We start from the raw sequence: 144,179 nt of genomic DNA on the forward strand, positions 1-144,179 counted from the left end.
TCATCGAACATAGTGGTTATGATTTTGATGGAATTCTTAGAGACCAATAATGCCCAAGAAACTGAATCCACTCCATATTTTAACTTCGTTTTTACATGGACCTCCAAGCAATTTCTTGACTCGGTAATTTTGCTATATGTAATACTACTGGTTCATTTTATTCCGAAGGTTTATAACCTTTGTTTAACTTCATTCTAATTATATTTATCTTCTTTGCTTTGTGTTATTTCATTCATTCTTAGGATTATGATCGTTGTTAGCCATTACTGAACACTCAGCGTTGACATTCAAGGGAAGCAGTGACATGATGTATTCCTGTTTCCCGACAATGAGTGTTGTTGGCGACAAAAAAGTTTGTAAGAGTTGTCAACGGTAGTTGAAGAAGTGATTTTTTGTTTTAAATGTAGTGACTGTGGCTTAAAGTATCGAGATTTTTTTATACTCATTGAACAATAATACTCAATATGTGCAACATACCGCCGAAATTTTATGAACTTTGTCGTCTTTGTTTATCGTGTGATGGTGTGAAATCGTCTATTTTCGATGACGATGGAACTCGGCGCAACTTTCCACTTAAAATAATGACGTGTCTCTCTATACTGGTGCGTATCTTATTACGATTGATAATGATTTTGTATCTACATGTGTTTTGCCTTCCTATGATAAGTAGGTCTTCTGGAACCTGAGTAGATGATAAGATAAGGTTTGATTGTATTGATAGCGGTGTGTACCTGATCCGGATATATCTTTCATAATTGTTGATCACATTTTAATTATTCTTTTTTGTCACTAACTCTATGTTTTTATGTCACTTGTATATAGGCCTGGGTTTGTTTATTCACTTGACAGCTTATGATGTGTGTCTACTGCAGATACAAAATTAAAGGTATTAAGCTAATACTCTGCCTCTTGTTTGTTTGTTTATTTTTAAAAATTTCTCTAGGTATCTGAGGGAGATCTCCTGCCATCTTCAATATGCCATCGCTGTATTTATAAACTGGATGTTTTGTATGACTTCAGGGAAGTTTCAAGAAAGTCTGATTTAATTTTAAAGCAATATTTAAGCTATACAGAACATCTGGCTGAGGTTGTGAAGGTATGTATACAAATATGACAGTGACAAGTTCTGTATGCAATATATTGTGGTGTTGGAAAATTATGTCATTGAATTAAAATAAAACTGTTGTTATAGTCACTGTTTATTCCTCAGGATCAAGGAAAGAGGATTCACTCACCTGATTTAGCTGTTCTTAATAAACAAAGTGCCAAAAATGGGTCTTGTAATGAGCAAGATTCAGTACCATCCCCGTGTGAGAATCGACAATTTAAACAGGAGGAAACTCAAGAAATGACACCACTAGAACTGAGAATAAAGAATGAACATGAAGACGATGCAAGTAGTGATATTTCAAAACCTTCAAGGATAAATGGAGATCATTTTAAAGATAATGGTAATATTTCCTCTTGTGTTCTTAAAAAATAAGAAATGTACAGTCCACTACGACTGGAAGACTGGTGTGGGTTTTGACAACCAATTTCTGTTAAATCAAAAGGACATTTAGTTGTTATTAAATTCATATTCTATGCATGATGGGATCTTATGCTTAACTGATGCACATATTATCAGGCTCACTGGGTACGATGCGCATTGGTATCACCCAAATATCACTGTAAAATTTGTCACAAATGGAACATAATAATTGCTTTTACACATATCAAGTGAAAAATCCCTGGCAAATTAAGAAATACCGTCGTTATTTGAGAAATATGAAAACATACTTAAGGCTTGTACACAGGACTGGTTTATGACGTACTGCGCTGCTGGTGCCGTCTTTTGTTACTTTCTTCTGGTCCAGGGCTAGCACCGTGGAATGGGAGTGCTATGTCTGTAGAATCTCATTATCTTTGTCCATATGACTAGAGTGGCCAGTTCAAACAGCAAAATGGAGGTCAACAGAAAAATAGCATGATCCCTGGACCAATAAATATTTTTATTTCTGTTTGAACGAAAGTAGCTCGATCCCTGGACCAATAAATCACTAGTCCACTGAATTTTTCTTATGTACATTGGCCATACCATTTTGTCGCCTATTAAATATTGCATATCGCGATACAATTCATGAAATGATGATGTTTGACAAGTGAAGCAATGAAACGAAAGCAAAGAACTTCAGTGAACACAGATATCACACACGAAATCGTTGAAAGTGCAAGACAAAAGACATACGTGTGTCACTGTGAGCGCAACACCAAATGTACTTGTAAAGTGGTAAAGTACGTATACATAATATTCTCCAAACATCAAATATTTCTTAATTTGCCAGGGATTTTTCACTTGATATGTGTAAAAGCAATTATTATGTTCCATTTGTGACAAATTTTATAGTGATATTTGGGTGATACCAATGCGCACTATACCCGACTCACTTCATACTGAGTATATGAGGCTGTTGACCAATAAAGCAGTAACAACAGAAAACAAGTAATTGGGTCTTTGGTGTAAGAAAAAAAATGTTTGAACTAGTAACTAATACTGTTGTTCAGGAGTGTGCACTTCAGGCCTACACTGTTTATATTATTATTTTTGAATATGGTAGATCTGTAATCATACAGATTCTCAGGATATTACATCATTATTTTTACAGTTTCAGTTTCCTGGGTAATGTTTGCAAGCTTGTTCCACTCTGTCTTATTGAGATACATGCTTCCTCCAGTGTCCTTCCTCATTCTGCAATGTCCATCCATTTTCTTGGTCTTCCCACCATCAGTTTTCCTGCCACTTGCCTTTCCAAGTTAACGTAAGCTGTCCTTGTTCGCTCTATCATCATTACATGCCTGAACCACCTCAATCTGGTTATGCTGACATGATCTAACAAGTATGTTTCAATCCCAGCTTCCTTTCTAACCATGTCATTCCTTACCTTTTCCAGTTTGGTTTTTGAATTGTGGACCTCAGGAACTTCATCTTGGATGCCTGTAACCATGAGAGCCCTTCTTAGTGGCGTGCAGGTTTAGATACCATAGGTTAAGATTGGTATGAAGCACTGGTTGAACATCACCAGCTTTGATTTTGTTGGTACTTTAGGATCCCAGAGGAGTGTTAGTAATTTCAATGGTAAAAGTGAGAGCTCTTCTGGGCTGATGACCTAAATATTAGGCTCCTTTAAACAATCATTGTCATCATCGAGAGCTCTTCTGCACTCTCTTGCCATGTCCTTTGTGGCTAGTGTGTCTTGAGAAATTGCACTGCTGAGGTATGTAAAAAATTTAAAATTTTCCACACTTTCCAGTGGATGGTTTCCTAGCGTGATGTTCGCTGGTCATCCCTCTCTGTTTATTGCCATCACTACTGTTTTGGGTTCGCTTATCTTGAGATTGAATTCCCGAACTTAACTGTCCATTCATTGAGTCTTAACTAAACTTGTTCCTCAGATTTTTCTCAGATCATATCATCAGCAAAAGCCATTGCATTTAGTTGAACACAGGTTTGATGTTCTTCATTATCTCGTCCATGATGGTGATAATAATAGGGATAGTGCACCGCCTTGCTGGGCTCCACTTTTGGTCTGGAACCAGGATGATGTCAGTCACCCAATTGCGCATATCCTCTCTTGCAATGCTGTCATACGCCTTCTCAATGTCAAGGAAAACCACCAACAGATCTTTTGTCATTTTCCCAATATATTCTCCATTAACAACTTACCAACACTAAAGGTCTGTTTTGCACCTTTAATGCCTGAAGCCATACCATTCTTCTTCTAACTGTGGCTCTAGGGGCCGATGACCTTCGATGTTAGGCCCCTTAAAACAACAAGCATCATCATCATCAGCTAACTGTGGCTCTAAAATAACTCGGAAGATTTTCTGAAGAATCTTAACCCCATGAGAAAGGAGTATTATTCCCCGGTAGTTGGAGAATTTTTTGGGATTTCCTTTCTTAAACAAGGGGATAATGGCACCCTTGCTCCAGTCAGTAGGTATCATGTCATCTTTCCAAACTGCATTGAGTACCTTGTGTAGCCACTGTTAACCCTGGACTTTTACTGCTATAATCATGACCGTGCTGACTTCATTGATTCTTGGAGATTCCCCTTGCGGCATCTTCTTAAGGGCTCCTACTGTTTTTGCCCATGTAATGGGAGGTTCCTCTGTGTAGATTTGAAGAGCTGGTGGTTCTTTTGTTTTCTGATCTGCTTCTGTCCTGTTCGTTGGGTTATCAAAATGGTTCCTCAGAACCTCTCTTATGTCCTCTTCTTTGCTGGGCAGTGTCAGTTGGGATCCTCAATTGCTCCGATGGTTTCAAATTAATTGCTTTTGTTTTTGATCACTCTGAATAATGGTTTCATATTGCCTTTGTAGTCTCCCTCCAGTTTTTGAGAAACTTCTCCCAGCACTTTATCTGCTCTTCTACTACTCTCTCAACTCTGTTTCTTATCCTGGTAAACTTGCTCCCGGTGTCCAATCTTCCCCTCGTCCCTTACCTGTTCTGGCTTGGATTTCTCTCAGTCTAGTTCTTCTTGTGCTATGTTCCTTTCCTTGATTGAGGTTCTTAGGGCCGATTGCAGAAACTGTTTAGATGATGTCTACGGTTAAACAGTGTCAAGTATGGCTGCCGCATTGCAGACTGTGTTTATCACTTAGACACTGTCTAAAATCGATGTTCAACTGGCCATGTTTAAACACTGTTGAGAACACTGTTTAACCTCAAATGTGAGGAGTGAATCACAATCGGAGGTTATGTACCATGAAACATGTAATTTGTATTATCATGTTGAGACGATCCCGGGAAGAAAGGTTAGTCTTCTGCTGCAAAATCTCAGCAGTTCACTTGAAATGTACGGGGAGGTACAGATTAAAATATGATTTTGCTCTTCAAAAGACTTGTTTCTTGAAACTGACAAGTCCAGTAACTGTCAACTTGACTACAATTCTTGTTAACCGATATATTTTGTTATACATGGGATGGAATTATAGGTCACTTCGACTACATATATGTCAGAACTACTTGTCTCAATCGTCAGAGGGCTGTCACACATATCAACCGGGAGGGATTCACTTATATTTACTGCCAAGTAAGCACAGATAATAGCGACAACTAAAAAGTAGGTTGTATGTGTTTTTTTTAAATAGTCACGCCAATTCAGATAAGTTTTTGGCAACTATGAGACAGGAAAAGGCTAATTGTGGTGATGGTGGTGATTATTGTTTAAAGAGGAGGACTGGGGAAGAACAGCCGTGACCATAATAATAGCCCTAGTATTTTCCTGGTGTAAAAATAGGGAAATTATGGGAAACAATCTTCAGGGCTGCCAATGATGGGTTTCGAACCTATGATATCCAGAATGCAAGCTACATCTATATGGCCCATACAACTCATTCGGTTACACAGTAATACTATTGTTTCATCTTACCTTTGCCGAAGCTATTTACGAGTAGATTACACTCATCATAACACTATAATCAAAGCTGCCTTTCCTCGTGCGATAGCTTGTCGCTTTAGTGTCGATAATATTATGAGATTTAATTTCCACTGAAAGCGATATTCTTATCTGCGGGCTAGTCATGCTCATGCTTAACCATAACGTGTAGGAAGAAAACAGATGACTAACATTCAGCGCACACATCAACGAATTTCATTGGTTGTAACAAAGAGTTACGTGAAAAATACTTCTATCGCCATTTTCGAACCAATATTGAAACATTAAATGATGTCTAGTTTAACACCGGCTTAACATTGTTTATGCAATGGAAGACCGTGCCCAACTTAGACATTGTTTAGGTAGACGATGTCTAAGGCTTAAAACTAGTCATTGTTTCTGCAGTTGGCCCTTACTCTTTCGTTCCATCAGGGTGTCTCTTTTTTCCCTTATTCTCGCACTTTAATCGAGGTATTTTTAAATCTTTTCCACTCCACCTCACCATTCTCCACTTTTGTTGGCAGTTGTCCTCTTATATGGTCTCATACCTGCCAACTTTCCCGATTTTCGCTAGTTTTTCCCGCCTCCCGATTATACTATTATTTCTCCCGATTTTTGCTTATTTCTTGGTGAACTTCAGACATTTGTTTTCAAGTCCTGCCATTTCAGCTTTTTTACGCCAGTGGCCAGAAGTCCTTCGCTCATTGGCCGCTTTCAAATGAAGTATTGACATTTTTTAATGCAAGAAATATGTGCGAATGTGCTATGTTTATTGAAACCTGTATATCGACTGTTAATCTCTCGTTCTCGCATGTTATGTTCATGTTCACATACTTTTTTTTAAATTTTGCTTTACCTTGCACCGACACAGATTGGTCTTGTGGCGAATATGGGAAAGGAAAGGCCTAGGAGTGGGAAGGAAGCGTCCTGTCCTTAATTAAGGTACAACCCCAGCTTTTGCCCGGTGTGGAAATGGGAAACCATGGAGAACCATCTTCAGGGCTGCCGACAGTGGAATTTGAACCCACCATCTCCTGGATGAATACTCACAGCTGCGCGCCCCTAACCGCATGGCCAACTTGCCCGGTGATTCTAGAGATTAGTCGCTAGAAATGGAGTCTTTTTTAGTTATTTAGTGACAATTTCAATGATAACGACTAGTGACTTTTCTAGAGATTTTAGGAGCCATTTGGAGACAATTCTGACTAATTTTAAATTATCTCAATGTAAATAAAATAATATTGGTGGTCTGTACATTGCTCAGAATTTTAAAAGAACGATATTTCTGTACCGGTCGTGACCACAGTAACAAGGGGAAATGCAAGTTTTAATTTTTCGTAATTTTTGTATGTGTGTATGCGCATCAAAAGAAAACGGCTGAAGAGAATTTAATTACAATCAGTATATAAAGTCGGGGAATAAGTCCCTACAATCTAGGCCATAAACAATTTTATTCACGCTGAGTGAAATGGTAGTTTCAGGAAAGGCCTAAAATTTAATTCTCAAATATTTGTTATTATTGGCCCTATCGATAAATACTACATAACTAAATTTATATACTATTAAATTTCCTATCATTTATGTCTTATACATTTTTACCGTACCGGCTATGATAACAGAGATATTCATGAATTTAGATTTTTGTTGCTAACTCCATATCAGCGCCGGGTCATGAGAAAATGGGTGGACAGAATTTAATTAAAATCGGTATGTAAAGTCGGGGAATAAGGAACTATAGTCTACGCTATAAATAATTTTATTCACCCTGTTCAAAATAGTAGTTTAGGGGAAGGTGCAAAAATATGTTATTTGAATCACCTATCTTAGCCTATTGGTCATATCGAAGTACTACATAACAAACGTTATAGATAGTACAATTTCCGATTAGTTATATCTTATTCAGTTTTATCGTACCGACTACAATAATATTGGTGGTGATGGTAATTAAATTTTGAAGATGATTATAAGAACGAGAAAAGTCATGAAGGAACGATCGTTCGAATAACAACACAAGAGGGAGTCATGAAAGAAAGGACAACTCATTTTACATTGGATGCTCTAATATCACAGAGTCAGAAGAAAACTAAATGTGAAGGCTTGCAATATAGAAAGCTCATAAAATTGATCAACAATAACATTACATTAACCATTGTTTGTTGTGATGTGCTTTGTATATTCTGCTGCCATTTATCTCCGATAGATGGGATTACTGCTGCGTACTGAGTACGTGTGGCCAAGTTCAGTCCAGCCGCCAGGTTTTAGGCAGGTACTCAATCAGCTGATAGGTTATTATTTCTTTATTTTTATTTATCGTATGATGAAAGGAGAAATATCAGCTATTTACAAAATATGTACAAAAGTACACACATAAAAACACTCTCAAGTTCATAAAAATATTCACAATATTATGTCCAGATGGTTAATCCACTCGACGTCTTCTTGTGTTAGGTTGTGGAGATCTTTCATTGAGCCTCTAAATGCTCTGAGGGGACATTTGAGCACTATATGATCCATGGTTTGCTGTTCTTCACCGTAGTCGCAATGAGGAGAGGACTTCCATCCCCACTTGTCAGTATTGCTCCGCATCTTCCCGGGCCAGTCCTTATTCTATTCGGTACACACCATTGTCGTCAAGGTGAATGAAAACCGGCAGGCTGCTCCCAAGAATTTTTAATTAAGTAATGATGTGTTAAGGAGTTTTGGCTCTGCCACTGATTGTTCCATGCATCTAGTATTTTGAAGCACCGGGCGAGTTGGCCGTGCACGTAGAGGCGCGCGGCTGTGAGCTTGCATCCGGGAGATAGTAGGTTCGAATCCCACTATCGGCAGCCCTGAAAATGGTTTTCCGTGGTTTCCCATTTTCACACCAGGCAAATGCTGGGGCTGTACCTTACTTAAGGCCACGGTCGCTTCCTTCCAACTCCTAGGCCTTTCCTATCCCATCGTCGCCATAAGACCTATCTGTGTCGGTGTGACGTAAAGACCCTAGCAAAAAAAAAGTATTTTGAAGTGATTGTCTTGCAGATTGATTGCTGTTCGCCACGATGGTTGTCTGGACTTTAATCGGTACGGTAATAATATCGGACAGTCTGAATGTATTGGTAACAGTGGGTTGTTTTCAATATTCTTCCATGTGTTCAGCAATGACTGAGATCTTCTTAGGGGAAGGGGGTGGAATGTTACTTAGAACCGAAAGCCAGTGCATGTTAGTAGATCGAATACAGCCTGTGATGAGGTGCATTGCTTGATTGAGCTGTGTGTCAATTATTTTAGTGTGAGCACTGTTTAACCATGTAGAACAGCAGTATTCTGCAACAGAGTACGAAAGAGCCAGAGCTATGGATCTAAGGACTGATGCATTGGCACCGCAGGTGGTCCCTGTTAACTTCTGTAATATGTTGTTCCAGGTTTTAATTTTAGCTGCTACATTCTTGAGATGCATTTTGTATGTCAGTGATCTGTCCAGGGTCACCTCTAGGTATTTAGGGTTACTGCAGTATTGGAGAATCTTATCTCTGAAACTGACTGTAGGATTGTAATTTGCATGTTTGTTCCGTAGATAGAAAGTTGATACAGCAGTCTTTTGAGGATTTGGTCGAAGAGAATTATGTTTGAAGTATTCATCCAATATCTTCAGATCTGATGTTAATGTTGCTTCAGCTTCGGGAAAGCTTTGATCCTAGGCTGTCAAGGCAATATCAGCGAAAATGAATTTCTTGGACTTGGTATTTGGAAGATCGTATGTGTACAAATTAAAAAGGAGTGGAGCCAGCACAGATCCCTGTGGGGAGCCCGTCATTTATTTTGTGCACACTACTTGCAGAGTTTTCCGAAAACACTTGGAAATACCCATTGCTCAGCATATTGCCTATTAGAGTGGTTAGTTCCCGACAGGGGATGACACTAATGAATTTGAGCAGCAGTTTGTCATGCCAAACGGTATCATAAACAGCAGTTAGATTTAAGAAGACACCCATGCTTATCAACTTCTTCTCAAACCCATTTTCAATAGGAGTTGCTACTGCTAGCACCTGCTCCTCACATCCTCTTCCTGGTTTGAATCCAGCTTGTTCTATAGGGGCAACCGTGTTGATGCCTGAGGAGATTTTATTGTAGATCAGTCTCTCTAGCAGCTTGAATGTGACACTAAGGAGTGCAATGGGGCAGTAGTTTTCAACTTTTGAAGGTCTTTGTTTGGCTTTAGTATAGCAATGATCTTGCTTTTCTTGAATAGTGGGGGCAGATAACCTGTTTTTACCATGTTGGAAAAGGTGTTCAACCATCTGACAGTAGCTGGACCACAGTGTAACAGAAATTTGGGGTAAATGCCATCAACACCTGCTGCCTTTCCAGGTTTCTTGCACTTCATTGCTTCTATAGTCTCTTCTGGTTGAAGTGGGGCAGAGAACTCCGATGATTGTGGAGCTGACCTTTTCCTTTTATTCAATTGATGTCGGACTTCTCTTATGATATGTTTCTCCTTTCTTGACTTGGAGGTAGTGATCATGTGTTTGGCCATATCATCTAAGTTTGTTACATTTTTGCCTGATGGTATTTTTTGCTGTATCCAGTTTCTGGATTAAGGACTAGGCCTTTCTGCTGGAGTGAGTATGGTCCAAGGATTCTACAGTTTCTTGCCATTTATTTCGTCTTTCATTTAGTGATTGTAGAAGGCCAGATGCAGTTGCAGGATCACCATTGTCTTCATATTCCTTAAGAAGCTTTTCGCTGTCCTCATTCCAGCCAGGGATGTACTCTTTGCGGTAACCTCTTGGTATGCATAGTTTTGCTGCACCTTTTAGTATACCAATAAATCTGCTGTAGTTGTCGAAAGTGGGATTTATCCATCTTATTTTGGAGTCAGTCTGCTTTGAAAATTCTGTCCAATTTGCTTTGTTGAAGTTCCATCGTGGTCTCGGATAGGAGAGGATAATGGGTATGAACAAACCTGTCTGGAGAATTACTGGCCGGTGCTGGCTGTGAGGAACCTGGCTAGTACTGTGTGATGTACCTCATTGGGAATGTTTGGAGACTGCGTAATGAAGCACAGGTCAGGTGTATAGCCATGATTAAATCGTGCAGAGATAAAAGTTGCCTTATCTTTAGCATCATAAATGAGTTTGAGGTTTTCTGTATCCATCCAGTCCTCAAGTTTTTGTCCATTTTCATCACACTCCTGATATTTTTGCTGCCTGGGATATGAGTGTGATTCCTCAACAATTACTACATTGTCTTATTCTCTCCCTTCTTAACACATTGGTGACGGACTCCAAATGGAGGCTGCTATACCCTGTTGACAAGATTATTCTAGCCTGCAAGAATAAAATTACACTGCTGCACTCAAGCTACTGTAATTTGAAAAGTATTCTATAAGCAGAGCTGAAAGGTGAAGGAGAGTGATATTATTATTGTTTCAATAAAGAATAGACTAGGTCAATGTTTTAGGATTGTTATTTATTTTGCTTATGTTGTGTGTATATAGGTCTCAGCATTTGTTATATTCAAAGTCTGACTACTTGACGTAAGACTTCAAAATTTAGATTTATACGTGGTATAGGCCTACAAGTCGCAGTTATTGAAGAGGTTAGAAATTCTGTGTTGGTAGCTAGGCCTATAACAACATTTATATTATAATACATGTGGCATAAAATAGTATAGTCATTGTCTTGAATAATGTATGTGATGACTGAAAGTTAGCCTACATTTAAATTTAAAAAAATAACATCACCATATTCCAGGTTACATGGTTACACATCAGAATATACAACGGCAGTATCATAAAACTATACATAGAAATGTACTTTTTTATATTATGATATCCGGCTCCGTGGCTGAATGGTTAATGTGCTGGCCTTTGGTCACAGGGGTCCCAGGTTCGATTCCCGGCAAGGTCGGGAATTTGAACCATAATTGGTTCATTTCGCTGACACGGGGGCTGCGTGTATGTGTTGTCTTCATCATCATTTCATCCCATCACGACGCGCTGGTTGCCTACGAGCGTCAAATCAAAAGACCTGCATCTGGCGAGCCGAACTTGTCCTCGGACACTCCCAGCACTAAAAGCCATACGCCATTTTATACTATGACTTACCAGTATGTATATAATCTTAACACGCGCAGAAGATAGAATATGTTTAGTTAACTGACAGGTAGACAAAATTGTATTACCTAGCTTCATATTTATGTTAACATAATAGAAGTTAACATAATATACACCGAGCTCGATAGCTGCAGTCGCTTAAGTGAGTCCAGTATTTGGGAGATAGTAGGTTCGAATCCCACTGTCGGCAGCCCTGAAAATGGTTTTCCGTGGTTTCCCATTTTCACACCAGGCAAATGCTGGGGCTGTACCTTAATTAAGGCCACGGCCGCTTCCTTCCCACTCCTAGTCCTTCCCTGTCCCATCATCGCCATAAGACCTACCTGTGTCGGTGCGACGTAAAGCAACTAGCAACATAATATACTGTACCATTTTACTCGTGGTACTAACAGAAATAAAAACAAAAACCTGCTGCTCTTTAGTGCTGAAAACAAGCAACTGCCGTGGTCCCCAGGTTGTGTATAGCGCTCGTTTAATGATGGCTATGGTTTGATCCCTGCAGTGAGGAATTAAATATTAGTATCGCTATACAACAGGCCTATAGTTTGAGAAAATACTACTTGTTGCTCGGTGAAAACAAGCAGTTAATCTTGTCCCGGAGTACTTGTATTCAGGACTCAATGATCGACCAACCGCGGTTCGATCCCCATGATGTGCGACTAATTCTGTGCCCCAGTTCGGTTAGTTCTGATAGATATCCGCGGTATTTTAAATATTCTGTTTGCTACTATCGGTTTTGCTAATACATTGTTATTAACTGCCTCTTACTTAAAATGGGGTCTAGTGTTGATCATCCATTTCGAAAGCTATATTGCTCTTCATGTAATTGTCCTACCGCCTTTCATCTCGTTCTCTTTTTTAGTACCCTTTAAAATATTTTTGCTGCCTGGGATATGAGTGTGATTCCTCAACAATTACTACATGTCTTATTCTCTCCCTTCTTAACACATTGGTGACGGGCTTCAAATGGAGGCTGCTATACCCTGTGGACAAGATTATTCTAGCCTGCAAGAATAAAATTACTCGGCTGCTCTCAAGCTACTGTAATTTGAAAAGTATTCAAGATATTAAACTCAAACTTGGAACATGGTACTTACCATGTTGCTTAGTATTTCTGTACACTGTGATACCTTTGAAAGCGGTACCCTTCAGTAGCGGCGATTAGTGAGGACAGTTGCCCCCTGCCACTCTGTGGAGGAAAATTTAATTTTTATTCCATTTTAGCTGCCTGAAACAGGGAATCATTAAAAAAAAAAAAATTGTATAAACCCTGTTGCTTTTCAGCTAATTCTTTCCTTTAATTTCTTTAATTATTAAGAAAATTTCTTAGCGGAAGTACGCACAAAATGTTGTTTATCGTGGGTAACCGATTTGTATAGTGCTACAGCAAGTAGTGGAGACCCGGGGAGCAATGTGTAGGATATTCTGCGACGAAGGATAGCAGGGGAATATTTTTGCCAAGATCATCCACTTGTTGCACACATTCGTCAGTCTGGCAGTCTCACTCACTCATTGTGTGTGTTCAGCTCTATCTAGTGTCTGTTACTTTGCGAGTGTTCAGTCAAATACTAAATGACTTTTTAATTGTATACTAACGCCGTACTTCTATTTAATTGTAATACATGTTCCTTTGGTGAAAGTTTTATTGTATAGTATGATAATTCGCGCAGAGAACATCAGAAACTTACCGTTTTATACCTATTTTTTTCAGTTTGATGACTACCCTCCCTCCCCCATTATATCCCTTCGACCCAGGTACTTTTTGTTGTCTATACCTTTCTGCGTCCCCGTACTTCTAATTCCCAATTGCCGCTACCGGTACCATTTACCTCAAAGTATCAATTCTTACTATGTAACGTACGTTTATGTCTTCATCAGCTGTATCAGAGTCATTGCTGTATTCCAACATACAAGATTGTTGCCCATCATTTGACGTAGAAGGACCGAGATCACTTTCCAAATCACTGACATCATTAGAAATATCCAGTTATCCAATTCACTGTCGCTCGATACGTCTAATAATCGGTCTGCACATATTTCATCACAAATACCGGTATCCGTTAGCAACTCGTGTCCTGTGCCATGTTGATAGCTGCATGAAGCACTGAAGCTCTAAATATCCAGTATTATTTTGTTAACAATGTGAAGGATTAGAGAAAGAAAGAATCTTGCCACCGTATTAATTGGGATCAAGGATATATGAGGTGCATAAAAATGAGAATTCTTGCGGCCCGTCCCTTTTAGACGTTGTAGCCTTAAACAGCTATTTGATATTGAGGTTCGACACTGGTGATGTAGGCCCAAGAAGAGCTTGTAGACTCGTAGCATTGCGCTCTATAAACCTCATATGGTTAGAGTAGCAACAATGAACTACGTGCCAGTTTCACTTTGGCAGCAGGTAAGGAGTAGAATAGGTGAGCCAGAGGAGGCAGCTTCCCTGGCAGTAGAAGCCCTTACTGGAAGACAGAAGTGTTACCCGTGCCCAAAAAAGAAAATCGATACACAGTCACAAAGCGTAAGACTTGTAACTTGTCCAATTTGTAAGGAGCACACCCTACGACTTTGCTGCAACTGTGGCATCGAACAGGCCAGAGACGACGACAATGATTAATCATAATTTACATGTGGCATTTGTATTCACGATTTGTGTAATGCATTTTTATCTTTTAAATGAATTAATTTGGAAGTGAAAGAATATTGTCACATAGTGTGTTTGTCCAACCCTTGTCCCGTTGTTCTACAGGGTCAGGTATGAGATGAGTCTGCCGTGGTGGGTTTTTATGACCGGATGCCCTTCCTGATGTAAACCTCATCAGAGGAGTTAATGAGATGAAATGAATGACGTGATATATGATAGTAGGAAGGGAGAGGGTGAAATCCGGTGCTGGCACATAGCCTACTCCTCTCGAATAACACCAAGGGGTCTGCTCAAGGCTTAACGTCCGATGGACGAATCACCATCACCAATGTCATATGCCCTCACTCCATATGTGTACTGCGGAGAGGTTTGGAATTTAATCCAGGCTTTTGGCACGCAATCTAGTGATTAGGAATTGTATACCACCACCTCCCGTACCCTGCCGGCCAACATTCTGATGGTGAATTTTTTGACCAACGGTACTCGAACTGGCTAACCTCAGTGTCAGACCGTTTAAACTTCAACGCTTTAACGATCATGGCCACTAGGCGGGCTGATATTGTCACGTAGTAGTGTTGTATATTATTCAGTAAAACTTTACTGACAGGGGTGCAAAAGAGAGGTTAGGAATGCAACATGGCACAACTTGCATAACATAATAATACACCACACAAGGCTGCCAACTTAGATTTGGCTAGTGACAAGACCATTGATCTGGTTTGGTTAGATTAATGGCTAGTGACAAGACCATTGTTCCGTATTGGTTAAACCATTGGTTAGTGACAAGACTATTAGTCTGGGGACAAGCAAAGGGGATCTGGGGCCGTAAGCTCATATGCCTCTGGTATCTCTTGCGACAGTATTGGCTAGTGACAGCACCCTTGGTCTGGGTTGGTTAGACCATTGGCTAGTGACAAGGCCCTTGTTCTGGCTTAATATAGTCATATTTCATATACATCCAGCACATGCCACAACACTTTCAAACTTTTTATGACCAAAAGGTTTCTATAGAGGGAACTTTATTCATTATACTTCCACCTATTCAATATTCTGTTACAATAAATAGTTATTTAACGTAAATTAGTACCCACACGCACATTAATGGTGTCCCGACATAAACAATCAACACTGCCCCACTCCAGTACTGAAAAGAAGCGGAGAGAGTGAAGGGGTAGTGTTGAAGGCCAATCCAGTACAAAACATGGGGGTAGGGAGTGAAGGGGTAGTGTCGAAGGCACAATGACTCACCTTCTCGCTTAATGCATAGCTGCATGGACTGCATGCAGACAGCCCGCTACAAGACTTCGTTGTGATCGAAATGGGCACAGTGGCGGATGTATTGAAGTACAGCGTTATATTACCTACTCGTCCGGCCCAGCGGTGTACGGGGCAATGCGTCCGGCCGCCCCGGGTCCGATTCCCAGCCGAGTCAGGGGGTTTTAATTGTAAATGATTATATCCCTGGCCTGAGGACTGCGTATTCGTGTCGTCCTTAATGTTTCTCACATTCAACACTCAACACTTCCGCAATTCCAATTACATGCAGTATTAAGAGGTAAAGGAGGTTCTTTACTGAAAAGTATTTTATACTAGTTAGAAATATTTTGTAGCTGCGTTATATTGGGTCTACCAATCCTTCTTCACCTCGTTCTTGCCATATTTCTATCCATCTCCAAACTGTCTTAAGACTGCTTGTGCTATTGCTTGGGGGACCATGTGAGTCTCCCACATGCCAATAATTCGGCCTCGATTCACCTGTGCTAGGATAGGAGCCATCTTATTACAATGTTATAGTATAACGCCGGAATACACACACTGTGTATTCAGCACTACCTCTTCACTCCCTTCCCCTCCTTTTCAGTACTGGAGTGGCCTTCAACACTATCCCTTTACTCTCTCCCCTCCTTTTCAGTACTGGAGTGGGACAGTGTTGATTGTTTATGTCGGGACACCATTAATGTGCGTGCGTGTACATGTTTCAATCCTTGTGTGGATCATTTCAATTAACGTTGTCATCAAGAATAAAAGTTAAAATTAAATAGGTACAAAGACATAAATATATTTAACACGGACCTTGTAAAAAATCTTGCTGTTTCTGTGTCTACAATGATGATAAAATTCATTTGTTGTAACTTTCCAAGTTAGTTGTTATTTTCACAGAATATGGCAGCCTTGTGGCGACACATGATGTCAGCTCAATGGGAGACAATATCTGACTGCTCCGGCCATTAGCAACACAGAAAATGGTCTAATTTCCCAGATTGGCGTCGTTTCCATTTTAATTTTTTCTGTATAAGTAAAAATACTTCTGGGGGTGGGATGGATCACTGGTAAGCCTAAAGGAAAGGTCTCTCATCTCTGCTACTTAAGGCATCATTTCACATCTTTTTGCACAATCTTCTCCTTCCTAAACATGCACCCACACCAGGAAAGTGTAACCTGTGTTTCTATGTAATATAAATTTGCGAAATAAATTAAACGTCCTTTTCAAGGCGAATAAAAATGAAACCATACAAAGGGAAAACAGAACAAACAGCAACCAAAACTGATATATATATATATTTTTTTTGCTAGTTGCTTTACGTCGCAAAACTGATATTAGCATTGGTTTTGGGTAGAGCGAAATGCATACCACACGACCATTAACATAACTGAAAAAGTGTGCGAAGTTATGATGCAAGCTCTTTTGTACCAGAATAGAACATAATAATTCTCAAAGTTGATTTATGCTGGGAAATAATGCTGTAATAATTGGTGCACTATTAGCGTTTATATTATGTGGTAAGGAACATCCACGAATACTTCCATATCATTAAAGTTTGTATTTGGGTAAACTACTTCTTACAAAAAGACAAAACTATCGAGTGAAGGGGAATTCCTCTGACACAACCATTTATATGCCAACAACCTTGTGAACATTGCTGGGTTAATTTCAAATGTACCGAGCTCGATAGCTGCAGTCGCTTAAGTGCGGCCAGTATCCAGTAATCGGGAGATAATGGCTTCGAGCCCCCTGTCGGCAGCCCTGAAGATGGTTTTCCGTAGTTTCCCATTTTCACACCAGGCAAATTAAGGCCACGGCCGCTTCCTTCCAACTCCTAGGCCTTTCCTATCCCATCGTCGCCATAAGACATATGTAATTAGAAATAGGAAAGAATTTCCACCTATCAGTACTTGTTTATTGCACTTATTATGCTACAGGACTGGTTTCAACCCCTTACATACGGTCATCTTCAGCTGAACCATGCATACATATCTATGTGATGAAGCTATGATTAAGATTGCATTGTCAAAGGAATGCCATACGATAATAAACATTCGGTCACAATACAATTGTGTTAATACAGTTATCCCCGCCCTAAAAAACTCTTACCTTAAGATAATCGATAAACAGAACGCGACACGCGACAGAAAAACATCAAACAACACACCCAGCACCACCCCCACAACAGCAACTCTCCCTACCCCTCCTTCCCTTCCCCTCACAGCAGCTAGTATGAGCCCAAGAAGAACATGAAGTAGTACACAACAAGCTCGCATATCAAACACATCTCAGCCACACCAACAACAGTAAGTACATATTCAATTTAGCACACACAACCCTTAGACATTCCTCCAACATAAATGTCACTCATAGCTCAATCTTATCTTCCACAGATAAATATAACATCACTGCACAGCTACAAACGGGAAAGGAGCCACTACTTTGAACCCAATGTCACTCAAATTTTATGGACGTCACAGGACAACATGATTTGATTTTAACATAAGGCAACACACACAGCAGAGCTGAACATATTTTAGCCTAATTTTATCCATACATCTGGCACCTTTTTAAATTTGGAAAGTGTTTTATTCTATGTATATACATGAAGACAAAATCTTTTACTTATACAATTTTACAAGCAAACCATATCATTTAAACTCCAGGAACAGCAGCTGAGTGTACAAGTGTTTAAATAAGACTTGAACACGGGAGTCAGCCGATGAATTGAACAACAAGCAAGACACGAACGTTCATGTGCATGAAGTGCTCCTATATATTGTATTCATCTTGTACATATATATATATGTTAGTTTTAAGTAGAGATGTGTTTTTTCAACTAATTTTAAGACCTTAAACATACTATTTTAGGCATACAGTTGCATTGTTGCACAGTGACATATACGCCAGTTCACATTACGACATGCCCCATTTGGATGTGACCGAATGTTTATTATCGTATGGCATTCCTTTGACAATACAATCTTAATCATAGGTTCATCACATAGATATGTATGCATGGTTCAGCTGAAGATGACCTTATGTAAGGGGTCGAAACCAGTCCTGTAGCATAATAAGTGCTATAAACAAGTAATGATAGGTGGAAATCCTTTCCTATTTCTAATTGTGTAATTCGTCAATACGGAAATGAAGATTATAGATTACGATAAGACATGTGTCGGTGCGACATAAAGCAACTGGCAAAAGAAAAAATGGATCTGCAGAGTGAAAATGAAAATCCACAGCCTGTTTCCAGTCATGTGACTGGGTCAGAAATGGAATGTATGAAGCCCCCATCTAGCGGCAAGGATAGGAATTGGAGAGTGTTGCTGGAATGAATGACAGGGAAAAACTTGTCCTGCCTCCGCTTTGTCCAGCACAAATCTCACATGGAATGACTGTCATTTGAACCACGGAACCCAGCGGTGCGGCGTGCTGCCACCTGTGCCACGGAGGCTCTAATGGAGCTACAGAGTACTGAACAAAATTTGGAAAGAGAATGTAATACCCAATGGCTGCAAGCAGGGAGTCGTCATACCGTTGCTGGAACTCTTGTCACATGGCCTCAACATCTATGAAGCCATCCTTGAGAACAGAATTAGAAAATATATTTAACCTACACATCAATATACTATAGTTTACTATGGTTTAGACCTCATTTTTGCCACCAGAGTGCTCCATGAGAAGTATTGGAAAAAGTAAAACACTTAAAACTGCTTTTCTTGACATCAAGAAAGCATATGACAATGTACCACTCAGGTATATATGGAATAAGAAAATGCCTGATGACATAAATACAATAATTATATGATGAAACCAAGAGTTGTGTCCAGGTCCAGGATGGAAGGTCGGGTTGGTTTGAAACGAAGAGCGGAGTCTAGCAAGGAAGTTGTTTTTCACCACTCTTCATAATAATAATAATAATGGATGAAGTTTTAAGAGCAGTTAAAAGAAAGGATCTAACAACTAATGCCCTGGTTTTTGCTGATGATGTAATGGTATGGGTTGTGATGGAAGCGGAAGTACAAGCTAGACTAGATCTTTGGCTTGAAGCTTTTACAACCTTATATCTTAAAATCAGCAAAATCAAGACAGTTGGCTTGGTGATGAGTAGAAACTCTCCAACTGTTCATCTAAGATTTGGAGATTAGGAGATGAATATTGTAGACAACTTCCAGTACTTAAGTAGTATTCTGTCTTCAGACAATACCATACATCAAGATATTAGCAACAGAATACAGGAAGCTTCCACATTCTATCACGCTGAATTCAAATACTTTGGGATGAAATATTTCCGTTAAATTCCAAGATCAGCTTGTACAAAATATATCTGGTACCTTTATTGGCGTATGGTTTGGAACCAGCAACACTTACTGGATCAACAAAGAGTCGCCTTCATGCAACAGAAATGAAGTTCCTCCAGTCTTCTCTATAAAAAACAAAAATAGATAAAATAAGGATGTGGCTATCTGACACCAGCTTGGATTGGAAAGAAGCTTGTTGGAGAGCCTCAAAGTGAAGAGTTGCAATGGTATGGTCACATGAAAAGAATGATTCCCCATAGGATTCCTTGAGCATACTTTGACCGCAGTGTTCCTGGAAGGAGACCAAGAGGAAGACCTTGTGTTATCTGGGAGAGGCAAATTTTCAAGGACCTTGAAATCAGAATTGTAAACTGGCATTGCATATATGAACAATTTCTGTGCATGGACAGGACAAACTGGAGGAGGCTTGTACACAACCGCACCCGGCTTGCTGGAGGGAAGTGATAATGATGAAATATCAATTTTTAAATAATTTGATAGGATAATAAGGTATTACAATTTAGTTCCACTGATTATTTTAGATTCATAATCATTTTCATCATTTAAAAAAAAAATCCTAATCAATGGGGAAGTTTTAACGTATTATTTCATCCCGTCTCATCTTGAATCATCAGGGGTCGATGACCTAGATCGTAGGTCCCTAAACAAGCATCATCATCCATTAGTGCAAGCCAATATTTTGTGTGCACTTGCTGCTCAGGCTTGCCTGCCTGGTGGTCGTGACTATTAAGGCATTAAGTCTGTATGGTCTGACACCACGGTTAGCTGGTTCAAGTCCCATTAGTCAGAAACATTTTTACCATCAGAGTGTTGGCCGGTGGGGTAGGGGAGGTGGTGGTTTAAAATTCCTAATCACTAGATTGGGCGTCAAAAGCCTGGATTAAATTACAAACTTCTCCGCATTGGTCACATGGAGCGAGGACATGTGACTCTGTTGGTGGTTATTTGGCCGTCGGTTGTGGACATAAAGCCTTGGTGCTATTCGATAGGAATAGGCTGTATGCTGGCACTGGTTTTCCTACTATCATATATCTTGTATTCATTTCATCTCGTTAACCCCTCTGATGAGGTTGACGTCAAAAAGGGCTTCTGGTCATTAAAACTCAATACAGAGATTCATCTTACTTCATACCCGACCCAGTAGAGAAACGGGACAAGGGTTGGACCCAAGGTAACTAGAATATAAGGTAGGCTACTCCGGCGGTTGAAGCTTCCATTGGCTGGAGCGCTCTGACGTCACGCGGTATGAACGATAGCGAGTAAGGTACACAGTCGCAGTACAGCAAGCCTGTGAATTCTCATGCCTGTGAAACATCTTCTCAATCTTTCATCAAATAATAGTTTGGTTTAGTCCGATTCGATAAGTAACGGCACTTCCAATAGATTTAAAAACGTGAAAATGCGTCAAATTTCGTTACATGCTGAGCAGGTAGAACATCAACTATCAAATACATGACATATAATACGATAAGAAATAAAATATTGCCATGCAACTCAAAATAATTAATTTATTTCCTGATGAAGTAAATATTTAGATTAAATGGCATAGGAAAATATGCATCATATCGACATCTTTATGGAATTATATTAATTGATTAAAACGTACGTGTCAGGAGACTTAATTACTTGATGAACCAGCCCAAAGCTTAGCCTTCTTATTGGCATATTTTCTCAGTGCTAGCTCCTTACTCTTTGCATTAAAATGCCATATCCTAATAAATGTCCTGGTCCTTACGTGGAGACAAATTATTTTGTCATGGAATACTGGAAATTTTGACTTAATAATAGACGTAAGAGTTTCACTTTTTTGCATCTGGATACAGTCTTACCGTGAAACACACCAAATGAAATTTCGAACTGGACTATATTTTTTAACCACTCATGACTGGGATGTGTGAGGCCCCCTTTTGAAATAACAGAGATCCAGTAACAGGTCTATTCTCGCACGACATTTTTGTCTCTTTCTTCGTATTTACTGTGCATCGGATCACGGATACTGTATTATTTCACGAGCTTCAAAATATATTCAGAAATATAAGTTATTAGCACATAATAATAATGTTATTGGATTTTACGTCCCACTAACTATGTTTTTGAGCACGTTCACCACCGGACTGAGACAGGATCGAACCTGCCAAGTTGGGCTAAGAAGGCCAGCGATCTACCATTTGAGTTGCTACTCAGCCAGGCTATTAGCACATAACAATATTTATAGAAAATATGATTTTCATTCAGTCATTTATATCTGACACCTTTTTACCGTACGAGCTGTAATAATGGAGATATTCAAGAGTTTATTACAAAGTGTTTCAATAACCAAGCATTGCTGACGAGGAAGTATTGTTATGCCATCACAGTAGCAAACTAACTGGCTATGATGGTGGTTGTCGTTATTGTCTTTATAATATGCGAAATAATAATAATGTTATTTGTAATAAGAAGATGTACAATATTAGAAGGATCCACCTTTCAATACTCCGTTGTAAGTTGAACTAAAAAGAAGTCACAACTTGTTTATTGGGACCGGTTTCGACACATTACAAGTGTCATCATCAGCCAAATAGTAAAGTAGGGCAAGATATAAAGATCTTAAAACAACTAATACATTGAACACAGGCAAAAAATTAACATTGATTCATATCGTAGCAATTCAGTTAATGTCCAAAACACAATGATCGCCGTCAAGAGAGTAAACAGAACATCATTGTCTTGCGCCGAAAACAAATATAGTTGAAGTTCACAAGCAGTTCCTGATTTAGGCGGGAGATTCCCGATTTTCGACAGTTTTTTCCCCGCCTCCCGATTGTTTTATTGTTTCTCCCGATTTAGCTTATTTTTTGGTGAACTTCAAACATTTGTTTTCAAATCCCGCCATTTCAGCTTTATACACCAGTGGCTGGAAGTCCTTCGCTTATTGGTTGCTTTCAAATGAAATATTGACGTTTATTAATACAAGAAATGCGCGCGAATGTGCAATGTCTATTGAAACCTGTATATCGCAATGTGTATATCTATTGTCAATCTGTCGTTCCCGCGTGCTATGTTCATGTTCGTTCACACAAGTGTAGTCAATTCTATAGGTTAGGTAGTGACTAGTCGCTAAATTTGGAGTCTTTTTTAGTAATATAGTGACAGAATTTCAAAGATAGGGACTAGTGATATTTCTAGAGATTTTAGGAGCCATTTGGAGACAATTCTGGCAAATTTTAATTTATTACTTGGTAAAAATAACATTGCGCTTCGCATAATCGCGCGAGCGCGTGATGCAATATCTTAATCTATGCATTTGCTGCTAAGTAATGGCATCTAACTGCATGATTGATTCACAGGTGTGGAGCATGAGTTCATTCTATTTTCAGAAGGCTTATCAGAGACTGATCATTTCATGCACATACTTCCTGTGAGGGAACAGAAGTAGGTAGCCTCGTATAGCAACAGTCGGGTTTTGAGACAATAAGTGTTATAATATATACCATAGTACTCCTGTATTGTGCAAGACATGTAGAATAAGCAGTTTTGACCAACTTTATCTCCTGATTTCTCCTGATTTTTCTAGATTTTCATATAAAAATCTCCTGAATTTTTGTTTTGTAAAGTTGGTAGGTATGCAGTTTGAAATACCAGTGTAACTTAGAGAAGATTGTTTTTCTAAGACAAATTCTGCCATGTGCGTCTTTAAATCCCCATTGTCACTGCTGACTTCTTGGATGTTCAACGCACGTTCATCAACCTGGCTGTTAATAAAGTTCAGAATTAATTGTGGAATGCTCACTTTCTTCCATGCTGTTGTTTGAGTGTTGTCTGTAACATAGCTATTCTGTTAACTTTATTTGTATTTGTAGAGGAATGCAACTAAAATTTCTTTCTTGTGCTTGTTGTCAGGTGATTTTGAATGTGGTGAATCAGGTGATGGTCTTTCTGAAGCTGGAGAGGATCCTGGGGGTGATAGTAGAGATGGCTGCAACTATGAAGACCGGGGATTGAATATGTCTATGGATAACCGGAGTTATGATCATGAGATAAGGGATGAGGCAGCAGAGGAACAGGAGCCAATGGAAAGTTCACAGGAGACTGATGATGAAGGCTGTGGATCAGAAACTCAGATGGAAGATGATAATGTTTGGCAATTAAATAATAGGTTTGTATGATTGTAAGGTTTTCATATATTGTTTTGTGTAGTAGCTGCCCTACAGTTTAGTTTTGGTAAGCCTGCCTTTTACCCAGATGCCTCAGGTTTGATTTCTGGCCAAGCCAATGTGGTTTTTTTTTTTGTAACCTGGATGTGAGGTCTGGTCCTTGAGGTCCAGCGTGCCTATGTGTGAACAGTTGAGGAGCTATTCAATAGGGAGATAGCCAAGTGGCCACGTGGTTTGTGTCGCGTAGCTGTCGGCTTGCATTTGGGAGATAGTGGGTTTGAACCCCTCTTGTCAGCAACCCTGAAGATAGTTTTCCATGATTTCCCATATGCTGGGGCTGTACCTTAATTAAAGCCACGGTTGCTTCCTTTCCACCCCTATGCCTTTCCTATTCCATTGTCGCCGTAAGACTTATCTGTGTCGGTGTGACGTAGATCAAATTATTGATAGTAGCTGCAATCCAGAAAGCTCAGTGTAACAGCCGAGGGGATTCATCGTGCTGACTACACGTCACATTGTAATGTGCAGGTCTTCAGGATGCGCAGCGGTTGCTTGGTAGTGCAAGCACCGTCAGGGATCTTAGCGCATGGGAGTTACATGTGACAACTGATAAGCAGCAGTCATTTTTGTGCAATATCATTAGACTTTCAGAAAGGCTATTGTCAATATTCCTGAAGACATTACTAGATCTAGATAATTTTGTTTTCCTCCTGAAGCATCGACTATTATCTTAATTGTGGTCGGTCGGTGAAATTTTGGAAATATTGTGTACTTCTTGTGACACAAATACTGAGCAAACTCTTGTACAAAAGATTTGAGAGAGTATGGCCTTTTGTATTAAATTATTTCTGGTCTTACTCTTTAATATACATATAAACATGCATAGTTCTACAGTAAAATTCCAGTATAACAAAATTTGGGGATCCTGGAAATTAATTTTTATTGTGAAATTTTGTTATACTGAAGTAAGTCAATTCTCAAGAATTCACCTCTTGTTACATCCATTGCAGGTTGAATTTACAGATTAAAAACAGCTTAATTAGATGATAGGAAATTAGGATATATATGTACATGAAGTATGATATACAGTATTTGCAAGAGGTTTTCTGTAAATTTTCAGAGTATCAAATTTTACTTTGTTCTGGTACACTATGTTTTGACTTTTTTTTTTTTTTTTAAGTCTGATTTTCTTCTGAACACTCAAATACATAGGAACATTCAAGATAGTCACCAACCACTGCACATGAATTTAAGACAGTCAGGCACATCACTTTGTGACAAAAGAAAATCATGAACACTATGCCGTATTTGTTGCCTGCACAAGAGTCTAACTCAGTCGAACACTTTGAGGCACATCTTCCTCTTCCACATCATCACATGGATTTCTATCACTCATAAAGTGTACCATAATTTCATCATCAGTAATTTCTCTCTCTTGTTTTTTCTTTTACCACTAACACGTCGTAGTCCACATTGATGTAGTTAGCAAGATTAATGCTTCTTGGCACATCCAACTTTTCACATAAACACTTCCAGTTTTACCCTGTTTCTGTGTCATCCAACCCTTCACTTTCTGTGATGTCATCTTTTGTACAAACCACTCCAGCTTTTCTAAAGCAGTGTGAAATTTTCTTCTTTCAGTGGTCTCCGTGCAGCACCGAACATCTGCAATGCTTCCAATATGTTAACATTCATGTCTCTCGGAGGCAATATTACACAGCATATACCAGACCACACGAGCTTGGTAATGTTATTTCACTGTGTGAATAATCCCTTTATCCATCAGCTTCAGAATAGAGATAGTAAATGGAAGCAAGAATAAAACTTTCACATGCTCCAAGTGGCAAAGCACACAATTATGTGAGGAGCAATAATAATCATAATTATTATTGTTATTGTCTGTGATCAGAAGAATTCTCTTTTCGGCCTTCATCCAACCTTCCAGGCACAAGCCCTCCTTGACACACCATAGATGTCATCCATGCCTTGGTGTTGTGCCTATATTCACAGGGCAAATGTCGCACCACCTTGACGAACCTTGGCTTCCCAAACTACCTTATTATGAGAAGCTTCAGTTTGTCTGCCCCCTTAGTTTGTGGACGAAAGAGCAGTTATTCTTTTTCCTTTATCCCCAAAACACTTCCTTACCTTGAATTTGAGGGTTTTTTTTGGCATTAATTTGAATAATGCAGATGACTGCATTATAAATGTCCGCCGGCAACGGAGCCGCCATAAAGACTCGACTTCCTTTGGGGTCATAATTTGCTTCACCATTATAGTCTTGTGGCAAATGTCATATCTTTACTGGAACCTACGAAGCCATGTACATGTATGAAAATTGGCTACCATATCCTCTGAATAATAAAATAACATACCGTATATACATTTATAATCCAGGCTCCAAGTGGGAAGTGAAACAAACCTTTTAACTGTTAGGCTGCGCACATAAAATAACTGCAGTTTTTGTAAGGACATCATAGTGTAAAAAGAATTGGGAAAAAATGATAATATCTGTTCAGAATACAATTTTATATCATTTATTATATACTGTATTTGTATTCTGTGTATATAATGAAACGAAATGGCGTATGGCTTTTTAGTGCCGGGTGTGTCCGAGGACAAGTTCGGCTCGCCAGGTGCAGGTCTTTTGATTTGAAGCCCGTAGGCGACCTGCACGTCGTGATGAGGATGAAATGATGATGAAGACAACACATACACCCAGCTCCCGTGTCAGCGGAAGTGACCAATTATGGTTAAAATTCCCGACCCTGCCGGGAATTGAACCCAGGATCCCTGTGACCAAACGCCAGCACGCGAACCATTTAGCCATGGAGCCGGACTGTATATAATGCCTGGTGGTGCCAGAAGGGTGAGAGCATTGGAAACTGTAGCAACTGTGAAAGGTTCACCTTTGGTAATGTCATATTGAGTGATAGTCCAGAGAAACTACATTTTGTAAAGACTTTGTCCCACTTACTCAGAAATATAAGAAAGTAAGAATATATCAAGACATGAGATATTGAGAAGGCGTACGACAGCATTGCAAGGGAAAAGATATGGGAATGCCTTAGAAAAACTAATGTGCTGGAGGGACTGGTGAGGAATGTTCAAATGCTGTATGAGCACTGTACCAGCTGTGTGCAGTTGGGCGACGGACATTCATCCGGTTCCGGACCAGAAGTGAAGTTCAGCAAGGCAGTGCATTATCCCTATTATTATCACCATCATGGACGACATAATGAAGAACATCAAGAAAACCTGTGGTCAACTAAGTGCAGTGGTTTTCGCTGATGATATGATATCTGGGTAGAAACTGTGGAACAAGTACAGTTGACTCAATGAATGGAAGGTTAATTCAGTCTCAAGATATGTTAACCCAAAACAGTAGTGATGGCAATAAACAGACAAGGACGACCAGCAAACATCATGTTAGGAAACCTTTCCCAATCTCGCAAGCACTCTCCATTACTGTATCTATTTCTTCCCTGTCTTAATTATGAAACAGATAATATTCATTAATAACCCAAGAAATTATAATGACATGCAAATATCCCTAATTGTAGCTCACTCCAGCGGTCTCCTTAACAAAAAATTCTGAGCTTGGATATAGCCCAATGGTATGTCTAAGCCACCGCCGTCTCAATCTCTATATACTGCCTGCTCTGTGCCGCGAGAATTGTGTTTGCAGCGACATTGCAGATGGCAGCACTTACGGCACCCAGAGCACATGTTTGTTAAACGAGAGTTCGTCCGTAACACCGATATTAAATGAAAAATAATCGTTAACATGTTGCTAATTGAGATGATAATGTACATACAGAAACTAACATTTCACATTTGAGCTTGGCTTAAGATATAGAAACGTAAAATATATAAAATTTTACCAGTTACGGTAGATATATTAGGTCAAATAAATATGAAAGTTTATTTGTTCCAACTTTTCAATCCATAAAAAGAATTTTAAAAAATTTAAAACTGTAGGGACATGTTTCGCTCTTTAGTTAAGAGCATCATCAGCCTATATCTCAAACTGGAAGGTAAATAATCAGGTATCTGATTGTAATTAAATTATATATAAATGTGAAGATGACGTTACAAATGGTGAGCAAAATGATTGACATAAACATTGCAGAATTTTCTCGACACGAGTAACGAAGCACCTTTTCAGTCCTTTTCTTACTGTTATTTACCAGCAGTGTATGCAAAAAATGTTCTATCACAATTTCGCTGACCCTTTGTTCATGACCAGATTTCAGGATACGTTTTAGAGCACATAATGCAGTGCGTCCGTCATGTCATTACATCCACCACCCAACCCCACTGCACTAAACATAGCTTCTATTGAGTCTCCAGAAAATCATTAGTGAGAACATAAAATAACCGATCTTGTAACAGATAAGACACACATTCCACTATAGATTTCGCAGTTAGCGAGACAACATCTGCCGTCTCATTAGTCGCACACTTCTGTTTTCCGGGTTTTGATTGCAACTGAATTATTTTAACGTACTCGATGAAATCATCATTCAACCATTGTAATATTTTATCTGCTGGTGAATAGAAATGCACACAATCTGGATTGCTTTGCCGAATGTGCTACGTTCTGTCAATGACATCGTGAAATGTGAAAAATTCGTAAATTGATTCCATGAAGCGCACCGTTGTTTCCGCGAATGAAAAGTCTAAAAGTTTATAAATGTGCATGGTTTTCTTTCATGAAGCGAATAGCAGCAGTAACTGCTGGGGAAATATTTTTACAGCAGAATATTTATCTTTTCCAAATTCCTCTGTTTATTCGTAATACCAAACGGGCTTGGATGTCAAGCCTCTCTGGAGGCGATAAACTTCTTTCATATACAGTAGAAGTCTGTTATAGCGAGAATTCATAACAGCGAAAAATTTACTCGCTATAACGGATTATCGTTATATCCAGTTTTTGTATAAAAGTCGGAAAACCCTTCATACACTTTAAAATCGGTATGAAATGGCAATCAGTTTGTTCAAAACTTGCGTTTCCGCAGATGATATCCACACTACGGCTCGTCTGTTATTTTGCGTAATCCGATACTACGTGAAAGTGTATGTTTAATTTCATTCTGAAAAAAATGTAGTTCTGTATTTCTCCGAATCCAAGATGAACCCCACTTTTTCCTTCAAAAAATTTAAATCAGGCTCAAAAGGAAGTTAGTAAAATCGTACAGGCCTACGCATTTTTAGACTATTTTTAGATGCACGTCGTATTTCATTCTTTTTTGCGGCTGAACAATTATTCTGTATTTCCGCAGGTTAAAGGACCATTAACTTAACATTGGCATCATAATACCAAAGAGAACTCGTTGAAAATTTTCCGGCAATACCTATTCCATGCGTCTCTACAATACAACGATCCATCAGGAAATTATTCTTGCTGTCTATAAAACTGTTACTTTTACGCAGCGTCAGATATAACCGGCTACCGCTACACGCAGGTCTCACTTGTCGGGTGCGGCCAAATTCAACGGCTAGCGATGTATAGGCCTAATCGCGAACGTTGAATGTCAACGAACGAGTTTATTGCGCCACGGTATGGCCAACTGCCCTTGCGTTTTTCGTGCACATGCCTCACAATTTCATCGTCTACTTCCTTAAAGCATCGTTGTTGTGGACCACTGAATGCGTTTTTTGTACAGTACGCATTTTTTTTAGCTCTTTGTCTTCACGCTATCGCCAAAAATTGGCTTTAGTTAGGCTTATGCCGTATTTTCTTGAGGCTGCACAATTATTCTATATTTCCGAGTGTTTAATAAACATTAACTTAAAATTGGCATCATAATATCAACTAGAACCCGTTGAAGATTTGCCGGCAATTTCCACGTATCTTTACAATACGACTATCCATCACGAAAATATTCCTGCTGTCTATAAACCTTAATTTTACTAAGCGTCAAGTACAATAGACGCGTTATGACTGCCACTGAGTAGCCATGGCTTTTCTAAAGAATTCGAAGGGTCGCATGTTTTGATGCCATTCTGCAGATTTGAGAAACACACACTGTACAACCGGTAGCGATGTGTAGTAAAGAAGCGGTCGTCAATGAGTTCTGTGCGTGTGTGAAAAGAAGCAGCGTGGTTACTGCGGTAGTTGCCAGTGATATCCATTAACGTACTGTTAGGCCGCGAATGCACCAACGCTTGAGTTTTCGCATGAGATTCTGAGATAAAAAAGTCTTGGATTCGGAGAAATACGGTATCACTCCAGAGATTTCTGTGGCAAACGCCTCAGCTTTCTTCTTCAAACAGCGTCACATAACTTAACCGTATATGTAGCCTATCATGAAGACATATTTGAAATGCATGTAGAGAAATAACCTCCTCGCGAAAAATTTACATGTAAATAGCCGTAACTAGACGCGAGAAGATATGAAATACCGGTATCTCTGAAATCAGTGATGCACTCTGCCATATCTTGAGGTGTATGACATTCTTACGTAATTTCCGTATAGGCCTATAACATTAAAATTAAGATATCGTTTATTCAGTCTTTATTTTTACGAGTTAACAACTGCTATCGGCCACGTTATTTACGCATTTATTACGAAAACGTGTTATCCTTTTTCATTTCGAATTTTCTTTAGAGAATAGCAGTCGATGGGTATTACTAATCAACTCCAACATCGCCTTTGAATGTCAATGAGAGAACTCGCAAATGCACAAAGTGAGAAAACTATACCGTACCGAAGATGATCGATCGCATTTTGTTGCAAACGTTTCAGTTTTCTTATTCAAACTATTCATATTCATTCTTATTCATACTATACGTATGATGAAAACACACTTCAAGCGCCGGTAGAGAAATTATACCTTTCTCGCTATAAATTTTCATAATAGCCTTTCTGTAATTTAACCAGACGCGACAAAATACAAACTAACCTATGAAATCAATTAAGCACTCTGCCATATCTCGAGGTGTATCCCATTCTTACTTAATTGCAGTATTTAGCCTCAAAATTAAGCGGTCGTTTAGTCAGCCTTAATTTTTAACGAGTTAACAACCATTATCGGACACGTTATTTACGCATTTATTCCGAAAATATGTTCTCTTTCATTTCGAATTTTCTTTATGGAACATCTGTCGACGGATATTACTAATCGACTCCAACATCGCCTTTGAATGTCGACGAGAGAAATCGCTAGTGCACATAGCGCGGAAACGATGCCAAGGGTAATCGATCGCTTGCAATATCATCGCTGGGGTGCATAAATATCGGTAACGGAAAAAATCGCGCGCGCTTAATCTCTCGTAATAACGGATGCGCCAGTGATAGGGTTCTCGCTGTGACCGAAGGACGATACACAGGTTAATATAGGAATTTTGTAGGGACAGAAAAAGGTCGTCGCTATAACGGAGTTCTCGTTATATGCCGCACTCACTATAGCGGACTTCTACTGTATTTGGAGGTGATGATGCCATTGCTATCATTTCACATTCTAAGAACTGGGACCTCACATTTATCAAATGCTAATAGTGAAAACTAAAAAGAAATTTACGACTAGGATAATGTGGATGAGTCCCACAGGTTCTCACTTTTCCCTCTCCAAAATATTTAAACATTAGTTCTATGATTGTCAGGCAACGGCATTAATTATTTATGAACTAAAAGGGATAGATCGGAGACTTCTAAGCCTTTAACGAGTAAGTAGGAAGCAGAAATAGAGAACTTCTGGGAAAGTCCATTTAGAACAAAACACTCGAGTTTATTCACGAGAGCAGGAGATTTTCCTATATCTATGCCGTATACACCTTCAACATTGACCACGCAAATGAACTTGTTACTGGTTCGGTCATAGAGGAGCCGTACCTAATTAGCCATTTAATCAGCAATTACTGTTACACTCCTCTCTGTTGGTTTGATAGTTTTATATTCAGCTCTAAGTCTTTCCTTCACTAATTGTAAAATCCTGACAAACACTATCAACATTTTCCATTTAGGCTACCTGTCTAGAGTACTTTGTGACGGAACTGACACTAAACCAGGAGTCCTGCCATGTTTGTTACCGTTTAGGATAGTATTTCCCATGCCACATAGTACCGTGTGATTTGTTCTGACCATGCAGATTTTGTCTTGCAAAAATTATGGATTTGATTTAAAATAACGTTTTTTTGTTCAATATATTTAGCTTCTTCCTTTACTTTATTCCGAGGATCAATTTCTGGTTTGTCTTCGAATTTCCTCTGTAGTCTTGTAACTTCATTATGGTTAGTCATCAGCTGTTATCGCAATCTCAGAATTCTCGATCGGACCCTCTGTCTGATTCACTGCTGTCATTGTTACTCGTTGGAATATTGAGACGGATTGAGACATCGTTGTTCACTTGAATTTCGTACTCGTCGTCCAATGTATTTCCTGCGGTTGAAGAGCTTGTTTCATCATAGATTTCTTCCGGAGAAATATATTGTCACTGTCTGGTCTTTCCTGGAAATATTTTTCTGGTTTGAAGGTAATGGGGATAATTCGAAGACTGACTAGGCACGCTCTCTGGCTGCAATATATTTTTCTTTTGGTTTAATCTTTTATCTCCATCTCTAAAATTCAGGCTACAAAGACAAGAATAATCAGATGGAATCCATTGACAACCCTTGGTTGATTCTTGCCTTGATTTTCACCAAGTTCTTTACTTACGGGGATTTCAGGAATCTTCACACCTGAAGAATTTGGATTTCTTGCTATGCTATACTGAGAGGAACGCAACAATTCATTTTATAACCTGTGACACACACACACAAATGATCGATGCAAACGCACTGGAACACAACAACGTGGGTACGGAGATAAGTTGGGTGCGTTAGCTGGCGCCCCTAGCGGAGGTATGTGACGCCAAGAGCTCACGGTGATAAGCATGTTAACCGCATAGCATAGAGTAGGCAATATATAGGATTGAGACTGCAGTGGTCTAAGCTATGCTTATTTACAAACTAACCCATAACACTGTCAACGATCGGTCTAACCTTCCATAGTCTGTCATTACTACTGTATGGTTTGTCAGTTGCTAAATGTAAATTGTTCCGTAATTTTTCAAAACGGTTGCGCGACATCAGATTGGCAATCAAAGGAATACATGTCAATGGGTTCCAAAACAATCTCAGCCTGGGGAAATTCAGAACACCTATCACAATGTCCATTGCAATTAGCTTGCGAATCTCTGTAGGGTCAGTGGAAAAGTTGCTGCTGCCCGTGTTTCTAATATGGTTGTTGTTGGTGTGAAAACTATGGTTTCATATAGATCTTCTGGGATATACCGTCTAAAGTATTCATACGGTGTACGTTCATCTTCCCCATCATATCGGAATGGTGTTCCACGCCACGTATTATCTTCTGGGTTTTTTAATTCCTTTACTTTCCACTTCTCAGGAACAGGTACGTGCTTTGTTTAGAATACCAATATAAATGGTCCGTTATTGGACATTATACATTTTCCAGCTAACTCATTCCTGGTTGCCAGCGTTTCGCCCCCGTGTGCTAGGTTGGGCTCGTCAGTTGGTACCTAGCACACCTACCAAGACGCATGGCTAGTGCATACCGTGGAGGCCACTGTGTAGGCTACTTGAAGCCACCGGCAGTGCCAATGCACTATGAGAGACTTTGATGCCTGCTTGGCCATCAGATGATACAGAGGTTGATTCCCATAGGGAATCTGATATATTTGTCCCGAATGAGTAAATTTATAATACCAATATAAATGGTCCATTATCGGACATTATAAATTTACTCATTCGGGACAAATATTTCAGATTCCCTATGGGAATCGACATCTATATAATTGTTTACTTGGTTGTGAAAATTTGCCGTCAGAATTGTCACTGTCACTCCCAACAAAGTAACACCTCTTAAACCAGAACTGACTGAAGATTTTGGTATTACTGGAGCAGTTGTGTGAACGAATACCACCTAATGAAAACTGTAAAGTGTATGCCAATAATTACTTTACTTCCATCCAAATTATCAGACATCTTCTGGGAAAGGTATCCTTTACTCCGGAACAATTCGAAAAATCGAACAAAAAAAGTCTAGTTGCTCCAAAAATAGTGAACGTGGTATCATACATGAAACTGTAAGTACGATGACAAAATAGTCATTACTCAGTGGAATGACAAGACAGTGATTATGGCATCAAGTTTAGTGGGAAAGGGACAGCCAGACAGTGTTCAACGATGGAGCAAAACTGAGAAGGTGTATAAATAAGTGATCCGGCCTCAAGTGATAAGATGCTACAACTCCTCAATGGGTTGTGTGGATAAAACTGACTTCTTGGTTCAACTTTACAGAATCTTCATTCGGTCACGCAAATGGACTCTGAGAGTTATATTCCACTTCATAAATCTTGCAATCACTAACAGTTGACTAGAATATAAGCGAGATGCAGAGGTGGAATTTGTCTCCAAAAGGGAACAGAAGGATCTGCTAGAATTTTCCTTTGATATCTCGAAGCTTTAGCTAAAGCTGGTGTTCCCGCATTGAATCCCAGGAGGGGAAGACCGAGCAGTGAGTCCCCTGTCACTGTTTCTTACAAGAAGAAACTGAAGGCGGAGGTAAGACGAGTGGACGATATTAGATATGATAATGTGAGTCACTGGCCAACAATAGCCGACAATCAAGAAAGGTGCAAGAAAGAAATGTGTACTCAACGCTCAAAAATAAAGTGTGAAAATTGTGATGTTCACTTTCGTTTAACAAAAAATAGCAACTGTTTCAAGGCTTTCCACAATCGTTAGTTACCTGATTAATAAAACTAGTTTGCAAGGTAATTAAATTGACAACAAAGAGTTTCTTCTGTGTAAACTGTGAGAAAAAGAACGAAAGATAAAAGGGAAATTTTGCTTACGTATGTGAATGTATACTATGTTTGAAACCTTATGTATAGTACATCCTCTAATTGAAAAACTATGCCTGGAAATTAATTTTTTGTATTTCCCTGATTAAATAAAAGCTTTTGGATGTACAATACCAATTTTAATTTTTTTGTGTGAAAAATAATAAATCAGGGCCGAAAGGATTAAGAAAACTGGAACACATCTTGAATCCTTTGTCCCATTCCCTATACGGTTATAGTAGGAGCAACAGAAAGCAGGAACAAGGACTCACTGTTATTGTCATAGAGTGGCTCTCTTCACATCAATCATAATTTTTCCAGATAGTTTTTTTGAGCACTGAGTGGAGTGGCTGCTATGGCTATGGAGCCAAGCTCTGCATTCAGAAGGTGAGCGGATTTCGATTCCACTATCAGCTGTTCTGAAAATGGTTTCCTGTGGTTTCCCATTTTCATTTCCAGGCAAATGTTGGGACAGTTCCTATTCATGGGCACAGCCAATTCCTTTCACCTCCTTATTCAATTTCATTCACTATCATGCATTTCATCTTAACTCCTCAACTGAGATTGGCATCAGGAAAGACATCCAGTCTTAAAAACATGCCATAAAATATCACTCATCTCAGACTCCGAATCAGGAAATGGGATTAAGGGGTGGACAGATAAAGATACATATATGTTGTATATATTCTTCTTCCCAATCTCCTGACTTTAATGTTTTGTATCTTTCTGTATTTATCAGTTTTAGGTGCTTAGTCAGGACAGCTTTTTGAACTAATAATAAGGTGGAAAGATACTTGGACATGTGTACAGTATATAGATTTATGTGAAATAGTTTAAATTCTCTGTATATATATTCTTGGAAAAAATAGGTATACCGTATTTACGCGAATAATCCCCGTAGTCAAATAATGCCCGCACCCTCATTTCAGGAAGGCTCATTTTGAAAAAAAATAAGGTGAACTAAAATTCTTTCCTTCAAAAGAGTAATGTAGGTATAAACAAACATTTCTTATCACCCTGCAAGGTCAACATGGTATTTATGCAAATATGAACATGTAAATTCACGGATATAGCTGCTTTGCCTGAGATGATAAAAATACATTATCACTGCTATGAAATATATTCTCCATGAAAATGAGCAAGTAGGCCTACTTACGTGACGGCTATTTCATTAATCTGAACTTGCAATAAGCTCGATTCGCCGTAGATGGGAGGACTCATTGTCTTTTGCATCACTAGAATCCTCTCCTAAATTACTTACAAGTTTGTCACACTCCACGTCTAAACTACTTCTCACACGTGGTCTCTTTTTACTGGACAGTAATACGTCCGTTGATGGATAATTCTTTTCGTGCAATGTAAACACTTGAAATAGACACACCGGTGAAATCTGATGTTAGTTTTGCGATACAGTAAAAATTTGTTAATTCGAAGTCTTTGTAATACAGAAATCGGACTTCCAATTACGTGATTTCGAATTAATAACCATCTTGTAATTCAGAAATGCCAACCCTCACCAGTTTTCGCGGATTCTGCTTTTCCGCGTACTGCCTGCTACGTGATATTGTGGCGTTCCTTAAAGCACTGAATTTAAAAGAATTACAGTTTCACTCAATTTTCAACTATGAAACACACTATAGACACACCGAAGTGAATGAAAGTGCGGAAAGCTACCCCTGCATGTCCCGGAAAACTTGTTCTGTCGTGTCGCGGATAAATTTTTAATTTAAATTACTCTGTAAAATTCAGTACTATTTTAAAATATGTAAAGTCAGTTTAGAATTAAAAGTCTGGATTGTTTTCTGTTTAAATATGACATATGGGGACATTTTTCTTCCATCTACGGTTGCACAAAGCATAATTGTACACTCGGCATCGAAAACTAGGTGAACCAGGAGCGTGTTGGCAACTTTGACGCAAATAAAACCCGCACCCCAATTTCGTGCCTCAAATTTTTTAAAAAAGTATGCTGGGATTTTTCGTGTAAATACGGTAATTTGATAAACAGTCTCTAAAGGAGTATAAGTAATGTTATACAGGTTAGCCTTTTTATTTAATCATTAGTAATTGTAACATTTCACTGTGGATAATTAGAGTGCAGTCTGTGTGGTTAGTGTGCACTAATTTGATATTTTTCTTTTTAACTGCAGCTTGAAGCGCGTAGAATCTTCTGAGGTTGGAAGTAATGGAAGTGGTGTCTGTGGTGGTGAAGCGAGCAATCTTCTCAGGAGGTTAATATCTTGTAGGAAACTTGGTATTACTCCTGCTGATGCAGCAGCCAATAATCACAGAAGTCCTGTTGCATTATCCCTTCAACATTCGTTAAAATCTCGCAGCAAGCTTTATTCTGCCATTGAGGGGGCTGCTCCTGGAATTCCATCTCTTTCTGAACCTGTTGGACCTCATTCAATTGTGTTAGGTAATAGGACAAACTTACCTACAACAGAAGAAATTCCTTCTGCATTATCAATGGTGATGAAAACTATGGAGGAAAGAGTGCGTGGAAACGGGACTAATTCTATGACAGTGAAGCAAGATGTTAATAGGAGAAAACAGAGCTATCCGTCCAAAGCTGATGCCTCATCAGAGAGAAGTAGTCCGATCGCACAATTTGTCCCTGGTGAGGCATATCTTCCAGATTTCACTGGGAACAATCCTTGGTGTAATATTTCTGCAGTAAAATCAGGAAGGGTAAGTTTTGTATTTTAATCCCCTATCTCACTGGATGTATTAGTTCAAGTGTGTATAAGTTGCTATTTACACTTAGTACAATTATTCTCAAGATCAAATCACAGTCTGCTGTATCATAAATGTTTTATATATTTTGTGATTCAGAGCTGAGTCTTTTTATTATTACTCAAGTTTTAAAACGGAATGAACAAATTGTATTTTACTTCAGCGTAGAAAATGATATATGAACATTTACCATTTTATTTGTGAATTTTATCTTGCGGATGAAAAATTATTTTAATTCCTTGTTCATTTTGTATTATTGTATGATATCCTGCTTTAGAGTAGCAGGTTTGTTAGTTGTGAGACCAATGACCTTTTTGATGTCCTTATACAGCATGCAGAAAAATTTTGTTTTGTATATTTTCAATAAACAAAACAGGAACTTTGATCCACACCAATTAATTAGAAATGATAAAATATAGGGAAGTCACACAAAACATAAAACTGACAGATAACTTAGAAGAACTGGTGCCAATTCCCAGGCAACAAGCTGAAAATTTAGCCCCATTGAACACACGTAAAAGACATGCCTGGTGGAACTCAGAATGTGACAAAATTCATGAAGAAAGACATCAGGCGTGGTTAAAATTTCAAACACACAAAACAGAAGAAAGTGCAACCAACCTCAAAAATATCAGGAAAAAGTTCACACAAATTATCACGCAAACCAAGAGACAATCACAGAAAGATCTATCAACTCAATAGAAGAAAACTACCACAAAACCAATTCCAGAGACTTTTACAAAATGTTTGGAAGACAAGTACAAAAATTTGCCCCCCTCCCACATTAATGCTGAAAAGTGAGGATGGAAAAACGACACATAATGACAAGGAAAATGCCGAAATCATGGCAAAAGCATTTGTGAAGAACCCCAGGAACTTTCAGCAATTAATACAGACACACCCATCAAAACCCTGCCTGAACTCATAAAGCCCCCAACAATCCAAGGGGTGGAAACAGCGCTCAAAGAGTTGAAAAATTATAAGGCTTGCGGAGAAGACGAAGTTTTCGCAGAAATGTGGAAATATGCAAGTGATACAGTTCGAACATCCTTACACATGGCCCTAACAAAAATCTGGATAACAGAAAAGTTCCCCGAACATTGGACCACAGCCATAATCCACCCACTCCACAAAAAAGGAGATAAAAGCAATCCAGATAATTACAGAGGTATCTCTCTCTTAGACTGCACATACAAGATTTTCTCCAGAATCCTATACTGGAGGATTAGAGAGCAACTAGAGGAAGAATTAGGTGAATACCAAGGAGGCTTCAGACCTTGGAGAAGCTGTGCAGAACAAATCATCACTTTAAAATTAGCCATAGCATATTACAAGAAGCAAAACAAACCTCTTGCAATAACCTTCGTGGACTTTAAAAAAGCTTACGACTGTATCCATAGACCTTCAATGTTGAAAATTTTAAGAAATTTCGGGCTCCATCCAAAATTAATCAAATTGATTGAACTCACCTTAACCCTTTTGCACTCATGGTGCGAAGTTATGGCGAGAACGCTCACGATGCCGATACATCGGCTCTGTCCTATTTAGGGATTTTGGTCATTTGCGTGGCTGTTAAATTGTAACAGTTGATCGTGACGGTACCTTAAAGTGTTGAATTTGTGTTTTACTCTACAGGTATATCCACCAGCCTTGCAAAAATATTTATTTTCGACAAATGAAATCTGTTGACCGTGAATGTTTATGTTGTGGTTATTTGAAGTTGTTATTGCGTGGATCCGTTTTGGTTACCTTATGAATACAGCAATTTCATCTTGCTGTGAGTTTAGTTTAGAGTTTATTTCGTTTCTTTGGTATATCATGTGTTCGCTGTACTTGGCAAACAATAATTTTACTCCTTTTCATAACTCCGTTGTTGCACGTGCTTGCGTCATCTTTTTGTCGTAATGTCTAGGCCATATTCAAGGCCGAATGAGGCCAATATCCTTGAATTTTCAGATGATTTAGACAGTAATAATGACCTTATTTTGGCGAAAGGGATCCCCATTATGTGGGAAATGACACAGTCGCAGCTGCTTACCGTGCATCGGACCGTGAGGACATGAGATCGATGACCGTTACATGTACAGTGAATAACTTTCTGGCATGCTTCATGAGTTAATTGCAGCACACACATCATATTAATATCATATTATTCAGAATTAAATGTTCTTTCTTTCACGCCTAAGAGTAAAGAAGGAAGACGCAATAATGGCTGATTTTTCTGTCATTGAAAACCATAATTTATTTTTTTAAATTTATTTTGGCTTTACCAATAACAATACGTCCTACGTATATTCATTTCTGAAATGCTCATGGTTTCCTGTATTAGTGTGATTTATTTTATTTTAATGTGTGCTGTTTACGTGTTGATTTTTTTGTAATTTGGTTTGGAAAATCACAGAAATTAGTTTGAGTATCTTGGAGCACACCCCTGAATATAGGCTGAGTGCCGAAGGGTTAACCAACACTAAATCAAAAGTCAAGTTCAGAGGGGAATTCTCTGAGCCATTCATCATAAAAACAGGCTTAAGACAAGGAGATTGCTTGTCACCACTGCTGTTCAACTGTGCCTTGGAATATATGATGAGGGAATGGTACAAGAGTAACCCAAAGAACATCCGAATTGGAAGACCCAAAGACAACACAAGTTTAAATTGCCTAGGTTTTGCTGATGACCTTGCTCTCTTGTTCAACAATATTCAGGAAACCAGACAACAAGTTATATCACTACAGGAAATAACACAGAAAATTGGTCTTGGAATATCTTTTGAAAATACAGTAATCATGTTTACTGACCCACCACTCATAAACAAAATTGCCATAGGAAACCAAGAAATCAGAATTGTAGATAAATTTAAATATCTGGGAGAAATCATAATATATAACCTCAATGAAAAGCCAGCATGGCATAACAGAATAAATAAACTAACCAGAGCACAATATGTCACCAAGAATACCTACAGCAAAAAGGGCCTGTCAATAGTAACAAAATTAAAACATTAAAAAACAGTCACTCAACCAGTAATAACATACACAAGAGAAACCATCTTCAAAACAACTAACACTGCACAAATAGACAAAATACTCAAGATAGAGAGAAGAATCATTAGAATGTGCATCAACAAATCATACCAAAAAGATGGACACTGGAGAGTAGCTTCTAATGAAACAGTCTACAAGGAAATAGAACCAGTAATGAGCGCAATCAGGAAGAAATGCATTTCATTTTTTGGACATCTAATCAGGACACCAGAGAACAGGATCATCAGGAGAATAATAGAAAAATTATGGAATAGTAAGTGCAACATTAAGTGGATTACAGAAATCAAGGAAGATATGGATGAACTACAAATTACAATGGAAGACCTAAGAAACAAAACCGACAAAATCAAGAAACCTGCAGACAAACAAACCAGACTGCAAATCAGAATCAACAAACAGACAATAGGAAGGGTGATTTCCGATGAAGAAAGAAGGATAAGATCAGAGAGAATGAAGAAGTACTGGGCTGACAGGAAACTGGAAAATTCTTTGTATAAAGTTGGCTAGAGTGGTCCAATGAAGGCCATAAAATGTAAATAATAATAATAATAATAATAAAGGAGTGTTAGATGGTAAAAATCCAAGCATTGTGAACATAGGAACCCTAGGTCTGTGGTGATTAGATTTGGCACTACGTGCGCGTGAAGATTTCAGATCTGCTGCCAACCTCCCAGGTGCTTGAGCGTAAATGTGACATGCTATTTGATTTTGGTTGTCATTTTAGCTGCACACAGAGGAAACTGACAAACGTACAGTACCTTAGAGCAGATGCTCAAAATGTCTTCATCCAGCTTGGCGGCAACATTCTCATTGATGCAACGATGATTCGCGTATTCTTTGGAAAATTCCTGGTGGACATACAGAAATGGTGATTGGCAGATGGAAGGGCATGAGGAAGACAAAAGGTAGGCCGTGCGGACAGCGCCTTCGCGAAAACGGTATGGTTCGTTAACGCTCGAGTGCCTGGGAGGTAGACAGCGGAGACTGATCACTGCCGATCTATGGCTCCTATGTTCACAATACTTGTATTTCTACCCTCTAACACTCCTTTAATTTTCTAAACAAAGTTTTTCTGCGCCCTGTATACCAAGCTAGTATCCCCAGATTCTACATCATCCTACGCACTTTTGCACAAGTTAAGCTCGTTAGTAGTTATAGGCACAACGACAGGCTGTCTGTTGGACCTTCTTTTCTTGCAATTTTGAATGCATTTCTTGTGCAAGTAAGAGGGTTTCATTTGTATGCAAGCCAGCCCGTTTGTTTGGCCTCGCTCATAGGTTCCATCTTCTCTGCCAGGCCGTATTTTTTATCTTCTTCCCATACACTTGAGATGTCCAATTTGTAGTTGGTATTGCTAAGTTGGGACTTCTTGTGTCTTGTGTTCCTGTCTACTTCGTCAGGAACTGGAAGTGTGTGTTCAAGGCTGCTGATGAACTGCTGCATATGTTTTGGGTTAAATTCACTGGAAATGTCAATATGAGGAGAGCCACTCTTCTTGACCTAAGTATTTTTTTGGTGTGAGTGTCACTGTCCTGGCCTCATGAGTGCTCCATATCATGGTCTGGGCCACAATAACTGTGTGTTAGGATGGCCGTCGTGAGGTTTTTTCATCTACTGAAGACCAGGTAACTAATATCAGTGGTGTGAAGGTCCTTACACTGCAAGTAGTGTATATATTAGAGACACTTGAACTGTAGTACTGTAACAGCAAAGCTGTCCATTTTAATTTTATATGCTTCGTGAAGGCATATGAATGATAGCCAGGAGTAGGTGTCTGGTCTTGCATGAATGTTTGGGTCACCCAGAATGTACAGAGATTCTGTACACCCAGTGCAGCATACAATTGGTCTGAACTAGAGCTCAGGGTGTGGGCCTAAATGCTGGGAATGTTACCATTGCCACATGAGGTGATTATGGAAGGATCTGCTCCGTCCCAGTTGAAGGAGGCATGGTTGTGACCATAAGGTTGTTTTTTACCTCTTGTCCTACTTCATTCGACTTCGGCTGGTCCTGGTTGTTACCCTCCTGAAAGTGTTGTAAGCCTCTTAAAAACAGCCAATGTCTGGAAGCTGGGTCTCGTTTTGGAGAAAAGCAATGTGCCGTTTAGTCTGTAGAGATTTTTGTCGGTGACAGCAGTGTTGTGAGTGATGTTGATTTCTTCTAAGTTGTCAAAGGTTGAAATAGTCAGGGTTTCAGTACTAATGTTTAGAGTTTTGAATTTTGTAATATTTAATGATCTTTATTAACCCTTGATATTCTCTTTCATTACGATCCATTCAGTGGCATCCCCTACTACCTGGACTATGCCCAACATTCTTTTTTTTTCCGTTGTGATGACGTATCTCACATTTCTCAATGTTGAGGGGTCACTAGTTTGATCCCTTCGAGCAACAGTTATCTTCCTTTCATGAGGGTAAAAGTTTTGTTGTTATGCAGCACATAGCCCTTTACTTGATTCCACAGACTTTCAGTGGGATTCAAGGAACAATGTTACAGGGGTCATCTTAAAACTTGCCTTCCCAATTGCAATGCGATATCGTCCACGTGACATGCGCCGCACGAGTCCTCAATGTGCTTTAGGATGGTAGGATGTTTGGATGTTTGGCTCGTAAAGGATTCCCTTCCTGTCAAAATGCTTACATTCCCCTTTTTCCACAATTGGTTCAGCAGTTTCTCAATTCTAACCCATTGGTAAGGCATATTGGATTCAAGGTGGGAAAGAATATTAACAACGCATTCTTCGAGTTCGTCTCCCTCCATTCATTCACTTATGATACGTCTTTCTGGAGTTGTATTCGAAGCTCTCCTTCCACTAAACCTTTCTAATAACTGGTACCGGTATGAGTAATTATCGAATGTTCCCCTTTACCCAAAGGATTCTCGAGTATTGTAAAATATTTTTTGTGATAATAAGATTGAACAAACCTGGATTCAATATGAGATTGTGTTAAGTGCAAGCAGCGATGATACTAGTTGTGGGCCTGATTAGTGTGTTTTCGTCCAACGCTGGTAAAAATATTATCGATTGGACAAATAGTGAATTAAAATAGAGTTTGTGTATTATAAGCAGTGATTACAGCACAATAATTGTAGGCCTAATTTTCATGCCACTGTCTAACCTGCATGGCAACGTATTGTAAGATATCATGAATGAAAGTTGGAGTTTTGTAGTTAAAACACACATATGCACGGCCTCCCAAACGGTCATTTATAGTAAATATCAGTTGTAAGTGGTTGATAACTGCACAATATAAATTTGGAATTTAAAGTTTTTAAAAGCCTATGAAGCATTCCACTACACAAGTTTTCAGCAACATTTAACTAAATCACGAACACCAGCAGAAAGACTTGACTACCAACTTAATAATATTGTATTACTAAATATTAACAAGAAAGAAACTTGCAATAATAAACGACTTCACCAGTGCGGCAAAAACATAGCTTCACAATAATACACAGAGTGCTCTTCTCCACTTGGGTTCCTTTTTATCAAAGTTACTGATAGTCAAAATGGCTGTTCCATAATTGGCACTTCCCCCTCGTTTAAAAGTACTTTAGTTTAACATGCAAGTTTATATAGAGAGTTGAACTTGTAAGTTTTTAAAAGTGAAAAGTGAAGCTAAATGGAATGATGTATATATCGTCGTTGCTGGGGCAAAATCTCCTATGTGATAATATTTTTGGAGATATACTGACCCGCAGCACATCCGCTATGAAGAGCGAGAATGCCTTGACAACTGTCACACAATATTGCACGAACGAATTAGAAAACATTTACATATATCTAGATCAACATTACAACAAAGACCTAAATCTTAATGATCCCGTCGAAATAAGAAATCCCTTATACGAGACTTTACCCAATTTATTACAATCTTTAAATCCAAATTTAAATAAAATCCTTAAAAATTTTAAACTAACTTCCAATAAAGATCCCAACTTCCCCTTAAAGGTAACTCCCTCCATCCCCGCCCCTGCTAATCTTCCACAGCCAATAGCTCGTAAGCTCAACCCTCCGTCCACCTCCTCTTCTCCATCACACCCCTCTTCCTTAATTCCACATCTTCAACAGCCAATAGCGTACAAGCTCAACGCCCCGCCCATTTCCTTCCCTCCATTACACCCCGCTCCCTCAGTTCCACACAGATACAATACACGACATTCAAATCATACTCGTTCTAAGACCATACAGACAACCAGTTCATACTGCAAAAATCGAGAATGTAAGTAATTGAATATACATCATTTCGCCTAATTAACCGATTTTTCTTCTAAACTTCATATCTTTCATTCTCTTTTCATTACAGATTCTTCACCATATATTCTTCAATAGTTAGTCTATATTCAAAACTACAGCCAACAACAAGTAAGAATGTTCCCATTTAACTATCAGTATACTAGTTAACAAAGATCTATACGGCAACATTCAATTATGAACTCTTTATAACTCCGCGAACCCACTACGTAAATAACGAGACTAATGGATTAGTTGGATTCAACTTTATAATCTACATAGCGCCATACTACAGTTAAACATCATGACTTTTCAACAAGAAAATTTCAATGTCATCTCAAGCGGCTACTAAGTTCCATTAACCTTCTCTTCAAAAAGTAAATCAAGTTGCTTCCAGCCAAATTTCACTCGAACTTTGATACGGCAGCTTTAGCCATAGACCTTCTTGTTATTATGTGGTTAAGGCCTAGTTTGTCTAATTTATAAAATCATTTTTTTAAATCACTAGTGTAATATCATACCAACTTCAAATATTTTTTCTTCACAAACATTTTAAATGAAGTTTTAATTGTAAATTATTATTTAAGAACTCATAACAATTTCTCACATTGAATAATTTCACTCTAATCTTATATTCTCATTTATATTTTTTACCATGACAATCAGGATCCTGATTTTTATCTTTAAGTATGAGTGTAAAAAGGCTGCTGATGCCCTTTTAAAGGGCGAAACATGTCCCTTCAAATTTTAATTTAATAGGATGTAAGTCCTAATTTTGTAAATTCTATTGTATTGAATAGGTTGGTCCTAATAAATTTTAGTAATATCTTAAATTGACGTACATTTCAATACGGACCAAATATGAAATTTGTAACATGTAATGTTATTCGATTTCTCGAAGAGTTTGGCTTATGTTGTTTATAAGTTTCAGTTCCGTATTGATAGATATTACTTTACAAAAACAATATAAATATAAGTCACCACCTTATCAATACAAAATTTATTTACATTCAGCTAGTAAATATGTTCAAGACCGGTTTCGACCCCTAGGGGGTCATCTTCAGTTGACATGCATAAAAGATATATTTTACAAAAACATCACATATAATGATTAAAACTTAAATTAAGTCCAACTGATCATAAATGTTGGTATGTATGGCTTGGTACATTTGAGCTATTGTATGTGTCAATCCTAAGTTTCCCAGCATACAGTGTCAAGGTAAGTAGTTAACTAATTTACATCATTCATGAAATTACATGCTATTTTTCATGTTATCACTGTCTAATTTGAGTTGTACAATGTGGAATGAGATATACATACATTTGTGTAAATTAATAGTAGTGAGTTCAGTAATATACATTAAAAATTGGTTCTTAAATTACATTAATTAATGATCAGTCATATGAAAAAGAATTATTGGTTTGGACACTTGTGATTAAAATATTAGTATGCAATACCTTGTTGGCATATATCTTAAATACTAAAATATCAGTTTATAAAGCCTATTATTGTTATTTTATGTCTTGGAATAGGGTTGAACTTTTTGAAAACTATTTGTTTTGTTGAACATAGGCATTGGATAATCTTGTTAAATTGGACACATAACTAAAACAGTGGTTATATATACCTTGTTAAAAATACATTGCATTAACATTATTAATATGTGGTGCTATATATACATTGTTTAGGGTAAAATGGGGTTAATGAAGTCTTTCACAACAGTATTTGATTAGTTATGATGTTCCGATATAATGGGTCCGTAAAAATATATAACTATATACATAATTGCAGTTAGATAAGTATTTGTATAATCTGTTTGCAATTTAGGTAATATTTGGTTGTAATGTCGAGCGATATTTTGGGCAGCTACTGTTGTTAGAGCTATTAAGAGTCTCGAGTATTATTGATGGAGCATGTTCTTCATTTCGTGTGCCGTAATATGTTGAGTTCGTGACATTTGTAAGAACACGTTGAATGTTATGTGTCCTGGTAGGGTGTACGTTGATTTTATTGTAGAAGCGTATAAGTTGTGAAAACAAAGTATCTGGAAGTAGAAATAGTGTGAAAATGGTGCGGCAACGAGCTAGAAAGAGGACTATAGAGTGGCTATTGGACCGCCATATTTGAATCTACTTGAAACCCACGTCCGCCATATTGTAAGCGACCAAATCGAGTGGGCTTGTGATGAAGCAAGTACAGAGGCTGCGGGAATAAATACCGTTTCACAGTTTTCTTTATTAGGGAAGCACTCAAAGATGCGCAATGTCTGTTTAAAAGGACATTAAAAAATACAAGATACAGGCTACGTACTTACATATTGTATAAAGAAAGAAAATTAGCGCATTTCCACTAGTCCGAATTACAAAACAAATCACAAGACATTGCCAAAAATTTAGACACACTTACAGGGAATGAAAATATAGAACAGAAAACCTTGAGCAAAGCAATATAACAACATCGAGAAATAATTCATATAACTTTAATAATAATAATACTAATAATAATAATAATAATAATAATAATAATAATAATAAATCCTGATATCTTTCCATTTACCTGGAATTGGCATTTTGTATGGATTTAGCCTAATTTTACGACCGGATGCACTTCCTGACGACGCCAACCCTAGGTGGAGTGATGTATTTACTATTGCGTGCTTCTGTAGTGGTTTGTAGAATGTTCTGTTGTGTGTAGATGAAGAAGGTTATCCAGTCCCGGATCCAGAGGAATTAACTGTCGACTACCCGGTTAAAATGCTCAACCCGGTCGAATCTGGTGCCCTCTGAACCAAAGGCCAGCATGCTGATCATTCAGCCAAGAAGCCGGACACTAAACAACTTGGCAGGTTAGATCCTGGCTCAGTACGATAGTATTTAGGTGCTCAAATCCCTCAGAACTCCTGCGGGACAACATTCTGGCACCTCGGCTTATCCGAAAAAGTAGTTAGTAGGGCGTAAAACTAATAATAATTTACAAAAAATAAGTATTCTAGAGCCGTGGGGTACAAGGTTTGAAGTGAACAATGGTGTAATAAAGTATCCCTTAATAATAATAATAAAAATAACAATAAAATAAGAACAAGAATTTGTAGGATAAACAATTTGAAATAATTGCTAAAAAAGAGAACAGTTCTTCTTGTGATAATGATCTTAAATCACATAAGTTAACTTTCCTGAATAATTCACTTCGATTATCTTTGGAAGAAGATTATGGTAACGCCGATTTTTTATTTGCCTTATGTAGCACCCACTCAGACACGCATTATAGCTACGATGGGATAGGAAAAGGCTAGGACTGCGAAGGAAGTGTCAGTGGCATTAAGTCACAGCAGCCCCCGTATTTGCCTGATGTGAAAATGGGAACCACGGAAAACCAGCTATCAGTGCTGTCGGCAGTGGGATTAGAACTCACTATATCCCGAATGCAAGCTAAGAGCTATATACCGCGAACCACGTAGCCAACTCGCTCAGTAGTAGTGGTGATGTAGGACTGAAAGTTCTCATATTACTCCGTATCATTGGCAAAGGGGATGAGGTGACTAGGAAATTCTAAATATTGTAGGTGTGGCGTTGGACAGCAGGCGTCTTGTAACATCGTTGTTCACTTTATATTTATTTTCAAAATGCTGGGGAAATGTGCTCTGTAGGATACAATGTAATAATAAATAGTGGTATTGGTTTTTCGTCCTACCGACTACTTAGTACGGTTTTCGGAGAAACTGAAGTGCCGGAGATTTGCCCCGGTGGAGATCCCTTACGGGCCGGTAAATCTACTGACACAAAGGTAACCTATCTGAGCACCTTCAAATACCAAATACAAGAAAATAAAAGTAGGCCTAATGTACACGTGCTGGATTGTGCTACACAGGCAACGTAATTCTGCTAATCGCCCAAAACTGTGTACTTTAGTAAAAAAAGTATCTTATCTAAAATATGTTATTTATTCTTCGTGTTTTCTCTACAATTTATGCAATTGCATGCCACGCACGTAGAGAGCATATTTTCTTCGATCTAATCTATTAGAAGTATCGCACCGTATGCGGAGAAATTATATGAATGGCGCTTAAACTATGGAGTCGCTATTTCGCCTTGGCACCACCCAGAGCACTGTAGCAGCCATGTTAGCCACTCTATAGTCCTCTTTCTAGCTCGTTGTGGTGCGGTATGAAAGTGTAATAGTAAATCGTATGTCGTTTCACTTACGTTAGGTGTTGGAACCGTGCACTCTGTGTAGCTGCCTGTTGAGATCTAATGCGTGTTGCTCTGAGATTATAGTTGGCGACGGTAGAGGGGAGGTTTGGGGGGATGGGTGGAGTGTTAGTAACGGGAGTGGGGTTGGAGGGGAAGAGGTCTTGGAGCGGTTGATTTGAGCGTATGGATTTTTGTTTATTAATTCTTTTAAGGTAGTAATCTTTTAGTAAAGGAATTACTGCATGAAAAAGAATATTGTTTCTGTCTATGTTTTCGTTTAAGTTGGAGTTCGGATTGATGTATTTGTCTAAATTTATGTAAAATTCTTCTATTATACTGAGCAAGGGACTTTTTGGATTCATATTGAGGATTTGCATGCCACTATTAATGTCCGTGAAATTGTGTTTCTGATCGTCAGTGTGCTGACCCATAGCTGAGAAATGTCTGTGTTTGACGGCATTTACATGTTCATTATATCGTATTAAAAAACTCCTACCAGTAAGCCCTACATAGCTGGCTGGGCAGTCGTTGCATTTGAGGCGATAGACTCCTGAGTGGTTGTATTTATTTATATTGTTAACTGATTTGGAATTGTATAGTATGTTGGTATTATTGCGTGTAGTTTTGTATGCTATTTTTAGACCTTGTTTTTTGAAGATATTGGTTATGGGATGTATATGGTTATTGTTGTAAGTAAACAGTGCATATTCTTTTTTATCTTTGGTGATTCTGGTTAGCTTGGTTTTTGGTTGGTTTTTGACTTTGTTGATGATCCGGTTTATTATGTCTCTTTATATCCTTTTTGTTTTGCTATTTCGTGGATTGTGTTTAATTCTTTATTTAGATTTTCCTTTGAAAGTGGAATGTTATATGCTCTGTGAATCATACTGTAGTATGTAGCTTTCTTGTGAGTATGTGGGTGGGTGGAGTCTATCTTTATTGTATTTGATGTATGGGTAGGTTTTCTATATATGTTGTATGTTAGGTGGTTGTTATGTCTGGTTATGGATATATCCAAGTAGTTTATGGTGGTGTTGTTTTCAGTGTCCATGGTAAATTTTATATGGGGATCTATTTTATTCAGTTGTTCTAAGATTATGTTTTCATTAGTATATCTATTGTCCATGATTATGAATGCATCATCGACAAACCTGCACCAATAGATGATGTTTCCTATTTTATTGATTTCTTGGTGCTCTAAATAGTCCATATATATATATATCAGCTATTATGCCTGATATTGGTGATCCCATGGGTAATCCTCTCTGTTGATAGATAGTGTCATGGAACTTGAAATAATTGTTATTGATAGCAAATTGTAATAGTTTTATAAATTCATCTATTTCCAATTTGCTTAGCTTACTATGGTTATAAAGATTGGATTCTATGATAGTAATAGTTTTTTGTGTGGGTATATTAGGATACATGTTTGTTATAGCATATGTTGCTAGCTTGTAGAAATGTTCTATTCTTATATTCTTGGTAATACTGCAAAATTCTATTGATTTTTTATGGTTTTATTTGCTTGAAAGACATAATGTTTTTTGAGGAATTTTTGTATGTATTTGGATAATTTATAGATGGGGCTTGGCCTGTAGTTTATTATGGGTCTCATGGGAATGTTGTCTTTATGGATTTTAGGGTAAGCTTTAGCTGTAGGTATTCCTGGATTCATGGTGATTAATTTTGTAGTTTCCTGTTCGTTCAAGAGAAAATTGATGTTTTTTAGGAGAGTTTTTAAGTTCTTTTGGATACTGTTAGTAGGATCTTTAATCTTAATTTGGAAAGTTTCATCTTGAAAGCAGGTTTTTGTTTTTGTTATATATTCCTCTTTATCCATAATGACTGTAGTGTTTCCTTTGTCTGCCTTTGTTACTAGTAAGTTATTTTGCTGGATTTTATTTTTGAGTACCTTAATTTGTATTTGGTTTGTGATTTCTTGATTTTGAGGTTTTTGGGTGATTTTATTGATATATTGTGGTAGTGTTTTTTTGATTTCAGATCTTAATTTCATTTTGTTTTTCTTGAGGTATTTTGTTTAGAGCATCTTCCGTTTCAGTAATAATAGTAGTAATGTTTTCAAAAATTGAATTGTTTTTCCAGTTATGTTTCGGTCCCTTGCTCAGTATAGTAGTTTCTTTTTCATTGAATACTGTGTTAGGTTTTTGAGTGGCGGATGGAATATATGTTGGTTGCTTTCAGTAAGAACGGTAGTGTGTTGTCTAATCTGTGTATGATTGGTTTGGTTTAGTGGTGTCTTAAGTGCGTTGAGTTTCTTATTCAGGGTGTTCTCTTTCTGTATGGCTATATTTTCTATCTTTTCGTTAGTTATTTGTTGGAAGTTGTTCCAGTATGTGTGTGGTAGTTCATGTGAGGCTTTAAGGTGTGCTTCATACATTTGTATGTTGAGGTGTTGTTTCTTTCTATACATGAATTTAATTTCTTCCTTAAGCCATATTCGGTTTGTCTTGTTTTGTGTATTTTGGGTTTGATGGGTGCTTCTATGTTTATTATTATATTTCCTAAGAAATTTAGGAGTTAGATTGTTTTGTAAACATTGTTTTAAGAAAGTGATGTTTTTGACAATATTTGTGATCTTAATTTTCAGATTTTGGTATCTGTGTGCTATTTTTCTTGCCTGGTTGGCTTTTCTACTGTTGTTTATAAGTTTCATTTCCGTATTGATAGATATTACTTTACAAAAACAATATAAATATAAGTCGCCACCTTATCAATACAAAATTTATTTACATTCAGCTAGTAAATATGTTCAAGACCGGTTTCGACCCCTAGGGGGTCATCTTCAGTTGACATGCATAAAAGATATATTTTACAAAAACATCACATATAATGATTAAAACTTAAATTAAGTCCAACTGATTATAAATGTTGGTATGTATGTCTTGGTACATTTGAGCTATTGTATGTGTCAATCCTAAGTTTCCCAGCATACAGTGTCAAGGTAAGTAGTTAACTAATTTACATCATCCATGAAATTACATGCTATTTTTCATGTTATCACTGTCTAATTTGAGTTGTACAATGTGGAATGAGATACTACTATTAATTTACACAAATGTATGTTTTCTCGCTATGTGCATTTGCAAGCTCTCTTGACAACATTCGAAGGCGATGTTGGAGTCTATTAGTAATACTCGTCGACTGCTATTCTCTATTCAAAATGAAAGAGGATAACACGTTTTCATAATAAATGCGTAAATAACTTGGCCGATAGCAGTTGTTAATTCGTTAAAAATGAAGGCTGAAGTAAACGATCACTTAATTTTAATGTTAGATACTAAAATTAAGACAAAATGTGATACAGCTTAAGATATGGCAGAAGTACATCACTGATTTCAGAGGATAGTTTATATTTTCTTGCGTCTAGTTAAATTTCGGAAAGGCTATTCTCATGTAAATTTTTAGCGAGGAGGTTATCATTTCTCTACGTGCGTTTTGAAATATGTTTTCATGATACATACACGGTTAGATTAGGTGATGCTATTTCAAGAAGAAAACTGAAATGTTTGCCACAGAGGCCTTTAGAGTAATCCAACACAACGTTTTTTTCTCAGAATCTCATGTGAAAGATCAAGGGTTGTTTTGCATTCGCGGCCCGACGCTAATGAACACCACTGCCAACTACCGCAGTAACAACGCCTTTTCTTCTCATCCCGCGCGCGTGCACAAAACTCATTGCCAATAAACGACCGCCTCTTTATTATACATCGCTAGCTGTGGCGACTGGTTGTACAGTGCCTATGTGTAACATCACTGGATCTCGGGAAATAGTGAAGAGAGAATGACATTCTATTATCCTCTACAAAAACGTTTCTCAATTCTGTAGAATAGCATCAAAACATGCAAGCCTCAAATTTTTAGAAAGGCCACGGCTACTCAGTAGCACAGTTATAACGAGTCTACTGTACCTGACGCTTAGTAAAATGAAGTTTTATAGACAGTAGGAATATTTTCTTGATGGATCATCGTAACGTACAGATACGTGGAACAGGTATTGCCAGCAAATTTTCAACGGGTTCTCGTTGATGTTATGCCAATTTTAAGTTAATGGCTATTAAACACTCGGAAATGTATAATAATAATAATAATAATAATAATAATAATAATAATAATAATAATTGTGCAGCCGCAAGAAAGTACGGCATAGGCCTAACTAAAGCCAATATTCGGCATTATCGAGAAGACAAAGATAGCTTAAAATGTGTACTGTACAAAAAAATTCATTTGGTGGCACACAACGACGCTTTAAAAGAGTCAAAGATGAAATTGTGAGGTATGTGCACAAAAAATGCAAAGTCAGAATTGCCATACCGCGGTTTAATAAACTTGTTCGTGACCTTCAAAGTCCGTGATTAGGCCTATACATCGTTAGCCGCTAAAGTTAGCTGAACCTGGCAAGAGAGACGTGCATGGATCAGCAGCCAATTATATCTGACGCTGAGTGAAAGTAACAGTTTTATAGTAAGCAGGACTGTTTTCATGATGGATCGTTGTATTGCAGAGACGCGTGAAATAGGTATTGCTGGCACATTTTCAACGGGTTCTCTTCGATATTATGATGCCAATTTTAAGTTAATGGTTATTAAACCTGCTGAAATAAAGAATAATTGTACCGCCTCAAAAAAAATACGACATAACTAAAGCAATGTTCGGTGTCTACAAATAGTCTAAAAATGCGTACTGTATAAGAAAGGCATTCATATGATTTTACAAAGCACTTTCTAAGCCAGATCAAAATTTTTTAAAGGAAAAAGTGGGGGTCGGCTTGGATTTGGAGAAATACGGTAATATCATTTTCAGAATGAAATTAATTATACACTTTCATGTAGTATCGGATTTCGAAAAATAAACAAGTAAGCCGTAGTGTGGATATTAAATAAAGTCGAATAAATATGAAAGTTTATTTGTTCCACCTTTTCAATACGTAAAAAGAATTTAAAATGAAATTACAAACAACATTTTCTCTTCAACTCTTCTTTAAGCCAACCTATTTCAACATTACTAAAAAGACTTCAATCCTTATTTCTCTTTCAATTCTACGCAAGTTACTCCTTCCAACTACCATTTGACAAGCCACTTACCATCAAGCACCCTTCTTCTCTCGGACTTCTGGAGGACTACAATTGTATTTCTTCACATAATATTATAAACCTCACTTAAAATGGACCACAGAAGCGTCTCTACGCTATAAAAATTTTAAGAATTGGATCTGAACTCCTCTCTGATTTATTTCCGATGTTCGAAATATTTAACACTGATAAATTTTCTCTACTACTCTTCTTGTTTCAACATAGCAATTTACTGTAGATCTCACTTGATGTATTAATGCACCATTTGGAATTGTCAGATACATTTTATTCATTAATGTGTTAATCAATATGTTTAGGATCTATTAGTTTTCTATTACGCCCTCAACCTCCACAGGACACCTATTTGCTATATTTAAACAAGGACTTTCAGGAGGGTATATAAATTTTACGACTATCCATATTTTAATCTTTAAACTATTGTCAACCATTTCGCTCACCATTTGTAACATCATCTTCACATTTATATTTAACAAGGGGTACCCTACGGTAACAGCATCAAATTATTATCTATTTTCGCACTATTTATCTTAGGATAAAATGAGCTTATATATATTTTTTTAAATTTTGAATTTCCCCTGTTGTAGCCCTGCAACTATCCCCGATCAGGAAAACTTATTTTTCTTTACACATACCATACAAATGATGATTTACTCCCACCTCAATACACCTATGTAGATTTTATTAAAGAAATACATTTCTTTATTTTTAAAAGAGATTCCAAATACCACTGGGCGAGTTGGCCGTGCGCGTAGAGGCGCGCGGCTGTGAGCTTGCATCCGGGAGATAGTAGGTTCGAATCCCACTATCGGCAGCCCTGAAGATGGTTTTCCGTGGTTTCCCATTTTCACACCAGGCAAATGCTGGGGCTGTACCTTAATTAAGGCCACGGCCGCTTCCTTCCAACTCCTAGGCCTTTCCTATCCCATCATCGCCACAAGACCTATCTGTGTCGGTGCGACGTAAAGCCCCTAGAAAAAAAAAATTCCAAATACCAATTTACACGTTTATAACATATTCAGTTTTTGAGATGAAAGTATCCTCGTAAAAAAAATAATTCAACTAATGTCTCAATGATTTCCCCCTATATGGATTTTCCGGAAACAAAATAATCGTGTTTCTTTATTTTTAAAGGAGATTTCAAATAACAATTTTCACGTCTACAACACTTATAATTTTTGAAATATACATCCTCATACAAAGAATTCAACTAATTTTTCAATTCTTTCACCCCCTTAAGTGGATTTTCCAAAAACAAACAGTATGTATTTCTTTAATTTTAAAGGATACTCCAAATACCAATTTTCACATCTGTAAAATCTTCAGTTTTTGAGATATCAGCATCCTAATAAAATGAATTCCATTCCCTTTTCAGTCCTTTTTACCCCCTTTCTTAAGTGTTTTTTTCCGGAAACAAAAAATAAGTGGTTCTTTATTTTTAAAAGAGATTAAAAATACCAATTTTCTGTCTGTAACATGTTAAGTTTTTGAGATGTGCTGTTGATACGCTCATTTTAAAAATTTATCCCATTTTTCAGTTCTCCTTAAGCAGATTTTCCGAAAACAAATTACCTGTGTTTCTTTATTTTCACAGGACATTCCAAATACCAATTTACACGTGTGTAAAATGTTACCTTTCTGAGAAATACTATATATATATATATATATATATATTCAACCCTCTACCCTTCCTGCCTTTGAAATGTGGCACCGGCTTGAGTCATCACAGGGTCGCTGACTGGGTACTACCCACAGAAACCTCTTCGAATATTATAAAACTAATCTTAAATTAATTACACAGGAAGGATAAAAAGAGAAGAAAAAAAATGATTAAATAAAATCTGAATGAGAACCTTTACGAACACAAAATTTATTAAACTAGACTTTGGCAAAGCAAAATATTTCTGTACAAATCAATAAACTCTTCGGACCAAATATTGTTTATAACCTTTTGTCAACTCCGACAATAAATTTTTAACATCATGACTCAAAAATTTTCAATCCTCTTCCAAATGACATTATTCAAATTTGATTACTATTTCCTTTTATCTTATGTACCAACTCTACTCTAAGGCCTCAAAATTTAACTCAATTCCATTCTGCTCACATTTGGTTATCACCATATTTCAAATTTTCAATAATAAAAACAAATAATCATTATAATAATTTACCATCGTATTTTCGTGAATTCGTCAGAGTGACCTTTAAAAAACCAGACTTCTTCATTTATTCTCTGAGTACACAAATTCAATTACTCTCTCTCGACCTTCAAATTACAACATCACTACTATAAACCTTGTAATTGCAATTACTAATTACCAAATTATCTACTTGATTATAGCCTTCCATTTAAAAATGCATGAGGTTATGTAAATTCATTAAGCACAACATCCGCCGTGTAATCCATGAACTTGTCATTTGAATTAATTAAATTCATTAAATTCATTTTTATTCACTAAATTCGTGACCATCACGTCAGTAGAATTTGTTACCTCTAAAATCAAAATTTTATCCAGTTACGTTTGTAAGATTTGTTAAATTAATCAATATTTTGATATATCATAAAATTATTCATCACAAAAATTTATATAAAACAATCCCTATTATTATTTGAGTCCGAAACTATTTACTTATTCTTTCTCAATACCATCCTCCACTCATATGAATGCCGATAATATGGAACGTACGCACGAAATTGATAGTAACCCTGACATAACTAAATTAAGTAAATTCACCGATTCATCTAAAATTAAAAATATCTCGCATATGCTTAATTAGCTGTTTATTAACACAAAAACATATCCTACCCTGTAGCAAGACCTACACTACAATGATAATGCACCTTAACCTACACTGAATTTACAGACAAGGGTTAGAACCTCACTGTCACAAGTACATACAACCTCATGAACTGAATTCAACATCAAAAAAAAAAATATATATATATGCAACTGCAAAACAGAATTTACATTGCTCATACACTGAAGAACATATAACATAACAAGCACAACATAATTCAATCATATAGTCACAGGGGAAATCCTTATCCACTGACTCGGCCGGGCAACGAACTCCGACCCTCAACATGGCATCATTACAGTGACCTATCACTACACTCGCCGCAATGATCTGTCACGAAGTCTAGCTATCATTATTTAATCTAATTGTACTGTCCTGAGTTCCACAAACAGAATTTTTCTTACCGATGAATGCGATATTTTGTTACTTATAAGACCCTACCAACGTTACAAGGCTCCCTCTAATACACAACGCGCCGACCCGGTCTGTAGCCTTATCTCACGCCCCGGCTCATTTCGTTAACACGGCATTTAACTTGTCCGCACCCACTTAAATTCTCTCTCTCTCTACTCTAAATGAAGCCATATGTTCCTCCACAATATCATGCGTCTGTGCGAACAGTTACTAATTATATATAACACTCTCAATATGTTTTATTCATTTCATATTTCACGTATTATTCTACATTTTTCACTCCATTATCAGGAACACGTATATCATTATGCCGGTATTTACACATATATGGCGCTACACAATCATTGGTTCGACTCTTGCGGTTGGCATTTTGTGTCTTAGAGGCCCCTACTTCAACACTAGCTAACTACCTCTCGGATAAATTTTAGGATGACATTTATTCCCTACAGCACAAATTTTACTCATTGATTAACGGTACACGCTACTTACTGATGACATATATTTTCCAAAATCCCACTGTAATGTGCCATAAATCCCGGGTTCGAATCTTGGGTCAGTGAAAATTTTCTTGACGAACATCATGCGACATGCCAATTAAACTATCTACTCCCTCTGACTAATATCTTACTGATGCCTCCTAACTTACGTTAAATATTTACACACACACACACGCACGTTAATATTTATTAGAAGATCGCGCACTAAGGAAACTCATTATTTCACACACGTAACAGAAGATCATTATTTACACACATTATTTCCTCACTCGCGAATACCATTTCAACACACGCTGTAATATCACAAGATTTATTCCCCCCTAGGCATCAGTATAAATTTACCTAAAATCTAACTATCCTTGCTACAGTACTAAAAAGGAAATAAACGAATAATCATGCATTAATATATTTACACATTAACAGCTAATCATGCACATGCCAGATATAATGAATCAGGGTACTTATCGACTCGGCGACGCTCCATACTCAGCTCCAAGGCCTCATGGTTTCAGGTCGGCCCCATGATGTGCTTAAGCCATCATTCTAACGGCCTAAATACCTGAACTAATGCCATTCTTCATCACCATGGTCTTCATTTGTAACTTAAATGACTTTACACAACTTCACTTCTGAATACACTAAAACACATATGAAAAAAAACACAGATATAATTAAATTATTCTAACACACAAACACTTATTCACAATTGTAGTAAACACTTTATCTCTGCTCTGTTCCGCGAGTTTCACGTGGCACTGAAAAGCGTCCTCGCATCGACCTCGCTCCGATCCTATTTTCGGTTAATATCGTAAAAATCACTTTCTTGAGTTTTACCAGATTTTGGTCGTTATTGAATTAACAACGTAGTCTATTTTACCCTAGTATGCTATCGACTACCAATTAGCGGACTAAAGAATGCTCCAGATTAGGGTTCCTCATGAACCACATATACAATGCGTCCGACCCGTTCAAATTTCCGTAGCAGAGTGACTCTTCTTAGCGGCACGCGTCCTCTTCAGGCACGCCGGATCCTAGATAGGGAGCTCGGGGAACCCCATCAACAATGATGTAACGTCCCGTCACATATGCCTGCAATTATTTATTCCAATAAGTTGTTACAAATATGCCGTCTTTAATTATTATTTTCAAAATAGTTCAATATTGTTTTCACCTTATCCCTGGTGGATTTAATTATTTTTAAAGGTCATTTAGACAGCATCCATCTTTAATTTACCCCCATCATTCCAAAACTTGCTATGCTGCTATTCGCTGCCTGAAAGTGTTGCCAACTTAAAATTTGTGACCTTGGTCACACGTCTCATGGAATATTCCAGTACTTCCCATTTCATTATCAACTGACCCTGACACGTGGAACTTGTCTTTAAACTTGTGTAAGCGAAATGGCGCCACACATCCGGCCTATAATGTAACTGTGTTTCATTTCCTTGTATGCCATATAAAATTATAATATTCTAAAGACAATGCTATGAGCCAATTGGGCTCAATATATATATATATATAGTCTTTTAAAAAACTCGCCCCCTTTGTCAATGCCGTTCACCCCTGTTAAACTGGATTTTCTAAAAATAAAAAAATGTCTATTTTTAAAGAAGATTCCAAATACTAATGTTCACGTCTTTAAACTGTTAAGTTTTTGAGATATAGATACTCATTGTAAAAATTCGCTCCCCTGTTCACCCCCTTTGCGGCGGAATATCCAAAAATCCTCCCTTAACATGCACCTACATCGTAATATAAATTTAATTTTCCAAGATTTAATTTCTTTATGTCCAGTAGTTTTGGCTTGGCGATGATGAATCAGTCAGTCATGAGTCATTTTATATACTGTACGTTCCCGCCCGTATGTGTCTTGCCCTGCAGTTTTCTTTGCTAAACCGTGTCATAATATGTTTATCATACCGATTGGGAACGAACTTTGACTTAAATAGGATTCAGAGTGTCACAGTTCATCTCAGCTACTCAGAGACTATGAATTCGTCACTAATATCGTCATAGGGCCGATGACCTCGATGTTAGGCCCCTTTAAACAACAAGCACCATCATCATCAATATCGTCATTTTCGGATTTTTAAGTTTCACTCCCTTCCTTTAGGGGTGTTGGGGTTTCTTGCCCCTACAGTAATTTTTCCAGGTAGTAAGTTAAATGAGTATCAAGTTTGGTTGAGAGCTATGCTGGAACATACACACATTCACCCGTAATCTCTAATTTGCGACATTTTCTCACCTCACCCCCTGTGCCATGGGGACAGAACTTGGACTTATCATTTTTATATAATTATATAGGAGATAAAAGCAGAAATAAGTGTTAAGAAACACATCATAATCTTCACCACGGTAGCTAGAATAGAGACGGTAGGTGTCACGCGCAGCCGGCCAGGAGCGTGTGACGTCAGCGGACCGTGGACCGTCTGTCAGGCGCTGTATCTTAATACAAATCAGTGTGCGGAGTGCCCGGCTTATCTTTCTTAGAGCAAATACATTTACGTTGTAATATAATCTTTTCACAAGAAAACCACTAAGATATTGCCTAAAACTAGTAATTTTATAATTTTTTTGTGTGCTTTCGTAAATATTGCAGAATCGTTAAAAAATCACTTTTAAATGCTTCAACACATCGGAAATGTTAGTATTTACAGTTCCCCATTACTTGAAAGGATTTAATGTAAGTACCCTATACAGGTACAGGTTAAATAAACCAAAGCTTAACAATCAAGAAGTGATATTAACCGAAAAAGTCTAAATAAAATACAAAAGATTAAATACTGCATGTTTTTACTTTTCCTGGAAATAGTAAGTACTGTACTAACATTATTGCTGTTTTATTACTAACAAAAATCAATAATAATAATAATAATATGATTATTATTAGTTTTTTATTATTATTGAATATCCATTACAATATGGAGCCCTATTTCACAAAAGTATATTAAGGCTGTAGTTTATAATCAGAAAATATTTCAAAACAAACGATTAAGAGTTCAATTTCTTAAATATGATAATAATAATAATAATAATAATAATAATAATAATAATAAATCTGCATAACAAAAATAACATTAATACTAATTTAGGCTTACCTTTCAGGATTTAATTTTGCTCATTTTCTTCGATTTTTTTCGTGCAGCTACAGCATGTGCATCCGTAGTCCATTTTTCATTCACTGACTACTTGAGTGCTCTCTTTTTATTCAGTTCATTCATTTTTTCATTCTCACAAAACACGTAACAGCGAAGTCGTCGACTACACTATACTTAGGTCTGATGATATTTACAAGTTCCTTCATCACTCTTGGGCACTTCCTGAGACCATTTCCGTGGAACCTTTGAAACATTTTTTCTAGTTGGCAAACAGTGTCGAACCATTGCGCAGATGCATTTGTTAGGTCTCCTCTACAAAGCCAAGATCCGTTAGAGTTCCTAATGTTAATGCATTTTCCAGTTTTTCTTCCGTAGATGAAGCTAGTGGTGATTCCTTTTTTTCGTAACTCGGTATGCAGTATACCCCGCCAACATTTTCAATACGTCCTTATTTTCATTATGTAAGCAATCTTCGAAATTGTGCTGCTCGGTAAACTGATCTATTAATGAGTCAACTATACAATTAAAGTCTTCATACTCTGAATCATAAATTCCCACGTTAGTTTCGACTGATTCTATGGTGTCATTAGTAACAGCACAGTCTACTCGGTCGAGGACATTTACAGTTAATGTTTCACACTCTTCCCTGTTGTAGTTTGCAGTTTTATTTATGTCCTATGCACTTTTGCTCAGTACTAGGGACTTCATTCTCTGGGTAACTGTTGTGGGCAGGGGGTGGTCATATAAAATATACAATATAGTCTTCGCCACAGTGCCAGAGAGAAGTTCAGCAGCTTTTCTTACGTTTTGTCATTCACTACCAGTTACTAGTAAATGTTGTTCGGATATTTTATGAGTTCATTTTATGTCCCCAATTTTCTGGTACTGTACTAAGTCTACAAAGATGTCTTGCTTGAGTGAAATCACTGACACCAAAGATATTATAGACTGATATTAGCGTGCCAAACATTGCATACTGTAATGGGAGAGATGACCACGGCAGTCCACTGCGCATCCGTCTCTTGACGCCTACCGTCTCTCTTCTAGCAACCGTGATCTTCACATACCGTTGGGTAGTCAACCCGCTGATCAGACTTGTCTTGCGGTTTGCGTATCTTACCCTATTTCCTTTTTCACCCCTTCTCATCCCCAGTGCCGAACTACCAATCAGATTTCGATCAAACCAGTTCATAATCCCTCTTAGGTGTAATAAGAACAAACTGAAAATTTCAGCAAAATCGGTCCAGTAGTTTTTGAGTCTATTAACATCAAATATACCAACATCCAATTTTATATATAAGATTTCATTACAATCAGGTACCTGATTATTTACCTTTCAGTTTGAGATATAGGCTGATGATGCTCTTGATTGAAGAGCGAAACATGTCCCTACAGTTTTAATTCTTTTTTAAAATTCCTTTTATGTATTGAAAAGGTGGAACAAATAAACTTTCATATTTATTTGACTTCATTGTACATTTCAATACTGACCAAAATATGAGAATCATAACATGTAGTGTGGATATTATCTGCAAAAACGCAAGTTTTGAACAAGTTGATTGCCATTTCATACTGATTTTAATGCGTATGGGGGTTTTCCTGACTTTTACAAAAAATCGGATATAAATTTTTCGCTGTTGTGAATTCTCGCTATAACGGACTTCTACTGTAATTATTTTGAAGAAGGAACAAGAAAAATATGAGTTCACTCGCATTTATGTTACAGGGGATTTGTTGGTTTACACCTTTGGATAAAAGATTTGAGTTATTAATGAGAAACTTGCCTGTGTTGTTTCTTGCACAAAGACTTAATTCTTTGTAGAATTGATTGGGCACCGACATAAACAATCAACACTGCCCCACTCCAATACTGAAAAGGAGCGGAGGGAGTGAACTGCTAGTGTTGAAGACCACTCCAGTACCGAAAAGGAGGGGAAAGGAGTGAATGGGTAGGGCTGAAGGCAGTGTGTGTACTCCGTGGCAGCCTACATTTCGTTATATTATGACACTGTAAGATGGCTCCTATCTTACACAAGTGAATCGAAGCCGTATTATTGGCATGTGGAAGGTTCACATGGTTCCGCAGGCAATAGCTCAAGCAATACTATGCAGTCTTAAGACAATTTGGAGATGGGTAGAAATAATGCAAGAACGAGTTGAAGGATTGGTAGATCATATGAAGAACTAGAAGAACTATTCCAGAACAGAATGCTGGAATAATTCAAACTATGGACAATTCTCCGCTTGCGACTGTTGGTAATGCGATTGCCGCATTGGAATTACAGTAAGCCGGACTAACGTGAGTCGCCAACTCCACGCTGCAGGTATTCACAATCGGGAGCTGCGAAAAAGCCGACTTCTTCCTATCTACAGAGAACTTCGCGTAGGCTTTGCACTAGAAGAAAGTGTTACTCCACGACAGGAATGGGAAACTACAATTTGGTTGGATGAAAAGATATTTTCTTCCAATCCAGGTAAACAGCTGTTGGAAAGCATTATCAAGACCCCTTTGTCCAGGTAACTAATCAGTCGGGTCACGTCACATGTGGCTTTTTTTTTTTTTTTTTTTTTTTTTTTTTTTTTTTGTGTGTGTGGATAAGTGGTGCCAGTCCTGGAGAGTTGATAGAGGTCATCCACATATGATTGCCTGTGAATATGTGGACATTTTAGTTGTTCTTCCTAGTGTTCAAGCTATTTACCCCATAGAAGTAGTTCCAAAATTCAGAACAAAGTTACAAACCAGTAAATGATGTTTTCATATTATGAAGCGATATTTTCGCAGTTACAAAATATTCCTAACTAGTATGAAATACATTTCGGTTAAAAACCTCCATTACCTCTTGATACTGTAATTATCAGAGTAGGTTACCTAGTACCGTAAAACGGGGTAACTTCAGTCATCCAGGGTAGATTCGGCCACTGACTCATGGCAACACTTATTTTCTCCTGCCTCCTATATTATAAAAGATGAATCACTTGCAACAACTAAAATACGCACGCAATAGAATGCTCTTTTTCTCAACACTTGCTAGTTCAAAGAATATAGGTGGGCTCGTTGTCAAGTAAAGCGATTTGTTTTGCAGCGCTGATTATTGTCTTGTTGGGTAACTTTGGAAAACAAACTGTTCTCCAGCCCCAGCATCTGCTTCTCTACTCCAGCGGTTTATGGCGTTAGAAAGTAAGTATGTCTGGTAACTGATCAACGGAATTTGATGCGTTTTACTCAAATAGCTTTTTCATGGAATAGTTTTGTGGTAAAGTTGTCCTCTTCCAGGGTAACTTCGGCCATGCCAAGAAGATACAAGAAAGTTATAGGCGGCCGCGGGTATTGTAATTGCACTCCTGTTTACGAAGTGTAACCACAAACCACATAACCGAGCAACCCCAAGTTCAACAGGAGCAGCTTGAAGGAAATGATGAACTTTGCAGCCAAGGAGAGAGAAGTTTAACTGAAGACAGGGTGGCAAGTTTATAAATGCAAGTAGATGGGACTGATGAATATGAAGTAGGGAACTTCGTACTTGTAAAATTTTCTAAGGACAAAATACAGCGATTTTATGTTGGAGAAGTTAAAGAAACTGGAGAGCACTTTGTTTTGAAGTTTCTGAGGAAGAAAGCTGGAAAGGATGTGTACTTCACTTTCCTAGTTATTGATGATGAATGTGACATCCAGAAAGGTATTATGAGGAAATTGGGAGTTCGGGATCCAGTCAGACGTGGGCGATACAAATTCAAGAGCTTAATTGACAGGCCAGATATATTTTAACCCTTTCCCGCCCATATTAAAATGCATGTTTTCCCCAGAATTAAGCAATTCTTTTCAGCCATCATTATGATAATGCAGACATTTATAAAAATGTATATTATACAATTAAATCAAATGTTTTCATCAAATATAAGGGAGAAATACTCTATTGCTGTAGTACCCACAGGAAGAGAATGGCAAGGTCCTACTTCTTCAGTAGAGTCCGCCCGTTCGACGCAAGACAATGTATTTGTCCAAAGAAAGTTAGGCCTCTATATATGTCAACACGCATGTGTACGTCGTCATTTCCTGAAATTTCGTCACTTTCATTTTCACTTTCAACTTCACTGAGTTCACTTAAGCCACTACTAACAGTTTCACAGTCAGAATTATCGTCCACCAAACGTTCATTGTCGTTATGGCATAAAATATTTTCACGCGAATTAAGCGTCGACATGTTTGTTTACAATATGCCACTGCCTTCCGTATTTGGTGTTCTAATACGCCTGCTAAGGTTTTAAAAGAAGAAAACTAATATATTTGGTCTCTAGGAAGTGCACATGCTAGTAACAGTAAGTTATATTTGTCTATCGGACGATAGATGACACATACATGCGACTAGAAGTACAAGTACGCTTTTCTACGCTATGGGCGGGAGGCCCTAAGCTATCGCGCTACGCATTACTACGCTATGGGCGGGAGAGGGTTAATGTAGACGCCAGTGTATTGTGAGAACAATCCAAAAGTATTTTTTCAACTTGTTTCTTTCTTCATACATTGGACTCAAGAGAATATGATTTTGTTATCTTCATTATCTTTCATGCCAGTAAAATTGGTTACGTAATATAATACCTAATTTTTATATCATTGAATGCTTATAGGCTTAAATAAACTTGTTTCTTCTTTGGGGAAAATGTGAGTTGTTTGGAAATATCTTGTAAATTTGATCACTATACATCTGTTTTACCCCAAATGGTTTTAATTTGTTTGCCGATTATTGATATCAGGTGTTTTACAAGTTTTTAAAAAACTTTTACCGTGGCCGAAGTAATATTAAGTTGGAAGAATCTTCGTTTGTTGAGTTATTTATATGGTGGCCGAAGTTACCCCAAAACATGGTGTAACTCCGGCCGCTTTTATGATAATCATAATTCATTACTGAATTACAATTACTATTATGTTCATACATAACAATGAAGAAAAAATACGGCCGGAATTATATTATTTTTTTCAGAAAATTAGAGGGAAAATTCCATATATATATTTTCAAAATACACAAAAAAGTGGCCGAAGTTACCCCGTTTTATGGTACTGTACTTCAGTACATCCACCACTGTGCCCATTTCAAGCACAACAAAGTCTTGTAGTGGGCTGTCTACATGCATCAATGTGTTAAGCGAAAAGGTGGGTCACAGTGCACTACCTCTTCAATCCCTTCCCTCCTGTTTTGTACTGGAGTGGCATTCAACCGTACCCCTTCACTCCCTCCCCTCCTTCTCAGTACTGGAGTGGGGGGACAGTGTTGATTGTTAGTCACGACACCATTAATGTGCACGCGTGTACAAGTTGTTCAACATCCTTAAGTCGTCTCCTAGGTTGTCTGTTGTTGGTTGCCGTTGATGAGGAAGACAAAATACCATCTGCTGCATGGGATTCGTCAAGTGTGCGCAACCTCAGGTGGAAATGCTCGTATAATATGTTCTTTGTTGGCAAAATGTTTCCCACACAATGGCTTCTTCACTTTGGGAATAAGTCACAGGGACTAAGATGTGCGAATGCTCCTTGACTGTGGTTAATTTCATTACGCACCACTGTCATCAGAAATGGTTACAAGCATCGTGATTATGGCCAGAATGGTGCATCCATACTCCATCTACTGGCAAACTTACGAAGTTCATGTAATGCACTTTCAAATGTATATATCTGATAATGTTTGGTGTTTGCATTTTCTTCCCCCCCCCCCCTGCTCTGATTAGTTTTAAAAGAGGACGATTGCATAGTTGTATTTCCTCTTAAAAAAGAAAACACCATCACCTAACTTCTGAATCAACCCTAGTTTATTAACACAGTGATTCATATAAGATGTGTCAAATTGAATGGATGAAAACCATAACGGTATAAGTAGCATTTTGGTCATTCAGAGAAAAAGGCATTTAAACATCTTAACACTCATATAAAGCATGCTATTTGTAGTTATACCACCCATCACTAGAGCACAGAATATTACTGCTGTCACTTGTATCTCTTTGCTGGTGAAAAGATAACATCCTCCCGGAGTTACATCCTGCACTTAACTAGTTTTTTTTTTGGTCAATTATACCGTTATGGTTTTCATTCATTCAATTAACAGCCTCAAAACATGCCAGGTCATGAATGCAATGGTGTTAAGAAGGCAAGCTTACAAACAACTGACTGCAAAAGGCAAACTGTGTGCATGTATTAAGTTGTTTCTTTTTTAGGTATTTTCAAAATTTTATTCTTTCGTAAATTAGTTTCGACAGACTGATGAACCTAACAGTTGCAATTATCTATAGTGTTCGGCATAGTACCATCCTCATTTACGATATTTTCCTCTTCAGAATTATTTTTTTGTTCTATTTTCATTTATCGGCTGTTTAGTCATGGCACTCCTGATTTTTCTTCATTGGAGTTCGTTTCCCAGGCACTTGCAATATGGGAGCATGGCGTAGCAAACACTAGATCCCATATAACTTCAACCTTGCTATGATTTGTGTGGTTCCTCGTATTCATCATTCCAGTTCAACAAGCCTTAGTCGCGTCTTGTTCTCTTTTAACCCTGACAGTATTAGTTTTGGCAAGTTCTAGGCAGTCTTTTGTTTTCAAGTTTCTTTTAGCTCTTCTCTTTCTATTGGTGTTACCTTCATTCTTCTTTCTCATATGATTGACATTTAGAGTTAATGACTGTCTTGTGTTTCCCCTTACATCAGTAATCTGCCATCTTGGAATCACTCAAAATTACAGCAACATACAGGAATCTCCATTGTAGTGAATGTAAATAATTTACTATTTTAAACTTTGCTTCCTGCGACCACACATGAAGCCACATCCCAGTTTGCATTCAAAAGGAAATAGAGTTCTTTAGGAACAGGATCTTCAATCGTTTTACCTGGAGTGCGTCCATCATCATCCTTCTGGATACTTGTAAACATCAGACGAAGTCTGAGGTTGATGGCAGGTTTAAAGGGACTGTTATCACACTTCGCAGCTGCTAATGCTGTAGGTTGGAGAGTTGTTGGTGACTGATGAAATGTCAGCCTAGGAACTTGTTCCTACATGATTGTCCTGTGTAACCTTTTGATGACTACCAATAAATAAAATCATGAATAAAAATATATAAATAAAATTACTCAAAAACTTAATAAAATTAATAAGCATAATTAACCGAAATGTCCGTAGTATGGGCGCCAGAGTTCACCAGAATGGATCCCTCGAATTTAGATAAGAGCATGATAAACTGTATATCCCAGGGCGTGTACATAATGCTGCGTACTGGTACATCTGCTGCAGGCCTTACCTAACCTCCTGAAAACGACTAATTAGGTAGGAACTGCACCTAGGTTCATCAATAACACTGATTCTAAAATAGCTAACTATATTCTTAACAAATTCTGTGCACGAGCACCTCTTCAACATACAACATTATACATATAATACACACATAAAATATTGCTGGAAGACTCCATATTTACAACAACAACAACAATAATGAAAATCGTGGGAAAACGAAAGCGAGAACTAAGCTACCATTTGTAGATAGTCCGATGAACAATGTACATGTATGAAGATAAATACCCTTCACTGTCTCTATATCAATTCGACTTACCGATTCTCATAATCGGCAGTTATCACATCACACAGATACTGAACCTTGTAATACTGTGTTCACATATTTTAACACTTGTTGTAAAGATATATACACACGTCTCTCAATCCTCAACATAAATTATGGAAAGTCTGAGATAGCTTTCACCAACATATAATGCTAGGCCACCACAAGTGCTACAATACTTAATGCGCAAGCACTCTTCACAATCAGCCACTTTCCACGAACATAACAAGACTACGCTCCACGAACGTTTGAAGTCCAGTCCATTGCAGCCATGTCACTCCAGTATCGTGTATCAGCACCACTTCCTTCCAGTGTGCCAGTTGTCGTTCCTTCATACAGTGTTACTGCTTGTAGTTGTAGTAGTTACATTACCAAGTCCCTGGTTGCCGCCGTATGATCAACCTTTATAGACATCAACATCCCCCTCCTCTCAATGATACATCTGGATTGGTCCTTGCCCACCAATCATGAGTGATCTCTAGTCAAGACCCAGCCCTGAACTCATACTTGGTCTCAAGACAATAACAAACGCTCGGGTATATCATATGAGTCATACGAACTTTCCTAATACAACAACAAGCTCATCTCATCAGGCTGGGATATATACATGACTCATTGAATATCCCGACACAAGTACATCACAACAAACACTGGGGTATCCACATGACTCAACCAAATTACCAGAGTTATTAAAGCAATGTTTTCCCACTCTTGCAAAACAAATTACTCATACCTACATATGTGGATATCTTCCAGCTTACCAATATAAATGGCAAAATATACAAATGAAATACTGATGATAATAATAATGATAATAATAATAAATCAAATACTGACAATAATATCTCTAACTTCTGCATATAATTCGGGGGTGTGATATATGTACTGTCACACCTGATAGAATGTTATACGCTTCCAAAAAGTATAGAGGCCTAGCGCTGATGACGGCCACCTGGGAAGCCTCAGTTCAGCACATTAACATATGTAATACATTACTCCATGTCAATGACTCTCATTTGCACTTCTCAGAAATCTTCCAGCAGAAGAGGCTTCAGCCCTAGCTAACCTAAACAACTTGCCAACCGAAGCCATTGACTGGACTGAAAGACACTTGCAGAAGGAACTTTGAAATTGTGGTGGTGATGATTATTGTTTTAATAGGAAGTTCAACTAGGCAATCATGCTCTATATAACACTAATCAGAGGGAGAAAATGGAAGGGATCCAAACTTCGAAAAATGAAGGTATCGGCCGAAGGAAGACGAGGGCCACGAAGGGCATGAACATGAAAGACTCCCTAGGCCTCAAGTGCTCTAATATCGTTGGGGTCAGAAAAGAACAAGCAAGAGTTGACCAAGGGAGGTCGGATAGGACAGTTGAAAGTGAGGAGCCTGGCACAAGTAAGTGGAAGCAATGCCAGGACTCAGCTAAGGGCCCCATTGTCGCCGACCCATGCTCCCAAGTTGAGAGCCTCTGAGGGCCCGTTTAGTCGCCTCTTACGACAGGCAGGGGATACCGTGGGTATTATTCTATCGCCCTCACCCACAGGGCAAGGGAGTCGTTCTGCACTCAGATGTCCCTCAAACTGATTCATGGGTGAGCAACAGAAAGGGGATTTCATGCTCCGAATGGACAAATGCTCTGAAGATGTCATGCAGCATTGCAGGGGTTCACGCTATTCCGGGTCGATGTTGCAGCACAACCCGCTGCTGCTTTCCAGACTGCAGTGAGATTGAAACTTTTGGAAACGTGCTGGGCTTGTGGCCCAATGGTGAATAGCTAGCCATACACGGAAAGGAATTGTAACAGGCGAGACCTCTCGTGACGCATACCGACAGGCTAGGACTACTCGTTAGTGAGTGAGGCTAGTTTGAGGCGTTGTATGTTACAGGCGAGACCTGTTGTCAGCACCTCAACGGAAGGACCTTGCCACACAAATCAAGCCTCTTGCAAGGCAAACATTGAGTGGACAAAGGCACTGCTTGAGAAATTTATTACTCTGAACTGCGATTCCTGTTGTAAATTTCAAATCTTCAAAAGACCGCCCGGTAGCTAAAATTCTCAGTGTCGCAATCATGCGTTCCTCAGGTGGTATGCTTTGTTGCATTACAGTATCCTCTTTCTTCAGCTTAGAAGCTACAGTACGTACAATAAATACGCTATCAACAAATAGTTATGTATATGTGTTACAAATCAAACATTAAACGTAATAATGAGAAAAATCCATTCATGCTTACCTAACAGCATATCATAATTGCTCTGGTCCATTCACAAATAATTCTTGTAATCGTCTGGTTCATTTTCTATCAGGTGTTACATGAGGCACATGTGTCTAAAGCTGCCTTACTCTCTTATCCATTATTTCATCCACTTCGATCGATTTTTTTCTTTTTTGCTTAATTTAACATACAGCAAAATGCGCATTCCAACGAAGGCAACAGCAAAATTTTATTTTCCTTTGGACACTGCTTCGACATCCACCGCACAGATCTAAGTACGGCAGATCCTATTGGCAAGGATTTCAAACTAGTTTGAAAGGCCAGCGGATGAGGTTTGGCCTTCCGAGAAGTCACGCATCATTCAATCAACGGGAGGGTCTGGACTGTTGACAGATCATGTTGCACAACACGACAGGCTTGGCCTCACAGTTGATGGCAAGCAGCAGGCCTGGTCTCTGAAGGTCACACCTGATAGGCGGCCCTTAGGATCTGGCCCCAAATGCGAGGCCTGCTAAAAGATATTTCCGTGTATGGCCAACTAATTCAAGACATCACAAAGTGAGAAGTGCTTTAGCCTCATCCTTGAGATTGTTAGGATGGGAAACCCATGAAGAATTACACTGAATCGTCTAAAGGATCTTTTAGACGAGCTGATTTGTCACAATAAACCGGCGCACCGGAAAAGCTGTTGTATTAGTTCCAATAGTTTGCTTTTAAAGGGATCAAGAAATGGAAGAAATGTCTCAGCAACCCTCAATACCCTTACATCAGGACTGCAAATTTCAGAAACCAGCGAGATTGAAATCAAGGAATCCATCATGGACATGCTGATCAGACCTGGGAAGAAGAATGGTCTTCTTCAAATCCTGATCACCTGGGTTTAATTAACGATCCATGTAAAGGTCTATCTGGTTTCAATTTACCTAGAAAGGCATGGACATCTTTAAAAATAATTAGGACAAACCACAGAAGGTGCAAATTCTGGCTTCACAAGTGGGGAAAAGCTGAAAAATTCATACTGCGACTGTGACAATGTCCCCCAGACCATCCAGCACCTTGCTATGGAGTGCCCAAGAAGAAGATTTGAAGGAACTGCTCAAGATATACACAGTGCCATCGATGAAGTTATGTGGTTGAATACACTGATTTTAATTTACCTGATTTACGGTATGTAGCTTATTATAATATTTAAATTTCCAATGTATCCTTATTTTGCCATACAAAATAAATAAATAAATAAATAAATCAGACATCTGAAGTCGACCGGGAAAAGAGCTCCAACTATCTCTCTGATCAGTATCATGTTCCACTGAATAACTGGTGTGTTCTTAATTTAGGACCCCTGTGGTCACTCACACTTGGTAAGCTGACATCTCTCTTGGAGAATAAGTAAAATGGCACCTGAGAGAATCCAGAAATATATTGCATTGAAAAGCACTTTACTTTAAAGTTGAGTGTTGTTCTGTTACAACAATCTACACTTTCTTTCTTGAAAAATTTAAGTGTCTCCCATTTTTATTTTAAGAAACTATCAGTGTGTCAGCATCTTCCTGTAGCTTTCAGTTCATCAAAAGATACATCTACAGATGTACACTTTTTTGACCAGAAAAATTGTTCTGCAATTCTTATGTTTCTGTTGCAGCAGTATGTATGTATGTATGTATGTTGCAGTATGATGCAGCAGCAATCCGCTGTCTACAATGTGCATGCTTTTTTCCCGATTTAATATAATTTGAAAGTGGCATGTAAATGTTACCAGACTGATGATTTTATGTCTTAATGAAGAAAACTGTGCCAAGGGACTTTAATAATAATAATAATAATAATAATTTAATCAAAGAAACCATCACTGACACTACATCACAGGTTAAGTTTATGGGTATGTTGTCAAAACCATTCAAGATCGAAACAGGTGTCCGACAAGGGGACGGGATGTCACCACTCCTGTTTAATGTTATACTTGAAAAAGTGGTCAGAGAGTGGAGGAAGAGACTGACGGAATTAGGGGTGGAAAATGGAATATCACTTGGAAGATCTGGAGTCAAAATTGACTGTCTAGCATTCGCAGATGATATGGCAATACTGGCAGAAGACACTGAAACAGCCAAGGTACAAATTGAATCACTTCAAGAGAGTGCTGTAAAGACGGGACTTCAGATATCCTTCGAAAAGACGGAACTAATGATTCAGGACAAAAAGGATCCGACACAAAATATTGTCACCAAATATGGAACAATTAAAAGAGTACAGAAGTTTAAATATCTAGGGGAATGGATAACCCCAACAGGACTACCAGGAATAGCATTACAGGAAAGGGCAAGAAAGATGGAAGCAGCATACCAGTTATGTCGAAATGTCTACAATAAAAAATCAGTTTCATTCACTGCAAAAATCAGACTTTACAACACTGTCATCAAACCAGAAAGTCTATATGCGATCGAATATATTCCACTGAACAGGAAGGGCTTACTAGAAAACATTGAAAAGACAGAAAGGAAGATCTTGAGGAAGATACTAGGGCCCAGGAAAGTGGGTCAAGAATTTAGACTGCGACCAAATGAGTAACTATACAAAAGTACCGAAAAAATCACAACATCCTTCAAGAAGAGAAGATTCTGCTTCTACGGACACATTAAAAGAATGCCACCAGAGAGAACAGCCAAGCGAATTCTGGAATACATGGAGAACAGGAAGACACAAACTAGCTGGCTTAAAGGGGTCAAGGAGGATATGAAGGAAAATAATATATCACAGCAGGCAGTATACAACAGACAGGAATACAGAAAAATCATCAACAAAATTAAGGGATTCCAAGATCAAAGTAGCAAAAAACGGTCCGGCAACAACTGGTCACGAGAACGTAAAGAAGCCCACTCCGAAAGGATGAAGTACTGGGCCGATAGAAAGAGGAAGAACCGTAAATGAATGATGCTTAACGTGGTCCATAGTAGACCCATTCGAAAACAAGAAAAATAATAATATAATAGTGAGGAGGAGGTGGTGGTTTGAATTGAAGGTATTGTTATAACCCCTCACGCGGTTTATTTTGTGGTGCTCCTTGTATGAAAATTCAATAGCTGAATCATCAGCACAGTGGCCCTTGGTTCATTTGGTTAATTCCTCTGGCTCATGGCCTGAAGATTTGTGTTTGTCCTCATACACATATCCTAATACATACAACATAATAGCAGGATGAGCCAAAATTCTTAGTTTATCCAATCATGCCTCCCTATGCAGCTAAGTGATGGTCAGCATGTTCATGGGCATTATGTCATCAGTTTTTGGAAACTTAAGGTAGAAAGAGAACCAATTAATCAGTTTATCAAAGATCATTATGAATAATTGAAGGTGTTCATGTTCATATACTGATTTCTGGAGATATGCCATAAAATCTTTCAAAGTCGCCATGCTTGTTGTGCATATAAACTGGCCCAAGCATTCATTTTGTCAGGATACTACTTGTTCCACATCTGTGAGTAAGGTCGCAAATATTGGGTGTCCCCTGCTAACAACACACAACTCTTTGGATACCAGGAGAAAGGGGGAGCACACACTTCATCCAAATGAACACCAGTAAATTAGGATTGTTCTTGACATTGGCAAATAAGGCTGAAGAAATGGTGAAATTCATTGAAGAGAAGAACAAAGACATACTTGAACGAAGTGCAAGGAAAGAAGAGAGAATCCACTGTAGGACAGATAGACTATTCAGTGAAATAGATGTGATTTTCAGAAAGGATTACATTGAAGAGTTGTTTTTTTATTTATTTATTTATTTATTTATTTATTTATTTATTTATTTATTTATTTATTTATTTATTTATTTATTTATTTATTTAATCGTATGGTGATTTTATACAATATGTATACAAGGCAAAATCAAACTTTAAAGTCCATCCTTCTCCGTCATTCAGATAAACCGGGTGTGAGAACGAACAATTCATGAGGAGTGCCAGGGTACGAATGAAGAGGACAGTGTTGGGCCAGGTGTTCATTCGTGTGTTCGTCCAGATTACAGTGACACATGGGTGAACTGATCCAACCCCACTTGTATCTGAAATAATTGCAACAACCATGTCCAGACCTTAACCTGTTGATACGACATCACAGGTTCCTCGGTAGATCAAAACCGTTTGGCGGCTTCTTTGCGGGATGTAGATAGTGGGCATTTGTTCCCAATGTTTTTGTTGAGCACTCATGCTTCCAGCTTTCATTTGGGTCATATCCATCCGCAATGAGTTGCCCTGCAGTGACACTTGCTGGTCTTCTTGATTGCAGTCGCTGTTGTGACGGCTGGCAGAATTTTTGGTGCAGTGGCAAAGAGGGTGATGTAAAGATTTTCTTAGCTTGCCTTAGTAGTGCTTGCTTCTGCCTTAAGTGAGAAGTGAGGTGGAGGGACGTGGTTCAGCACAGGTAACCAGTGACATGGAGTTGACTTGATGGTACCAGAAATGCAACGCATTGTGCCGTTCAATTTTGTGTCTACCTTCTTCACATGTACACTTTCCAACCAGACAGGAGCACAGCACTCGGCAGCCGAGTGGACAAGGCTGATGCCAGTTAAACGTAGACAATCAGCAGAGGTACCACAGAGCTTATGCAGTTTGTTGTTTCTTGCGGTGACTTTTAGAAAGCTTAGTGATGTGCTTGTAAACTCAGTGCCCTTACCCAGATGGAACTTTCAAAGAGCCAACTGGGATGGATTCACAAAAGACCTTGACTCCAGTCTAGCTGCGGAGAATCTTCAGCTGACAGCAAATAACTATGACGAATTTGTTAAATTAGTTATCAAAGCTGCTATGTCCAACATTCCTAGGGGTTACAGAAAGGAATATATACCTGGATGGAATGAAGATAGTGGAAGAGTAGTATATAAGTAACAAGATCTTCACAGGGAAAATCCAGTTAGAGAAAGGAAGGAGGTATTTGGTTCAAGTACATGTCCATCAAAATGGAAATGAAGAAGACCTGAAGCATTTCATGGGAGAATTTTTTTTTGCTAGTTGCTTTATGTCGCACCGACACAGATAGGTCTTATGGCGACGATGGGACAGGAAAGGCCTAGGAATGGGAATGAAGCTGTCATGGCCTTAATTCAGGTACAACCCCAGCATTTGCCTGGTGTGAAAATGGGAAACCATGGAAAACCATCTTCAGGGCTGCCGATAGTGGGGTTCGAACCCACTATCTCCCGGATGTGTGCTCACGCACGGCCAACTCGCCCGGTCCTGGGAGAATTTGTAGACGTGTACACAAGATGAGGAGGTATAGTACAGTCTCAATTATCCAAGTTAATGTGGACCACGAGTACTTCGGGTAAGCAAAAAACTCTAATTAAATGTATCTTTACTGAAAAAAAAAAAAACTGTTTTGAACGGAAATTAGACAATCTCTTTACACATTGGACTGAATAAGATGAACAGATCAAGTTTCTGTGAACTGTAGGCATGTAAAAATATAGTATGTGTACATTTGAAACAACAACAAACATGTAATACAGTACACTAATAGCTTATAATTTTGTAAAAAGGTCTTTAACAGTCTTCTGTTTGATTATGCCACCTCGATTTTCCACTGCCATGTTGCGCAGCTGTCCCAGTATTGTATTGTAATGTTGGTTGGTGATATGTTGTCTTGCTGTTCTTTGTAGAGCAGGATCTTTTTATTACATTCAGATGACACTATGACTGATTTTGCTTTCTGCATTGGTTATGTCATATTCATTACTATTTTTATCTTGGGATACTAAACTGATATTGGCTTCGTCAGATAATTCATACTGTTTGTTATACCACCACACTCTTTCTTTTTCCATTCATTTGGCAGACAGCCATCATAGTGATCACAGAATCCAGCAGAGTTACCAAAACTGACCGAATGCCACACAGCTGGTTGGGATTCAAATTTGATACCTTGTGTCACGAGATAGATGTGGCTATCAGTGGTAGTCTTGAGCGGACCCATAGCGAGGTACCTCCGTGGTGAGTTCCGCTGCTGGATATACAGCTACTGTAGATCTATTTGGATGCAAGGTGAAAACGGATGCCTCTGTTCATCGGAATTATTTCCAGAACTTCGTTCACCAGTATCCAGTGATGCGGCGTCTTCACGGGTGGTTGTAAGATCGGAGAAAATGTTGGATCCTTTTTCATCTACAATAATGTTAGCATGAAAATCTCGCTTCCTAGTGTCTCTAGCATGTATACTGCAGAGTTTTCTACAATTTTAGAAGCTCTGCAGTTTGCACTGAGTGACAAAAGATACCATTTTCTTGTATGTACCGACTCGTTAAGTTCTCTGCAGTCTATTGGCATTTTTTTCCCACAACACCCACTGGTGCAGCAGATTCCTGATCTTCCAGCCAGGTTGTGTGATGCTGGCACCACAATCGCTTTCATGTGACTCACAAGCCATGTTGAGATTGCAGAAAATGAACTTGTAGATGAAGCTGCAAAAGAAGTGGTACGTTTACCACCTAGAGTTGTGAATATCCCAGCTAGGGATATTTGTTTTCAGCTATATAGAACCATCTTGGCATCCTGGGAATCAGAATGGCTGGCCATCGAAACTCCCAACAAACTGAGAGCAGTTAGCACTCCTCTTTCCAGCCGACCTGGAGAGAGGCCATACTTTTGTGTAGGCTGAGGACAGGTCATGGAAGATACGTACACTCTTACCTCCTAAAGGGGGAAGACTTCCCCCCCAGTGTGTTTTTGTGGTGTCAACTTAACCGTGACCCACATCCTCACAGAGTGCACTGATGTTAGACCTAAGACGGAATTTAGGCCTACAGGAGACACTTGACGCTTGCACTCATACTATAGCTGTTGATGCAAATTCTGCTAATCTCCTCATTCGCTTTGAGTGAGAGTGAATTAATCAAGGACATATGAATTTCAAGTGTTCTGTTACTCAGGGAACTTGCATTTACTTTCGGCGCTAATGGAAATGCGATTTTTTAAAATCGTGTTCGGATAACACGGACCCTCGTTTAGTCGAGACTTGGATAATCGAGACTCTCTTGTAATGATATTGGGAGTTATGAATGTATAAATGGGAAAAAATAGACTTCTGCTAGGGAAACGTCTGATAATAGAGAACACACAGATAAAGAAGGAAAGAAGTCAGATCACCAGATATGGATGGAGAGATAGAAGAGCTGAAGCCGTGAATGACTACTCTTGGGGCCCAGTGGATATGGCAGTAACAAATCACATTCTTGATTTGTTTTTATTCACTTTTAGCAGAGAATCCATTGCATTATGTGGAGGCATATGGTTCAGGAAGAGAAGGAAGTCAGATCACCAGACATTGATGAGGAACTAGAAGAGCAAACATCTTGATAGACTACATATTGATTTACAAGCTATATGTGAAAGAAGAAAATGAAGTGCATATTTCCAAAGTGACCTAAATCCATGAAATGCAAAACTTCAGAAATCGGGTTTGTTTATTTGTATAATTAAATTCCGATATGAATATAATATGATTCATCAGAACTATTATACGCATCTCTAGTATTCGAACTAAGGACTTCAGGGTCTGTTTCGTTGTCACAAACATCACCGCCTTCAATATCACTCTCTAAAACACTATCTATTAGCTTCCGTATTCCTTCATCAACACCAGCACATCTGCTTGACGCCATGATGGCAACTGACAAGAGCGAAATAATATGAAAAAAGATTCTCTTATCTCTTGTTCCGGAAGTGCGTGAGAACCTGGTGAAAGGGAAAAAACCGAAGCCACATGTGTAAACATCAGCTCAGAATGCATACAAGTGGCAACGGTGGGTTAGTGACTGAACTACAAGGATTGATGTACAGCTGTGCATTGCGGTGAGCAGAGCTCATCATTTGATTCATATGCCACGAATAACTATGACGAGCTAGGTTCGTCAAAGGATGCGATCGGGTTAAGAATGCGTCTTACACTTGACAGACTCACCCCACTTTTGCACTCCATGGTTCACTGATTTTTGTGGTGATAGGGTGAGATGTTGTAATACCGCAGCATTAAACGGTGGACTTGTAACTGGTCGTGGTCGATCAGATTTTGCCTTGTGCACATTATTAACAGTTCTGTCAGCTTCAAACTTCACACGAATACGAGCTATTGTTTGATGTTTTGATGGACGTGTTTCAAACTCTTTCTGCCACTGCCGATGAACCTCTTGAATGTTCTCGTACTTCCAGAACCACTCAGTACAGCCTTACCTTGGCCATTGTTGCTACTCAGCTGTGAAATCGAAGAGCTTTCTCAGTGAAAATGCTAGAAATGATGAGCGATGACATGATTATCATGATGAGTGACTAGGCACATTTTCATCTCTCCGTTTATGCGAATAAGCAGAACTTTCTATATTGGTCAGACACAAATCCACACATCCTGCATGAGCATTCCCTTCATAGTGAACATGTGATGGTGTGGTGTGGTGTGGTGCAAGCGGCTTTGGGATAATTTGACCATATTTTTTCGATGAGGATGGCCATTGTGATACAGTGAATTTGGATCGCTACTACATTGCAATGTTAAGCTACTCTCTAGCACCAGAACTACACAGATGCTCTATTGATACAGGTCAACTTTGGTTCAAGCAAGGGCTTTATTGGCAATTTCAAGCCGTATGTTCCCTGGACGTATTATTTCCTGCTGTAGTGATGTTCCATGACCTGCTCGTTCGCCTGATCTCAGTGGGTGTAATTATTTTCTTTGGGGCTACCTTAAAGGGAAAGTTTATAAGGCCAAATCCTGCACAACGAATGATCTCATGGAAGCAATACATCATGAAATTTTGGCGAAAACCGAAGATATGGTACAGTGCACTATGGAGAACTTCAGAAGCAGGCTCGAGGAGTGCATCAGAAACAATGGACATCGTTTGGAGGGTGTTGTTTTCAAAACTTAATTGTGTTCCAGGACATTAAATGGTAACATTGTTTCTCTTCAATGAACAAATAAATATCAACATACATTTAAACTTAGTGCATCTTGGTTTTTTAATTTCCAAAACCGTCAGAACTTATTGCCAGACCCTGTATGATAAGCACAACCGTGCCGTATTATTAAAAACTGGACAGCCTTATCGTATTGGTGTTTTCAAGGTTGGATGTTCTTAATTTGTTAACGATACTGTATGTTATGTATTGTTGACCACTACCGTCACATCAAAAGTGTTGAGTGAAGCCCATGTGCAAGTCAGGTCTTGAACACATTGAAGGAATAATATAAACATTTGATTGTAGTTACGACGAAGTGGACGACTTAAGCCCTGCTGGCAGTATTAGATAAGTGCCATAAGATAAGCAGGTACAGTGCATATCATATAGACTGTTTTTGTTGTAATCTGTTTTGCGTTCTGTGTAGAACGCTTAATAAAATGTTGCCAAAAACAAATCATGCACATGTAACGTGATTGTTCCATCTGCAATGAATACGAGAGAGAGAGAGTGTGTGTGGGGGGGGGGGGGAGGGGTGTAAAAAAATGTCACTGTTTACAATTCAGTAATTTTGAAACAAACAGACTTACACTTACTAATCTCATGCGGAAGTGTAGTGTAACTGTTAAATTTGCTGCGGGTATGTGGTGCTGGCAGTATTTTTTTTTGCTAGTTGTTTTACGTCGCACCGACACAGATAGGTCTTACGGCAACGATGGGACAGGAAAGGGCTAGGAGTGGGAAGGAAGCGGCCGTGACCTTAATTAAGGTACAGCCCCAGCATTTGCCTGGTGTGAAAATGGGAAACCACAGAAAACCATTTTCAGGGCTGCCGACAGTGGGGTTCGAAACCACTATCTCCCGAATACTGGATACTGGCCGCACTTAAGCGACTGCAGCTATCGAGCTCGGTGCTGGCAGTTTGTGTCAAAGATATTTTTGTATACAATATACAGAACAATTTTTGTTTTATTGTAGACAATATTAGGCAAGCCCGCCAGTACAGCAAGAAGACATTCTTGGTTCTTTGAGGTCACCTTCAAGAACTGGTTCCAGTCATTGGTAATTCCATGGGCAAGGAAACTTGATGGGCTAAATGTTGTGCTTGGAGACACCTTGTTCTCCCACTTCTCTGCCGGTATCCCCAAAATGTGCACTGAATATGACATGGAATTTTTATGCTGTCAAATTCTACACACACGTCAGCCTCTTGATGTAGAATTCTACAGGCCTCTCACAATGGCATTGTGATCAGTTTTGTCAAACTGGGGGCTAAGAGCTGACCAACAACTCTCATTGATCTCAAGGAACTCTTTCCCAATGCTTCTGAAAGAGTTCTATTAGTCCCAACACAGCCTCCAGTTTACAGTCTGGATTTAAAACCTTTAATCTCCAGAATGTGCCGGACAAAATGTCTTCGGATAAGGTTCAAGAGGCAAACTCACCTACATCATCTGTAATAAGGGAGGTTGTTCTTAACATGCTCCAGGAACAATGCTATGGAACCTGGAAAAAGTGTGTTTCTTGAAAAATCCATCAGACCTCTGTGCACCCAGACATACATAAAAAAGCAGCTTACAATAGCATGGTCCTCAGAGCATTAACTGTCCCTTTATCTTGCAAGAATTACAAAAAAGAAATTAATACCATTTACAATATTGTAGAACACAATGGTTTCAGTAGAACCTTCGTCAGCAGAATCATCAGTAGATATATAAGCAGACCCAAGACTACCCTAGAAAAAGATTCCGCTCCTAAAGAAAAGTTTTCCACGTTCACTTTCAGTAATAATAGCATTTACCAAATTTCTAATATTTTTAAGAAACACAACATCAAAATAGCTTATAGAACCTCCCACACCAACTCCAAACTCATTTTCAATCCACATACTGTCAACAATAACAACATCAACAACAAATATTTGAACTCTGGAGTTTACAAATTAAAGTGCCAGTCCTGTAATTCCAGCTATATTGGTCAAACAGGCTGCAATTTTGTCATAAGATACGCCAAACATCGCAACGTTCTCAAATATAATCGTTTTTCAGCTATGAGTGAACATCATAAAGCATCCAGCCATGAATACACTTCAATAGATAAAGACCTGAAGATCTTGCATTATGAGCAAAAAGGCACATTGCTCAACGTTCTCGATTGCATCCACATCGATTTAGATCAGTTCATGAACCCCTCCCACAATTTAAATGAAGTCAGCAAGAAAAAGAACATTCTACTTGAAATATTCATTCCATATATTTGTCAGAATTTCCATAACACAAACAAACCCCACCTCCATCTCCCCAACTCACCACCACTCCCCCCTCATCACACCAGCCCTGCACCACCCCTTCCCCCTCCGCTCCTTCCATCCTAGCAAACACAGCCGAACCAACAATAGACTCGTTCACGCGAACGAGACCGTTACTTTGAGAAAGCCAAGCCATTTGAGCTTTAGAAGTCAGCGAGAAAACTAACATTCTACTTGAAACATTCATTTCATATATTTGTCAGAATTTCCATAACACAAACAAACCCCACCTCCATCTCTCCAACTCACCACCATTCCCCCCTCCTCACACCAGCCCTGCACGACCTGTTCCCCCCCGCTCCTTTCATCCTAGCAAACGCAGCCGAACCAACAATAGACTCGATCACGCAAACGAGACCGTTACTCTGAGAAGGCCAGGCCATTCGTGAGGACAACCACCTGCTAAACACCGTAAGTTTAAGCTTTCTTCACACCCATTCCACACTTTTTACTTATCACCCCACGTTTCTCAAACCACCTCATTTTTTTCCATTACAGATTAGAACGTCATTGACGGTTTCCACTAGATTACTTACAGTTTAATATGCATCTGTCTCCTACATAACACAGCTTCTCAATTTTATATCACGGCCGTTCCGACCCTTTATAATAAGGCAAGACACCAGCCAACATTATGAAACAATAATGAAGAAAGGGACCGCTCGATCGAGAAGATATTGAGAATGCTGCTGTTTCTAAAGCTTTAAATTTCATTGGTCTTTTTTCCTTGTCACAGGCTTTTCGCCTGCACGTTATATCAGGCTTGGTTTCTCAAAAATGTTTGCTCCCATTCTCCTCCTGACCAATTTGATGTGATAGTTTCTACAAGAATGATTTTCGACAGTAATTTCAACCTGTTTTCTTATTGTTACTAAACCAATATTTTATAAACTATGTGGTCCACAACCTCACCATGTGCTACTATTGTTCATTTCCATCCGCATCATTTGTTTTTTCATTCCTTTGTTTCTTAGGTTAACACAGTTTTTAGTTTCAGTTATTATTTTAAATTAACACCTTTTTCACTGAATTTTGTCACAGTGAGTTTTTTGCTCCGCATATTGATGTAAATATTGTATATTTGTGCTAATTTTGTTTCCGTCTAGGCTCTCTTTTGTTTGTTTTTTCATTTGCTCCTTCATTATGTTTTTTAGCATTTTTTCAACTTATATTATGTAAATTATTTCAACCCCCCTCATTTTTCACTGAAGATGGCTCAAACGAGCCGAAACAAGTTTGAATTTGTTTACTCCGTCTAATGACGGAATATATAATGTATTGATTTAGGAGGATACTCTCATATTTCACCTTTGTAAAGTGAAAACCGTCAATACGGAATGATTCTAATATCTTATAATGGATCAATAATGATATTCATCACTTGCAAGTAATCAATAGAATTACAATTATTTCCCACAACACTAGTCTTCAGGAAAACACTTGACATCTTTCTCACATGGAACTGAATTGTTACCAAAGTTTGCAAGGAAAAATGTATTACTTTTATACAACAACAAAAGTGGCCATACGCCCTTTGTAACTCTGTTTTTCCAGAAAATTATCCTTTTCATGTCAAAGCTCACGTTCCAGAACAACTACTGGCTGAGTGCTGTTTGACTGGGTTCTTGTCACAGGCAGATTAGAGACTAATATTGTATACAAAGAGACCTTTGGAAACCAATTTGCTGAGATTTTAACTGAACTTATTTTGTTACCGTTGACTTAGAAACAACAGCTTACACATTAGATACATGTAGAAACAGAAGTAAGTTGTACTGCCAACTATCGGCCCGTCGGTGATGGTTACATCTTGCAAGTTTATTTGTACTACCTGTGTGTTAGAATACTACAGTTTGTAATGTTTACATAATGCATCCACATATGATAATATAGTTTTTAAGGTTTTATTGATTGTTAATTCGTTACTGCTCTTTCATTACCTCTAGTTTTGAAACTGCCTGGATAATTTTGCCAATATCGGAATTTCAGTATTTTTTGTCACTTGAGTATTAGTACCAAAATATTGTATCGAATATGGTACTGCAACATCCCTGCATATCCTTGGCTTTAGCTTTTACCCTTGGTGTGACTCTTGGCAAAAGGTGGCTCTTCAACATTTCCAAACTCTTGATGTTGTGTATATCGGTTACTAGAATGTAACTTTTACAGTTTTATTTCAAGAAGTAAATTAAGAGTAAAAATTTCATTTGGTAGAAAGTAGCAATTACAAGTGAAGATTTCATTACAAGTAATTTCATTCCTTTTACTCAATTACTTCTCAAGTCTGCATATCAACTCTCAATACAGATAGCTATAGGTTCTTGGACTACCTCATGACCACCCCTAATATTTCCCTGATTTTCCATTATTTCAGAAAACTGTATAGAACAAAAAATTTGTAAACAAGATTCTAAGTAAATTTTTTCATGAGCCATTTTTCTGTAAAAACTAACCATAAGAGATACATCAAGTTGAGCTATTTTTCTGTAAAAACTAACCATAAGAGATACATCAAGTTTCATGTTTTAGGCACTCTCTGAAATGCTCTCCTGCTGAATTGTTTTGAACAACATATAGCTATGATCCTGCATGCCATAACATAAATTTAAATGCCAAGTTTATGAAAATTCCCCTATCCATTTTCCCATGATGTTGTAACAGACAGACAAAAATTAAACCGAATCAGACGTAGGCTATTGTTTGTCCTGTTTGGCATAAAAAAACAGGTATCAGGTTGATATTAAAAAAGTACAGACAGAAAGACTAAAAATTGCCCATTACATTGTTTTTGACATTCCCAGGCTTGTCCCTGACACAGGGTTTCATCCTAGACCGTACGTTCCTGTTTAAATGTTGTTCTTCAACCCATCGCTGGGCTACTTCAATTTCAGCACATTCTGAATCGTCTACAGGGTCTCTCATATACACTAAGACCAAACGCATGGTATTTGTACTCTGCACTAGGACTGCTGCGTCAGTCAAATTTATGTCGTGCGCGGCCACCCTGCATGTATACACTCTTATATGAAATCTTACCATATAAATAAAAGATGCTGGAAGTGTCGTCCTTCCTGGGTTATACAGACATTGTTTCTGGTAACTACATCCTGACTGACATGAGTAAGTTCTGCCACTGTAATGTTTCAGATTTCATTCGTAATGTTGTCCTTCAGTTTCTTCAATGTGTGAGGTTTGGCTCGATACACTTTTTGCTTCAAGTAAAAATCACACACTGTTTGTTCTGGAGAACAAGGGGGAAATAGGCCAGGACTGATCACTCTGTCTGCAAACACTTCAGAGATTGTAAGAAGGGAATCTTCTCCTGTATGAACAGGGGCTGAATCTTGTTGAAACCACCCATGCGATTTTCTTCTTCCGTTAACTGATGGAAGAGTGGCGTCAGAATGTCATCTTAGTATCTCTCCGGCTTTACTATTGTCTTGATATATAAATAATAATAATTAAAAAAAAAGGCTCAAATATTCATCTTGTACTAACAGCACATCATACACCAATCTTCCTATCATAATGAGGAACTTCATAAACACCATTTTATGCATGCCTATAGCAAGAGTTATGACTGTTCACACGACCATTAAGATGAAACCATAACTTTTACATACAATAATACGTTGTTGCAATGATAACTGTCTCACCATGTTAACAGCTGAGATTCAGACTGGTGACTAATGCTTGCATGGTTGAGCACGTGCAGGCTGCTTGCAAGGTCAAGAACTATGCGCCACGTCCCCCATACTGCAGCTTACATCTCGGAGAGTAAAAATGCCGCTTCAACAATCTTAGTTTAAATGAGAGACTCTGTATATGACATATTTTCAATTTTTTTTATTGATGGTGTTTTCAAAAGTAATTAACAATTATATAAAAGTCTAAGTTATTATATTTGCCATATTATGTATACATTCTTTATTCTTGTCCCTTATTTGTGTCACTGGTATTTTGTTCAGCCCTTGATCCCTCTGTATCTTCCTGTTTCTTGCAGCTGGCAGCACGACGAATAGACTTAGCTTGTAGTAACTGTGGTACGATGACTACCACCATATGGCGACGTAATCCGGAAGGGGAGATGGTGTGTAATGCATGTGGTTTGTATTACAAGTTGCATGGTGTCAATCGACCGGTGACTATGAGAAGAGACACCATCCACACTCGACGTAGGCGACCAAAAGGAGAGAAAGGCAGTGGCAGGCATCGGAGTAGTAAGTAAACGATGAAGAATTTATTTTATATTTACAAAATACAATATTCTACTTAACCATTATAATCCTGTCTTCATTTTAGTTATCTTTGCTAGTTCCTCATTGCACTAACAGCTGAGTATAGAAAAATTAGCTGTCGTTCGTTCTGGGAGGAACTTTCACTGAATGATAATAGTTTAAGGATGCCAGTTTATCATCCATTAAAATTACAGTAGCTTTATCAATTTTTGGTGTATCTTGATAATATTTTGTTTCATTGTTAACATTTTGGAAACGTTTAGAATCTTTCATCACTATTAGCTGTCCCGGCTACCAAAAATTACGCGCCCGAGATACCCACATTTGGGGTATTCGCAGGGGTCGACCCAAGCGAAGTGCAATGCAAGGGCCTCACCCGCCTTGTTGATCACGGTAACCCCTACTCCAAGTACGAAAGTACTTGTATTTTTCAATAAACATGTTAAGATTCCAGTTTGTGGGTGTAATTATTATTCGTTAAAGGGGGTAAAATAATGTGATTTTCAGCCCCTCATGAGCCCAGTTTCCTAAATGGATTGATAGAAGCTACGTTGTACATAAAATAAGCCTGTCAACAAAGTATGTTGAAAAGATACTTCTGTTTCTTCAGCCCTTGCATTTAACTAGAAGTGACTCAGGACTGCATATATGCAAGCTTTTTGAATTACAGTTCCTAACTTTGTTGTGAATTGGATACAAAATTCTCATTTTAACCCATTAGTGCATGGTGTCCAATAAATCGGACATCATAAAAAAATAAAATGTGTTATATTTATGCATGGTTTTAAGCCTGTGATACTTCCTTGTTCTCCAGAAAGGTTGTAGCTAACAAGAGTCAAGAATACATCATTCTTCATTCCTACCATTCATTGCTGAATCACACTTATTGCAAGCATGGCAGAAAGGTAGTACAGAGTTTTGAGCAACAGGCAAGATTTTTATTTATGAATTAACAAATATTTCCAATAATTGTAAACTTTGGGAAGGATTATATTGTCGACACTCCTATGAATCTACCAACACACAAAGATGTCAATTATGACTTATTATTGATGTGACAGAAGCTTGTAAATATAGCTGTCCTAAAAATCTGACGCTACGCACAGGGAGTCCTATTGTCTCAAACATTTGTGTTCTCTTACTAGTTTGATGGTGAGTAAATTATTGGAAGTTTTGGAGGAAGAACCGATATTTGGAGAGGAGCAGTACATCAAACCTCCTGTTGACGGATGTGAAACGGTTGATGATAATGACAGACGAGTATGAGGGTAATCTAAATTACCTTGGTAGAAACCTTCTTCTGAGTAAATGTGAGGGGCAAATTGCTTCAACAGAATATGAAAAAGGGAAGGCTAGGTCCTGTGGTAATCAAAATATTACTGAAAGTTCTTCAGATGGAACTTAAAAATCGTTAAAATGAAGCTGTCATACAAAAATAGAGTTGTGCATAAGATTGAGCCTCTGTTTCCAATATCTCTGATAGAAAATTCAAAAGCATTAGCAGATCGAATTGTAACACACAAGAAGCAACCCCAAAGTGGACAAGATCAGTCTTTATTTCATTTAGTGACTGAATGTATTCCTGTCTCCTCCTCCTCCTCCCCTGCCCCCTCCACCGACAGACACACACAATCAGATGATGCACAAAATTGTGAAATTCCACTAGACTTCTTTCTCCGCCAGTGGCTATAGGATACTTTTCCACCTTTCCACGTGTATACAGCAATATAAAATGAAAGGATTTGGACTTGGTGGAAGTGTAGTCTAGTCCTACCTCTCATGGATGCAGGTGAAACTGAATCAAACAGGGGTCATACAATATTCCTTGACAACTGCTTTACATCCCTGGAAATGGTAAGACATCTGGCTTCAAAGGGAATGAGCGCAATAGGGACATTTCAAGAAAACCAGAGAGAGACGTGCCCCCTTCAAAGAAAGGCGGACAGGAAAAAGAAGGGGGTAATATTACTACAAGAATTTTGGTGGTGTGTTGCTGGTGCGCTGTAATGACAACAGTGTTGTTACTGCTGGTACGAACTACAAACAGATGGAGATAAAGTGGTGCATCAAGGGTGTTCAGCATAAAAAAATGTACCAAGTATCTGTACTGCAATGAAAGCTGTAAGTCCTATAGTGGCATCCGAAGAGTGGATCAGCTTGACCCGTTTGGACTTCACCCAAAATGCTTCTGTGGATACATAAATGTAAATGGCGTTTACAGTATTGCAATAAGTCCGTAGCGGAAATTGTAGGTCCACTATACAGTGTAAACTGGGCAAGATAATCCAACTCTCTACCACGGCCTAGCTTGTAACGTTATTGTACAATGTAATACTGAGTAACTAGTGTTGTTGTACTGACTTGAGTGCATAGCGTACGGTATATTGGACGGCCTGTGTAAGTAAAACTGTCACTTGTATAGACGTTCTGATATTTGGAACGTGTTTCTACAATTATCAAGAGTAGATAAATCGAAATAAAACACAAAGAATAACTTCATGCACTAATGAGTTAATTGACTAATTCAAAGTGACTGTAGGACCATAACGTATAGTAAACTTCCATCCATGATGTTGCCCTGGATTGAAAGATGTCGGATCACTTTTATGTCTAAGGAGAAGCTTTATTTAGTAGGATCATCGGAAGAATTTATTCTTTATTAAAAATGGAATGTTGAGAGGCATCCTAGGAGGAAGAAAATGTTCATTAATAGCTCCAGAGATGCCATATTGAACATTTAACAGGGTAATAAACGAATTTGACCATTTTTGGTCCTGTTAGGTCCGTATTGACTGTGACAACTAAATAACACAATGGGTTCTTAGTGGGTCCTCCTGTCAATATTTATTACATACACAAAACAAAGTTAATGGGAAACTGGAACAATAATTTGCTAAATCGGACCATCTCTGAATCATTTTTAATTTGTGTAATAGGTGAGAAAGGGAGAAAAAGTATTACATTAAGAAGAGCAGGGAATGACATACTTAGCATAATGTTGATGCTACCTGTTAATGGCCAATAGAAGTAGAAAATGTTGTTCAGAGAAAAATTTCCTAAATGCTTAGTGAGTGGTTCGTTGTGAGGAAAACAGGCTGGAAGACACCGAAACTGTTGGTTTATTTGCTGTTTGTTGCTTGGAATTGCAGACCTCAAGTATGCACACTAAGAGAGCTATGTTAGTTTAAGGTGTTTTTAAGGGACATTCGACTTGTGGAGAACAACTTTTGTCTACAAAAGATAGACCTCCTCCTAATGCCCACAGGCATGATTTTGAAACTACAGGTACTTGATGTTATGAACAAGCTGTTCAACACTACCTCTGAAAAGAGTATATTCAGAGTTGCTTTTGCAAAGTAATCATGTTCTCATACCGTCACCTTTCTATGCGACTGGATCCTTGATTCATGGTCCACAGTATCATCAGAGTCCATCATCAAGGGTTTCAAAAATACTGCACTGAATGGCAGTAAGGACGATGTAATCTGGAAGGAAAGGTGGTGGTGCTGATATTTTTTATTTTTTTTTTGCCAGGGGCTTTACGTCGCATCGACACAGATAGGCCTTATGGCGACGATGGGATAGGAAAGGCCTAGGAGTTGGAAGGAAGCGGCCGTGGTCTTAATTAAGGTACAGCCCCAGCATTTGCCTGGTGTGAAAATGGGAAACCACGGAAAACCATTTTCAGGGCTGCTGATAGTGGGATTCGAACCTACTATCTCCCGGATGCAAGCTCACAGCCGCGCGCCTCTACGCGCACGGCCAACTCGCCCGGTGCTGATTGTTTTAATGGGAAGTACAGCTGGGCAACCATCCTGTATTAACATTGGTCAGGGTGACAAAATTGAAGGGCCTGACACTTCAAAAAATGAAGGTATCAGCCAAAGAAAGACAAGGACCATAAAGGGTGTGAAAAGGAAAGACTCCCTAGACCTTGAATGCTCTAATACCATCAGGGTTGGAAAAGAGCAAGAGCAAGAATTGAGCAAGGGAGGTCAGATAGGGTAGATGAAGGTGAGGAGCCTGGCACAAGTGTAAGCAATACCAGGTCTCAGTTAAGGGCCCCATGATTGTCAACCCATGCTCCCAAGTTAAGAGCCCCTGCACCCCTTTTAGTCGCCTCTTATGGCAGGCAGGGGATACCATGAATGTTGTACTACCATTCTCACACACAGGGAATATGGAAGGAGAGTGAAGAAAACAATGACATGAAGTGAATACTGATAGTTAAATCAGAATGACAGTGAAAAAAAAAAAATATGTGTTAAGCCAGTGTACTCTATTGTGTATTAAAAAAAATGTTACTTTGTTAGTATTGAAGTTTATGATTGATTCCATGCCTAGTAAGAAAATAAATCCTCAGTCTCTCTCATTGTCTTTTTATTTTTTCGCTTTTTGGGCAGTAGGGTGGTTCTAAATCCTCACTCGCTCCCTGGCCGACTAGGATTGTGTTGAGCAAACTTGTATAATATGTCATTAAAATGTATTTTCTCTCTCAATTGTAATAAAAATGAATGTACATTATTACAAGATGGCTTTCCCCCCTTCTTTGTTTTTTAAAGAGTCTGGCAACAATGGCAGTGGTACTGATGATCCTGTAGATATGTTGGCTGCTTTGAGAAGGCAGATCCAGCCACATCTGATGTTGGCCCTACAATCTGCTCCTGAGATTCAGGAGCCTACTGGAACCAGTTTGGTGCCTTCATTGGGGGGGTCAGGGTATGCTGTGCAGGTTAAAACTGAACCTGTTGAATCCGAGGAAGAAGAGGAAGGAGAAAATGTTGCTGATCTCCCACTAAATTTGGTGGCTACTACGTTAGCTGAACCTCAGTGACTGTGAGTATTAACATTGCCAGTATACAGCAGATGGGTGTGTGCGAGCAGCGAGCTGGTCTCCGCTCTTCAATTTCTGTAGGTTTTTTCTTTTTATGTCTTGGGCACTTGTACTGAGTTTGCCATAGCCATTAAGGGAGACAAAAAACTTTGAACTTTGTCATAACTATACCGTGTTCCCATAATAGCATACAATTTTATTTTATTTTTTTCCTTGTGGGGGGGGGGGTGGGGTGGTAATTGTTAAAACATTCATCAAAGTAACTGTGATTTGGATCTTGGTCTAAGCATGCCAGATTTTTGGAATATAAAGCCCCTTTCTTAGTCCTTTGATTTATGATCACCGGATTAGGAATTGCATAAATACTCCCATGCTTATTTATGTTATTCAGTATTATAGATTCAACCAGCTCTTGTTGAGGTGGAAATGAGTGAGTATTTACGAGTGTAAATTTTGATCCTGTTAGTGACAGTGAAAGACCTGTGTATTGAAGGCTAATGAGTCAGAAGTTTTCATACTTAGCTTCCTCTGCAGATCAGGGGTAGAATACTGGTCTCTGGATCCCAAGATTATGAGTTCAAGCATGGCAGAGGTAGTGGATTTTTGAAGGGCTGAAAACTGTCCATTCAGCATTCCATATCATATGGCATCAGCATGTAAACGATCTCTGGTGTCACATTTTGTGTTTACCTGACAAAATTAATTAAAACCTGCCCAACTAGAAGTCATTTTCTATGCCGTCTGGTATAGTAAAATGGAACATCAAAATTGACATGACGGCAGCTTAGATTGTGTCAAATCATTATGCTTCCACATAGTAGCAGAGGCTGTGCGATTATTATTTATTATAGCCTACTAGACCTTTGTTATTTCATCTCTTTTTCAGACAATTGCTGTAAAAGCGTATACAGTGGAACTTCGATTCTCCGTTTTTGGAGGGACCCCGGAAAAAAAAACCTATACAAGGCGACGGAAAATCCGGGAACGAATTTACCATCAGCAATTTGGCTAAACATCACAAAAATGAAATATGTATAATTATAATCTTACAAACACACCTAAACAAACCAAACTACGGTCCCAATGGGTCTTCCCCCTACCAAGCGGACCGCTGCTCAGCCCGTAGGCCTGCAGATTACGAGATGACGTATGGTCAGTATGACGAATCCTCTTGGCCGTCATTCCTACCCCTCTAGACCCGGGTCGCCATCTCACCATTAAATTGCTCCTCAATTAAAGGTAATTAGTAGAATCATTGAACCAGGAACCAGCCCTCATATCCAGGTAAAAATGTCTGACTGGCCGGGAATCAAACCCAGGCCCTCTGGGTGAGAGGCAGGCAAGTTGGACCATGGGGCCGGCTTCAAACATTAATTACTGGTACGAGATTTTAAAATCTCGAAACTTTACATTCAGTTTTAGTTCATCAACTTTGATCAGCCAAATTCTTTGAAAAACCTAATACCGGTAATGCCAGGCCAAACAACAATCGACCCTAAGTAGTTTTTAGTTCTTTGTCTAATAAAATAAAGCACATTAGAAACAAAGGTGCCGATCATTATGGCAAAATCCCTTTTTTAAAATCTTTTATTGTAATTGGGTCACTGATGTACTGTTTGTAGTCAGTTTATGGAAATCTTGTACCGCGAATATTAGGCCTACATCGACCTTTAAAGGTTATGTTGAAGTCGAGAATGTGGTTTTGATTGCATGTATCGATTCTTGAATGGATTATATTCAATTCTGCCCGTCACTAATCACATTCAAATTACGGTTATTCGTGACCTTGAGCTCAGCTGGAGAGTGCGCTCCCTGTACGAGTCGGTATGAGTGCGAAATGATACAGACTTTTTAAATGTAACATGCGCAAATAAAGCGGACGTGATTTTTATTACATTTTAACACAAAAATGTGCAATTCCCAGTCTTATCTTAGCACCAAAACAGTAATAGGTAATCTCAAAACCTCCAATGGCTTGATGTATGTATGGTGCAACATCTGTTCTGGTCTCGATAACATAATCGTAATACCAATATAAATGGTCCGTTGTTGGACATTATAAATTTTCCAGCTAACTCATTCCTGGTTGTCAGCGTTTTGCCCCAGTGTGCTAAGTTGGGCTCATCAGTTGGTAAATAGCACACCCACCCAGACGCATGGCTAGTGCATACCGTGGAGCCCACTGCATAGGCTACTTGGAGCCACCGGCAGTGGCAGTGCACTATGAGAAACTTTTGTCTCATTACCAAAAATTGATGCCTGCCTGGCCATCAGATGCGTTTTGGTGGGTGTGCTATTTACCAACTGACGAGCCCAACTTAGCACACTGGGGCGAAACGCTGACAACCAGGAATGAGTTAGCTGGAAAATTTATAAGCCAGCATGCTAACCAGTTAACCACAGAGCTAAACTGTTTGTTGCCAGTAATGTGGTTCATTTCAATGTTACATTGTCGTGAGAAGATTAAGAATTTTGCAATATATTCTGCTGTTACGCATTTGAGAGAGATGACTGTAACACGCGAGACAACTCTTCATCATAGATAGTGTGTGTTTCAAATTTAGAGAACTCATTTATCCTCAGATTATATTTGCCCTCAGAATGTTGACTTAGGCTGAAGATCTTTTGTAGGAATTTCCTCCTTTCTACTGGGATACACACTATCTCACTATATTGAGTGAGTGCCAAATAAGACTTCAGCGTATGTTAGAGAGAGAGCGTGCATGTATGTGTGCAGGGTGCCTTGCCATGAGATTGACCTGGTTTTATTTATTTAACACAGAAAACTACAGCGTGATCTTAAATTTATGACTTCATATCTCTGCAAATGAGAGTACTTTGGGTTGTAAACTTGAAACAGAAAGATGATAGATATATAGTGCACTATAGAGACCATCCTGGTGATGAGTCCTCATCCTCTGCACAGGTTTTATACAATTGTTTCAGTTTTGTTACTTAAATATAATTTTATCTAATATGTAGAAATCCTTACTAAATGTGTACTAAATGACAGTATCTTTACGACTAACAATTTATTACCCATATTCGTATCACCTGCCGGCCCCGCGGTGTAGGGGTAGCGTGCCTGCCTCTTACCCGGAGGCCCCAGGTTCGATTCCTGGCCAGGTCGGAGAATTTTACCTGGGTCTGAGGGGTGTTCGAGGTCCATTCAGCCCACGTGATTACAATTGAGGAGCTATCTGACGGTGAGATGGTGGCCCCGGTCAAGAATAGCGGCCAAGAGGATTCTTTGTGCTGGCCACACAACACCTCATAATCTGCAGGCCTCCGGGCTGAGCAGCGGTCGCTTGGTAGGCCAAGGCCCTTTGGGGCTGTTGCAGTATGGGGTTTGGTTTTTTATATGTATCACCTCAATTAAAGAGAGAAAAGAAAATAGAGAGCCTTTGAAAATTGCATTCTTTAATTAATAACAAAATGCTAGATTGGTACATGTAATCTAGTGCCACCAAAATGGGACAATTTTTACCCTAATCAGTCAACAGGGGAGTAAAATAACTGTTCAGTATCCTGTAAATCCTACCTTGGGATGTCATCTGGGTCTTTTATTTCTTCTCAAGGCTGCATATGACACACGTGAATACAAGCTCCACTCTTAATCTTATTATGCATGCATTCATACAAAAGATTATACAAAATGCTGTTTAAAATCCATTTTTTTTACTAGTATCAAAATATTAGAACTTTTTGGATTTATTATCTGATTGTGTTGGGTGGATTTCTTCCTCATTCTATGACAAGAATATTTGGAATTAGATGATTTGCATTTTTATGAATTTACTGATTTATTGATAGCAACATATTTTATCAGAAGAACACTACTGTTTCGAGTTCAGAGAGATAGGTGTTATCATTCATAAATGATAGTTTTATTTGATTAGTGACGTTACTGGTTTTCTGTCCCACTGTCTACTTTTACTGTTTTTAGGTGCTGGAAATGTATTGTCCTGTGGGAATCCCTTTACTTTCCGGTAAACATACAAACTTAACACTATGAGCCCGGACATTTCAAGATGGCGTCCCTACCCTGTGCCGGCATAATTTAGACTCTCAGAAAAAAATCACAGTTCTGTCAGTTTTCGCATTATAAATTAACAAATTTATATACATATTGTACAAAGAGTGGGCTAACCCACGAAATCAAATAAAAAATGCTTACCTTCAGCATTGGAAAGAAACTTAGGCTACAATATTGGTCCATTCTGATATCCTTGTTCACGCACTTGATTTCTAATTCACTAGAAAAGTTCGATAGTTTTTAGTCACTGAATAATAGAATTACACATTGTTATTCCCAGTACTTAGCTTTGGTATGGTAACACTCAAAACATTCTCCTATGCAAAGACCTATGTCACATTCACGACAATATATGGTTGTCGCCTTCTTGCTTCTTTAGATGTATTTGCTGTAGGGCATATCTGTTACTTTCCACTCGGTTAACATTCAGTACATTACTGTCAAAAAATAAACTAAAGAAATCGAGAGGTGAAGATTCTGCAGAAATACCAAGGTTATTACCATTCATTCCTGTTGTGCCAGAAAAAACAGGCCGTTCACAGGAGTAGTATCTTGTTCCCATTGTGTTCCCATGCTTCTCACCTCCCTTCATCTTTTTGCGACTGGTTCTTCTGGAATCTGATGATTCAGCATCCTGAGGGACTTGTATATTTTCATTTTCTTCTTCACGATCACTTTCATACAGATCAGAATCTGAATCGTTCACAAGTTCCAGAATAATCTGTTCACTTATCCATGGGCTGTATGCACGCGTATGATTTCCTTTACTTGTACAAGGTCCGGGATCCATATCTCAATAATTATACAGTATAAATCGACTACTTGAGAGATGATTGCAGACTGTTGCCTCACTACACTTTCATTCTAAATCTGTGAAATCATATAATCTACCATTAGAACACACGCACATAAATTTGAGCTTATCTAACCGGAGCGCGCGAGGAGTACGTATGTCAGCAATTACATAAGATCTAACTGAGCGCACGTGGCTACGAAACATCGTCCCTAAGTTGCACCACCAATCACTATTGATCGACAACACCACCTAAAGATAGTATTTCAAAGATCGTGGTAGTAGTATTACTAACAGCAGCACTCAGGCGCACGCCGCGTGGTAGTAATATTACTACCGGTGGGCGCATAGTGTTAAGGCCAGAGTATTCAAGCAGCTTTAAATACCACCTGACTGAGCTGGAGTCAAATCGACTAACTTGGGCTCTGAGCCACTTGGTCTAGCTGGCATTATTGGAGATTGTTAAACCCATTTGTAACAGAATTCGTTAGCATTTTTTTAAATAGTCCTCTAAAATTTCAAAGTACAGATGTATCGTTAACTTTAATATATCCACTTGTAAGTGGGTTGAAAGTCTGTGCTGAATGCAGCACAATTATTTTCTGTATACAAGTTATGTTATGGCATTCCCAGTACTTGTGTTATAAAGATGATTGCGATATTGACTGTTAAAATTTTCTAGTTCAGATATATTTTGAAAAATGCTTTTTGACTGGTAGAATTTATAAGGCTGTTTGTACTTCTTTAATGAAAGTTGTTGACATTTAAATTGCTAATGATGATCATTGCCTTCCAGTTTGATTTTAATGTTAGAAGTAAATTGCTCGCACACTTCTCGATAGAAATCAATGTTTAAATGAACTGTGTGTTTCTTTTTTTATATCTTTTTAAATTGTAATTTATTATTTTGTAGACAAATGTCTTTTAAGTAGTCAGTATTTTATTTCCTATTTTTATTTTTCACCAATTTCTACAGTATACTGACCAGGGGTTGAGAACGAGATTTAACCCTGACGCTATGATTGGTATTTCCAGGCAGCTATTTTAATTAACCCACCTGCTGAGCAGTTGGAAGCAACTAGTATCAATTATATTTTGTTTTAAATTGCCAAATTGTACATTTCTAATACAACACCAATTGTATCCTGTATTAAGCATTGATTTCTCAAAGGATAACCATTTCATGACATTTGTTTTTATGTGTATAGGTAAGAGTGAATCAGTAGGTGTTTCCAGTAAATTATTATTAAACTAAGTATAACACCCTGAATTAAATTATTTTCTGATGTACGCTTTGCTGAGCGTTTTGTTACTATTTCAGTGAAACTGAATACTTAATCCCTGTAAACACTTGATGAAGCAGCTGTACAAACCTTGTACATCTATATTTCTGTACTTTTGACTCTCTTATTAGTTATATACTTAATGGCAAGTTGATAGACTTTGCAAATATTTATGATAAATAATTTAAATGGTAATTATACTTTTTTTCCCCCTAGTATTATTGTGAAAATACAGGATTTTGCTCTCTGCCCCTCTTTTATTGTTAAAATGGAGTATATTAATGTTTCTGTTCATAATGTAGATTCCCTTCGTTTATTTTTCTGTGAAGAAAAATCAATTGTATTCATTTGAAACTTGGTCATAACTGTCAGTTTCTTAATGTTGTGACACATTTGACGTACTTTGAAGTAATTTTTGCATTTTTAATCATTATTTGTTTGGATTATAGCCTGAAGTATTATTTCCTTAGTATGTACAATTGCCGAAATGAAGGTACTGTATTAATTTTGATAAGTTTCCTTTATAGCAGTAGGTTTACCAGTGAGACAAGAATATACTAGCATTTATTTATTTATTTATTTATTTATTTATTTATTTATTTATTTATTTATTTATTTATTTATTTATTTATTTATTTATTTATTTATTTATTTATTTATTTATTTATTTATTTATTTATTTATTCTAAAATTTTGAGATGCACCAGTACTTGTATAAATCATAATCTTTGCACATTATTGTCAAATAAAAGACTTGGCATGATGTTGGGCTGAGTAGCTCAGACAGTAGAGCACTGGTCTTCTGAGCCCAGCTTGGCAGGTTTGATCCTGGCTGAGTCGGGTGGTATTTGAAGGTGCTCAAATTCTGGCACCTCCTCATCTCTGAAAACCACGAACGTAGTTACTGGGACGTAAAATCAATAACATTATTATTAACTTGACATGATTCCAGTCACGTTATCGTTGGTGCATCTACAGTAAGAACTGAAGTACTGTATATAGAAACATGCCAGTTAATTAGGGGAATCATTTGCTTACTTCCAAAGTGATATGGAGCCTTTCTGGAATGAAAATTGTAGGGGAATATTTTTTCTGAATCCTTTCTATGCTGCACAATTTTAACATGCTGATGTGAGATTTAAAATCGTAATGCATTGTCGATGGGCAGAAAAATACAGTAAGTAGCTGAGTAATGGAGTGGCCAAGAAAACAAATACAATATGAATTAAAGATGAATATAGTTTAGGTTAGAGTATACATGAAAATGATAATCTGGCATTAGCAAGTGCTAATGTGTTGGCTATTGTGAAAACTATAGTTGTGTACTGCTTTTGGGGCAGTAAATTACAATTTTGCTTAAAATATTATCCTGGAAATTTCTTGGATTGAGTACCCAAAAATAATAGTATGGTCTCATACCTCACTACTGAGTTTAGAAAATGGTTTAGATATTGTATGACATGAAAGAATCTACAGGAAATTATTTAAGCAGCGCTTCAATACAGTCCCACCCAGAGGAAAGAAGAAATATGGGAGTCAGCACTTCCTTCTTGGCAAAGATTATGTTGATCCAGATGTGTAAATTTTCTACCTGGTACCAAGTGTGTTGGCTCTATGGTTTGAATTTCATAGCTGTGAGCTTCCATTCTGGAGACAATTGGTTCATATCCCACCATTCACAGCCCTGAAGGGTTTTCTGTGGTTTTCCACTTTCCTGGCACTAAAATCCATACACTAAATATTCATGCCAGACAAATGCCTGGGCTGTACCTTCCCAATCCTTCCTCTTTCCCACCCTTGCGTAGCCGAGAAAACATTGTGTATTAGTGTGATGTGAAACCAGTAGCAGTAAAAAAAATTTTTTAAATAGAAATGGAGTGAGGGCATATGACTCTGTTGAAGGTGATTTATCTGTCATATGGAGACGTTCAGTCTTGCGCAGACCCCTTGGTGTTATTCGACAATGAAGTAATTGTTATTAATTTTGGTAAGAATTAGGAAAACACCCTTGGAATGGATTTTCATTTATGATGGTTGTATTAAAATAAAATCAACCAAGTCTTGCAGAAGGTTTCATTGGAAGTATTTTGGTCTCTTTAATAACAGGCATTTGAACATAAATTAATCTGGATCTACCCAGTCTTCTAATGGATGGAGGATTTTTGTAATCTTACCAGATTTTCTTCATATTGGATTACTTAACATGGAATAAGTAATTTTTCCTTTAAAATGTCAGGATTGCTTAAGACATAGTAATGATGCAATATTATTTATGTATCAATAAAAAACATATAATGTATTGAAAAGGTGGACCCTCAAAAAACACACCGCTTAGTTGAGCAGTACCCGTGCTTCCCTACGGAATTTTACGTTGTATACAGAATTCTAGGTTAGGTAGTGTACGCGTTGTGAGCAAGATTGTATTAAATTTCATAGCTCTTAACATTACCCTAGAAACACGACGGAGGAGTCGCCAAACGTCTTTTCTCTATGAAGACTGAGTTAGAGAATTTTCATTGTAATGGTAGTAATGGTAGGCCCACTTGCCTACCATCAGTCACAATCAGGTTGGGGAGTTTTCATTATAATGGTAGACACTCACTTTCCGCCTGCATTTTTACATCCTCAGAAAGACTGTCTTAGTGGTTTTCCTAACTGAAATGAACATACGTCATTACAATGACGTCAGTAGGAATGACGCAATTAAAAATGCAATGCTTTCATATGAAATACTCGATCAAATGAAAAACCACATATTTTCTCACTTATAACGAACAGGACTACCTGCCGATCTAACAGTCCAAAGTTCCAGAGCTGGAATGATAAAAGCCGCAGGCAGCCGTGAACACTCTTCGTCTGTTTTCAGCGGGGAGGGGTTCGAATAGTGGAGACTCCCAGGGCAAAAATATGCCCTTTTACTAATCTGTTTCCTGGAAGTACCCGATGAGTCGGAAAATCTTAATTCACTACACTGGTGGTGGAAAAATCTGACTTGGAGGCAAATTTTTCCTCTAAGCCAGAGGAGAAACCCCCTCTTCACTGCATATTTGGAATAAAATGAATGTAGAATTTAATAAAAGTGAAAAGGAAGAAGCTTTTCTTAAGAAACGGCTCTTTTCAGGGTTGAATTTTGAGTTATTTAGTGAATTGTGGTGCTGTAATTTGGAATAGGCCTAAATTGTAATTCTAGACCAGGTCATACTACTGTACTAGTACGTGAGCCTCTGCCTAAGTGTGCACACTGCACATTCAAAAATAGCGCGTCAGAGTAGGGATCGAATAGCTGTAATACTATAATGAACCTGTGTGTTACGTACCAGCTGTATCAGAAAATGTATGTACCAGAGGAATGGCATACTAGAGAAGAAAGTTTTCTAACTCCCCAGCCATTTCCCGCCAGTATTCTGTCAGGGTGTTATATTTGGTATGCAGCAGTAATCCCATCTATCGGAGTCAGAGGCAGCATAAGATACAAAGAACATCACAACAAACAGGTCAATGTAATGTTATTGTTGGTCAGTGTTATATGCTTTCGATATTGTAGGCCTTCACATTTAGTTTTTTCCCGACTCTGAAATACCACTCTTACCATTGTCTGTACGGTAAAAGTGAATAAAACATAAATGATAAGAAATTGTATTCTCTATAACTTTTGTTATGTAATACTTTTCGATAGGATCAATAGCATAAATATAAAAATTACATTTTATGCGCCTTACCCTAAACTACAATTTCATCCAGGGTTTAAAAAATTGTTTCTAGCTTATACTGTTGTTTCTTATTCCCCGACTCTATATACCGATTTTCATTAAATTCTGTTAACGCATTTTCTTGTGGCTCGGCGTTGATATGGACTTAGCAGCAAAATTACAAATTCATGAATATCTGTGTTATCATAGCTGGTGCGGTAAAAATGTATAAGACATGTAAATGGTCAAAAATTTAATTCTAAAAGTTTTTGGTTATGTAGTATTTATCGATACGACCACTAATAATATAAATATTTGAGAATTAAATTTTAGGCCTTCCACTAAACTACCATTTCACTCAGGGTGAATAAAATTATTTATAGCCTAGATTGTAGTGGCTCATTCTCCGACTATGCATGCAAATTTTCATTGAGATAGGACCACTAATAACATAAATATTTAAGAACTAGCTGATGTACCCGTGCTTCGCTACGGGATTCTCAGAAAGACTGACTTTGTGGTTTTCTTAACCTGAAATCAACATAGGTCATTACAAAAACGTAAGTATGAATGTAGCGATTAAAAGCAATGCTATCATATAAAATACTCGATCAAATGGAAAGCCGCACGTTTTATCACTTTTAACGAACAGTGCTGCGGTTAGATTGCGGTGCCAATCTAATAGTCCAAAGTTCCAGAGCTGGGATGACTAGGCCGCAGATTGCCATGAACACTCGTCTGACATTATTCCGCTAAATATGCACACTGTTCATTCCAATCAGTGCCTCAGAGTAGGGATTGAATAGCCCGAATGCTATGATGATCCAGCGTGTTACGTACCAGTAGTATCAGAAAATTTATAAACCAGGGGAATGTCATGCTAAAGAAGAAAGTTATCTAACTCCCCAGCTACTTCCCATCAATATTCAGACAGGCTGTTACACTCTGTACGACTGGGCGAGTTGACCGTGTGGTTAGCGGTGCGCAGCTGTGGGCTTGCATCCGAGAGATAGTGGATTCGAACCCCATTGTCGGCAGTGCTGATGATGGTATTCCGTGGTTTCCCACTTTCACACCAGTCAAATGCTGGGCCTGTACCTTAATTAAGGCCTGAGGAACTCCTAGCCCTTTCCTATCCCATCGTCGCCATTAAACCTATCTACGCCGGTGCGACGTAAATCAAATAAAAAATACTCGTACGCCGCAGTAATCCTATCTACCGGAGATGAAGGGCAACAGATGACACAAAGCACATCACGACAATGGTCAATGTAATGTTATTGTTGATCAATGTTATGAGCTTTCTATATTGTAGGCCTTCACATTTAGTTTTCTTTCGACTCTGTGATTTGTAAAATATTTTATACCATAAACTGTAGTTTCTTATTCTCCGACTTTACATACCGATTTTCATTAAATACTGTTTACCCATTTCTGGTTACTCGGCGCTGATATGGACTTAGTAACAAAAATCCAAAATTATGAATATCTTTGTGATCATAGCCAGTGCGGTAACAATGTATAAGATATGAATAATAGGAAATTTAATACTATAAAACCCTAGTTATGTAGCATTCATCGCTTACACCTCTTAATAATAAATATTTGAGAATTACATTTTAGGCATTCCCCTAAACTACCATTTCACTCAGCGTGAATAAAATAATTTACAGCCTAGACTATAGCGACTTATTTCCTGACTTTGCATACCGATTTTCATCAAGATAGAACTACTAATAACAACAATATTTGAGAATTATATTTTAGGCCTTCCCCTAAACTACCATTTTTCTCAGCGCGAATACAATTATTGATAGCCTAGATTGTAGCAACTTATTCCCCAACTTTGCATACCCATTTTCTTTAAAATACGACCACTAATAACAAATAGTTGAGAATTCAATTTTAGTCCTTCCCCTAAACTACCATTTCACTCAGCGTGAGTAAAATGATTTATAGCCTAGATTGTAGAGGCTTATCCCCTGACTTCACATAACGATTTTCATTAAATTCTCTCCAACCGTTTTCTCGTGATGCGTGTACATACATACATACATACAGACAGAAATTACGGAAAAGTAAAAAGGGCATTTTCTTGTTACTATGGACATGACCGATACAGAAATACCATTATTTTCAAATTCTGAGCAATGTATAGACAAAACTCTGATTTTATATATATAGATTAAATATTTGGCTTTCCCCTAAACTACCATTTCACTCAGCGTGAATAAAATTAATTATAGCCTAGATTGTAGTGACTTATTCACAGATTTTTTATACCAGTTTTCATTAAGATAGGGCCACTAACAGCATAAATATTTGAAAATTAAATTTTAGGCCTTCCCCTAAACTACTATTTCTACCAGCGTGAATAAAATTAATTATAGCCTGGATTGTAGCAACTTATTCCCCGACTTTGCCTACCGATTTTTATTAAATTCTCTTTGGCAGTTTTCTAGTGATGCGTGTACATACATACATACATACATACATACATACATACATACATACATACATACATACATACATACATACAGGCAGACAGAAATTACAGAAAAGTAAAAAGTGCATTTCCTTGTTACTGGGGACATGACCGATACAGAAATACCATTCTTTTCAAATTCTGAGCAATGTACAGACAAAATTCTTATATATATATATAAAACATTATTTATGTAAATCAGTAAAAAGCATATAATATATTGAAAAGGTGACCCTCAAGAAACATTCTTTCAGAAAGGTATAATTATGTTATTCGATGAGATTTATATCTTGTAATAAGCGGTATGTTCCGAGCTGTCAGTAGAGATATGGCGTTGAATAACATTAGTAGATGAATAAATTTGAGCGGTATTTTTAAAAATAGGAAAGATCCCAATTTGAAGATGAAAGCTGGGGTAAATATTCGGTTATAGAAAGAGGAGTTAGGAATTGGAATGATGTATGTTGATATTTTGATCGTTTTTCAAATTGAAATTATTTAAGAAAAGGCTATGTAATTAACTGATACGGAATCTGCCACCTGGGCGACTGCCCTAAATGCAGCTAAGTGGCGATTGATTGAATCATGTTGGTCAACATCATATAGTATAAAACCTGTCGCGTAACTTCTTCCTAAACTGGATGGAAAGTTAGCTGTCTTCTTACAGAATACAACAGAAATTTTACATCTAATCTCCAGAGTTTTGGGAATTTAATTCTACAGTGAAACCTCATAAGCACAAAATCATCTAAAATGAACACTTCGTCAACACGAAAAGAGATTTGGTTCTGGCAACAATATATTATTTCTTATGAGAAGTCTTATTGGTTAACACGGATTTCAGTTAGTCTGGATTATGAACAGCTTTTTTTGTCCCTTGAGGTATTATCGTATCAGGTGAATTGCGTTTGTAATAATCTTATACAGTATGCGCCAAAATATACAGTACTGGAAATTATGTTAGTCATATTGTCGTTACCTTACTTATCGAGATGATATTGTAAATGTTCAAAATGTGCTCCATTGGGCTGTAGGCACTGTTCATAACAGTCACGCAGATTTACCAACATATTCTGGAACATAGGTTGCTGCAGAGTCTCGAAAGAACAAGACTATCTTCTGACGCAATGCAGGTACAGTTTTGTGTGGATATGGACAATTGAAAATTTGCTCCTTTAACATTCCCCACACGCAAGCATCAGGTGGTGTGAGATTAGGGGAATGTGATGGGTAGGAGAACTCAGCCCCGCGGGAAATTACTCGTCCTGGAAAGGTTTCTTGCAGCATAGCCATAGTCTGTCGAGCGGTGTGGCAGGTCGCCCCGTCTTTTGGAACCACTGTCTGTTCATCTGCATGTTCCTGGCACGACAGAATCTTCTAAGATCCGGAATAAATGGCCTGATCATCATGTTCCTATAGCGTTCTTGGTTAACAGTAAGAGGTGCACCATCATCATTCTCTATGAAATATGGACCTAGCACACCGTTTCCTGACACTGCACACCAAATTGTCACACGCACACTATGTAGCAGTTTCTGGACTATAGTGTCTGGCCTCACGAAACCAAGAAAGCAAATTGTTTTGTGGTTGATAAAACCGTCCAAGTGAATGTGACTTTCATCGGAGAACCACACATTGAACAAGAAATCTGGATCCTCGTACACCATGACCAAAAATCGTGCACAATATTCCACCCTGACATGCCTATCGTGCTCCGTCAGTCGCTGCCCAACCTGTATTCAGTATGGAAATCCACCGATGTCTTTAAACAATCGTTGAAGTGACGTAGGGCTGATGTTTAATTTCAGGGCTGTTTGCCGAAGACTTTGCTTTGGAGACTGCAACACCTCATTGAGGACACGTCCATGATTTTCATTTGTGGACACATTTACTGGCCTACCAGACCTTCCCTTGCGTTGACACAATACACTACCCATACGACAAAATTTGTTAACAATAGATAGCATAACTGTGTTGCTAGGTTTTGGCTTATTGAAGTGTTCACGATACTGTTCCGCCACTAACTTTAAACTCGGCTCACCTTGATAACCGTTTCCGTACGAGCGAAAATAATACTCCACTATAAACGCTTCTTCCTCCGTCGTGAGACCCATTGTCACTTCCAGTCACAGAGCACAATGTTCTTTACACAACTAACAATTCATCATGGCGATGTAAGAACCCGCAGACGCTCAGGCGTACGCATGCGCACTGCGCAAAAATGAGTTCTGTATATTTTGGTGCATACCGTATATTTTAAATAAAAATTCATAACTTCCTCATAAAGCAAGCATGGCAAGGAATAACAGGCAACAACAAAACTCCCACCTCATGTCCCCACTGCCTGCAAAGAAACCTCTGCTCATGCTCGGTAATGTTATTTCCATTGGCTAACTGGTACTGTACTCTAGCACACGATAAAGCACAGTAATCATACCTTAACACTGTAGTTCCTAAATAATGAGCCAGTGTAATGAGGTCGACAATCGCAAATCGTACTGCCTGAGTACATTTTTTAATCCACACTGCTTTCAGTAGTGAGCGTTTTCAGGAAAGTACAATATTGTGAATGAACAATTATTATAGTTTATACAATGTGGAAGAGTAAATAAAACATTGCTGTTTTATGTACATTTTTGGTTGCTCATAGTGAGTATCAGAGACTATAGTGATTTGAATATTATCTGGAATGGTAAAATATTTACTTGTTTTAACACAAACTTTCTAAATACAAACTTGCAATTTTTCAGTCCCTTTGAGTTCATGTTAGCAAGATTTAATTGTACAAACTTGTTGATATTTCAAGGATGTAATGGCAAGTAAATGAAAAAGTCGTATCCTTTAGCTCATTCCTGTACTGCTTTACAAGATCCTGAAATAAAGGCAGAAAACAGACAGACATTAGCCCAGCGGGGAAAGGAAAATTCAATTTAGTAGTGGGAGAGCACAGTGAGATAGTGCTGTAAACTAACATACTCTCCATAGGGAATGATGGAGGTGTCTTTGTTGGGGGAGAAATAGATGAGTTATTGACAGAAAGCTTTAAAAAAAAAAAAAAAAAAAAAAAGGAAGTGGCTACGATGTAGCTATCCAATGTGGGAACTCCTGACTAGGTTGACACAGTTCTCAATGAAAGCAGAAGATACTTGATAGAAACTCTAAAAGACGTCATGATGCTTAGAATCCTGTGTTGACAGTCTGTATTTCTCAAGTGTGTTTATTAGAAGCTTATGCTCATTTTGTATTGTATTGATCTCATTTTGATTCTACAAGCTATTCTCCATGACATTTTAAAAACATGCCCCAATAGTTGAAAGTTGGTTTTAGGCATCTGCATTAAAAATAGAAATTAAGCAAGATTTTTGTTCATGTTTTATTTTAATTAATTTTTAGTGTGGTTGCCAAAAGTAACTTCTTAATTGGAAGGAAATCTGGTATAAAATACTGTATTTATCCCCTGCTTTATTCATTCCAGAAAATATCTGTAACATCAGTGTTAGGTACTGTAATAAATTACAGTAACCTGGTATTCAAACCAGGCAAAATTATGAACAAGATGTTGGAATAAAAGTTAAAAAAAACACTAGCAACTCTTGTATCGTTGAGATTTGCAAGTCGTCTTACATCCATGTTGATTTTTTTGTGCTAAAGCAAGTATTTTATCTCATCATGCAGAGTTGTGGATGAAACTTGCTCTTATAGAGTTATGATTTCTTTTGAAGTAACTGACAGTTATTGACCAGTATTTTGAATGAGTAATTTTTATGTTTTACAGCCATCAACATTATAGTGATAGGAGTTGGAGCTCTATCATACTGTGTTCTCCATACTTGTAATTTTGTCTATTTTCAACAAATGTTTGTAGAACCCTTCATATCTAGTCCATTCAGTATTTTCCTAACGTGCATATTCAATTGTATGGCACTCATTGATTTTGGTAACAAAGAATATGTATTCATGATATTTGATTTTGTTCTTTTTATAACCCTTTATTCAAGTATTGGCTTTTGTTATAAGGAATTAAGAAGTATTAGTGTGAAGAATTGTGACATTGAAAGAAAGAAATAAAATGGATTGGAGTTCTAACATGATTCAGAAATTTGCCTCGTAACTGACCTACATAGGACTTAATGTTTCATGTTGAACATCATGTGGATATCACGTAAAGCAAGGGGATACTTCCCTTAGTTAACTTGAGTGCTTTATAATGCACAGTATTATTGACTTAGTGAAGAGGTGTGGAGATATATTATTAGAGCTCACTAACTCTTGTAAGCTTACCCATTGCTGCCTTATTTTACCGGTGAATAATACAAATAATCTTCTGTGTTGATGGCTGTGTACTGTTTTACTTTTTTCTTGTTTTTACAGATTTACCTTTGTAGTAGTAAGTTACTTTTACACATGACAGTGTGAGATTTGTTAATTTAAATACTGAAATTGCAAAGAAGAGTTTTGAATAATTTTGAACATTTGTTAATGTTAAGCATGAAAAGTTTGCTGCACTTTGTGTACATCACTTAAATCTTTTGATTTTCATTTTAAGTTATAATGCATATTACAGGTCATTCGTACCTGTAGTATATGAACGTATATATTTTTATTATTCTCCTATGTATAGGAAGCAATGCAGAGATAGTAAAGACTTTAAATTCTCCACCTTTCTTCCTCCTAACCATATATTTTTGTTTGTGGTTTTGTAGGATGTTGCCTTGGTTACTCTTGCTGAACCTTTAGAGAAATGTTATACTCTCTTTACTCATCTTCCAGTTGGGAACTTCTTTTGCTAATAGAATTTGATAACAAAGGCAATGTATGTTATCTTTCTGTGTGTACTGTATATGACAGGTAATGGATCCATGAAATTCAGCAAGATCTCAAAGCAGTCAGACTCAAGGTGCAGAGAACAAAAATAAAATTAACACCCTTCTTAAGACTCTCATATTTTCAGTAGAAATGACACACAAAAGGGCTATAGCGATTTCAGGTGAGTTGTAAAAATCCTGCTTCAGATATCATCAAAAAAATATCATTCTTTAAAGAGGCAAGATTTTTGAAATTATACTTAATATTATTTCTTGTTGGTGTGGACATTCTGTTTGCCAATCTTCCTGCACCTGGCTATATAGGCACTCTAGGAGACGGTTAGTTTCAAATGAATTGTAGTCACTGATGACCTTATTGCAGCCATAAGCAGAACCACGGTCAAGGAATCTAATTCCATGTTGTATTTTTTCTCTACTAAATGGTGGTTTATGAATGTATTTTCCTTCTCACAACTGTACTCTTGTACAGTTTTAAATATTTTTGAAAGTATGGTAATGTGATATTTTTGTATGTAATTACATTAATTGCTGGCTTCAATTCAGCTGTATGTTGGAATCATGTTGACTGAATCAAAAGCCGCTCTGCACTTAGAATTGTTGTTGGTAGCGAAGAATGAAATGCGTAACTCCCAAAACATTTCAGTGACAAACATGTATTTTATTCAGATCTAGGAAAGCTTTTAGACCTCAGTTTTTCTATAGATAACATATTTGTTTCTATTGCTATCAAAGCCAGGGTATTCTGTTGTTTGGTTAATCATTACATATATCCAAAAAATTCTTGATCATGAAGTATTTCCTTGTTTAGCATTCTCTCAACTAGTCATCACCTGTTTAATTGGTTCCATTTATAAATATATCCTGTTTTGTTTATTATACCAGTATTTACTCACCTGGTATTCTTCTCCTCTGGCCAAACGCTGAAATAATAAAATTTATTAGTTGCTCAAGTGAAGATGAGTTCCGTTAGTATAAGAAAATATGATCGTATTATTAAATTGTCATTAGAAAGATGTGTATTTCAGCATTAGACAATCTGGACGACATGAAACTCTCGGAGAATTAAATTAGAATATTATTGATATTCATTCTCTTCGTACCTATTCATGAGCAATAAAAATGTTCAAAATATTCAATGCTGGTCATTGCAAATTAAACAGGAGAGAAGGATGTGTGTTTTACTCTTGCCTGAGTATGAATTAATGTGTGATTTGAGTGAGATTATTTATGTTTTTCTACAGGCATTTTTATAAATATATATTATATATGCTATATATAATTAATAATCACTCTTAACCCTCAAACTGTTGACCTGACAGATTCAAGTATTAACTTAGATGTACTACTATTTCCATAGTGGATTTTGACTGATAAGTATTTTTTAATACTTTAACAATCTCTGGCACTTAATGTGGCTTATGTAAAGACTTCTTGATTTTTAAATAGAGAGGTGAAGATTAATGCATAGTAACAAACTTGAATACTCATTTTTTTCGTAACTTATTGCCCACAGTGTGTCATTGCAAGTTGAATCCTAGGTTACGCTTAACAGTTTTGGTGTTTCTTTTATATTAATATGTTATTAATGAATGTAGGAGATTTAATGTGTAATGTCACAGTGTGGGTACAGAAATATGAATTCAACGTTTATATATACAACTTTTTTACATGATAACCTGTTAGAGCTTGTGAAAACCTTTTTGTAAGATAAATCTGAATCTGCCAGAACCTTGAATGCTTTGCATGCTATGCTGTACATTAGCTGTGTTCATAGGTAACTGTTAAGTTCTTCATAGTAATACAGTACTTGTAGGCAGCTCACAATAACATATTTTCCTGGTATATTCTTGCCAAGAAATGTGGTTTGAACATCTTACGGATTGAAATTGTGTTTTTTATTCTACCTCATTGCCTTTCGCTGCTTGTCACCTCCTGCCAAAGATTTTTTTTTTTTAAATGGTTATACAGTAGTAATTTAGTAGTTATGTCTGGAATGTACACATTGCTTTTTTTTTTTTTTCTCAGCTTAAGGAATGTTTTTTAAATTTTTTAATAAGATATTAAGAAAGCCAATGAATCAGAAGGGCAAAACTGCTTATCAGGGGATGGATGTGGTAAATGTATACTGTACATAGACCAGGAGAAAGTAGAGTGCATGCCTTTGTGCCTGTCATACTTAGTGTCTAGCTTTCTTTCTAAATTTAAAATTTGTAAATACTGTACTAGATTATATTGTCCCTGAATTGCCTTTCAGTTGCAGTTATCCCTCTCATTAGTTTGTGGAATATTGAGCTTCATAATTTTGTCAAATTTTAAATGTTTTAGCAGATTTTTTTCTGAAAGCAATTCATTGTTTTTTCCTTTCCTTTTACATTGTCCAGTATTTACATTTAACTTGTAGTCTGTATCTTGTAGTATGATTTTAGTGGTATATCGATTGATTTCTCTAACTGCAATGGGCTTTGAAAGGCTCGAATATACGAGGCCCGTGATGTCATTCATACGCGGTGAGCCAAGGACAGTGCTGTGGTAGTTTTATGGGCTGACTGCTGCAATGTGTACAGTGTACTGCGTGTCAGCAGAGTGCGTTGCATTACAGTCGAGTGGAAACGATCAAGTTTGCTGTGGTTTTCAGTTTGACTTCCCCATCTAACCTGTTATCGGAAACAAATGTGGACTGTAGTTCGAAAAGAAAAAACGTGGTAAAAAACATGAAGTAAAAAAAGGAAGAAACAAACAAACTAGAAACCGCACAATAGAAGACTTGTAGTTGATGGTAATGGGAAAGACGTTAATTTTGTGTGCTGTGCGATCTGAGGTGAACTTTATATACACACTAGCAGTTACCCGCAGCTTCTCTCGCGTGCATTTTGTAATTTGATAAAAGTAATCGTTCCTCGGTACTGTACAAAGACATTATCTGAAAATCCCTAAAGTATGAAACCTTGGTGAAAAATTGAATGTCATTTACCTCAGAAACTACTTGTAAACCACGTTCGTGGTAATGCCTTTCGGGGCTAAGATGACCATGCGACATAGAACTGTACACATGAGAACGTCTTCTCTCAAGTAGAAAGATTCTTTATTTTTAAAGGAGATTCAAAATATTTATTTCCACATCTAACATCTTCAGGTTTTGAGATATAAGTATCCCCATAAAAAAACGTTCAACCCCTTTATCAGCCCTTCCTCCATCCCCACCTAAGTGGATTTTCCGAAAACAAGAGGACGTTTTTTTATTTTTGAAGGACTTTCCAAGTAGCAAGCTCCATGTCTGTAACATGTAAAGTTTTTGTCATACACTGTAGGTATTCCGGTACTCATTTTAAAAATTAACCTGCTTTGTCAATTCTTTTCAGTCCCTTAAGTGGTTTTCCAAAAACAAAAAAATATGTGTTTATTTATAAAGGAGCTTCCAAATACCAATTATCACGACTGTAACATCTTCAGTTTTTGAGATATTTGTATCCTCATGAAAGGAATTCATCACCTATTTAACCCTTCCCCCCCACCCCCACCCCCACCCCTCTGAAATTGATTTTACCCCAAAAATGAGTGTTTTAAAAATTTTAAAGATAATTTCAAATACCCATTTTCACATCTGCAACATCTTTAGCTTTTTTAGATATAAGTATCCTCATACAAATAATTCTAATAATGTTTCAATCCTTTCATCCTGCCTTAAGTGGATTTTCCAAAATCAAAAGTACGTATTTCTTTCTTCTTAAAGGAGACTCTAAATACCTATTTTTACGTCTGTAATATCTTCAGTTTTTGAGATATGAATACCCTAATAAAAATAATTCAACCCCCTTTTCAGTCCCTTTTACCACCATGTTAAGTGGTTTTTCCAATTTTTAAAAATTAAAAATGCCAATTTTCACTTCTGTAACATGTTAATTTTTTTTAAATTTGTTTCATGTTGCACAGACACGGCGGAATAGGAAATGGGAAGGGAACAGCCGTGGCCTTAATTAAGATACAGCCCCAGCATTTGCCTGGTGTGAAAATAACACGGAAAACCATCTTCAGGACTGCCGACAGTGGGGTTCGAACCCACTATCTCCCAGATGCAAGCTCACAGCTGCGCGCCCCTAAACTCACGGCCAACTCGCCCGGTGTTAAGTTTTTAAGATATGCTGTAGATGCGCTCATCTTTAAAAAAATTCACGCCAGCCCACTTTTCAGCCCTTCCCATAAGTGTTTTTTCCGAAAACAAAGAGATTTAAAAGAGATTATAAATAACACTTCACATCTGTAACATTAAGTTTTTGAGATATGTTGTAGATATGCTCAGGGATTATGTATACAAATTGTGGTTGGCAGCTATGCCCAAAGGTACACGCCCAATCTGGCTGTGGTTGAATCCTGGAGCTGATGTTGCCATGGTTATGGCAGTTCAATTTTTTATCCGATTCCAAGAGCAGGGGTAGTGTGGTACCAATATCTTCCATAATGGTTGGTTTTAGTGCCTTAAAACATGGTTTACAGGCCCGTAGGGCTTACAGAGTTTTGTTCATTGCGTCAAGGGGCTTAAAATAAGCTTTGCCTCGTCCTTGTTCGACAAATTCGATATTTCACCTACATTAGCATATTATTTTTATATCTCCCCAGTCGCCCCCCACCTCAAACTGTTTTGAAAATAAAATACAGCCCATGTCCCTCAAGGGCACTGTATATTTACGTTAGTAAACAAATTTTTAGAATCGGTCCAGTAGTTTCTGAGATTACCCTCCAGATATACACAAACTAACAAAATTCGCACTCTCTTTTTATTATATTAGTATAGATTAAAGGAGTCGGACTGATTTTTTTCCTTTTTCTGATTAGATAAAAAATGTTCTGATAAAAAACATATGATGAACAATCTGATCTGTTTTTTGTGTGCTTGAATGACGAACATTCTAATGTTTCCATGTCATCAGACTCTATGACTATGCCACAACCTGCCAAGGTAATGAAGTTTGCTTCGTGGACTGACGTTCATGATGCTCCTATTCCAACAGATGAGCTGGAAAGACATTTAAAGCAAAATTGTGGAATGGAAGAAGATGGATATAGCATCCTATTGGAGAACAAGTGGACAAAACTATCCAAAATTTCACCAGATCGCTAAGAAAGTATTATGTACACAAGCATCAAGTTCAGCTTCACAGAGAAATTTCAGTTCAGCGGGCTTCATTCTCAACGCACGGCAATCTCTTCTACACCCAGACAAATGTTGATGCTCTTCTTTTCATTCACAGTAATTCCATTCCACCACCATTATCAATGACCAATAAACTATGCACGCTAAGTAAAAGCTATGTTCAGGTTTGATTTGTTGTTGGCATATTGCACGTCATTTCAGTTTGTATTTTATTTTGAGGTAAACACGAATGAAGTTCTATGAATATGCTTCGTATTATTTAGACATTTTCAGTTAGCTTGGTGTCAGTTGCAGATGAATAATAGTTCATAATAAAGTTTTTGTTTATTATTATTATTATTATTATTATTATTATTATTATTATTATTATTATTAGAGTGTAGGAAAGATCTCTATCGTTTTATTTCAAAATGTGATTAGCCTACTTTGGAATACGTCATTAGTGTGCGAGAATTCGTATAGTGAGTGATACGAATAAAAGTGTGAAGTGAACATTCGTTGTACACAGCGCAAGCATTATTGCGGGGAAGTTGTCAAGGTTATTCTACTGAGCCTACCCAGTGCGGTGGACTGCGGTGGGCTGTATTAGACCAGTGCTATGGGCCACTGCGCGGCCACGTCAGAAGGTAACGGCACTGCACGGGCTGGGCTGCCGGAGCCCGTGGGTTTGAAGTGCGGCACGGTGGGCCTCGCTGCAGGACTCTGCTAGACTGTATGTAGAGTAATCCATAGTATGTAGAATGGAAGTAAAGTTCTGGACTGCTGAGTGCTATTAGTTAACTCCACGCACATGCAAGGGAGAGAGCACTGTGACTTCGGAGGGAGATGGCAGTAGTAAGGTTGCGTTAAGGAATATTTTTAAAAATTATTTTTTATAAGGTATTAAGAAAGCCAACGAATCAGAAAGGCAAAACCACTTATCAAAGAATAGATGTGGTAAATGGACTATAGAAAATGCGTCAATCACAGATAAAACTATTGTGAATTAAATAAAATAATAACATGGCAGCTAGAGCAGTTGTGAACTGCTATTATTTTAACAAATTTCTACAGACTGCTGTGAAACATAATGTCGCCCATGTAGAATTCGTGTAACACTGAATGTTAGTTTCTTTCTAGATTGATTGATGAAGAGTAATGGAACATTTCAACGTATGGATCAAATATAAAACAAAATACTCAAACATTCTTACCTTTTAAAAAGCCAAGCATTTGAGGGTGGAAATTTAATGGTGAACCGCGACCAAGTGAAGAGCATTACTGCCCTCTTCCAAAGCTTCAGTGCCCGAGATTTCACTGGGAACCGAATTGTTGCGGCTGGAGCCATTTTCATCTGGTTCAGTACTGCTGCCTGTATCACTGTCACTCTCACCACTGATTTATTTATTTACTGGCTGTGATGCAGTAATAGCGGCTTCAGGAATGTTCGGCAGTTGCTGGGTTAGAGCCATTTCGTGAAGTTTTAGCTGTTCATCTCGTCATGATGGTCCTTTAGTATTATCTTTGATTTGAACATAACTGTGCCTCATGGACAAAACCTTCCACACTGCCAGCATGAATGATAATCTACCTTTTCCTGGCACTATCAGATATGAAGACACCGAGAGTGTCATCTTGCCAACACTTTTGGTGGTATAAGACTGTTGGATGAAAGTTTCATGGCAGGTCTTTTTTATACTCCTAATCTTTTCTTTGTCTGCTGAGTTCTCACTTACCGGTAACAGGACCGCTTTAACACGTCACTTCATTGTGTGAGAACTTTTCTTTTGCTCCGACATTTTTAAAGTTTAAAACTGATCGAATGCAATGTTCGCTTAAGATGCTCCTTGCTTGCCCTGTACTTTTGTCATCTTGCAGCATCATGCACAAGTTTCATAAAGTCAGAACTTGTTTCTTCAGGGTATAAAATTCCTATATTTTTTCTCCAAATACATTCGCTACCGAGCTCGATAGCGGCAGTCACTTAAGTGTGGCCAGTACCTGTAATTGGGAGATAGTGGGTTCAAGCCCCACTGTCGGCAGCCCTGACAATGGTTTTCCGTGGTTTCCCATTTTCACACCAGGTAAATGCCGGGGCTGTACCTTGATTGCTTCCTTCCACTTCCTAGGCCTTTCCTATACCATCGTCGCCATAAGACCTATCTGTGTCAGTGCGACGTAAAGCAAATAGCAAATATATATATATATATATTTGCTCGTATCATCCAGTATAGCACATATCTTAACACTTCACTTCTTACCTGGAGTGCTTAACTTTATTCTACTCTCCTGAGCCAATTTAAGCCCCTTTCCGATTTTGAATTTCTTTACAAGGCTTGCTGGTTGCTTCTGCCACTTGCTTTGTTGCTTGCAGAACTGGTAAGCTAAACATGTTGCTCTCTTTCTTGAATCACAAAAGAAACTATAACATTCACCACAATTTCTATCCCTTGACTATAAACTACTTTATTCTTATCAAAAATAAGGTTCCTGGAAGGAGACCATAATTTAATTTAATCGATTGCTAATGTTAAAAACATATTTAAGCTCTTTAGGATTTTTTAAATTGTGAAATTACCAGCGTTTCGCCCCCAGCGTAGCAGTGGGTTCATCAGTTGGATTGCTACACTTTTCCAAGACGCTGGCGGCTAGTGCACCGTTGAGACACCACTGCAAGCCTCTTATGTAGGACAATGCAGTGATGGTGCACTGATATTAAGGCCAAAGGCAGGCATTTATACAAGTGGAGACACATGCTTCCCTTAGTGTCTGGTATGGAAAGACTTAACAATGAATCCTTTTAGAGTTTTAAACAGACTAGTGGACAAGGTTACTGATGGAGCATATGTTCAGAGGGTGTTACAGTGGGTAGCAGCTGTGATTCAGATCTTCTTCAATGCCACAGACAGATATTGATGTTGTCAAGGAGACTTTTCTATAAAATTCACGTAAATAAAAATTAAGTGCAGTTACAATTCTTTTTTTTATGAGATAATTGAAGGGCGAAAACCACCCCGTTACAGTACCTGTTACACAAAAATAACTTACAACGGTAGGTCAGATTTGAAATTAGTTCCAGCATATCACCAATAATGAGATATATTTTCTGAGATAAAAGTTCTTTGATCCGTAATTGTTATTTCATTTGAATTCTTTTGCGTTGTTATTTTTCCCATCTGCTTCACCTCTCTGTTCAAGATTGTGATCAACTGCTGTGACTATGGCAAAATACGGTACCAATTTCTCTTAATTAGTTTCTTTAAGTTTTAAATCAAACTGAGTAAATAATGATCAATGTCAGTTTGTTTAATTTCTGGTATTTAAGTTAAGGGTAAGAATAGTTAGGATTTTAGCTACTCATTTTGCCTTTTGTGTTAACATACAGAGGACATAAAGATCATTCACATTAATTTTAGTCCAATTGTAATAGTGATTGCCATGTAAACATTATTTCTCATCTATCTCCTGTACAATTAGCCTACATTGCCAGCCCAGAAAAAAATAAGACTTGGTTGTTTTCAAATAATATAAATTTAATGAGCCCAAAATTGTTACAAAATACAACTCATTCTTCTTCTTTCGCAAACCATGCCTCATATTGATCTTTTTTTACTAATTATTATTGTTTAAAAAACTAATATTATGACAATGGGTAGAGTAGTTGGTAATCAGTATGGATGTGTTGTTTGCATTGGTGGTTTATGTTCCATATTTAATGTTAGCAAGCTACTAAAAAAAAAAAAAAAAAGAAAAGAAATACGTAGATCATCCCTAAAGGTCAGCTTTCGATTTTCTTGTCCTTTTTAAATCACAATGATAGTAATTTTGAACATCTAATTCTGTGAACTTCGATATGGCCTGCTCCTGCTTTTGAGATGTCTTTTTCTTTTTCACATTGGTGCAATATTTCAACTATACATCTTCGATCACCATGCATTCTCTTGATTTATTTACATACTCTTGTCAGTATACTGAGAAATTTATAGCTTTTAATATGATAAATATTAGTAGTAATATTGCAGAAGTAGAGAAGTATTACCTTGCATAGTATTTGTAGAGGCTGATGACCTTGATATTAGGTCCCTTTAAACAACAATCATCATCATCATCATAGTATTTGTATTTCCTAATGCCTCAAGTAAATTGTCAAATCAATGGTATTTTTGTATATCATCTTCATTAGTTTGAAATATTCTTGTGAGGACAGTAGTTGAGTTAGAACTACTTAGAAGTTACTTCGTGGTAACGTTGTGACAACTTCTAATTTTTCATTTCTTAAAACATAAACCAGACTTGTTTTTGTGACTTTGTGGTGGTTGATGCTAGTGCAATTGTGCAGTGAGCTTTCTTTCTATTGTAGAACATTGTCTATCACCTGAAGATGACTTTGCATAAACAACATTTCATATATCTATCATTGCAGACATATTTCTAAGATTATGTGATACTACTGTCTAGATTTGAAATTGTGTTTTAAGTAGTTATTTTGGTGTGTGCTATTTAGGTTTTTGAAATTAGGGATGGAGACTGCATATAGTTGGAACTATACAGTACTGGGTTTTATAATCGATTAACTGTGACCCTTTTTTTAACTTAAAATGAATGACATGTTTGCTTGCTCAACTGTATCCATTAGAAACTTTCTTAGCTGCTAGTTTTACTTTTAAAATTGTGTGCTATAGCAGCATCAGTGCCGTCCAGCATGTCACTAGTCAGGAATGGAAGGGCATTTCTCCATCAGCCTCATTTGAAGACTACTAATTTATTTATTTTCAGTTCATAACTGGTTTAGTTTACATGTCATTTTCATTTCAGATACTTTTATATGATACTTTTACTGTCCATTTTAAATATCAGATGTGCTAAACATAACTCAGGTAATGTATTTGCCTTTCTTATAAGTTCCCTCTGAACACAGCTAATATATTTTTAAGTTGCCAAAATCCATCTGCAGTAGAAGAAGGTTGTGCATTGTGTTATGTTTTTTTGTTGTTACTCTTTCATATACTTTTAGTGAGAAACAGTATTGTATTTTAAGTAGATTAGCAGGATCGATATTTGTAATAAATTTGCAGTGGATATTAAAAGTGCCCTGTGTTTTATTTGAGGAAAGGAAGTGGTGTTGAAATTTAGTTTTGCCTTCTTGCCACAGTATTCAGTAATGTGTTGGGAATCTTTTGGTTCTCATGAATTGTATATTAAACTTTTTAGAAAATATATGTTTAAGATAGTCTTTAAAATTATCTACAAATTCTTCTTTATTGTGTTGGAAAGCAACTGTTTTCATTCTTGTTTTGTAAATTTGAATATGAAATTAAGTTGGTTATTTTAGTGTTAAACTCGATTTATTGGTACAAATAAAAATCTCTTAATTCATTTTAATAGTGGTCTATGTTTAGCCCGATGATTGATATTATTTACAAATAGGACAATAAAGTTTGTAAGAAGTTGTACAGTAAAGTAAAAAGGAAAAGTAAGCAACTTACCTTTTTTTTTTTAATATGAGTGATTGGAAGCTATGGACAGTTTGTAAAGTATCTTTCTTTAAACTATTAGGCATGTTTCTAAGAATGTAATTGTGAGGTATAAAGTCAACCATTAGAAAAGCGTGTAGGTATGTTCCTATGAATTTCTTTTGAAATGGTTATAAATTCAGTGTGTGTTGCACATCAAAGAATTCCCTCATCAGTTTTCTATATCTTACGTAATAGTTCAGGTTTTGTACTCAAAGTTGATGAAGGATAACTGTTGAAAAATTGAGTGGTGCTATTTTCCATTGTTGTTCAAACAGATATCTGCTTAGAGACAGTAGCACCATTTATTAAACATATTAAATGGCTTTGGATTAAATGACCAAGACTGGTTAATTAATTCAAAAAGTAATATCTTCATAATTTTGTTTTTTATGATATAAATCTGCTTTTTTACAGGCTGTTGCAAATACTGAACAGATGTATTACTTTAGAAGAGAAATAGTAGTATTAAAACTGTTCGGTTAAAATTGTAATTTTGGGATAATTTATAAAGCAGAAATGTCAAGAAGGCAACCTGAGGAAGTTGAGGAAAAAAAAAAAGAAAGCAATTTATGAATCCATAATATATTTTTGGAGAAATATTATCTAAATAAAATCATAGTCACAGGTCTCTTCTTTGAGTCCTGAACTCCAGTTCCACTTTTTTTTCTTGATTGAGGAAAGGATACAAATTGAAAAGGAACCTACAGGACAATATCGTGATCACTATTATAACCACTCTTGCTATTCTTGGACATTACCTTTATGAATTTGTTATTCTGTGTCTTGGTGACAGGCTTAGTTTGGGCCAGGTTGTGAAAAATAAAATAACCTACTGTTGTAGGAAAGAAAGAAGTAAACTGGAAGTCGTACACTTGTGCTAGGCTTTCAGAGTAATATAAAATATGTACGAATTATCAGACTTGATTGGAGGAAAGGATACAAATTGAATAGGAACTTATTATACATCTATTTTAAAATGATTTGTGGAAACTTGAACCGTCTCATTGGATCAGAGGTAGGGAACTGAACTCATAATCCCAAGTTCACAAGTTTAATTGCAGCTGAGGCAGCCGCTTTCTTGGGAGACGGGGAATGGTATTCGCACTCCATGTCATAGTTGTTGACATGTTCAAGACCTTTAGTGGTGCACTCTTGAACCCATCTGACAAAATTATCTCAGCCTAAGGTTATGTTCAGTACTCCCGCTTCATTGCTAGATGACAGTACAATTTAGAACACCAAAACTGCAACGAAGTTTGTTTAGGCTATATAATTAAATATTGAAGTGAAAATTCATAGCCTGTTTCCTGTCATTCGACTGGGTCAAGAATGGACTGAATGAAGCCCCCATCTAGCGACGAGGATAGGAATTGTGCTGGCTGCCGAAGCCTGTCACACACCTCTGGGGCAATGATTAATGACTGACAAGTGAAATGAAATGATAGTGAAGTGTGTTGCTGGAATGAAAGATGGCAGGGAAAACCGGAGTACCCGGAGAAAAACCTGTCCCGCCTCTGCTTTATCCAGCACAAATATCACATGGAGAGACCGGGATTTGAACCATGGAACTCAGCAGTGAGAGGCTGGCGTGCTGCCGCCTGAGTCACGAAGGCTCTATAATTAAATATTATTGTTATAGAAATATGTAAATTATAAATTATAAATAATCTCAACTGACGGAGGATTTATCACCAATGTCCTCTTTGTATTTAACCTCTTCATACATGAATTATTTTAAAATATCATTAAACATTTTTCAGTTTTGGCCTCTCGGAACACAAAGATATTAATTTTTAATTTTCCGGTGCCTAACTTCAGTAAATACAGATGTGGCGTCATATGACACCTCCGTGCAATTTTATGTAATCTGCATAAAAGAAGATTCTTACGTAGGAAACGTGTATTACTTCCAAATAAAACCTATAATAAATAATAAAGAAAAATTAAATTTGTTTTCATTTCAAGCAGAATGAAGATATTCTTGGCACATAAAATGCAATGTAGTATACGAGATTTCCTCCATACAATCTGGACAAATCATGAACTTTGCACACACATATCTGCTTCTTCTTGTGCATTTGACTGCCTTGCATCGCTGTTCTCTCTCCCTCGTCTTCATTGGCCAGCGACCAACATTATCATACCTCAATTCTGAGACAGCACTTGTAGCTACAACTTTCTTCTTCCTCGTTATGTTAGTTGGGGATAGGGTGGAAGGCCTTCCTCTTTTCTTCTCTCAAGAAATACCTTGTGTGATGAGAGAATTGGCTACTGACGACTTATGTGTCAAAAACTCCATGATGTCATCTTGGGCACTACGGTAGCACAACCATGCATTCACTAAGTAATGTTGAGCAAGTGGATTAAGCCCATGTGGATTACGTGCTACCATTCTATCAGCCATGTCGCCTCCTCCCATGAAAGAGTTATACTCTGAAAAGAAAAGGGACATGGTATATTTATGACAGGTTTTTCTTTCCTATCATACCTTTTCACTTCTCTTTCAGGAAATGCTCCAGCATAGGAGGAAGCTGTGTGTACTTCCCTATTATCCACCTAGCGAACAACAGTTATGTTGTCACTTGAGGTAGTTACTGAAATCATTCCATGTTGTAGCAGTTGGCCAGGAGAAAGTTCTTTCGCAGCATCACAAACTCTGTTTATTCTCACAGTTTCCAAAACAAAGATGTTGTCATCTCTAAGTTTTCTGATCAATGGCAAGGAGATAAAAAGTTTGTCCATGAATAGTTTATGATTTCTACCTTTTATGTCATGGCACAGTCTCTCAACTGTATCACCTATAGGACCTAAGCTACTTGCAGCACCTGTTTTGCCACTGTACAATTCAAAACCCTGTACATAACCTTGCCGGCTGGCTTGCAGCCATATCTTGAACCCCCACTTCTTAGACTTACTTTTTATGAACTGTTTTGAACCATGGTTACCCTTAAAATGAATCGTCATTTCATGTATGGCCAAATGCTCTGCATGCTTTTTCCCTTCTGAAATGCTTCATGTAAGCTATCAGTTACTGATTTCAGTTTCCAAAATATATCTTTGTTTCTATCAACTGGAACATTCTCATTATTGGCAAAATGCAAGTATCTTCTTATTTCTTCAAACCTATTAACAGTCATTGAATCTGGAACAAGATCAAAATGCAGGGCCTTGATTATTAACCAAGACATATGGGGTCTTCAATATTTTATAAATCTCATTACTATATTTATTCCAAAAAATACTTTCCGTTCAGTTTTTATCAACCTAAAAGTCTCCTTGCCACACTGTAATCATATCTAAAAGTTCTTCACTGAAAAACTTCCCAAAAAACATGAATGGGGTATCACCATCGATATTGATGTCATCACACCCTAAAAATGGATAATTGTTAACATATTCATTGTCTTTACCAGGGTACCAGGAAGTTGGTAAAAAATACTTCGCATAGTCTTCTGGTTTAAGTGCATTTGGAACTGTAGCAACATGGTCAGGAGAACTTCAGGGTCCAGCAACTATCACAAGATTAAGTCATATAAAACTCTAAACTTGCTTATTTTTAAGGATTACTTCCAGAATCAGAAATATACATAATGGCTACCATCAATTGTCCGTAATAGATTTATTGGGCATCATATCCATTTTATTCAGTAAGAGTGTCGCAGGAAACTTAGTGAAGTAGTGGTGGTAATGATTATTGTTTTAAGAGGCAAAACAGCAGGATTAACACCCCCAAACTTGAAAGTAGCCAAAGCAGTATTGCTAGCTATTTCTTTCCTTTTGATGAATAATATTTTAAAGTGGAATTTTTCCTTAGTCTGGATGAGATAGTAATTCAGTGACATTTTCCCCTAAGTCAAATAAGTGAACTCTGTGTTTGATTTGGAGGATGACCGGGCGAGTTGGCCGTGCGCGTAGAGGCGCGCGGCTGTGAGCTTGCATCCGGGAGATCGTGGGTTCGAGCCCCACGGTCGGCAGCCCTGAAGATGGTTTTCCGTGGTTTCCCATTTTCACACCAGGCAAATGCTGGGGCTGTACCTTAATTAAGGCCACGGCCTCTTCCTTCCACTTCCTAGGCCTTTCCTGTCCCATCATCGCCATAAGACCTATCTGTGTCGGTGCGACGTAAAGCAACTAGCAAAATGATTTGGAGGATGTTACACCAGTGATAAAGTTTGGGCAAGGGAGTGGATAGAAGTCTGTGTCTCACTGTGGCTTTTCCTGAATAGCTGAATATTTAGAAAATTATGTAAGAAAGTAATAATAGTTAATAAATTAATCCAGGTGTCAAAAAACTTATTTCTGAAACTATTCATCCATTTTGATATCTTTTAAAACATTTCTAAACATTGCAATAATAGGAAGTGGCTCTTTCAGGGGGTAACCTAAAAAGCATATTTTAGAGACTCATCTGAGTTTGTTCAAATTTTTCATGTTTCTTTGAGATGATTGCATTAATTAATATTTGTCATACATCACCCTGATATTCCAGTTTCCTTGCTCTTCAGTTCTTTCCCGGCTGTATATGTTTCTTTAAATGAAGCACTCTCAAATTTACTTTGGTTCGGCATGACATTTGGTCTTCAGCCCAGTTTCGTAGCGTCATATCCTCCCTGACACATACTCCATTCAATTATGTCTTTCCATGGTAGTTAGCAGTGTGATACATTGCATGTAAGTGAAAAAAAAATTGTATTAAGATAAACACAGCTTGATTCCTCATTCCAAATTGAAACCAGGATCCTCTGACCATTCAGCCAAGTAACTGGACTGATTTGCTTGTACAGTGAAACCTCGGAGTGCGAGTAACTTGGTCTACGAGTGTTTTGCAAGACGAGCAAACGTTTTAAATAAACTGTAACTTGATAAGCGAGTGAGGTTCCGCAATACGAGCGTCACGTGTGCCTACGTTTCCCCTTCCCCCCCCTGTTCGTTTGTTAATTGGATGAATGAGATCTTTGGTCCTGTAGTGAAAAAATACCTTTCAGAAAATAATCTGCCGCTTAAAGTCTTGCTGGTTGTGGACAATGTTCCTGCTCATCCCGAAGGTCTTGAGGCCTTGAGAACGACTTACTGGAGGAATTCAAGTTCTTTAAAGTTAAGTTTCTTCCTCTCAACACTACTCCACTACTCCAGCCTATGGATCAGCAAGTCATTTTGAACTTTAAGAAGCTATGCACCAAAGGACTATTTCAGCGATGCTTCTAAGTGACCGAAGTAACAAACCTTACCCTCCGAGAGTTTGGGAGAAATCATTTCCCCTTCGTGAACTGCCTGAAGATCATCATAAAGCCTGGGATGGAGTCGCCAAGAGAACTCTCACTTTCCCTTCGGGAAAGCTGTGGTCTGACTGTGTTCTTGGACGTGATTTTCAGGGGATTTTTGGTGACAGTGAGCCGCTGATTGTCGATGAAATTGTGTCCTTAGGAAGGCAATGGGGCTGGAGGTAAATGACATGGACGTTCAAAAGTTGGTGGAAGACATAGCCAGGATCTGACCACCAACATACTGATGGACCTGCATCGCGAACAATAGGAGGAGGTTATGGAGATCTCGTCCCAGGAGGAGGAGGAAAAAAAGTGAATGGAATCTCTCACTTCAACTGAGATTCGGGAGAAGTGAAAAATGTGGAAAACGGTGCAAAATTTTGTAGAAAAACACCACCCGAATAAGGCTGTAGCAGTGCGAGCGATGAATCAGTTCATTGACGATGCAATGTCACATTTTCGTGAAATCCTCAAAAAGAGGCAAAAGCAACAGTCATTGGACAGGTTTCTCGTTAAAGTTGCACGAATAGAAAGCAATTCCAGTGAGCCAACAGATAGCTGTGATTTCGTTAGTGAAATTCGTGCTACACAATAACTCTTCTCATGTCATCTCTCGTCTCCCTCACACCAACGAGTCTATTGTAAGGAAAAGTGCATTTTAATTTGTTTTACGTTATATTTTGTTGTAGAAATGATATGCGAATAAATATTTTTGTGTTGTGGACGAATCATCCGCGTTTCAATTGTTTCTTATGGGAAAACTTGCTTTGATGTACGAGCGCTTTGGATTACAAGCATGTAGCTGGAACGAATTATGCTCGCAATCCAAGGTTCCACTGTATTTGATTTAATTTTAAATGATTACTGTTGATGCTTCTCTGTATAATAGTGTAGTAAAATGAGGGCAGGTTGTTGAAATATCTCTCTTCATTATAGCTACCACTTAATCTTCCATTGCAGTGTTAGGAAAGCTAAAAAAATAATAATAATAATAATAATAATAATAATGGGTTCATACCCCACTGTCGGCAGCCCTGAAAATGGTTTTCCGTGGTTTCCCATTTTCACACCAGGCAAATGCTGGGGCTGTACCTTAATTAAGGCCACGGCCGCTTCCTTCCCACTCATAGCCCTTTCCTGGTCCATCGTCGCCGTAAGACCTATCTGTGTCAGTGCGACGTAAAACAACTAGCAATAAAAAAGTGTAATTGGGCTGAATTACAATTGCCTGAGTATTTTACTCAATTACAAAGTACATTTTCAACAAGTAATCAGTAAAATTACAATTTACAAAACACCAGTCTTTTTCTTTCTTCGTTAGGGAGATATTACTTATTTTTTTAAGCAAAGCTCCATTAAGTGGCTACCATCATTAAGTGAAACTAAGCGTGATACCCTGCAACTTACAAAATTTTTATTACTTAGTGACTTTCAGCATTTCAGATAATTTGCCATTTACTTTACATAACAGTTGGTTCTTAAAACTTTTGTCATTAAGCCTGGATATCTTGGGGGGGAAGTAAATATTTGCATTTGCCGAAAATATGCTCTACAGAGGCACTTGAAGGAATACCCATGTTTAATTTTAAGAGCATCCCCAGCAGTGATGGATGTTGTAGGATAAGTTCACTGTCTTTGGAAGTGCTGGAGAGACAAGAAAGTACCTCATCCAGCAGTGGTTCTGCTATAGAAGAACTGAAAATATTGTCGTCGTCACTTAATTGCATACCATTCCTGCTTCCATGCGATGGATGTTGATTACTAGAATGTAACGTTCACAATTTTATTTAAAGAACTAAATTATGAGTAAAAATTACAATTTGTAAAAAGTAACTATTAAAGTAAAAGTTACTAGAAAAGTATTTCAGGTAATTTGAATACTTTTACTTCCCAACTCTGTTCCTATGATATATATTTTTCAGGTTTTTTTTTTTTTTTTTTTACTACCCATGTTATATTTGTGAACATGGCTATTTTTAACTTTGTATGTGCATCTCTCAATTCTGAATATATCATCATTTTTTGACTAATTTTTGATAATAAAATGTTTTGAACATTGTTTCATGTGAGGAGATTGCTTAGCAAGTGTTTTGATGGTGATTACATAGAAATTTTATGTTCCATCTTTTTATCCAAGACTCATGTGTTATAATTACTGATTGTAAGTATTATTTAGTACTATTTCAAAAGTTGATGTAAAATATGGTTAACAAGGAAGATACTACTGGTTGGATATATCCATGCTTCAAGTTACATACTTCTGTATTTTTTTAAATTCTGTCTATGAATATTTTGTTACTGATTAATGTGTGTTCTTTATAACTAATGCATCCTTGTAAGATGTATTGGTAATTAGTGAACTGCAAAATTTAAGTTCGTTGAAAGTAGCGACTTACTAAGATGGGCAGCATGACAGATGTGATGCGCAGAAGTGATGCCAGTTTTTAATAGAGGCTGATTGATTGGAAGTTGTGGTATGCAGTATAGAGTGGTTAATAATGCAAATGTGACATAATATAAAGTTAATACATAAAAGCTCAAATGAAAAAGTGAACTGAGCCTAGGGTGACATTTTACTTTCAACCAAGTGTATATCTTTTGGTTCCACAAATCACATTGAATATAAACAGCTACTATGTACAGATGTGTTTACAAATCGTAAACTTGTTATGAAGCTGGAAAAGAAAGGCAGGGTAGATAATTACAAGCTAGGCCTTGTTACAGGCCTATAAAGAAAAAAGTAATATATTTTATAATGTGTAGTGTTGGACACCCTCTTATCTATTCCAGTATTGTGACAAATTTACAACTTAGCACATGGTCTATATAGTAGTCGTATATATTGTATTTCCAAAGTGATGTTACTTTCATTTTATGTGGTTTAAGGAACCTGAAGAAACATTTGGTTGGATGAAGCATATCATTCTGTATTTAAAATTTTTATTTCAGCTTTCATGTTGTTTTTTTTTTTTGCCAGAAATTTGACTGGGTTGTGTTGGTTTTATGCAGTTAGTCTTGAAAATGAATATTCAGTATCTACCTTCTTGTGTATCTCTATCTTGGTTTACATATGAGTAAGCTGCTACTTCTATCTGGATTTTTACACATCATTTTCAGTTTATGTCCATTTATGCATACATAAACTTCAGTTTTCAGTTTAAATTATAAACATGCTTTTGTTCTAAATTTTCAAACATATTTAACAAAAATTTTTTTTAGTCTTTCTTTACTGTACTGATGTTGAATCAGCCCTCAAATCTGTAACAAGAAAATTTGCATTGGTTAGAAGTAGTTCGTCTGTGTAAATTAAGTAGGTATCAAAGTATTTTCTTTTGTTCAGCATTATGTAAATATTAATGCTGTGCTGTGAAATCTTACATTCATTTGGAATGTGATTAGATAAACTCATTCATTGCAGCACAACCAATAAACAGGGCATTACAATTCTCATTTTGTATACTATAAATGAGGAGGAGAAATAATTTGTATGTTACTAAGGGAAAAGTTGGTTGTATTCTCGGTATATAAAATAATTAACTACAGCTTTGTGTCAAATTTTTACAGTTATTTATAAAAGATTCGAAGTGTGGATAATAGAATGATTGCTTGTTAATGCCCTTTTTACAATAGATGGCTTTTCTACTTAAAAAAAAGACTAACAATAAAAAAAATGAGTTGCAGTAATAATAGTTCTAATGAGATTTACATTATGGATGCAAATATTCTGTAAAGTATATTTTTAAGGTAATTTGAATTGCAAATGCATAATTCTTAGAGTGTAACTAAATGCAACACCAGCTTAAATAATTCATAAACAATAATGATAATTCCCATGTTGGATACATTACAATCTGTATTATGACCTGAACTAAAATTTATTTTATATTTAGCCTGCATTAATTCCTTCATCCTTTCAAAACTCAATTGGTTTATAATCCTTGGAATTTGATTCAGAATTCCTATTCTTCACTAGCTCTCCCATGTAAAAATAAATGAAATACATTACATTGAGACTACAATTACTAGCTTAAAATTAGGTTTCAAGGAAGTTTTGAGCGTTTTACAAGCATTTTAGAATGAAAAATGAGATTATCAGCTCAATGTTTGTTAGCTTATCACAGATGTTAAAAACTGCTAGTCAGTCAACCTGTTATAATTGTGAAATAATTGACAGTTTAAACTAATAACTGTATTATCTATTTAGGATCTTCCGTAATTTGATGCACACATTTACACAAACTTGCACTTCCTTGAAAACAAAGAAATAGACAATTTCCACATCTTCGCACATTGACGTCGTCACAACAGGTCTGTTGTAGTTAGATATGATCCTATTGATATTTCTGTTGTTCAAATGTGGAAAATGGGAATCTGACCCACTATACTTCTATTACAACTTAGGTACCGTACTACTTAGTTTGCTTAGTGTGAAGATGATAGGGGCAGATATTCTAATGCCTTTAATTTGGCCCTGGTGCTAATTGGAGCAATATTTTAAGTGGTGTTTCTATGTGTTTCCTTTCAGCTCATACCAGTTTCATTGGAATGCAATTTTTATGTCCAATATTGCTTTAGACTTCCTGAAGGTGATACCATCATTATACCTATTGCACCCATCCAGTCATCTTTCTCTTATTCGGCATCGCTCAGGGTAGGGTACATACCTCAAAGGGGTGATGGTGATCGGATGGATGGCCAGCTGAATCTTCCTATGTTCAACGTTATGGCATTTATTAGGATGGGTAAATAGCTTACTGCAAATTAAGTAACTCCCAACTGATATATTTGGGAAGATTACTTGCCTGTTCATTTAATAAAATTTTCAAATGACAGTTTAATACAGCATGGGTGGATCTTTAATAACAATGCAATATCAAGGGAATATTCATAATAGTGCAGAAAATGGGTTGCTCTTTATCATAACAACATACCAAATTACAATAGGTGACACAAGGCAACAAAGGTGTCTCTTTAAGTTATACGCTATCTTTCGAATCCACAACTTGTTGATTCAGTGAACACAAAATTAAAGTGAATGATGAAATAATTACAACCCAAATAAGATACGAATTCTTCGTACGGTCCGTTTGCCTTGGTGACTCCACGAACCTGCTACGTTGGCGTAGCAGGGGGAGAGGTGATACTCCCACGTGGCGCGTCCCAGGTGGCGGATAGTGGGGTCCTAACCGGCTTGCCGGCGGACTTGAGGGAAATAAAATACCTCTCGCGGACCAAACACACTACCCCCTGCGGGTGGGGGACGCACATGTAGAATACACCCGCGGTATCACCTGCCTGTCGTAAGAGGCGACTAAAAGGGGCGACCAAGGGCTGATTGAATTAGAACCATGAAACTAATTTTGAATCGTACCATCACGCGGGGAACACCATAGGTTGCCTGTACTTGCGAGTAGTACCACTAAATTTGGTACGAAATAGGTTTGTGATTAATAGCAGTAAAAGCCTGGCCTGGTGGATTCCAGTACCCGTGCGTCGTACCCATGTGAGCAACACCGCGGGTCTGGGCGTAGCCTGTGAGTTGTACCACTGTATGAGCAGCACCGTGGGTCTGCGCTGCCTGTGATTAGTACCCACTATGTGAGGAACAACACGGGAATACCGGCGTCCGTGTTTAGTACACCTAGGTGGGGAACCTTCTCGGTTTGCGTTGGCTATGAGTTGCACCTTTGTGTGAGACACACCATAGATCTGCGTTACTTGTACATATTGCAATACTTGTGAGTAGTACCATCTTTTGTGGAACACCGTGAGTCTTCGCTACTTCTGATTAGTACCCCAACATAACACATACCATGGTTCTATTTTACTCGCAACATGTACCATTCTGTGGGGCCTTAGACGTGGATTTTGCACCCCTTTAGACACCAAGCATCATTGTGCTTTATGAGTGGATCCTTGGTCGGTAATAATGTTATTTTCGATCTGTTTTGAGTCTGATCCACTGGTTTTTGTTTGTTTGTTTGTTTTGTGTTTTTTTGGGTTCCTGTCCATTCATTCATTCTTCATGACATATTTTATTTTTATTTTGGTCAGTGGATGCCTTTGAAATTTTTGTTCCTTCATTTCGTACCATTAGGGGCCGATGACCTTCGATGTTAGGCCCCTTAAAACAACAAGCATCATCATCATCAGCCTTGGTGACTGAATAACTTTGGGCTGATCGCACGGTCCTCGTACCGGCAACGCATCTTTCAAATGTCTGTCTTATCAACTGTCGATGGTAGGTTCTGTGCCTACCATGGTTGTAACGGGGAATCGGGGTTCGATTCCGGAGAGGGAGCCTGAGAAACGGCTACCACATCCAAGGAAGGCAGCAGGCGCGCAAGTTACCCACTCCCGGCACGGGGAGGTAGTGACGAAAAATAACGATGCGGGACTCATCCGAGGCCCTGTAATCAGAATGAGTACACTTTAAATCCTTTAACGAGTATCCATTGGAGGGCATGTCTGGAGCCAGCAGCCGCGGTAATTCCAGCTCCAATAGCGTATATTAAAGTTGTTGCGGTTAAAAAGCTCGTAGTTGGATTTGTGTCCCACGCTGTCGGTTCATCGCTCGTCGGTGTCTAACTGGCATGGTTTGTGGGACGTCCTGCCGGTGGCGGCGAGTCAAAAGCGCGCGGCAGCATCAGTCATAACATAATTAAACATTACATTAAGTTACAAGACATGTAGTTGTGGGATTCCATTCATGATTTTTTTTTATTGGTTTGTGAGCGAGCTACAATGCGTGCCAGCTTTCACTCTTCCTTCATATTACTGTTCCTTTCATAGATAAAATTAGCAGTCAAATATTTAACCTTAATAAAGACAAACATCTACCCAGTCTAGCCATAAATACTGTTACAACTTCAGAAGTGAAAAATGCAAATATTATGAGAAGTATTTTAATTTGCTGTCAGTATATTATTCTTACAGCCATTCTGTATACAAATCACCAATCACTTTTCGAAATGGTCACGTTTGGCAATGATACAGGCTCTGAGTCTTTTGTGGCCACTCGTCTATGGCTAACAGAGGACATCTAGGGGGAAATACGCCACTGCTGAAAATAAGGAACGCTTTAAACTTACAATGGTGGGGTGTCTCTTGTTGCCGACGATGCCCTCAAGCACTGACCATAGTCGGTAGTCCAAAGGGTTCAGGTCCGGACTGCTACTGGGCCAATCTTAAGTTGAAATGAAGACGGGGACGTGATGCTGAAGCCACCCTTGAGTTGACCTAGCCTTGTGGGCTGGAGCAGAATCCTGCTGGAAAGTCCAGGGTTGGTTTTGAAACAATGTGCCACTTAAGTTCTTCATAATAGGCTCCAAAACGGTGCTTTCGTACACTCTGGTGCTGGTTTTAACACCCTTTTTGCAGAAATGCAGCTGGGTGGTGACAAAATAACTCACCCCCAGCACACCATTACAGAGGAGGAATGACGGGCCCTCTGAACTTTTTGAACCTTTTTACTTGCTTCCCAAGATGATGATGATGATGCATAAACCCTATCGTTTTGCACATTTAAAGATTCTTCAATAGTGAAAACCTTTTCATCGGTGAAGAGGATCTTTCAATGACCATTTTGTGTGTAACGTTGCAGGAGACGTCGACATTTAAGCACTCAGCTTCTTTATGCATGCGTCAAGGTAATATCCTGTTTGTTGGCGATAAGCCTGTAGTCCAAGGTCCTATGATAGAAGCCTTGACATTGACCTTTTTGAAATGTTCATTTCACGGGCCATGATAGCCTGCTTCCGCACCGCATTTCTCCAGGTACGAGCCGCCCCTACCTTTTTTTGCCGCTGGAGTGTTGACACTGCATGGGCGACCCTCCCTCGGACGATTCTTTACAGTCCCGGTTGAAATGAATCGCCCAATGGTCTGGTACACTAACATACGACTGATTTTCAGCTTTTGCAGCGTCTTGAAAATGTCACTTGGAGATTTTCCAACTTTATGTAATGCTGTTACTGCAACCCGATTTTCTTAATCAGCCCATTCCTCTTTCACAGACAAGTTAACAATGGTTGAAGGTTAACGTGTGCACACTGGTAGTTCTTTACCTGCCAAACCGGTTGTACAGTGTGTGTCAATAGTTTTTATGGCTAGATTAGGTATTTATAGCTTGAGCAAAAATATGACCAGACTAAAATAACTACTTTGCAGGTGCTGTAAACAACAAACACGCAATACAACTCAAAATATCTCGAGTATTGGAGCTCCCCTCCAATCCACTATGTTAAATGCTGAAATTCTACAGTAGGACATAACCCAAAACCAATATCACATGCAATACATGTCTGCCTGGAAGAGAAATAATGTGGCCCACAAATACAAACAATCTTGCAGTGTTGAAATATGCATGCAACCTAGAATTTCCCCAAAGTCTAATCTCAGATCATAACTCCTCCAGCAAGCTTAACTTAGGTCGTTACATCATTAAATGAACAATATTCTTGCCTCAGAAAGCATTGCTACTCTGATAGCCGCCGCTATTAGGGAGCAGAAAGATCTGCGTCCTAATCAGTTCGTATGAACAATATTTCTTTTATCTGATGTTTGGATGTAAGCAGGGCTTGAGTTAAAATTCAAGATTAAAATTGCCAACCATCAGGTGGATTTTCTCTTTCAGATTTTATTGGAAAAAGAAAATCCAGTACATGGTTATTCAATTGCGAATGAATTTTTCGACATAGAGTCCGCTTTGGTCTGGATAAAGGGTCCGGGATTTTGTTTATTCATAGGATGTTCAGCATCTCCTTAGGAATTGTCCCTCTAGCATCAAACATAAGCTCAATGACTTCCCATTTTGTAATCTCATAATTCTTTCCAAGATCTTTGGTGGATCGTTCATATATTGCCTTTTTCTCCTCACACACTATTCGAGACTGCTGTTCATTTTCCTCGAATCTTACAGTGGGATCAGTCATTATATCCATCCGTACCTTTTGCCCAGTTGAAAACAATATCAGCTCATCTTGTAGATGCATATGTAGAAAGACATCCTACTTCTTCCATAGGTTTCTAAGTGGTGGTGTTTACGGAGTTTTCCAGCAATCAATATACAAACTGTTTTGTGCAGATTGAGTCTCATATGACAGAACCCTAATACATGAGGTAAGGTTTCAGACTCTTCACATCTTCTGCAATGGGATGTATTAAAGGCTCCTTCCAAGGAGAGATCGAACTGGGATGACATTACAGTTCATTTTAATTGCTTCTGCCCATTCTCAATATGGCATACCTCTGCCTAGTTGTACTTCCTCTTAAAAGAAAAAAGAAAAATTATCTAAAATCTTATTACTGACCCAAGTATTTCTTTTCTTCCAGTAGGAAAAGAATATTACTCCCTTACCCTTAGATGGTAATGTGCACTAACTTCTAAAGGAAACTTCATGGTGTACTTTTCGGATGAGCTTGGTAAGAGGGTTTTCAAGATGTTCAACTTATCCCTTGTTACACAGCAAGCATTCAAGGCAATGGGTGATTTCATTATCGAGTTCTCTTGTGGCTTCGATATATGGGCTTCTCACGTGCATCAACCTTTTGCAAATATTTATATGCTGAATGAAAGCCTCCGTTTGAGCTTTGAAAATTCCAAGACTGCATGGTGCGTGAATTTTTGCATCTGGGGGTGTCAGTAGGTAATCCAATCATTTCTTTAACAGAACTCATCACTTTATCAGTGTCGCAAATAAATTTGATTGTCAGGTTCTTAAGGGGTGCACACTGTAGTGGGTAGATAAGCTGTGGCCAAGTATAATGGTTGATTATATTTAGCTTCTGATCCGGAATGAGGAGGGGTGAACTAACCAGCTGGTTCAAATTCCAGGAGAGCTAATTGATTATTGCAGAATTAAATTAATTTTCGTCTTAATATGTTATGCCAAGGTACCGTATTGTTTCATCCGGTGAAATGCATTCGATTGCATTCCCGTCCAGAGTTGTGAGAGCGGAGGTGATCTGCTAACTTTTATGCATCAGTATGGCCTTACTTTTCGTAATATTTATTTGGAGATTGATGTTGGCTAAAGAAGTTATTACTAGATCTGAAAGATGTTTTGTTCTTACACAGTAGCGCCAAATCATCGGCAAAAGCAAGCGCCGCCAGATTTTCCATACCTAAGATTAACTTGTATCCATATTCCTCGGCTATTTCTCTTTCACTTAGTTCTTTCAGAACATAATCGACTGCTGAATTGAAGAGAGAGTACGGTAGCATGTTTGAGCTACACCTTTCTTGATAGGAATTTTGTTCCGTTAATTTGTATGCTGGTGGAATTTTCCTTAAAGAGATTAACAAGTAGTGTTCTAAGTTTTGATGAAACAGGAATTGTGCTTAGTTATGCTCTTGGGATACGGTACATTATCTGATGCTTTAGAGACTTCTAGGAATACAATGCAGCAGTCCGTCCTTTTTTAAGTTTTGAGTCTTTCACGCATCCGTCTACAATAGATGAATTAATAAAAGTTCCCAAGTAAGATACAAAACCATTCTGATTAGGACTCAGTACGACGTTTTTCCTGAGCATTTTTTCAACAGTTCTCCGCAATATGGAGTAGATTGTTAGAGGTCGCCATTCCGGACATTGTCTGGATCGCTACCTTTATGAAATAATATTGTTCCTACCATGCCTGAAACACGATCGGACGTATCCCCAATGAACCATGTAAGTTGCACTGAAAGAAATGGTTTGGTATGAATGAGGTCTTTAATAACTTTTAACCTTACACCATCTTTCCCAGGGGCGATATAATCGTTTGACCTCGCCTATCAAATTTCAAACGTTATTATATTAGATTCTTAAGTAGATGACCTTCATTGTCTCATATCTTTAAATCTTTCACGAATATGTACAGATACTATCTGATAAATGATGATCTCCCACATAATCAGCCATAACACAGCCACAATATGAATATAACCTGTAGGGATAGCTCGCGAAGAATTATATTAATCCACCTGTGGTACATTTCAAAGATTCACACCTAATTTATCCTCGTGCTCCTTATTCATGTTCAAAGACTTCCCATGACAATATTAGCAGTTCTCGCTTAGAAGACCGCTACTTAAGAAACCGTGGCAAAATCATTAATTTAAAAAAAAAAAAAAAAGCAACAAACGAGCTAAAAATCGCACTATACAAGACTTCTGAACCGGATCCTAACTTAAAAGTCGTACCGTATTTGGTTGGTATTCAAGACTGCGGTTGACGGTGATGGGAAAGACGTTAATTTTGTGTGCTGTACGATCTGCGGTGAACTTTATGTACACACTAGCAGTTACTCGCGGCTTCTCGCGTGGATTTCGTAATTTGATAAAAGTAATCGTTCCTCGGTACTGTACTAAGACATCTGAAAATCCCTGAAGTATAAAACCTCACGGAAAAATTGAGTTTCATTTACCTCAGAAACTCTTTGTAAACTAAGTTTGTGGTATTGCCTTTTGGGGGTGAGATGACGATGCGACATAGAATTGTACACGTGAGAACGTCTCCTCTCAAGTTAAAAAAAAGTTTCTTTATTTTTAAAGGAGATTAAAAATACATATTTCCACATCTGTAACATCTTCAGGTTTTGAGATATAAGTATCCGCATAAAAAGAATTCAACCCCTTTATCAGCCCTTCCTCCACCCCCCACCTGCGTGGATTTTCCGAAAACAAAAAAAGAGAGATGTCTCTTTATTTTTTAAAGAGATTATAAATACCACTTCACGACTGTAGCGTGTTACGTTTTTGGGATATGTTGTAGATATGCTCAGGGATTGTGATCAAATTTTGGTTGACAGCTATGCCTAAACGTACACGCATAATCGCGCTGCTGTAGAATCCTGGACCGGGCGAGTTAGCCGTGCGGTTAGGGGCGCGCGGCTGTGAGTTTGCATCCGGGAGATAGTGGGTTCGAATCCCACTGTCGGCAACCCTGAAGATGGTTTTCCGTGGTTTCCCCATTTTCACACCAGGCAGATGCTGGGGCTGTATCTTAAGGCTACGGCCGTTCCTTTCCAACTCCTAGGCATTTCCTAGACCATTGTCGCCTTAAGACATATCTGTGTCGGTGCGACGTAAAGCCACTAGCAAAAAAAAATCCTGGAGCTGGCGTTGCCATGGTTACGGCAGTTCATTTCCTTATCCGATTCCGAGAGCAGGAGTAGTCTGGTGCCAGTATCTCCATAACGGTCGGTTTTAGGGCCTTAAACATGGTTTTCGGGCCCGTAGGGCTTACCGAGATTTGTTCTTTGGATCAAGGGGCTTAAAATGAGCTTAGTCTCGTCCGTGCACAAGTTCGATATTTCTCCTATATTAGCCTATTATTTTTATATCCCCCCCCCACCTCGAATTGTTTTGAAAATAAAATACAGCCCATGTTCGTCAGGGATAATGTATATTTACATTAGTAAACGGATTTTTAGAATCAGTCAATTAGTTTCTGAGATTACACTCCAGATATACACGACTAACAAAATTCGCGCTCTCTGTTGTATTAGTGTAGATTAAAGGCGTCGGACTGATTGTTTTTTAAGATCAGATAAAAAACTTACGATGAACGAGGTGTGCTTGAATGACGAGCATTCTAATGTTTCCGTGTCATCAGACTCCACGACTATGCCATAACGTGCCAAAGTAATGAAGTTTTCTTCGTGGACTGACGTTAATGATGCTCCTATTCCAACAGATGAGCTGGAAAGATATTTAAAGCAAAATTGTGGAATGAAAGGGGATAGATATAGCTTCCTGTTGGAGAAGGACAAAATTATCCAAAATTTCACCAGATCGCTAAGAAAGTAATATGTATGCAAGCATCAACTTCAGCTTCAGAGAGAAATTTCAGTTCAGCGGGCTTCATTCTCAACGCACGACGGTCTCTTCTACAACCAGAAAATGCTGATGCTCTTCTTTTCATTCACAGTAATTCCATTCCACCACATTAACAGTGACCAATAAACTATGCACACTAACAGGTTTGGTTTTTTTGTTGGCATATTGCACGTCATTTCTGTTTATATTTTATTTTAAAGTAAACGCGAATGAAGTCCTATGAATATGCTCCGTGTTATTTAGATTCCTTTTCAGTTAACTTGATGTCAATTGCATACGAATATTAGTCTATAATGAAGTTTCTGTTTGTTTTCAATTATTATTATTACTACAGTGCAGGAGAAATCTCTACCGTTCAATTTGAAAATGCTATTTGCCTACTTTAAAGTATGTTATTAGCGTACGGGAATTCGTAGAGTGAATGATCCTAATAGTAGTGTGACGTGAACATTTCGTTGTGCACGCCGCACATGTTGTGGAGAAGTAGTCAAGGTTATTCTACTGAGCCCTCCCAGTGCGGTGGGCCATTACGCTGCCGCGTCAGAAGAGAACGGAGCTGCACGGGCTGGGCTGCCGTTGCCCGTGGGTTTGAAGTGCTGCGCGGTGGGCCTGGCTGCAGGATTCTGTGCCATGAGGCCCGTCAGATACTCTGGAAACGTGACCATCTCAAGGGAGGGTCACCACGGCAGTCATCTTCAGTCCGTACATGCCACGCCCATCGTCTCCATTTAATATTAAGAAACAATATAAAAAATATAATAATATTAATTATAATATAAGCTCGTGCCCAGTGGGTAAGATCATGTGTAATGGTGCTGCGTCATTTGTTGGCTTATACAGAAGAACTGTACTTCTTTTATGGCTTCCGCGGAATAATAGTGGTTCTACTTGTGGTGTTATAAGCGAGTGAGTGTTATCTTGTGATTTTGTTGTTGTATAACAGGGTTTTTGATTAATATTTAATAGAATCTCATGCCGTAAATGTCCGCCATCTTGGCAAATACGACAATTATTCCATAGATAACACGATCTAGAGTTGACATAACTGCACTCATTTTGTTTCTTTTGTCATCAGTTCCATAGAAACCACGAATAAGATATTCCTTTTACTATCAGCGTTGCCAAGGTCACACTGCCGGCCACTATTGTCAGCCATTTTTATGACTGGCAATGTGACGCGTATGTATTGGACAGCATAATACATTATTACCTGGTCAGCTCACATGGGGATTTAGTTCCGAACTGAGTACGAACTAAGCATAACCCTGCGTCAGACACTGGGATGGGGCCCTCAACCCCGACACGACGCGTCCCAATGGCTAATAGGGGAAGTCTCCTGTAGATATACAGGACAAGTGTGAATAAGACGTAGTCAAATAAGCACTCGCGGATCAACTGAGGAAACTAGAACTGTGGTCAACGGCTGTGATGGCAGAAGAGGACATATGTCTCATTGGCTGAGATGGCGGAAGAACCAAAAATAAAATCCACCTCGCGTCTGACTCGGATCGAGCGGCGAAGTGGTCAGCGTCTGTTTACCTAGTAGGTACGGCTGTATAGTTACGTTCCAGGAACTAGCAATCCCTGCTCCTAATTCCCCAGTGGAAACACTGGACCAATCTTTGATTACAAGCTATGATGATTCGTGAGAGTAAAATCAGCATTACCCCAGGTGGTAACCAATCCACCCGTAATGAGACGGCTACTGGGTATTCGGAATCTGGGGAACCCAGGCAATCACGAACACAGAGATAGTCGGAGTTCTCTGGCAAACTAACATCCAAAACCTTCACATACATTGGCATGTTCAATGTAAATACCTTAATCCAACCTGGTAAATTGCACAATCTTTGACAGAACTAGATCAACAGAAAATCCAGATACTTGCCCTGCAGCACACAAGATTCACTGATGAGGACACAAATGATTATGAAAACTACCGGATCTTCAAGAGTAAAACGGACAGGAAAGTTGGTAAGGGGACTCCCTTACTAGGAATGGCCTTTATGGTACATAAAAGTATAATAGGCTCAATAAAAGAAGTCACTCCCATAAGCAACCGGCTCATGACAATGCGAATCCAATGTGCTAACAAGAAATATACAATAGTGAACGTACATGCACCCACTAACGCTGACAATAAGAAAGAACCACAAAAAACTGATGCATTCTGGGTTAAACTTGAGAAAATCATGGCGAAGATTCCGAAAGAGGATACACAAATTGTGCTGGGCGACTTTAACGGACAAATTGGTAAAGAAAAAGGACACCAGAAAACTGTTGGCAAATTCCCTGCTCACAATTTCACTAACACAAACGGGTTGAGACTCATTGAACTGTCAACAAAACAATCTTAAAATCATGTCAACTTCTCTGAGAAAATCTCCACGGAAACAAGACCTGGAGGTCTCCCGTTCCAGGGATCGGTGAATTTCAAATCGATCACATTGCCATCTCTCATCCCATGCAGAGAGAGGTACACGATGTACAGGTACGCCGAGGACCAAACGTCGATTCCGATCAGTACCTAGTGAGAATAAAGGTAAAATTCAACCCGAAGAAAATTCATCATAAGAGGTCACACATACCGAAGTTTGAAACGACACAGATTGGAAACACTAATCTGCAAGAAGTGTGGGAAAGGGAACATGCAGGCACCTGGGAGAAACTCTTTAATCAAATCATCCAGAAAGCTCGAGAGCAAATTCCCCTGAAAAAGATTACTAAACACCCTTGGTGGAATTCTGAATGTGAACGTGCCTTGAATGTACGACAAGAAGCATTCCAGAAATACAACAGCAAGAAATCACCAGAAAACCAAACATATTTCAATGAAACCAGAAAACGAGTAGCCAAAATCATCAGGCAGGTCAAGAGAAAACACTTGAAGCAACAACTGGACTCGATTGAAGATAACTTTCGTAACTACAGCGTACGAGATTTCTACAGGGAATTCGCAGGACAAGTCCGCGGGTATGCTCCTCAAAACCTGGCTTTCAAAAGATCAGATGGAAAACTTGCACTCAGTATTCAGGAAAATTGTCAGGAACTAGCACTTTACTTCGCTGATCTCCTCAACTGTCCAGAGCCCCTTAAAGGATCCCATCAAGAACCCCCAAGGCACACTTTCCCAGAATCTCCACCACCGACAGAGGAAGAAATTCGCGGCCACATCCAGAAACTTAAAAACAATAGGACTTCCGGAGAAGATGGCATCATTGCGGAACTTCTGAAAAATCTTGGACCTAACTCCTTCAAGGAACTCACTCAAATCGTTACAGATATCTGGCAATCGGAGAAATTACCTCAGGATTGGAAGTGTGCCCTCATCCACCCATTACACAAAAAGGAGATAAGACTGACGTGAACAATTACAGGGGCATTTCTCTTCTCCAAGTGACATACAATATTCTTTCAGCTTGCCTTTTGAAGAGAACGCAGGAACAACTTGAAAAAAGTATTGGCGAATATCAAGCAGGCTTCCGCCCTGGTCGCTCGACTGCAGAACAAATATTTAACTTGAAGGCAACTCTTAAATACAAATCATTGAGGAACAAACCGGTCATCTGCATTTTTGTTGACTTCAGGAAAGCGTACGACTCGGTTGATCGACAGTCTCTCTTCGTTATTCTTGAGGAACTGGGGCTTGATTCCAAGACCCTCAACCTCATCAAGGCAACACTCGCTGACACTATCTCCAAAGTTAAATTCATGGGGGATCTCTGAACCATTCCCGATTAAAACTGGCGTCCGACAAGGTGACGGCTTATCTCCGCTTCTTTTCAACCTCGTCCTAGACAAATTTATCCGCGAGTGGGAGAAGGCATTGAAAGAAATGGGATACTGGCGCCCCATACGACTAGGACGACCCAAAGACGGTATTGAGATATCATGCCTCGCTTTTGCAGATGACCTTGCCATACTGACAGGTGATGTAGTCACAGCCGTTAAACAAATTGAAACCCTTAGTGAATGTGCTGGAAAGGTTGGTCCACAAATTTCCTTCGTAAAGACCAAGTTCTTCTGTTCAAAACTTGACATCCAAAATTTAAACACGACATATGGGCAAATCAGCCGAGTACCACACTTCAAGTACTTGGAAAAATTCTTGAACCAACGGGAGGCGAGAAGGCTGCCCAGAAAACTCGCCTACAAAAATTTCGGAAAGCCTACGGTAGGGTTCACAACATATACAATAAAAAGGGCTTGTCCCACCATGCAAAGATCAGACACTATAATACAGTAATCAAGCCCGAAGTCTTATATGCCAGTGAGACCCTTACACTAAATGGGAAAGGTGACCTAAAAAATATTTTAAAAGAAGAATCCTGAGGAAAATTCTCGGCCCCCGAAAAACAGAAGATGGATATAGACTGAGGTCACGCAAAGTGACAGAAGAGCTTTCCAACATTGCAGCAGACATCCGCAACAGGCGTCTGAAATTTTATGGGCACGTTCGCAGACTGCCGGCAAGTAGACTGACACACAAGATTCTCACCTACATAGAACATCTAAAAAATATTCAATGGGTACTGGAAGTGAAGAAGGATCTGGAAAAAGCCCATATGGACTCAACTGACACCGCGGACAGAAACCTCTACAGGAAAAAAATTAATGGATGGAAAGTGCAACCAGAGAACGAAGTGAAAAAGAAGACTGGAGCAAAGTGGACAGAAGAACGAAAAAGGATCCACGGAGAAAGGATGAGAGCTGTTTGGCAACTCAGGAAACAGAATCGTTAGAGCTTTGCGTAATCCATTGGGTCCATACGCACATAAAAATAATATAAGCTAGCTACGTACTGTAGTGATGGGCAGTCTGAGACGAGGTCTCGGGTTTTCTCGAGACTAGCGCAGGCACTATTTCTCGCGAGAAATTTCGAGAGATCTCGAGAGCGTTGTCCCCGCATTGTGCGGCGAGCAGCATGTCATAGGCCTAGAGGTAGTCGGAGCTGAATGTTGTTTGTGCCGAGTATGCGAATAGCCAACTACGGGCCTTCTCAATTTCGTAAATACGTGTCAACAAGCGACTAGGACGTTCTACCGAGGTCTATTTTGACGCAGTATAACATCATTAAAAAGGATTCGCATTCTGGCGTATACACTGGTAGGTACACGAATCAGTGGTTTAAGTACAGAACCTGACGGCTACTGTAGGTACACGTACCTGGATACTACAGAGGCGTGCATTATTCAAACTCGAGACGATACAAGATGCGCCTTGTTGCATATGCAACTACCATTACGCATGAGTGTAATGTGTAATCTAAAATGCTTCAGTTTGATCCAATTCTTTCGACAGGTCGGTGCACATCGTTATCAGACCCCGCATTCAATAACATATGGCCACTACTTGTGTTTACCGATATTTTGGTGACGACGGAATGAATTCCTTATAATGTTATAGAGTATTCGCGTCATAAATAGGTACTTCGATATATGACGGTGCCAGTGTGAAATTGGGTCTAGTTGCACACGACAACTTTAAGACGGTGTCCGAAACGCAACGTAAGTCGTGAATGTCGGATATTTTTTAAGAGATGTCACATAGCACAGCCCACTGTGTTGCTTATTCAAAAGTAAAATACATCGGCGGAAATACTTCTGGGATGATCCGTCACTCACAAACGCATAGTCTTATCAATGAAGAGGAATCGTCACAGAACACACCTGGCCCAGTCTGAACCACAAGAAGCTACCGTGCCGACAACGATTGTAAGGCATCCAGGTAGGTTTACATCCTAATAACAATTAACAAATTGTACAGGTTGTTCAGCTAAGGAGTCTACCTGACATAACTCGTGAACAGTTTAAGACACTGGCATTCTGTATTCACTTTCGTTAATGGTATTAAGGAGCTCATCGTTCAACATGCAGTTTTGACATGCAGGCTTTTGACAAAATTTATCGTCACACACGTTTCCATATAATAAATAATAATCGTATGGCCTCAGCTACCGTGTGCAGACATTTCAATTTGACGCCATCTGGCGTCTGCTCGTCAATTTCGACGTTCCGTTTTACTCTAGGCCCCCACTAGATGGCAGACCGAGTAAACCGAAACTCTCTTGGGCGTCTATGGCTGAGATTTAATGAATTTTGTCGGGTAAACACCAAACGTGTCACCAGAGATCATTTACATGCCGACATCGTACGACATGGAGTGTCGAATGGACTTTTTTCCGCCCTTTAAAAATCCGACTACCTCTGCCGGGTTTGAACCCGCTATCTTGGGATCAAGAGGCCGACACTCTTCCGCTGATCCACAGAGGCAGCTATTTCCATATGAGAACTGCTGATGATAAATATAAAGCTTACACTCTTAGTTACTGGGACGTCGCACAGCTCACAGCACACGAGAATCGGTCTCGAGAGCGTTGCCCGTCACCCCTGCTGAAAGAATTGGAGCAAAGTCGGGCAATTTAGATTACACGTTCCACTCATGTGTAATGGGGGTTGCATATGTAGCAAAACACATCTTCCCCGTCTCAGGTTCGAATAATGCACTCCTCCAGTATCCAAGTAGGTGTACATCCTATCTACAGCTATTCACAAATTATGCATGGTTTTTCAGCTAAGATGTCCACTCTAAATAAGTCGTGAACAGTTGAAGATACTGACATTGTTTCCACTTACGTTAATGGTATTAAGGGGTTTATAGTTGAACATTCAGTACTTTTCCTGGCTTTTGACAAAATGTATTGGCTCACACGTTTTCATATGAGAACGTTATTTCACACAATGACTGCCAATGATATACTATCAAGTTTACAGTCGTAGTTACTGGAGTTATATCCCTCGCCGGGAATAGAACCCTAGCCCATTAATACTAGTGTATTCGGCTTCTAAAAGCTACTTTTATTATTATTATTATTATTATTATTATTATTATTATTACTGTTGCTGGCATACTGTATGAGTGTCGAGCAGTTTCAACAGGCCTTAGGTAAACTAGTGACCAATACTGGTGAGTAAAGATGTAAGTTTTCAATAACAACTCAAAGTCCAGGATGACACACATCGTCAGGCTTAGCAGAATCAGCCCAAACCTTTCCGTGACGTATGTGCCCCACTCCCTGGTGCCATCAGAAACCCCTTCCAAAACTCCTAACTGTTTGCTACAGATATCCCCCTCTTCCCTGGTAATCAACCAGTACGAAGACAATGTATCCCAACCAGAGGGATTGACACGTGACTGCCCTAAATCATATAAAACCCTGGACTCCAAATGGAAAAGGTCTCTTGTAATGTAGTCACTTAAGAACTACCAACTGATTGAGTTGGCTGTTAAGGCCGGTCCCCACTGATTAACATTTAACAACAACATGTTAAATGTTAAAAGTGTTAAATGTTAACTG

General features: G+C 38.1%; 1 protein-coding gene and 1 non-coding gene across 2 annotated transcripts; one reads left to right on the top strand and one right to left on the bottom strand.

The window, feature by feature from the left end:
* The first annotated feature begins 292 nt into the window (after positions 1–292).
* LOC136875472 (uncharacterized) lies at positions 293–91,201 on the top strand. Its single transcript, XM_067149015.2, has 7 exons — positions 293–602; positions 944–1,096; positions 1,211–1,451; positions 23,627–23,882; positions 36,879–37,419; positions 85,911–86,127; positions 90,708–91,201. Exons 1-7 carry the CDS (start codon positions 465–467, stop codon positions 90,977–90,979), a joined length of 1,818 nt encoding a protein of 605 aa, XP_067005116.2. The 5' UTR covers positions 293–464; the 3' UTR covers positions 90,980–91,201.
* LOC136876588 (U1 spliceosomal RNA) lies at positions 86,395–86,562 on the bottom strand. The gene has a single exon (XR_010860622.1). It is a non-coding gene; the product is annotated as a U1 spliceosomal RNA (small nuclear RNA).
* Positions 91,202–144,179: the final 52,978 nt, after the last annotated feature.

This window comes from Anabrus simplex, chromosome 6 (assembly GCF_040414725.1).
Source record: "Anabrus simplex isolate iqAnaSimp1 chromosome 6, ASM4041472v1, whole genome shotgun sequence".
Taxonomy (NCBI): Eukaryota; Metazoa; Arthropoda; class Insecta; order Orthoptera; family Tettigoniidae; genus Anabrus; species Anabrus simplex.

Excerpts from the sequence above, each read along its gene's own strand:
- LOC136875472 (XM_067149015.2), top strand. The coding sequence starts at position 465 with ATGTGCAACATACCGCCGAAATTTTATGAACTTTGTCGTCTTTGTTTA. Across the intron at positions 1,452-23,626 it reads AGATCATTTTAAAGATAATG|GTGATTTTGAATGTGGTGAA; the intron begins GTAATATTTCCT and ends GCTTGTTGTCAG. Across the intron at positions 23,883-36,878 it reads GTTTGGCAATTAAATAATAG|CTTGAAGCGCGTAGAATCTT; the intron begins GTTTGTATGATT and ends TTTTAACTGCAG.